Here is a 112,715-nt window from a genome sequence, read left to right as displayed (position 1 = left end):
TTAGTACTTCGTATCAATAAGTGTTTTGCTGATTTGACTGCTGCTTCCCACAGTCCACCGAAGTGTGGTGCACGAGGAGGTATAAATTTAAATGTTATTCCTCTTTCATTACATTCGTTAATTATCTTCTCTTGTGCCTTGCTTGTTTGAATAGAGTCTGCAAGTTCAAGTAATTGATTGCTTGCTCCCACGAAATTTGTGGCATTGTCACAAAACAAATTTTTGCAGTGTCCTCTTCGAGCAATAAAACGTTTCAGCGATCCGATGAATGCATCTGTGGTTAAATCGCTAACTACTTCGAGGTGAACTGCCTTAGTTGTAAAACAACAGTACACAGCAATGTATGCCTTGTGTGGTTTCTTGCCTCGGGTTCCGTAATGTATCCAAAAAGGTCCGCAAAAGTCCACTCCAGTGGTGATGAATGGTCGCCCAGGATGTACTCTTGTCGCTGGCAAATTACCCATCAGTTGTTCATAAAATTGTGGTCTTACTTTAGTACAACGTACACAATGTTGTACCACTGACCTTGCCATCAATTTGCCCTTAATTGGCCAGTATCGTTGACGCATGTTAGCTAGGAGAGACTGCGGACCACAGTGCATGTATTTTTAATGGACTTGTTCCATTATTAATTTGACAATGGGGTCGTTATAAGGCAACAACATAGGATGTTTGGCGTCATACGATAATGAGGCTGCATCCAAAAGTCCACCAACTCTTATGATGCCCGTATTATCAATAAAAGGTGCCAGTGATGCCAATGCACTGGACTTATTTATTCTTCCATCAGATTTCATAATTTTGATTTCATTTTTGAATTTTGCATATTGAATACTTTTGATGATGACCTGATGTGCTGCATCTAGATCATATGGAGTCAAAAAATTGCTTGAATGATCATTTTGTTTTCTTCTGGTTCTTTTTACGAATCTTAATATATATACGATAATATCCGTTGAAGTCTTCCAAATGAGTTGTTGTGTCGTATTGAGTATATGAACTCTCCAGGATTTGCTGTGCCTTCAACAACAGACAATGTAGATACTGGAGTTTCCTTCTTCCATTCAGGATCAATGAGGGTTTCGGACTTTAACGCTGATGATGGTTTTGAAGGCCACAGTTCTTCCCGACCATGCAGGAACATAGGTCCATAAAACCACATACTTGATGACTGTAGTTTATGGGGTGCAAGGCCACTTGATTAAATGTCAGCAGGATTGTGTTCCGAACTGACGTGGCGCCACTGACTTGTGGCTGTTAATTGATGAATGTTGCTTACTCTGTTTGCAACGAAAGTGTGAAACTTTGATGATGGAGAGTTGATCCATGATATCACTATCTGTGAATCACACCAAAAGAACGTCTGGTAATTTCTTATTTGTAGATCGTTCTTTATTCTTGTTGCTAGTTCTGCGCCAACCACAGCTGCACAAAGTTCGAGACGAGGTAATGTCAACCTTTTCAAAGGTGCAACCCGAGATTTGGCGCACAATAGTCGTACAATAATTTGATCATTCTGAAGTGTTGATCGCAAATACGCTGCAGCACCATATGCCTTTTCTGATGCATCTGTAAAGATGTGTAATTGAATGTTCGCAGGAACTTCGCCCTTGAAAATATGACGAGATATCTGTAGACAATTTACTTTCGTCAAATTGTTCCGGAACTCTAACCACTGTTTATGTAATTCAGTCGGCAGTTTTTCATCCCAATCCATCTTTAAATTCCATAATTCTTGAATAAAGATCTTTGCCATCACCACAACTGGTGACAAAAGTCCTAGTGGATCAAATAGCCTTGCTAAATCTGAAGTTGCACTGCGCTTCGTCGTGCTGCAAACAGGTTCCAATTTAACCTTGACGCATAAACTATCAGATTTTGGACACCAGGATAATCCAAGAGTTTTTGTTGTATCGTTATTGTTTTCTAAGTCTAAATTGACTTCTAGGTCATCGTGTGGAATTCCTTGTAGTAAACTTGGATGATTTGCGCACCATTTTCGCAATTCAAAACCGCTTGCTGTCAGTATTTTGTTTAGCTGACTCTGGGTTTCCAACAATGTTCTCAAACTATCTGCCCCGTGTAAACAATCATCTACATAGAAGTTTTCTTTGAGAGCTGATGCACCTAATGGATAATTTTGTATATTGTCATCAGCTAAAGCTTGAAAACATTTGGTTGCTAGATATGGTGCAGATCTAGTACCATATGTTACTGTGTTGAGTTCAAAGTACTTTATAGGTTGACTTGGTTCATTTTTCCAAACAATAAGTTGACATTGTCTGTCTTCTGGATGTACAAGTATTTCTCGGTACATCTTTTCAATGTCTGTTGTAAACACATAACGAGGAAGACGGAATCGTAATAAAATAGACAGTAATTCACTTTGAACAGTTGGTCCGATGTGTAGTAAATCATTGAGAGATTGTCCTGATGTTGTTTTGGATGATGCATCAAATACCACACGTAACTTGGTGGTGGTACTGTCAGGTTTAAGAACACAATGGTGTGGGATAAAATAATGTGGTGACATAATCCTTTCAATATCTATTTCGGTCATATGTCCCAATTTTTCATATTCATCTAAAAACTCTACTTATTGTCGTTTGAGGTGACTATCCTCTGAAAGTATACGCTCTATTGCTAGAAATCTATTTGTAGCAATGTCTTTCGGATCTCCCAAAGCGAATCTGTCATTTATAAAAGGAAGACGTACGATGAATCGTCCCGTAACATTCTGATATGTAGTTTGAGTGAATTGAGCTTCACATTGTTGCTCTGCTATTGACAAGACCTTTGAGTGAGTATCAACTTCTTCAACCTTCCAAAGTTGTTCTATTGCATTTTTTGAACTATCTTCGTTTGTGAAAAGCATAATATACCCCATACATAAGAAAGGTGATGTAGGATTACCGTGCAACTATCGCGGAGTATCGTTTATGAATTGTATTGCAAAAATTATGATTGGTGTAGTAACAGACAGACTAACAAATTGGACCGAAAGTAATAGAATAATAAACGAATTTCAGGCCGGGTTCCGGAAGAATTATTCTACAGTGGATAATATTTACAACTTGTCATCAATAGTACAGATAAATTTTAAAAACAATAAGAAAACGTATGCCTTTTTTGTAAATTTTAAAACAGCCTTCGATAAGGTCTCTCGAAAGGCGTTAATTTAAAAGCTTCACTCAGCTGGAGTCTCAACTATAATGGTCCGTTTTATTGAAAATGTGAACTCGAACACTAAATGTGCAGTATGGACTGGAAAAGACCTATCTAATGAATTCTCAGATGTAAGCGGAGTGAAACAAGGTTGTATGTTATCACCGCACTTGTTTGTTCTTTATCTCAATGACTTACATGATTTTTTGGGAGGAGGCATACAGATAGAAGAACTAAACATGCGAACTTTAATGTATGCCGACGACATTGTCATACTGGCTGACGATATAACGACACTGAAAAAATTATTTATAAGTTGGAATAATACTGTCATAGTTGACATTTAGCAGTCAATCTAACTAAATCCGCAATTATGGTCTTTTGAAAAGGAGGTAGATTGGCAAATCAGAAGAGAAGAAATAAGAATAGTGAATGAATACTGCTATCTAGGCGTGACATTGACTCTAACAATAAACTTTAGGAAGCATGTAGAGAGGAGAACTATTGCAGCTAAAAATAGTATAAATCTTACGTGGAACAACTTTCTTAGTAGGGATGGCATGCCTATAAAAGCAAAATGGAATCTATTTCTAGCAATAAGTAGAGCAATACAATCATATGGTGCTCAAGTATTGTCAAGTATATATCAATTTACGCCAACATATATTTTAATGTTTGAGATTGGGGCGGAAGATGGACATTTATATACCTTAAAATTGCATCTCAATTACATTTTCAGAACCATGTATATATATGGTACCGAAAGATTATCCAATCAATTGACCAAAAAATTGTTATATCTTAACCTTTCTTGGGTGCAGATTCTAAATGAGCTGGGAAATGTTTGCGGCATAAATTGGAATGAACAAACAGCATCGCGAATAATGAACTGTTGTTGACATTTCTGAAAACTGATTTGAGGGACAAATATATAAGCAGGGACCGTAACAGTTATCATAAAAAAAATAAAAATCATCTTATAACTGTTATCATTTGCATTTTAAAATAAAACTCAAAAAATAATAATTAAATTTGATTTTTATTATATTCATCAAAACTAATTATTGTTATATGTCTTTTATTTTTTCGCGCAGAAATAACTCTTAAAATTTGCTTCCTATTTTAAAACTCACAAATAACTGGTACACTTGCGTTATATAATATAAAAATCAAGAGTATCGCGCAAATTCTGCGCGAAATTTTTAAAATGAAAATATAAAATGCAATTTTCATACAAGGTAGTTGTTTTTGTAATTCCATAGAAAATTTTTTAAAAGGTTGGTGCAGGTAAAGATTTAGTTCAGTTTTTTGTTTTTGTATTTCATTTATTTCTTAAGTAATTTAAGAGATTACTGATCTCTTAAATATAAGTATAAAAACATATTATTGTTATATAATAATTAGCATATTTTGCATGTAGTGCCGGGTTTACTTTATAGAGTGAACTGAACCTTATTTATCGTTAAACGTTGTACAATTTATTTCATATCAATTTCATGACAACACAATTACAAGCGATTTGTTTACTTTATTGAGTAAACTACACTTGATTGTTACAATGTTATATTTTCCACTTAAGCCTATTTATTGTTAAACATTAGTGGTGTACAACTTATTTTAAATCAACTTTATAACAACACAATTACAAGCGATTTTTTACTACTTCTTAACAGTACGCACCCACACACGTCACCATCAACAATCAAACTTCAACTAACTCCGCTCATCACACTACTTCTGACATCTCTCTTAATATCTTCTCTAGGGCAGAGTTGCCAACCATACATATATTTATATTATTGAAAACTCTTTTCCGATGTCTATTTCTGATATTTAATTACTAATTCTTGCTTTTAACACTATTAACTACTTCAAAATTTTCTACTACACAACTCCTGAGCCCAGAGCTCAACTGTTTCATAGAGCTGAACTGACTTTTTGATTATTACTTATTGTCTTTGTAAACAAAACTTTTGTAAGTCTTACCTATGTTGAATGCCGTTAATTCAAGATACTCCAACTACCTCAATTTAATTATTTTCAATATTTTAATAATTTAAATAGTTTAAATTGCAATCGATGTTATTGCAACTTTTAATTATTTAATTTTCAATGTCGCTTTCAGCTTGACACAATTAACAAATATTAGCAGGAAACCCAAAATTAGCATTTCCTATAGTTCCTGACCTTTGTTTTTGGTATTGTGCAAGCCGCAAATGACGCTGCCTACTTTTAGACATGGCTAATGATTGAATAAACAATCCAATAACGTACTTCATAGTTTGGACGAAAAAATTTGAAAGCATATAAATCATTTACCTCAGCCTTTCAACTCACAACACTGCTGGTTGAAATCAAACAGGTTAGAAAACAACAACGAGTCGTAGCGATCCTCGATCACGTTCGCCCAAAAATTTAAACGAATAGTCAAAAGTTTCGTCGTAATAATTTGTGTTACTGCCACATCAAATTTGGGGACAACGTTAGCAACTGCAAGCCAAACTGCTCACGATGGATACCTTTAAACTAAAAAAGCTCTTGTCAAGCATACTGGTTGACGACAGTAGCAAACAACTTGACGATATAACCAGTAATGCATCTGTTGCAGAGATATAAGAATTCATAAACAGTAAACGTCTCTTTGTCGTCGATCGCAGTTGTTTCAGTTGGCTTCGTTGCTTCAGAAGTGCCATGACATGTGGTGAAATGCAAAACAGCACAAGGAGAGCTCCAACTATACGTTGAGAACCAAGCTCTCACTACGAGTTTTGACAACTACATTATAGAATTAGACGTAGGTTTACCAAGATAATTTAAGTAATCATCGTTGATGTTGAAGTTACTATTATTGGTTTCTTAAACCATTTTCATTTGCTAGTTGATCTGATAAAGAAACAACATATAGACATGACGACGAAGCTTAACACTAGGTAACTTTGCTGCTACTCCGCCGTCAACCGTATCTGCAGTAGATATGGTTCAGCAATCTGTTGTTGTTGTCCCCAGTCCCATTAACCAAATTTTAACACGCATATTGTTTGTTTCTTATAGATTTTTTTTATTGGAAAAATGCTGCTGCATCCGCTGTCACTGATGGTTGAAATAGGCCCTGCTGCTGCTGGCTAACGCTGGTGTCGCTGCTAATGGCTGACCTTGCTTGCACGAAAAACAGTTTCAATTGACGGGGAAATGCAAATTTAATTAGTTTTGTTAGGATTGTTAGGATTATGTGCAGCAGACAAACGGTTTTCATTAATGAAATTACATTTTTTTACATAAAGTCTTTTCACTTGAAATTTTTTCGTATGTAATTTATTATTTTAATTTGCGCTGATGTTACTTCATTAATTTATATTTTGTATATAATTTATTATTATAATTTTTACTGATGTTAATGGATTAATTTCAATTTCGATTTTTTCTTTTAAACGTGTTTAACTTATATCCGTCTCTGCTAAAAATCGTTTTCCTGCCTGCCATAATTTTTTATAAACACATCCGGTCATCGATACGCAGGGAAGATAGACCACCGTTTCGACAGAAATACTCGAAGCTGCTTTTATTACTAAAGAGGTAGATGTGAAAGAAGTTAAGAAAAACTTGAGCACACATGCAACGCAAAGCCGTGAAAATTTCGCAATAGACAATACTGGAAGGGGGTATTGTGGTAACAGTACTAACAACAGCTTCAAACAGCTTATTGTTACTTTCACAAAACTGATATCTTCTGCAATCCTAAATAAAAGTAACAGTATGATTCGAGCGGTGTTGAAATAGGTCAAGTTAGGTTATACCGGCGGTCCCTGGTAGATCCAATTACACCTATTGGCCCATCTAGAATCACCTAGAACCTTTGACGAAGCCTTAAATGGTATTTAGTGTCAAGATTTATAAGGGGGCTCCTAAGGGATTTGAGTCGCCGCCGTGCTTGACCTGGGAAAAAACTTAGTAGATGAGAGGTACTCTCATCAGGCGTGTCCATATTCACTGGCTCTTCATTGTAAGGTATCTTTAAGTCTTAGAGCAGATGAAGCTGCCATTTGTTCAATAATAACATCCAGTTTGTAGTAAGTGAAGCATCAAATCTAATGCAATGAATGGTGTAGTGCATAGCGCTCTGCTAATACAGAGTTCAGTTCTTCGCTGCACCGTGTTAAGTACTGAACAGTACGAAGATTTGTAAAGACCTGTCCACCATACCATGATACCATACAGCAATATGTGCCCAATGACAGCTATATAGAGCCATTGATTGATATGAGGTACTAGAGCCCACTTCTTATCAGTAGCCTTTTGACATAGAAGGAGCGCAATATTGGCTTTTCTAGTGCGCTCTAAAGTGTTTTGCTTCCATGTGAGTTTCCTGTCAAAAACAATACCTAGAAATTTGACTTTCTCCTTCAAATGTAATATAGAATCACGTAGCGAGGGTGGATAAAGATAAGGGACCGTATGGATTCTAGTGAAAACTACGATTTCGGTTTTGTTGGGATTTACCCCAAGACCACATTTTTGTGTCCATTTGTTCAAGATATTAGAACCATTTTGCAGAAATCCTTAAGAGTGGTAGCATAAACAATAGTTTAGTGCCTTCCGTCCTCAGTTTTATTTGCAGTTCATTTACCACTATGTCCCAGAGGAGAAGGAAAAGCACTCCTCCTTGGCGGCTGCCTCTGTTCACACTTCTACTTGTTGTTGAAGAGCTTGTCGTCGCTTCAATGACTCAGTCAGTTAGCAACTGATTTATAAAGCTAATGAGCGTATCAACAACACCCAACACTCAGATGCGATATCGCATTTACTATTGCACTTGAGAGCATATTGTTAAAAGTCCGTTCAGTATCTACGAATGCAACCAGACAGAATTCTTTAAGTTGAACGGATTTTTCATTCTTATATGTGAGGGCATGAAGACCTGTCTCCGTAGATTTTCCCTTAGTGTAGGCGTGCTATGAGGGAGACTATTGATCAGGCTTTACGACACGTTTTACTTCTAAATGTTAAATAGTTTGTTTTTGTTATAAAGACGCATCTCACATCATTAACGGAGCAAAAACAGTATTAAAATTCAATATGCTTGCTGTTCCAAAAATTATGTTCGTTACTGTTTAATCCTAATAAAATTTTTAGTTCTTTCAGAGTTTCCATTAAAAGTAGTGCTTATTTTATGTTGTTCTTTTGCGATATGCTTACGAAAGAAAAAGCGTATTATTATTCGAAAAATATATAAATATATACTAACCATCTTACATATACAAAACAGCAGGAAATGATTCGAAGAAAAATTTTTTAATGAAACAGAATTTACAATGAAGACCTCTAAATCTTAAAAACTATTACCAAGTGCCGTAAACAAGTAGAAGCACTTATATTAGATATGCCACGCAGTCAATTATTATCAGCTGAAAGACACCATCAATAGTTATATTAAACAAACTTAGATCATATCTGACATTTCAAATGCAGTCCACAGGTAAAACCATGAACTTTAGAGAAAAAGATCACTAGAAATATTCAGGAATAACATCTGGGGCAAAGAAGTCATGCACAACACCAACGCAATTTGGAAGCAAGAACTACACCAAGAATGAAATAACATCGCTTCAATGACTGAAAATACAATTACCACCGAATTATTTCAGAAAGCCATAAAAAAGCTACATAACTGGAAGACCCCGGATCTAATAAAGTACATAATTTCTACTTTAAATACCTAACTACACTACATGCACCACTAATACAAATTTTCAACAATTTTCTAAATAGGGCAAATAAAATATCAGATACGTTCCCTATGGGAATAACATATCTGATATCTAAAACTGAGAAACCAGACAATTCATCCCAGTTCAGGCTAATTACGTGCCTAAATACAGGATATAAAATGTTCACATCCTGCATCTCAATAACCATTAACAACCACTGAGAGGATGCAAGGACCAGTTGGTAATCGATAGTATTATAACCAAACAGGCTGTAAAAAACAAGAGAAATCGTTACGCTGCTTTTATTGACTACCAAAAAGCAATCGATTTAGTCCCGCGTTCCTGGCTTTTAGAAATACTGGGCCTATACAAAATACACCCCAAATACAAAAACTGTATTGAAAGAGTTATGAAGTTATGAAAAACTACGCTCATTTTAAAACAGATATCAACTGTAGCAGTAATTCAAATCCAATAGTAATTAAACGAGGAACCTATCAAGGAGACTCGTTGAGTCCGCTTTTATTTTGTTTGTCACTTACCCCGCTATCATTACTCCTTAAGAATAGTCGATACAAGTTTAAATTGAAACCAATAAGCCCGGAAAAAGTCACACATTGTTTCTATATGGATGATTTGAATGTATATGCCAATACGAAATCTATATAAGCTACTCAAAATCTTAGAAACCTTTTCCGAGGATATAAAAATGAAATTTAGGATTGAGAAATGTAAGATCCAAAATATTGTTAAGAGGAAATATTCAAAGGTGGGATCATATACAACAATGAACAATGAATAGAAAATAGCACTTAATGAAACTGAACATTACAAATATTTAAGATTTAACTAACACATAACAATTGATCATGCAGTTCAAAAAGATGGAATAACCAAAGAATTCACACAAAGAATCATTCAAATATGTAAAAAGAAGTTAAATAGCAAGAATATAACAAAAGCAATTAACACTTACGCAATATCTTATCTTTCGTACTTCATTGGTATCATAAACTGGTCGGACACTGATATACAAAAATTGGACACGATCGTAAGGCCATCACTAACTAAATTTAATCACCACCACCCGAAATCCTCAAAAAAGCGAATAAATATCCCGAAAACTTGTAAGCAGAGAAATAAAACACATTCAAATGCTCACCCAACAGCAAACAACAAATCTAAGAAATTACTTTTACAAAGTAGCCCAAACATCAAACCTGTATAGATCTTTAATAGAAGCAGATGACAATCTTACACCCTTTAATCTGAAAAATAACATTCAACCAAATCTGATTAATATAAACACCTTAGTTACAACCTGGATGCACAAATAAATGGCTTACAATAGGAATAATGTTCCCAGAAACTGAAGGCTATATCCTGACTATTCAAGACGGAATAATAAAAACAAGAAATTACGCGAAATACATATTAAAAACACTAAATCTAATAGACGATAGCTGTAGGCGGTATGCTCAAGCACCAGAGACGATTTCGCACATAATAAATAGTTCCTCAATGCTAACAAGTATAAAATACAAACAACGCCATGACAATATGGGAAAAATAGTGCACATTTATATCCTGCAAACTCTAAAAACAGCTAATGTAGAGACACCATATTACAAATATAACCCGGAACCTGTGATAAATGCTGGTCAAATCACAATATACTGGTACCGGTCCATTCTTACAAACACAATACAAAGCACACAAATACCTAACAGACCTGATATGATCATAATAAATAAACAGAATAAAACAGCAGACATAATAGATTTTGTAGTTCCCCTTAATATAAACATACCAGATATATACAACAATATAATAAGTAAATACCAACAATTAGCACAATAACTAAAAATTCACTAGACATAGATGAAGTAAAAATACTACCAATAATAATAAGCTCCACAGGGCTAGTCCCAAAAACAACAATAATTTAACTTACACATTTAAATTTAAAACCATTAATCATAGCCCAAATGCAAAAAACGGTCTTGTTGAGCGCGGCGAACATAATGAGGAAAATAATCGGATAAGAGTGTAAAACTTGGCCTACACTCCAACAGAGCGTATATCCTTTGGTCAATGACCCGGAATACGTTAATACCAGTCAGAGTATTAACGTACTCACAGTACCAGACTGTGAGTAATTTAAGTAATAATAATAATAATAATAATAATAAACGCCTATACCGCATAGATACTTATCGGTACCTACAGCTGATGGTCTTAAGTTATCATACAAATAAGATGTATTTTTCAAGGAGACTCGCTGAGTTCTCTTTGGTTTTGTATGGCACTAAACTTTTTCTCTTATAGTTATTACAAAATGCTAAAGGACATGGCTTTGCCATCACATATGAAGTGCTGAACAGCAAGTGTGAGTTAAGTCATTTAATGTATCTTGATGACATTAAATTGTACGTTGGAAATGATGAACATCTTAAAAGTTTATTGCGGCTTACGGATATGTTTAGTAAGGATATTCAGATGGAATTTAGGTTGGACAAATGCCGAATCCGAGTCATCTAAACAGGTGTTCATGAGTCACATGAAGGACAAAGCTTTGAGAATTTGCATATTCAAGCCATGACTGAAACAGATTTTTATAAGTACTTAGGTATATTGCAAGGTGCACACGTAACAGAGAGCGATTTAAAAAATAATTTAATGGATGAGTTTATCTATAGAGTAAAATTGGTATAAAAACCTTTACTGTCCGGAAAAAATAAAGTGCAATTAATATATACCTATATCATACCATTCGTGTATTTTTTTAGTATATTAAAGTGGTCGGACTCTGAATTGGAAGCAACTCAACGCAAAATCTGAACTTTAATGTGCGACTTTCGCATGCGTCATCCAAAATCTACTGTGGAAAGGATATGTCTACCTTGAAATAGTGGTAGTAGAGGAGTGCTCGATATAACAAGATGAGCAAGTTGACTCACTATGCACTTATTTTATTGGCAAAGAGCTCAGTTCTCTTTTGCATAAGGCTATCTGTGGTGCAGATAATAGATGGAGTCCACTTGATCTAAAGAACAGAGTATTCTGTCCTTTAGATTTGGTAGTGCCTGACCAGCAAAAAAGTGATGATAGGAATCTAAGGCTCTTCACGGAAAACATGTGAATTAGCTTTGGCAGCCATTTATTGATTTGCTTTTGTCCAACAAATTGCTCTGTGTAGATGATCAATTTAGTGAAACTGAAGATTTTGTGTGCGCGTTAGAGGATGTAGTCCCTACTCATAATTATCGCAAACATATTCTTGAAGAGCGAGTTGAGGATGACTTGGGTCGGAAATGTGGTTCAGTTCCAGAAACATTGGATCACATTATCTCCAGCTATTCTGTAATGGCACCGAAGGAGTACCTAAACAGGCACAATGCAGTATGTAAGGTAATCCACCAAAATCTTGAATTCAAGCATGGATTGATCTCTAAAACTTATCCAATTTACCAATATAAACCCACTGTGGTATTAGAAAACGCCAGTTTTCGTATGTACTGGGACCGACAAGTTTACACAGATCGACAAATAACACAAAATAGAACTGATATCCTATTGGTTGATAGAAGGAATGGTTTAGCATACCTGATTGATGTTGCTATTTCGCATAATGGCAACATTGAGCAGAAATATGCAGAAAAGAAGAGCAACTAAATACCACTGGATAGGGAAATCAAAGAAATTTGGAAAATTCAGCGAGTGGTTGTTGTACCAATAATACTATCAGCCACTGGTATAGTACCTAAAACCCTCACACACCCTATAGACATACTTGAACTCTTTAAACTTCTTATAAATACTATGCAGAAAAACGTCTTGTTGCATACATGTGCAATGGTGAGGGAAAAGATCAACAATCTTTAGAGGGAGCAATACAATTTAATAGGTGTAGCACATGAACTACACTTTAACAGAGCTTAAATTCCTTAATGCTTGTTATTAGTTATAATCATTAACAAAAAAAATGAAAAAAATCAAAATATTTTTTTTTTTTTACATAAATAATTCAATAAGATTTTTATTTATAATATTATTATTTATTACTAAAAAAAAGAATAAAAAAAATTACAATACTTTTTGTTGAGTTTTTTAAAGTTTTATTATTATATGAAACACAGTTATTATTATTATAAAAATGATATGTTTATTATACTAGAATCAAATCAAGACTGCAAATGTTACACTGATAAAAATTTATTTACAGTATCAATAATTAAAGCATAAGGCAAAACTTCAAATATGTACTCCAAACCCAAAAAGATAATAAAAGATAATAAAAGTAGATAGCGTAAATTTTAACACTCCCTCTCGCTATCTTCACCCAAAAAAAAAAACAAGAAAATTCAATTTTTATACAATCCAAATTTTGAGATCAAGTTATTATGCTTCTCAACTGACAAAGATTTAGTTAATTGATCTGCTAACTGATTATCGGAAGATATATACTTAACAATAATTTCCTTTTGTGATTACATATCGCATGTATAAAAATATTGTATTTCAATGTGTCGTGTATACTTAGATGATTGTGGATTCGAGACCAAGGTAATCGCCTGTTGATTGTCACAATAAATAGGTGTCGGTAAATGTTGAACCATACTTAAGTCTGACATTAGTTGTCTCAAACACACTGTTGCTTTGGTTGCTGAACATAAAGCCACAAACTCAGCTTCAGGTGGTGATGTTGCAGTAATAGTTTGTTTTCTTGAACTCCATGCAACGGCACCATTGTTAAATACTATAATCCAGCCATTTGTGCTTTTTCTGGTATCAGGATCTCCTGCCCAATCAGAATCGCAGTAGCTTATAATCTTATTTTTAGTGTTTCCCATTGATGAAAATGTAACGCCTATATTAGTTGTACCTTTAAGATATCTAAAAATACGTTTAACACCTTTCCAGTGAGTTTCACTAGGATTCTCCATGTAACGACTAAGAACTCCAACTGCATATGCTATATCCGAACGTGAACAGACCATAAGATACATTAATGACCCAATAGCTTCTCTGTAAGGAAAATGTTTATTATTAGTGTGATCAGTTTTGAAGAAAATCATTCCAGGAACTGTTGGAGAAGAAACAGAAGAACAATCAGTATGATTAAAACGGTCGAGTATACGAAGAATGTAATAGAAATAGAAATAAACAGGGTACTAGCTCCCACTGGAGCAGAGCACTGCGACCAGATTGATCTTTTGTGCCGTAACTGACCCTAATTGAACAGAAGACATTCCGCTTTCCGAATGAAGGCCAGAATGTCGTCCGTTGAGGACCTCCTAATGTCAGAAGGAGAGAGCAGCTCTCCTCCCAGTGATTTCCTCCTTGCCCAGATCAAGGCTGGGCAGTCACAGAGAATGTGGCTCGTAGTCTCGTCTGCCTCTAAGCATAGTCGACACTCTATCTCTTCGGACAGACCTATTTTGTTAAGGTGATAACGCAGTCCATGGGAACCCGTTAAATATCCCACCAGCAACCTCAAATCTTACGAAGAATGTAAGCCGATTGACAAATTTTTAATTTTCTTTTATCTCTCTCCCTCTTAAGTTGCATGCCGACGAAAAATTCTGCTTCTTTATAAGTAATACTAAATTCAGTATGCAATTTATTCAGCAAGCTCATAATTAAATGTATATCATTACCACACAGCAAACCGTCATCAACATAAAGCGCCAAATATAAATCCGAATTTTGGGATGCATATGGAAACACATCTATCAGAAAAAGACTGCTTAAAGTTTTGACGTAATAAAAAGTCAACGATCTTTTTGTTCCATTTCCTAGATGCTGGCTTAAGACCGTATATACCTTTTTTAAGCATACAAACATCATCATCGCTGGCAAAACCACACGGCTGCTCCATATAAATTAAGTCATCTAAATCGCCGTGCAAAAATGCTGTTTTAACGTCAAACTGGTAAATTTCAAAATCTTCTATTGCAGCAATTGATAATAAAATTCGAACTGATTCATATCGTACTACAGGAGAATATATTTCATCATAGTCAACTCCGTATTTCTGTGAACAACCACGCGCTACAAGTCTGGCTTTAAATTTTTCAATTTCACCTTTTCCATTGAGTTTTCGTTTAAAGATCCAACGGTTCGTAATTATGTGTTTATCCGGTGTACGTGGAACTAAAATCCATGTGTTATTATTTTGTAGAGACTCTAACTCTTCTTCAATGTCTTTTAACCATTTTTTAGTATCTGTGCTATTCATTGCTTCATCTAAAGTTTTAGATTCTAGCTGTGCCATAAAAATTTTAGCAATATTTAAAAAATTCTCAATTTCACTTAATTTCTTTCTTTGACGTGTGTTATATGGACTTCTTTGAAATGGCAATTCATTATCTCTATCTATTTCGATGTCTATGCTGTAAGCTCCATCTGCTTCTTGGTTTTCATTCTGTTACAAAATTTTGTTTTGTGTTGTCATCTCTTTCACTTCATGTGGTTCTTTTCGTTTTTCATTAAAAATGGTGTCTCTTATTACATAAATTTTCTTTGAAGTAGGTTCGTAAACTCTATACGCTTTACTTTCATCATTATATCCAATCATAATACACTTTATGGAATTTTTTTCCCATTTAGTTCTTTGTTCTTTAGGAACATGCACGAAAACTTCACTACCAAAAACTTTTAAATGTTTAACACATGGTTTGCCTTCAAACCATAGTTTATGGGGGGTGACATTACCAATTACTTCTGATGCTACACGATTTCGGAGATAAACAGCTGTATTTGTAGCTTCTCCCCATAGATAAAGAGGAAAATTCTTAGCATGAAACATTGCTTTAGCTGTTTCCACTATTGTTCTGTTCTGCCTTTCAATAAAGCCATTTTGCTCTGGAGCTCTAGGTGTAGAAAATTCTTGTTTAATAGCTTTTGATAACAGGAACTGCTTGACTGCATGATTGCGGAATTCCAAACCACCATCCGATCTTAGCTTTTTGATGATATGGCCATCTGCTTCCACATCAGCATAAAATTGCATTAGTTTTTCTAATACATCAGACTTTTCCTTGAGAAAATATACAAAACTATATCTGGAAAATCATCTTTTAATAACATTAAATAATTCGCTCCGCCAGTTGATGGCGAGTTCATTTTTCCACATAAATCAACATGAAATGTCTCACCAGGAATTTTTGATGTATTTGCTTCATATTTGTTAAAACTCATACGGTGTTGCTTACCTAGCGTACATCCTTCACAAAACGGATTTTCTTTTTCAATATTTTCGAAGTCAATACCTTTCACAATTTTATGGTCGTACATTTTTCGAAGAGTCTCAAGGTTAACGTGTCCTAAACGTTCATGCCATACCATTATCGATGCCACAGTATTCAATTCAGATAAACATACTGCTTTCAAATTCATTTTACACAACTTTCTTTCACGATAGCCATCAGCTATAAGCTGATTATCTCTTTTAAAAACAACACGTTGACCATCTTTTAGAAAAACAACATCAATGCCTTTTTCAGTTGCTTGCGAAATTGACATAAAATTTTTGTCTAAATCAGGAACATACAGAACATTTTTAAGTGTACACATAGAGCCAGTATTTTCAGCACCCATTACACGCACGTCGATATCACCGTGATCAATAGCACTTAATTTTCTGCCATCACCAACACGGATTTTGCAAAAATTATCTGGAAATTCTAAATAATTTTTGAAAAACCCTTTCTGAAAACTCATATGGTCCGAAGCACCTGAATCTGCATACCAATTAGTTTCAATGTTACCATTTGTCGATTTGTCGAAGTTTGTGATCAGCATTGGCGCGCAAAAAAATCACTCCGTAACTTTCAGTGTTTTCTAAGCGAAAAACTTAAAAAGTGATATTAAACTCATCACAAATAATCGAGACAGTGACTCTTAAACAATATTAATAAAAAAATAATAGTGCCCGATAAAATAAAATATTATTATATTTATTTCTTTTTGCGAAAAAAGTGAATTTTGATTTTGTTTTCGAATTTGTTTATTTTTTTCCAAATTCACACACACTTGAAAACAGCTGATAGAGACAGCAAACAAAGCTTAAAAGCTCAAAAATAAATTTACAAAAAAGTGTTACAAACGGGTAGAATAGCTAAACAAATTACAAATCGCAAATTTGAAAAATTGTGTGATTGTGTAATTAAATAACAAACTTATGCTAAATAAATAAAATAAATAAATACGCGAATGGACGCCTCCAAAAAAACAAAAAAAAAAAAAATTTATTGTTTGATAAATTCTTAAGAAAAATTGAAATTTATATTTTATTATATTATAAATTTATATTATACTTATATTAATAATATATATTCATATTTTTTTTTTTTTTTAAATACATACTATTTTTCTCGTGCCATTTAAAACAGAACTTTAAAGGTTTATAATCAAATAATTAAAAAGTAGAAGCTTCTTTTTCACAACAAATTACTCAGAGACAGTTGGCTGCTCAGCTAACTTCCACGATACCAACCACGATATGCCAATTAATAGATCACCGCCTTCGCATAGCGGAGGCACAAACCACTCACCCATATGCTACCCAACAGCAGATGGTAGTTCTGAGAATCCAACCACGAACCAAACAACAATGCTAAACAACCAAACCCAAAGGCAACGCTCATACTCGGTAAGTGAAAATTCTTGCAAACAATCAAGCTACCAACCGCAAAGTCCAGCAACATCTTCGAAAAATAACACAGCATCAGCGCAACAAAATAACGCAGCGCAACATGTTAACATATTGCCAAATATATTGCAAAAGAATAGTAACATAGCAAAAAATCCTGATGCACCCAAAGTCCGTGGCATGGATAAATATATTCAAATCATAAAAAGAAAACGTAGCCCGAAACAAGAAAATGCTAACAATGCAATCTCGACAAAAACTCGAAAAATAGAAAATATTTCGACAGTGAATCGTTTTGCCGTTCTAGCCGAAGACGATTAAAATACCAGACCCGCCCCTACCCAGAAACCGCCACCCATATTTCTGCGTGAAAAAAATTCAAACGCTCTTATATACTCCCTAACACAAAGTATTGGCAAAGATTCATTCCATGTTGTGCCTCTTTGTAAAGGAAATGTCGATGAAACAAAAATCTCGATCAACGAAGAAAAACATTACAAAGCAGTTGTAAACAACTTCGAAAAAAATGGAAAAAATTTTTACACCTATCAATTAAAAAGTGTCAAAGGATTAACAGTGGTTATAAGAGGAATAGAACCAGATTTGAATACAGCAGAAATTAAAGAAGCACTTGAAGAAAAAGGATTTAAATTAAAATCTGTATACAACATTAAAAACCGCGATAAAGTTTCGACACCACTTTATAAAACAGAGCTTGAACCTGAAGGAAAGAAACTCAAATCTAACGAGGCTCATCCAATTTATTCCCTACAATTCCTACTACACAGAAAAATATCAGTAGAAGACCCGCACAAGCGTAAAAACCCGGTGCAGTGTACTAATTGTCAGGAATATGAACATTCGAAGTCTTATTGCACACTCCGTAGTGTTTGTGTTGCATGTGGCGACTTTCACCGCACTAAGGATTGCACATCAAATAAGAAGGACCCAACAACAAAAAAATGTGGAAATTGTGGAGGCAACCACACCGCTAATTATAAAGGATGTGTAGTATACACTACCGAAAAACAAAGAATGTTTCCAGCATTGCGTCCCCGCTCTCAGTCTGACTCCAACAATACGTGTACACAAATATCATATGCAAACGCTGTTAGAGGATTCACTGGCCCAAGCAACGTCCAAAATGAAAACTCTACTAAACCATCTTCAAATATTGAAAACATGATCCAACTGTTTATGGAAAATATGACACAATTTATGAACACCATGCAAAATATGATGCAGGGAATGATTCAAAATCAAAATATCCTACTTTCAATCCTATCCAAACCATGAATGCAATCAAAATATGCTTCTGGAATGCTAACGGCTTAAGCCAACATAAAAACGAACTTGTATTGTTTTTTACAATCACATCAAATTGACGTCATGCTGATCTCAGAAACCCATTTTAACGAGAAAAGCTACTTTAAGATACCTGGTTACGTACTCTACGATTCGAAACACCCCAGTGGACGAGCAAGAGGCGGATCTGCTGTCCTCATAAGAAGAATACATAGAAGAATACATAAAAGGTCTGACTATAACCTCAATCTATTGTCCACCAAGGTATAAAATAACGGAACTTCAATTCGAAGAATATTTTACAAAGCTTGGACCCAAGTTCATAGCGGCCGGCGACTTCAATGCCAAACACACATTCTGGGGCTCAAGACTTATATCACCAAAAAGAAAATCCCTGATGAACGTGATATCAAAACTCGACCTTAACATACATTAAGACCGAAAAGTTTTCGGAAATTCTCATTTAAAATTCGCGCGCTGTATATTTTTCGATATTTTAAGTTTATGTAGTTTGGCAGCAATTGTCCTTAATTACTATGCCAAAAATGAGCGCGATCTGTCAGACAGTTCGTTTACGGCAGCTGTTGAAACCAGTTCACCTCAGTAGGGCGTTGCGAAAAAAACAATGGAAAAAAATATTGAACAAAGAGTTTGCATCAAATTTTGTGTTTCGAACGAAATTTCGTGTGCAGAATCGTTGCGAATGCTACAAAAGGCTTATGGGGAATCAGTTTTATCGAAAACTCAAGTTTATGAGTGGTACAAAGCCTTCCAGGACGGTCGTACGACCGTCGAAGACATTTCGCAACGCACTACTGAGGTGAACTGGTTTCAACAGCTGCCGTAAACGAACTGTCTGACAGATCGCGCTCATTTTTGGCATAGTAAATAAGGACAGTGCTGCCAAACTACATAAACTTAAAATATCGAAAAATATACAGCGCGCGAATTTTAAATGAGAATTTCCGAAAACTTTTCAGTCTTAATGTATCCTCCACTGGCACACCAACATACTGGCCTTCAGATCGGAAAAAAACTCCAGACGTCATTGATTTTGCGGTAACAAAGAATTTAAAAAGAGATCAAATTGCTACCGAGGCATCCTTAGAACTCTCCTCTGATATCACGCCGACTTTTATTCTGATTAGAAACACAACAATAGTCAATCCAAAATCTGAAGAAAAGCTCACAAACCAGCACACAAATTGGCTAAAATTTAAAAAATATGTTAGCTCACATATTAACACCGACACTTCCCTAAAATCAAATATTGAAATTGACAAGGCAGTCCAGGACTTCACAGCTTTACTTCAACAAGCCGCTCGAATATCAACCCCACTCCCAACACCCCACAAACCTATAAACTACCATACATTGAACGAAATTGCAACCCTTATACAGGAAAAACGACAAGTACGACGCCAATGGCAACAACAACGATCCCCCCGTATTAAAAAACAACTCAAGAATCTGACGAAAGCACTTCAGAGATTACTCAAAGAAAAAAATCGCATAGAATACGAAAATTTTATTTCACAGTTGTCTCCAACACAAACAACAAACTACTCCCTTTGGAAAGCCACTAAACTGAAGAAAAAGCCTGTTATACACAGAGCACCCCTCCGACTTACAGATGGAAACTGGGCTAAAAGCGATGAGGAAAAGGGTGTTGCTTTTGCAAATCACCTTAAATATGTATTTACCCCAATCTCTACTTCAACAAAACTTGACTCTCTGCCTTACTCCACACGAAACGACAATATGACAATTTGCTTCAGTAAAAAACCACTAAAAAGCGAAATCAAAAATCTAAATACCAAAAAAGCTTCTGGCTACGACCTAATTACAGCGAAAATGCTGAAAGAGATCCCACAAATCGCCAAAGACCAACTACTTTTTATTTATAACGCTATTTTAAGGACTGCATATTTTCCAAACGACTGGAAGCTATCCAAAATCATGATGATACCCAAGCCCGGAAAGGACCCCGCTCAAGTCACCTCATATCGACCCATAAGTCTACTTCCAATTCTCTTTAAATTATTTGAAAAACTTTTTATGAAACAACTGATGCCATATATAAATAAGAAAAGAATAATACCTGACCACCAATTTGGATTTAGAGAAAAACACAACACAATAGAAGTACACCGCATAGTACGAGTAATTAAGGAAACGTTTGAGAAGAAGCAGTATTGTTCAGGCGTCTTTCTAGACATAACCCAAGCCTTTGACAAAGTTTGGCACGAAGGATTGTTCTGGAAACTTGGGAAACATTTACCATACAATATATCCTCAGTTATCAAAAACTACCTCTCAAATAGAAGATTTGTTATAAAACAAAATTCTTTTGTCTCCAATGCCTTCCCCATTATGGCCGGTGTACCCCAAGGTAGTGTTCTGGACCCCTTGCTGTACCTGATTTTCACAGCAGACATGCAAACCAGTGACTGTACAACAACATCAACATTTGCGGATGACACTGCCATTCTCAGCCATAGTGACGACCCAGTCACAGCCACAAAATCAGTTCAAGACCACCTCAACAAACTGCAAAAATGGCTCGATCTCTGGAGAATAAAAGTTAACGAATCGAAAAGTGTACACATAACCTTCACTCTACGACGAGATACCTGCCCTGCCCTTCGTATTAATGGAAAAGTAATACCACAATGCAATGACACCAAATACTTAGGAATGCACCTCGACCGAAGGCTTACGTGGAAAAAGCATATAGAAACCAAAGTAACCAAATTAAACTCAAACAACAAGAACTAAACTGGCTGATAAATAAAAATTCTAAACTTAATCTCACCTATAAAGTGCAACTTTACAACACAATGATGAAACCCATATGGACCTACGGAATTGAACTCTGGAGCTCTGCTTCTCCATCAAACATTGAAAAACTTCAAAGAACTCAATCAAAAATCCTCCGGCAAATAGTCGGTGCCCCCTGGTATATAAAAAACGCAAATATTCATAGAGATCTTCGAATTGACACAGTCCTGTGTAAGTAGCAGCAACACACAAAAGTACAAAATCAAACTCAGGAACCATCAAAATCCACTTGCAAGCAACCTTACCCAAAGCGCTGGTACACAGCGACTCAAAAAAAACTATATAAACCCGGCTATTCAAGAATAACGCCCGACATGGTAACAAAATGTCGGGCGTCCTTAGCCAATTAATTGACTAAGGACAATTAATTATCTATTTTTCTTTTTTCAAATTTTTTAATACAGCAATTAGCAGCGAAAATTTATTGTTAGTTCTAAGTTGATTTTTAGAAGATTCAATAAAAATCAAAATAAAATTCAAAAAAAAAAAAAAATTTGTCGATGCTATTAAAGCTGACTGTAGCGTAAATAATTGCACACTTTCATTACCACGTTCTTTTTTTAATTCTTGTTCTATCATTAAATTTTGACGATCAATATTTCTGTTATTTGTGTTGTTGTTGCGTTCGCCGTTAGATCGATGAAAATAATCACGCTGTTTTTGAAAACACTCAGGTGCCCAATGACCAGGCTTTTGACAATAATTGCATTTACCTGTCCTTTTTGTTGTTTTATTGTTGTTATTTTTACTTGCATTGATTTTATTTCCATTTCTGTTAACTGCATACGCTGCACCAGTATTTCCCGTTACACCTTGCGCTGAATTGCTATCTACTTGTCTGAAATTTATAATTACTTTTTCGTTTATTAGGTGATCCGTTAATTTTTCTATGGTCTGTTCACTGCGTGTCACTGCATACCATGCGGCTCTCACGTTGGCAAATTTTGCTGGCAAACTGCTAAGAATTTTCGCAATAACCATAAGTTTTTTTTGTTCTAAGTCAAGGTCTCTGAGACGTTGCGTCAACGAACTTATACTTGCTATAAAATCAGAAACAGTTTCATCTTCAACCATTTTTGAGCTCATGAATTTTTCGAAAAGTATTTGTGCTGATTGTTCACTCTTTTCTGCATGAACCGTTATCAATCTTGCCCACATTTTTGCAGCAGTCGAACAGTCAGTTAAATACTTTAGCTGATCTACTTCTAGTCCTCGCATAAGAAATGCTTGAGCCTCTGCATCCTTCTCATCCCATGTAATTTCATTATCAGGACTACGTACAATGGTGTCCATTATATATGGCTTAAGTTTATTTTCAGCCATACATTGTGACCGAAAAGTTTCCGGAAATTTTAAATAAAACGCAAAATTCTTAATCTTCATCAATATTTATTTTATCTCCTTCAAAATATGCTCCATTAGAAGCGATACACAAATGCCAACGTTTCTTCCAATCATCAAAACATTTTTTATAGGCGCTTTCCGGTATGGCTTTGAGTTCCCTCTGCGAATTCTGTTTTACGTCTTCTATGGATTCAAAACGCGTTCCTCTGAGTGGTAATTTGAGTTTGGGAAACAGGAAAAAGTCACACGGTGCAAGATCAGGTGAATACGGTGGCTGTTCGATGGTATTTATTGAATGTTTGGCCTTAAAATCGTTGATAATGTTGGCTCGGTGCGAGGGAGCATTATCGTCATGAAAAATCCATGAATTATCCTTCCACAATTGAGGCCGTGGTCTCACGACCGATGCCTAGCTCTCGTGCTATCTCTCTAACACTCACATGAGGATTTTGGAACACGATTTCCTTTGCCTTTTCAATGTTTTCGTCGGTGGTAGAGGCCGAAGGTCGTCCAGAACGCGGCATGTCTTCGACGGTCGTACGACCGTCCTGAAAGGCTTTGTACAACTCATAAACTTGAGTTTTCGATAAAACTGATTACCCATAAGCCTTTTGTAGCATTCGCAACGATTCTGCACACGAAATTTCGTTCGAAACACAAAATTTGATGCAAACTCTTTGTTCAATATTTTTTTCCATTGTTTTTTCGCAACGCACTACTGAGTGAAACAGTTCAACAGCTGCCGTAAACACTGTAGCTGATCTACCTCAGTCCTCGCATAGAAATGATTGAGACTCTGCTCCAACTATCATAAACTTTAAATATCGAAAAATATACAGCGCGCGAATTTTAAATGAGAACTTCCGAAAACTTTTCAGTCCAATGTATATATCTCCATTTGCCGCTTCCATAATTGATAGTTTCTACCATCAAAACGATGTATTTGGTATGATTTTGATTCAGCCATGTTTTTATCAATTCTTACAGAGTCTTGCTTTATTTGAAATACTCGGATATTGTCAAATACTAAATCTTCTGGCTTACACAAAATTTCAGATTTTTCACTATTTAAAGTTTCTTGTTGTTTTAGTCCAATATTATTTTTATTTTCCATGAAAAAATAAAAATTAACTTATTTCACAAAAAAACAAAAACACGCGAACTCTTGGCCCATAACCTGTTAAGTTTTTTAAAGTTTTATTATTATATGAAACACAGTTATTATTATTATAAAAATGATATGTTTATTATACTAGAATCAAATCAAGACTGCAAATGTTACAATGATAAAAATTTATTTACAGTATCAATAATTAAAGCATAAGGCAAAACATCAAATATATACTCCAAACCCAAAAAGATAATAAAAGATAATAAAAGAAGATAGCGTAAATTTTAACACTTCTTTTTATATAAATAATTCAATTAGATTTTTATTCTATACTACATAAAAAAAATTGATAAAAAAAATTACAATATTTTCTTTATATTATATTTCGTTACGTTTAACAAAAGTCGTGCTTTTACAAATTTCAAGACTATAATAATAAACAAATAATGTATATATATATATAAGGAACTCTCGAGATTAACATTAAAAAAAAATTATAAAAAAACATAAAAGAAATCCAAATAATTTGAACCCAAAAATGAAGTTGGCGAAAAGAAAGCAAAATTTTAAGGCAAGATGCCTGTTAAATCAGCGAAATAAAAATAAAAGAGAACAATACCGATAGAAATAAAATAAAAATGAGGAAACATATAAATTTAATTAGAGATACCAAATTTTCTCTTGCAAGTTAATTAACTTTAGTCGCTTAATTACAGTCGCAGAAATTACGTCACTTATGTTGCTATTGACCTAGCTGAAACTTTTAAACAATAACAGAATGAAAAAAATATAGATATATGTATATGTGTATGGTCAAACAAATTTATAAGTTTTCTATTCTCTCTTTTTTCTCTGTAACGATGTGTTATGTGCAAATTTTAACAATTTTTAAAAATTTTTCATATTATTCAACAACAAAAAAAAAACAAAATTCCTTGCTACTTAATTGAAAAAAATGTCTATTTGCATGTCAACCTTCTTCTTTTTTATTTCTTTTATTATTACACATATTCAGATCATATTATACAAATTTACACAAATCAATTCAAATCAAAAAAATAATTTTTTTTTTGCATTAAATTCAGTTTATAAATTGTTTTTTTTCTGCTTTCAAAAACAAAACTCTTTGCAATTATGTTAACTCCCTCAGCGACTCAATTTTTTTTGTAACTAATGTATATAACAAAAAAAATATAAATAAAAAAATATGTTGACTCAGTAATTGGATTTGTTTTGTTTCTTTGTATATGTTTAAATCATTGGCCTGCCTTATATCATGTCTTCTAGTTCTCAGTTGGATTTCCATGTAGAAATACCTGGACACCGCCGTGTTATCCTAACGGTGTATAATGTTGCCGTTGCTTTCATCAATTTTACTGCTTCCTGTATCGGTTTTTCTTGTTGATTTCATCAATTTTACTCGTTCCTTTACTCGTTCCACTTAGTGAAGCTTTTCTCCACATTCATTATCATCACAAAGATTAAACTGGCGTATATTGTTTGCAATTAAATATATATTTATTTTCCGTTCTTACAAATTCTTGCACTTATTATGTCTATAACAACCCAAAGTTTCAAAATTTTTTTTTTATTGATCACTTTTTTTTCTTCTTTTGTGTTTGGTGCTAAAAATTTTTATTACACAAGATTTAGTGAATTTTTCTCTGATTTTTCTCTGATATGAGCCACTTTGTTTGTGATATTCAGATTATATTGATATTTCATTTACTTCTTTTTTTTCTTTTTAGAGGTTTGGCTTTTTTTTTAAAAAACAATTAATTTAAAAAAAATTAAAATGATTTTTCCTTTTTTTTTTCTTTTTAAAGCAAATTAGTTTCTTTAATTTTATTTCTCATGCTCATTCAGTCACATTAAATTAAGTTCACAACCTTTTTTTCAGTAGCACCCGATACGTACAACATTTTGTCACAAGAACAAGAGACCGAACAATCTCCCTGCTATATCATTTTTATGCCAGTTCGCCTAACTGAAAATCCTTCTAGAACGATCGTGGTCCTATTAACTTTGTATTTTGCGCCAACTTTTCACTACTTTCCTGTTACTTTTGTGTTTGCTTTGTCTGGTTTTGTTTTGGTTTAGTTTACCTGTCTAGAGGTGAATGAACTATAGAAAAGCTGATTCTATCTTCTGTTCCATAAAACTAAGATTTGCCTTTTGTATTCATGTTGATTATTCATATTTGGCAACACCATCTTCTCTCATTAAGTCAAACTTTAATGAAGCTTTTTAGTGGAATTCGCTTCAATTTTTACCGATCAAAATAAACAAAACCACAAAAAGACCAGCAGATGCAAAAGCTTTATTTTACATTCTTTATTTGTTTTTTTTATTTTTTTTTTTCATTGACAGCGTGCGCGTAAGGCACATTGCAAATTATTTAATTTTTTTAGTGATAAGCAAAAATAAAAAATCGAGAAAAACTCATCAAAAATTTACTAAAAATAATAAACAAAAGTGCATAACATATATAAAAGAATATATATATAAACAAGGCCATATCAAAGAGATGTGGTTAGGTGCAAACTCAATTAGTGTGATCAATTGCTATCGCATATATTGTAAATAAAATTTATGCTTTAACTCAAAGTTATTATAAAAATAAATGATATGAGAATGTCTGAAGAAATATTAACTTTCTTTGGTTTAAAAAAACGTAATATAAAAAAAATAAAATAAAGTATAAAAGTAGTTAAAATGAACAAACGGGAGCAGAAAGTCGCCATAAACGTACAAATTCAAATTTTTAAAGTACAACAAGTGATGGAGACAAGCGCTATGCAGAGTACTCCTGGACGTCACGGGATGGCCGAGGTAATGTCTGTAAAATTTACATTATTCCTATTATATTAACGTGTCCTTTCCCACACAAGCGTACATAAAAATTCTATGAAATAAATAATTTAGAATGTGTGATATATTAATAGGTATAACGGGATCATCGAGAAATTTATAATTTTCGAAGATTTGAATGAGTTTGAGAACGACTCTCAAATAAACTGTGTAGATATAAATACAATATATAATAAAAATGCAAATAAGAGTATTAATGCAAAAAATAAGGGGTATTAATAAAAGACCCCTTAAAAATTTGTACAATTTTCCATAATGTAGTTTTGATTGGCACTTTAAATTTTACAAAATAATTTTAGATTATTAGGTTCTATACATAAGAAAGAACAAATCATGCAACAAATAATGCCTCTATGAACAGAATAGTATTGAAATTTAACAATTGAAAATAAAATTATAATTAATTAATTAATTTAATTATACTACAGCTGATTTATGATTTCGTTCTAATAAAAACACAGCAAGTAAAATTGTTAATAAAAACTTTCATAGTAATAGTAACAAAACTCCAGAAAAATATGCGAACAAAAAAGTCAAGTACGGCTTTGGATCAGTAGGTTAAGGTGCGCTAATTCTGAGCTTCACATTTGGCAGGACCCGAGTTCGATTCCTGGTACTTGCAGTCTCAAAAAAAATAATTATTAACGAATAATTAAATACAAGAATTATTTCTAAGACCACTGATGATCGATATTTGGCAATACTCGAAACAGCTGTATGGTCAGCCAAAAATTCAATTAATTAAAATAATATAAAAAAGTAAAATTTTTGTTGTATTTCACTACTGTTCGAAAAAAACCTCTTTACAAAATAATTTTGAATAAATAATTTTTCTGATTTGTTAATAAAAACCACTATTTCGGGAAAACCTAGAAAATGGCGAATAATTTCTGAAATTTTATTTTAATTTTTATTTCAAGTCACTACACGTTTGTATTAAATAGTCTACCATCAGTCAGGCGCATCACTTTAAAAATCGAAAAAATTAAAAAAAAGCGTAATTAAAACATTTTCCATCCCTTTTTTTGTTAGCTATAACTATGAAACTTAAAACATTCGTATAAGTTTCGCCTTTAATTTGATATACAATACAGTATGAGGTAACTTCACCAAAAAAAAATTATGGGGCATACGCAGGGTGATGTTTTGAGAAAATTCAAATGACGGTTTTTCGGAAATAACATTACACAGGAAAATAAATCGTTGTAATTTTCGAGTTTTACGGAAGTTTTTCCTATAGGAAATATAGGTAACGCCTTTTGAAAACAAAATTTTTAATTATTTGTAAACTAGTGTAAGTTGTTGCTGCATTGTTCACAGTCATCCGATTAATAAGCAACAAAACTTATAAGAATTCAGTAAGAATTATCATATAAGTATTTAATTTTAATACCCTTCCGTAATATGAATGATTTAAAGCCTTAGAAAAAAATAGAACCACGGGCATACACATTTGCTGCGTGTCAACAATAAATGCAATAACCAATTAAAACATGATCACATTTTTGGAAACATTCAATTTAGGCGGCATTTTTAATCTATTTGTTGACTAAAAAATCCTAGCTCGGTTCGCGCAAACTCTAAAGCTCTTTAATGCTTTCTAAATAATTTCATTGTCATTATAATAATACAGTCTGGTTAGACTTCATGTATTGAAATATATTTACTGAAACAATAATTCCACTCATAAAGCTATTTGGGCTTACGTGTTGAGTTTTCACTTTATTCACAGCTTTTAAAAGCTTTTTCTCAAAATTAACATGAAGCATTAATATGTTACTTCTTCGTGCTTACACAAACATTAATGAATAATAGAGCCTTTTATAAGCACACTAAACTTTCTTTAGTGAGAAGGAACAAACTGTGTGAAAAATAATTTTTTTTAAATTGCTTAAAGAAAATAGTAATGCCGGTGTATAATGAAAGCATTTTAGTTCTAAGTGGGTGTTAAAAATTGTATATCACTTTAAAGGAAATTAAATAAAATTAATTTCTTTATTATATGTAAAAATTGTAATCAACCAAATATTTTTATTTTTATAATAAAGTGAAATATGATTTTGTATTATATTATTATATACCTAACAGTGTTAATTGACGATTAAAATTATTCGAAGATAACTTACCATATGTTTCTCTTTTAAGCTTAAAATTCAATTTGATACTTCTTTAATAAAAGTGTCGATATGTAGCCGGAAATTTTTTATAAAATTTATTACGTATACGCAGTTAAACACAAAGATTTAAACAACAAGTAACTTTAACATATGTGAAGCTTTTGAATGAACAATTGCACATTAAAGCTATGAATGATCAACTATTCTTAAGTTAATACATGTTTACTAAATAAATTTAAGGTAATTGTTAATTGGTAAATTTAAATAATATATGGTAAAAAATGCAATGATATCTGTAAATCAGTAATCAAAATGACTATCAATTTGTTTTCCAGCTAATACAACGAAACACCAACGTAATCAGAAAGAAGTAAACGCAATTATAAGAATTATAAGTTTATAAGCATCATAAGTTTCTCTCAACAATATTGCCATTTTTTTTTATTACAATATTTCCAAATAGACTGATTTACTTATCCGTTTTGCTATAGCATGTGTACATTAAAATTGATAGTACAATTAAAATTGAGAAAACAGAAGTAGATATATTTACATATATCTACTCACATATTGGACATATTTGATGCAAGTCTGTTGCATTCTACTCTGAAATTCTAACATATTTCAAATTAAATAATTTGAAAATTAATATTTTATCGGTACATAAGTATTTTTCTTTGTTTAGTGAACAAAATTTTACGAAGCAGATTCAGCACTTGCGCTTTGTAGATATAACCTTTCCTATACTTTTTTAAAGTAGACAAAACTTTAGCTTTTTAAACATGAGCACATATTTAGTTAATTTTCTGAAATTATTTATGATATTTATTTCTTTGATTAAAATTAATTTATAATGCAAGATACAAAATTTTTAACTTGTCTGTGATATGTATAAACCAATTATACTAAAATAATGCATAAAATTTTATGCATTTTGTAATTTTAATTAATAAAGGCATATCACAGATTTTTGAAGTTGAAAAACTTGTATAGTTTTATATGTCCATGAATTGAAATTAATCATTGTTTGTTACAGATTTATATTCAGTTTCATAATCTTATATAATCTTATCATCTTATTAATGAATATTTGAATAAAATACTCGATTATATAAAATTCAATAATTTTATGCTACTATGATAAGATGTTACCATTAATTTTTTGAGTAGTACACATTTTCACTTAATTCAATTTGGGTTAAAATAAGGTTTTGTTGCGTTTTATATGAAAATTGCATGTATTTCTCAAAACCATGCACAGTAGCATGTTTGTACTGTACAATACTGTACTACGGTAAACTGTCCAAGTTAAAATTAACTTGATTTCTAAAAACTTACGATTCTGTTTTACAAATCTTCTTGATATCAATTTGTTTTGCAATCGACTCTCGTGAGAATGCAGTATAAAGTTTCTAATGACCATTATTATTCATAATCTTTTTAGGGTAGCTTCATATTGGCAAAAATCTTGAGCAAGTGATTTTTAGCGACTACTGTCAGTCAATTTTGTACCTTTAAGAAAGCTTTGCAGCTACCGAAATATCTCGTGTTTAGATAATACAAGGCATGCTTTTGTTCATATTTTTATAGCAATTTGAACTTTTTTATAATAAAGAATCAGGTATTTCTTCAATAATTTTATTAATTTTCAAATCAGTATAACTTTTTTCACAAGCAATATATGTTTGTACATACATCTGTGTTCAAAAAAATGTAGGATGAAATTGCACCTTTTAAACATGTATTCATTTGACACTGAATTATTGTTAACATATACCAGGTGTACCGGTATGAAGTGATCGTAAAGATACAAATGTTCCGACAGGGAACATTTGTTGTGAACGAGCCATTTTTTGTTTTGTTTGTTTGCTATGACATGTGTGAAATATATTTAGTATACATCAAGTCATTGAACAGACAACATCATATTTTTTCATCGTGTTAAAAATGTCGAATTTTGTATCAGAAAGTGATGATTTGCGGAAAGCATTAATTTTTTGTTTTCATTTGAAGAAAAGTGGTGTAGAGTCGCATCGAATGCTTGTCGAGGCATATCGTGACCATGCTCTATCAGAAGCAACATGCAAAAGATGGTTTCAACGGTTCAGAAATAATGATTTTGATGTGAGAAATGAAGAACGTGAAAAAAGTTTGAAGACGCCGAACTGTTAACGATATTGGATGGAGATGACACTTTGGGTCAAAAGCAAATGGCAGAAATGTTAAATGTTGCACAACAAACAATTTCTGACCGTTTAAAAGCTATGGGAAAGATCCAAAAGTGTGGAAAATGGGTGCCACATGAATTGAATGAAAGACAGATGGAAAACCGTAAAAACACTTGTGAAATTTTGCTTCAAAGACACGAAAGAAAATCGGTTTTGCATCGGATTGTTACTGGCGATGAAAAATGGATTTATTTTAAGAATTCTAAACGGAAAAAATTATGGGTTAATCCGGGACAACCATCAACATCGACTGCAAAACCAGATCGATTCGGCAAGAAGACAATGCTGTGTGTTTGGTGGGAGCAGAAAGGTGTGGTGTACCACGAGCTCCTAAAACCTGGTGAAACCGTCAATGCTGGTCGCTATGCATTGATCGAGAAACGACCAGAATGGGCCAGAAGACACGGCAAGGTAATTCTGCTCCATGACAATGCACCTGCACACAAAGCAAAAGGGGTTCAGGATGCAATCAAAACACTTGGCTGGGAGCTGCTACCCCACCCACCGTATTCACCAGAATTGGCTGAGCAGCACTTTGATTCCTACGAGGAGATCAAAAAATTGGGTGTCTGGTTGGTTTGCTTTAAAAGGCGAACAATTTTTTTGGCGTGGTATCCACGAATTGCCAGAAAGATGGTCAAAATGTGTAGAAAGCAATGGCCAATACTTTGAATAAAATGTTTTTTACTTTCCTTTTAATAATTAGTGTTTTATTTTCACCAAACATATGTGGGACCACTGGCGACGCGTGCGATTCTTATACCATATAATGTTGTTTTTACATATACCACTTAAATTAAAATGTATGAGATGTTTTATTAATAATAACTATATTATATTAGGCAACAATATATTCGCAATATTATATTAACAATTCATTAACAAAATAACATATTAAACAAATTAAATTAATAATTTATATATAAGTTTAATATTATATTAATATGGAAGAAATAAAACTTTTTACATAATTCTCATAACATCAAACCAACTTTTTTCAAATAAAAGAGTTTTAACTCAGAACCATACATGTTTATGCAGTGATCAAACAAAATCGAACACACTTGCAACGTTTGTACGTGCGGCCAACTTCTCCGCACACAAAGCGGCTATTATTCGTTGGAGCTACAGCTAAAAGGGAAGAAATTTGAAAGAAATGTACTGAAATGTGCGCTGCAAATCAACATGTTGGATTCGTATGCATGCAGTTGGTATTCAAATAGAACAGAAAATTACTCTTATACAATTCTCACCTTACTACATAAATATCTATTTCTTATATTACAAACGTGACCGCACGCACATTATTTTGTTCATTTTTCTGTTGTGTGACCAACTTTTCCGCACACAAAGGGGAAAGACGAAATATAATAGAAATGTTCTGCGATTTGAGCTGCAACTTTATGAACACAACTAACAACTATAGTAACTAAGAGAAGCAAATTGATTAAGTTTTTTTAAGACAAATTTATTTAATCTTTTTTAATAAAACTTTAATCTCTAAAAATATATATATGGAAATATAATAAATAATATTAATTCTCGATGTAAAGATATTTAATAAATTTATATATATTATATAACATTTTGCAAATTATTTTAGGGTGTGCGCCGCACACCTCCGCACCTTAGAGTAGTCGTCACTGTATGGGACCTAATACCACTTAAATTCTATGTAATGCTCCTTTATACAATTTTTTATTAAGGGCAATAATGTTATAATATTTAGTTCATTACTCTCTTACCTTAAAGATAAAGATTCGAACACAGATAAAAGATTATATGCACTAATACGCGTTTTCTTCAATTCAATAATCGAAGTCATGTATTCCGACGAATTATTTTTTCTTCTAATACAAATTTGAATTTGAAGCCTTGAATTTAAGTAACGATTGCTTATTCCAGAACACTGCTTTATTCAGTAAAAACTCTTTCACACTTTCACATATTTATAAAAATCTAGAAACAATTTGTTATATTAAATGTTGAAGTGAATACTTCATGCATTCGTCTGTATATAAGTTTTTTTCCAATACTGATTTATTTTTTTAAAACACTATGGTTTAGATACACTTTTAGTCTTAAAATTACCCTGATAAGTAAGAGATAAGAATAATCTTACTGAGCATATGATCTATATATCACTTACAATATTGCATTTGTATTTGTAGTAGAATGTATTCACTAGTTTTACAATTTACATTTGGAGATAAAAAAGATTGAGCTCAAATTATGGTTTTCTGTCCGCAGATGTAATTAATGTTTTTCAATCCTAAACATGTAATGATCAGGGCCCTGTTGCACAAACACTTTTCACTTTGCACTTTGAAAACTTATGGGTGACTTTTTTTTGCAAAGTAAAAGTGAAAAACGTTGCACCATAGACTTAAGATGATTTACTTTGCACTTTGCAAATAAAGATTTCATTGCAGAGTCTTTGCATAAAATGCAAAGCAAAGCGTTGCACCAAAATATTAGATCACTTTCATTTTGTATTGGTTTTTGAAAGCATTTCGTTTCTTTTTGTATATTTTTTTTTGATCCTTGATATTTTGATGCTATGAGTAAATTTAAAAATTAAATATAAAAAAATTAAATATATTAAATGAAAAAAAAACCACTTTATTTAATAAAAGTGAATATATAAAAAATTTATGGATTTAATTTTTATATTTTATTTTACGTAATTTTAAATTTTCTAATTTTTTAAATTTTAGTATTGGTACAATATAAATATATATTGTATAAATAAAAGTATTAGTATAAATATAAGTATATAGCTTAATATGTATAGTAAGTATAAAATCAAATTTATTTTAATTTTAAGTTTTTAAAGCTTATAGTTTAATAATTTATTATAGTACAGTCAATTTAAAATTATTAGTTGTATTTAAATTCAACAAATAAATATTTAATTAATGTAAATAAATTAATAAAATAAATTTTTAAACTTGTAAAAATACAATTTTGTATTTAAATTCAACAAATAAATATTTAATTAATGTAAATAAATTAATAAAATAAATTTTTAAACTTGTAAAAATACAATTTTAATACAATACATATAAATACATATATATACATAAACACATACAAGCTACTCCAGACAAATATACAGAAAACTAACTTACAATCTGAGGACATCGAATTATTGTGATGATAAATACACAGTGGAAAATATGCGTACAGTTTTCAAATCTCGTACCGAACTCATCAAACTCAATTACTTACCCTATGTAAATTGCACACTATCAGTTTCTACCCTATGCAATAAACAGGAAACGGAAAACGTTAAACACTTTGTCGCAAACTGCCCAATTTAAAAGGAAATAAGATACAAGTACTTTTGGAAAATAACCTTAAGGTAAACGAAATTGCACAGTGTCCTTAATGGAATAGACTGACTGAATTTATGCGCGTATCTTAACCAAGCCTTAATATATTGGAATCAAATTATAGATAAGGTCTTTTAACAGCACTTATGTATGCATAACAACAATAATTATTAATTATAATATCAAACTTGCAACAAGATTAGAGGGATAAAAAGAGTAGGCAATCGCTAGGTTAAGCTGACGACATAAACAAATACCTAAAAAAATACTGGAAATATGGTGGCTGGAGCGCATATCCGATACTGATCTAAGGTAACGCATGGAACAAACACAAGGCGTTACTTCAGGAAAACATCATCATATATAACAAAACAAGCCGTACGCTGGAACCCACAAAGCAGCCGTTGGCCTGTAGCCCCAGCTCAGATATGGTGAAGAAGGAGCTTAAAGGCGCACATTACTCCTGGAACCAAATCACTTAGGAGAGAAAGACAGCAGTAAGTAAGTAAGTAACGCGCAAATGCCAACAGGCTAATAACCTATACCGCACATTCAAGACTTCGCAGAAACATTTAATGACAAATCGATCTACTCTATTATGAACATTGAAAAAGTTTATTTCAATATACCGATAGCTGCAGAGGATAGGAACAAAACCGCCTTCACGAACTCAACGTGATGACATTCGGACTATGCAATGCGGCGCAGACGTTCCAACGTTATGTGGATCAAGTTCTTTCAAGTTCTAAAAATTGATGTGAGCAAATGTGTTTTTGCTAATAATGAAGTGACGCTCCTAGATTAGCTATGATTTATAATATCAGTTACAAGCTCTTATTAAAGGCAACAAGAAGAATAACAAGACTCTTGTTGTCTGGATACAACAAACTGAAACCGCATTTGAATAATGCAGGCAAGCAATAGCCGGCACAGTAACTCTGGTACATCCGACACCAGAAGCACATTAAGTTTTACACTTGTATGTCAGTAACTTCGCTGTTGGCACAACAATTCACCACATTCGCAACGAATAGCTGGAACCATTAGGATTCTATTCCAAGCAAATGACAGATGCGCAGATCCGCTATAGTACTTATGACCGTGAACTTGTTGCCATATATCAGTCAATGAAGCATTTCAGACATATTATAACAGAAAGACAATGTACTGTTTTAACCGATCATAAGCCAATTACATTCCCATTTTTGCAGAAAACAAAAGGTATCTCCACGCCAACTTCGACACCTCGATTTCATTGACCAATTTACAAAAAAAAAGCAGCCTTAAAGTATAATAATCAACCTTTTGTGACATTGAGTTACCTAAGCTCAATCACTAGCCCGGGAACGATGTAGCGAAGTTTACAAGCAAATTCGCTTAAAAATCTCGTTTGCAAAACATACATAAGCACATGTGCTACGACACAGTCAGTTCAATTTGGTCTGAGCTCTTAAAGAGATAATTAGAGACACGTTTATAGTGACATGCTTAGCTGCTAAACAATATTGTGATCAGTTCTTTAATGAAGTTATTTTTAAAAAAAAAATTGTTCTTAATAAAATTAGTCGACAACCCGACAATTCCTTTAAAAAAAGTGATCATAATTTTATTACAGATATGTTAATAGGTCTGTTCCACGTGCTACTCGTAGTAAACCTCAAGTAAAACACAAATAAAATTTACACAAAAATAAAAATATGCTAGTGGAACGCACTTGAGTATATGTACACAGTGTTACTTAAAGTTACTATGAGTAGCTAGTGGAACAGACCTAATATAATGTATTTGCACACAAACTGTGCATACGCTACAATCCAGAGTGATGCACAGTCGTTTGCTAGGGGTTGTTCCAATGTAATTTATACGTATTTTATATTACCCTTTCGACTTACACAAAAAATTTAAAAACGGTTGTCAAATTTATTTAAATTTCTTTATTGTAGATCATTTATACTTATAAATAATATACTTAAAAAGATTATTAGGGACCTTTAATAAGCGTGCTGTTATATTTTGTTGTTCTGCTTAACTGAATTTTCTATTGTAATAATTTCTTTAAATTGGTTTAATTCTAACAAAACTATATAGCTTCAATAAGCTGGTTACTACTATATTATTTCAGCAAGCTGAGAAGCAGTATAGCTTCAACAACTTGGTATTAATTTTAAGAAAAATTAAGCTTCAATAAGCTAGTTACCACTAATAATATTTGTGAAAGATTAATATCTTGTAGTATTTTTCATAAAAAATTTACTTTGTACAATTTGTTCGCCTAATTATTTATATTTTAAAAAGCAGGTACTGTTTATTTTAACTACTTTTGTACGATATAATAGTCAAAACTTTATAAAAATTGGTCTCAAACGAAAACATTTATGAATTTTCATTTTAGTGTTTTGTGAATAATCCAAAAAAATACAATTAATTGAATTCTAAATTTATGTAAAAAATTCACAAACCCAAAGCAAAATAATTTTTGCCCGTCACTCTGTGTAAGAGTATAAAATGTGCGTATAAAATAGACATATTTTTATTAAATGTGTTATATGTAATTTACACGTGCAACTTGATTTAAATTAAATTTAATCTAATGTAGTTTAAATCAAAATTAATTATGTCCTAATTTTTTTATTTCTTATATTACAGTTTACATAACAAATTCGTGTTAGAAATTGGCGATTTAGATGGCAATATTATGAAAACATTAACAATGACATTAACAACGAGGTCAATTTCAATAGCAACAATTACTGTAACTGCGCCAACACCACAAATGTTAAGAACCACGTCCCTTGTTCCTTCTGCAAATGTGTACATCAAAATTATAAACTCAACAATTACTTCCAACCCCAAACACAGTGATTACAATGATCCTGATCTTATTACAAAAGACTCTGTGCAACTATTTTTTTGTTTGTTATATGCAACTGTTTTTGTGTTAGGTGTTTTCGGAAATATGCTGGTGTGCTACGTTGTCCTGCGTAATAAAGCTATGCAAACAGTTACAAATATATTTATTACTAATTTGGCACTCTCTGATATTTTACTATGTGCTCTTGCTGTACCTTTTACACCACTTTATACTTTTATGGGACGTTGGGCATTTGGTCGAACCTTATGTCATCTGGTACCATTTGCACAAGGATGCAGCATTTATATATCGACCTTAACGCTAACTGCTATTGCAATTGATCGCTATTTTGTTATTATATATCCTTTTCATCCGCGAATGAAGCTAAGCACTTGTATTTCAACAATAGTAGGGATTTGGATGATATCATTACTTGCAACTCTTCCATATGGAATGTACGTTAAAGTGGTAATTGACAGCAGTGGTGGTAACTTAACAAAAATAGACCAATTAGTCCAAAACAATGAAACGTTTTATATTAATGAGTCTTTGGTAACAATAGTTGACACCATAAACTACGAATCAACAATACCAACAGATTCTGTTACACAAAAAGTGACAACAATGCCATCAGAAGTCTTAAATATTTCATACTGTGAAGAAAATTGGCCATCAGAGCAATATCGAAAAATTTTTGGCTCAATAACTTCAATATTGCAGTTTGCATTGCCGTTTACTATAATATCAATTTGTTATATCTGGGTCTCCATCAAACTTAATTCGCGTGCTCGAGCAAAGCCAGGAACGAAATCATCAAAACGAGAAGAGGCTGATCGTGATCGTAAAAGAAGAACAAACCGTATGCTAATCTCAATGGTTGCAGTATTTGGATTGTCTTGGTTACCCATTAATATTGTAAATGTGTTAAACGATTTTTATGAAAAATCAAATGAGTGGCGATTCTACACAATATGCTTTTTTGTATCACACTCTATAGCAATGTCTTCAACATGCTACAACCCATTTTTATATGCTTGGCTCAATGAGAACTTTCGGAAGGAGTTTAAGCACGTCTTACCTTTCTTTCATCTATCAAGTAACAATATAATTAATATTGGATGTGTGTTCAAAAAGTCTCACCGAAGTACCTGTGACCCAAATCAATTAGAAACGCGACACAACGATGACCTTCAACCCAGCATTGCTACCCAAGATAAATGCGAAAATAAAAGGGAAAAGGATATAAAAGTTTTAAAGCAACAGTTAACAAGCCAATGTGATCCAGCATTCGATTGCAAAATCAGTAGTATACACTTTCAGTCAGATGACAGCAAGACTAAAGTTCCTTTATTACAAAGAACCAAAAATTCTAACTCATTATTTGAAGATCCCACTAGCAATCATAACCGAAATTGGGTTTCAACTAAAATGGATAATAATATCGACTCAACTGACGAAAAAACTGTGGAATTACGTTTTTATGAAACAACATTTACGAGCTCTGATAATAATGACTGTAAGGAAGAGATATGCAATAATTGTGAAGATTGCTAGAACTTAGATAAAAATAAAAACTTTTGTTAAAAATGAGAATCGGTAAGCACTATACACTTATGTTGTTATATTTAAACAATATTATTATAAAAATGCACTCTAAATTTTGTCGTTAATATCTAGAAAAAAGTGTTTTCTACATAAGGGTAATATCGTAGGATGGTCAGTAATGCTGCATTAAGTGTTCCTGTTGAATGTTGTTTATGATCAGAAATCCGTGTAATAGAATTTGAAGTAAGAATTTCCATGTCATACAAGGGGTTTCCTAATAAAGTGGCATAAATAGGGGAAGTGATTTCTTTAAATAATAAATGGAAAAAATCGTATGGTTGGAATTGGGTGCATTTCAATCCTTTTTAGTATTAAAAATAGAGCGTTTTTGAGGCCTATATACAGAATTCTCAATATCTCAAAACCAAATGATTTAAAACCATATAGTTTAAAAAGTATACCGATGTTTAATATATAATTACAAATTAATTTAATTTAAAGTTTATTTTTTGAATATTACCATTTACTTTTTAATAGCGGATATTTTTTTTGCTACATGAGAACTATCGATATGGATAATTATGGTTTGAAAGCTGAGAATGTCAAACTGTGTTGAAATTTCAGTCCAGTATGGTTTGGCATTTTATAATGAGTTGTTTAACGCTAAAACAATACATCCAAACTGTGGAAATTTACTTTGAAAAAATAAATCTATTAGCAAAATTTATAGAGCACTTCGTCTATTTTATAGTAAACATAATCGGCATAGTAGCAAATAATTCGTACAGTTATTCATTTTTTTGGCACTAATTTTAATCTTCTCAATTCAAGACTATCAACGATTGTCTGTTATGGTTTACATGCTACGAGAATCATCGGTCCTTATTTTTTTCGAAATTAGGAAGAACCGTATTTTTGTTTCCAAAAATGAATCAGTTCAAAACGATCTTCCAATAAGACGGCGCAACTTGCTATTAAACACGTTTAACAATCGATTTATTCCGAAACCAATTTGGTAACAACTTTATTTCCAGAAGTGGTCCTGTTATATGACCCTCTCGTTCTCGCGATTTAACGCTCCTTGCTTACTTTCTATAAGGCTATATTGAGTCATTGGTTCATGCCGACAACCGACAAACCAACAATTCTCGAAGTATTGGAAATCAATGTTTATGCCACCATTGTTATAATGCGGCTGCATTTAATGCAGAAAATAGTCAAAAATTTGACTAAGCGAATGGACCATGTAACTCTTAGCCGCAGTGAATATATACCGGAAATCATCTTCAAAACCTAAATGCCATGTAATTATCTACCAGATTATAATAAAAAAAATTCCATTTTGTGAATATTTCTGTCTTGTACTATCATTATAAGTTTTCATACAGTTGAAAAAAGCACCCGATGTCCGATATTTTCTGACCATATGTCTTAAAAGTTACCTTCATCTTTATTTTTAAAAAAGTGAAAAAGTAAATTATTTTTCGTGAATTGTATGGGCTTTCTGTACTTACAGCAGCGGAGAATACATAAAAGTGCATTACCATTATGGATCAAGCAATGGTAATGCAGTCGAGGTAAGAAGTTATAATGAAGTTTAGCCTTGATGATGAATAATAGTAAAGCTTTCATAAATTTTTATCAGCAAATGCAGACTGAGTCTATTATATTCCAACTAGCTAAACGTGAATAAGTACCACGAAGAAACCTATTGATCCAAAGAGCTCAAACGGAATACACACACCTGGATAAACGTGTCAAAACGGCAATTGGGGATAAGAAAGAATTCTCCAACAATATTGCAAATGAAGCCGAAAATGCAGCGGTATCAAATTATATGAAGAATTTCTTTGATACAACAAAGAAATTAAGAGGCGAGAGCGTCAAAGGAACCCTCCCTGTCACAAAAGTAAATGACCAGCTAAACCGCCGGCATCAATATTTTATTACGGATACCTTACACCCACTCTTAAAAACCATTCGGGAAACAGAAACTTATCCAACCGACTGGCTTCATGGTTTTGTAATCAAGCTATCCAAGAAAAAAGACCTAAGTGAATGTAACAACTGACGCGCCATTGCAATTTTAAGTTCTGTGATGAAAATATTTATGAAAGTTATACTGGAGAGAATGGTAAAACTTGTGAATCAGAACAATAGTGTTTCAGAAGTGAAAGATCCTGTGTTGACCATATTAACAGTCTTAGAATAATCATAGAACAATCGAATGGGATGCAATTCCCCCCTTTAACTGCTTTTCATCGATTTTGAAGAAGCGTTTGACTCGTTAAATCGAAATTGCATATGGATAGAGTTGAAAAGTATTCGTGATGCGGTTAAAATAGTCTTCGTAATTGTAAGAAGCTACGATCAATTTAAGTGCTCAGTTTTACATGACAACAAACTGTCTCAGCCATTTTGTACAATTTCTGGCGTATGTCAAGGATGCGTTCTTTTCCCACTGCTGTTTTTTGTTGTGCTTGACGCAGTTACCAAGAGAGCAAATAAAGGAAAGGTACGAGGTATTGTATGGAACCCAGTGTCACCGAACACAAGGCACAGAAAACAAGGTGTCGTAATATTTGTCAATAAAGATGTCAACTTTGACATTCGCAACAGAAAATTTTGATGGATCGGGCATACACTTCGAAAGGCTCCTACCGAAATTTGTCAACAGTCGTTGGCATACCACCCGCAAGGTAGCAGAGGAAGAGGTCGTCCAAAAACAACATGGAGAATGTCAACGTTAAATGAAATAAATACCGTTTTGCAGTTCCTAGAAAGAAGAATATGCAATATTTCTGATATAAAGGACATAGCGTTGTAGCGCAAAAGCTGGAAGCAACTTATAGACAGCCTATGCCCAGTAAAAGAGGCTGCTCGAAATCGTTGACGTTGAGCAAGACTTATTATTATTTAAATTTTACATTTCAGCAGGTGTTATTGCTGGGATTCACATAATTCTGGATGACAAGCATCAAGGAATTTATGCTCTGTTGAATTGAAGTCCATGTTCTACACCTATTATATTGTGTTGCTCCTTCTAAACAATGTTGATCGTTTCCCTCACCATTACATATTTACGCAAGAAGACGTATTTCTGCATAGTATTTATTAAAAGTTAAGAGAGTTCACGTATGTCGATAGCATGTGTTATAGTTTTGGGTACTATACCAGTGGCTCATAATATTATCGGTACAACAACCACTCGCTGAAGTTTTCAAATTTCTTTGATTTTCCTAGCCAGTGGTATTTAGTTGCTCATCTTTTCTACATACTTCTGCTCAATGTTGCCATTATGCGGAATAGCAACATCAATCAGGTATGATGAACCATCCTTCTTCTTTCCTTCTATTATATCAGTTTTGTTATGTGTTATTAGTCGATCTGTGTAAACTTGTCGATCATAGTACATACGAAAACTGGCGTTTTCTAATACCGCAGTGGGTTTATATGGGTAAATTGGATAAGTTTTAGAGATCAATCCATGATTGAATGCAATATTTTGGTAGATTACCTTACATATTCCATTGTGCCTGTTTAGATATTTCCTTGGTGCCATTATAGAACAGCTGGAGATAATGTCTCCAGCTCGTTCTTTAAGAACTCAACTCGCTCTTTAAGAATATGTTTGCGATAATTACCTGTAATCCTGTATAGCGCACACAAAACCTTCAGTTTCACCAAATAGATCATCTACACAGAACCATTTGTTGGACAAATGCAAATAAATAAATGGCTGCCAAAGCTAATTCACATGTTTTCCGTTAAGAGCCTTAGATTTCTGTCATCACTTTTTGCTGGTCAGGCACTACCAAATCTAAAGGACAAAATACTCTGTTCTTTAGACCAAGTGAACTCAATCTATTATCTGTGTTTTTATTCAGTTAGTTTACTGACCTTTTTACGTTCACGTTTTCTTTTTTTTACTAACCTCCAAGCCACACGCCGCCTTTTTGCGCATGCTTAAAGGCTACGACACAATTAAAAATGATAAAATAAATAAAGGCCATAATACAATGTACCTTAATTCTAAACAAATAGTATAAACCTTAATTCTAAACATATCGCCGCCTTTGATGGCTCCAGCAGACATCAACATTCAGATGGAATGAGTGCCAATTTATGGATTGCTCGGCGAACCTCTTCATTCTTTGCTTTTACATCAGCAACTCAAACCCAACCTTTAGCATCTCTTGTCACTTTCAGCACTCTCCCAATTAGCCATTGCTTAGAAGGCAAATTTTCTTCTGCAATTAACACCATATCACCTTCATTGAGGTTATTCTGCTTCTTAGTCCATTTGACTTTCTGTTGAAGTTCATGAGGATACTCCGCCGACTACCTTCTCCAAAAATGTTGTTGTATGGCCGAAATTCGTAGCCATCTATCTTTATGAGACCATTCTTCGCTATACACAGTAGGTTCCACAGTTCCAACCAACGGACCACCTGTTAAGAAATGTGCCGGTGTAAGAACGCTTTCATCATTTGGGTCGTTAGACAAGGTTACCAAAGGTCTTGAATTTAAAACTGCCTCTACTTCCGCAACCACTGTTGCCAGCTCTGTAAATTGTAAGATGCGATTGACCCAATATTCTAGCCAAATGATATTTTGCTGATTTTACAGCCGCTTCCCATAGTCCACCAAAGTGGGGGGATCTGGGTGGTATATGATGAAATTCAATACTATTGGCAGTACAATATTCTTAAATCTTGCCCTGTACTTGTTGATCAAAAAACTTGCATTGTCGCAAAATAATTTTAAGCATAAGCCGCGTCGAGCTACAAATCTTTTTAATAAAGCCAGGAAAGCCTTTGCAGTCAAATCAGAGACCACCTCCATATGCACAGCTTTTGTGGCAAAACAAATAAAAACAGCAATATAGCTTTTTGTTGTTCTGTACCCACGAAGTAGATACGTTGTTGTAATAGGGCCGCAAAAGTCCACTCCAGTCACAGTGAATGGCCTCGCTACGGCGACTCTAGAAGAGGGTAAATCGCCCATAATCTGACTACTCAATTTTGGATGGCATCTAAAGCATTGTAGACAACTACCAGTAATTTTGCGTATTACTCCTCTAGCATGAAATATCCAAAATCGCTGCCTAACTATAGCCATAAGCGCTTGCGTACCAGCATGCAAATATTTAAGATGAAGAAATCGTACAAAACTGCAAACGATTTCTAAGTTATTCGGTAACAAAATTTGATGTTTCGCATCATATGGTAATGCAGCCTTCGCTAATCTCCCACCAACACGTAGTAGCGGAACACAATAAGTATCTTTTACAAAAATGCTCAGATTTTTATATTTACTGTTTGCTGGGAATTCTCTATTCTTCAATAGCAGCTCAATTTCTTCTTTGAAATAATGTTGTTGCACACAGTAGAATATACGCACTAGTGCTTCATCTAATCTTTCAGTCATAGACTTAACGCTTCTTCGAAAGCCAAGAAGATTGGCAAAAATTCTTTGTAATTTTTCAAAATCGCTGAAGGTTTTAACCCACGTCACAAAAGAAGATTTCGAGTTATCCTCAGAGCATGCCTCATATGGTAATTTTTTTTTCAAATAATTAACAGTCATTATCGTACTATTACGACTTCTTTCTTGGTCAGCATTGGCCAACAATCTCTCTTCAAGAAAGAAGGACCTGCAAACCAAATAGAATTAGATAGTTCATCTACATACGCACCTCTTGATATAATATCCGCTGGGTTAGACTTTGAAGGAACATGCCGCCAAATACACGTTTTTGTCTGCTCTTGAATCAATGATACCCGGTTGGCAACAAATGTGTTTCAATTTGATGGGTGCTCGCTCAGCCAATCTAGCACAATTTCGGAATCCACCCATAAATAGGTCGCGTCAATAAAAATTGGAAAATTGGATTTGGTTTTTGTCACTAGTTTCGACAGCAATTCCGCAGCCAAAAGTTCCAATTTTGGTAAAGATTAAGTTTTTAATGGCGCTACTCTGGATTTAGCACTCCACAACTGGTTGTGACATCGTTGTTCACACATATTGAGCGAATATAAATACAACACCCGAAAGCTCTTTTTGATGCATCAGCAAAATCCATGCATTTCAACTCTAGCAACTCTTTTTTCTGCCAAAACAAATCGAGGCACACTTATTTTCTTGACATCTTTTAGATTTTCGCGGAATTCTATCCATTGACTATGTAAATTCATTGGTAGGGATTCATCCCAATTAGCCTTCAATATTCACAAATCTTGCATGAAAATCTTCGCCTTTACGATTAATGGGTTAATAAGCCCAAGGGGATCAAACAACTTAGATAGTTCCGACAACACTATTATTTTTGTCACCGCTTTCGAGCTATCAAAATCTGGCCAAACGTATCGAAACGTATCTCCCACTGGAGCTCAGATGATACCAAGAGTTTTTATTATTTCCTCATCATTCATCCGAAGAGTCTTTTCTTTATCAGCTTCAGGTACGAAATTAAGAAATTTTTCACTATTTGAAAACCACTTCCTTAACTTAAATTTTGCTGAGTTCATTACTGCTGATACTTGATTATATATTTCAAAAATTTCGTCTTCATCGTTTGATCCACTGATCAAATCATCCATATAAAAATCAGATAACAGCTTTTTCGATCCAATCGGATATTTATCGATATGATCTTCACTTAACTGTTTTAAGCATCTTGTAGCTAAATAGGGGGCAGATGTTGTACCATAAGTAATGGTTCGCAAGGCCTTTATGTTTTCGTCTGAGGAAGACCTCCACAAAATCGTTTGATAATTCGCATCATCATCAGCGATATATTTTTGTTACATCTGCCGTAATTGCATATTTGTTACATCTAAATCGCAGTATTATAGATAACAGGTCATCTTGAACCAGTGGTCCTTTCATCATTATCTCATTTAATGACAAGCCACTGTCAGCTTTACAGCTACAATCGAACACAACTCGAAGTTTCGTACTCGTGGAGTCTGGTCGTAGCACATACTGATGCGGTGCAAAATATTTTATCTTATCCATATCAGCTTCTTCAACGATCGTCACGTGACCTAAGAGAGGTACTCATCCATAAATGCGTTGTAAGCGTCTCGTGTAGAGCGATCTCTACTCAACCTACGCTCTAGTGACAGCAACCGTCATTTGGCAGCATTATAGGAACCACCCAAATCACTCACTGTTGTTTTAAATGGAATTTTCGTAATAAATCGGCCAGATGTATCTCTACGAATTGATTCACGGAAAATTTTCTCGAATTCCTCTTCTTCTTCAGTTAAAAAATTTAATTTAGTTGAAATCTGTTCTATTTTCTAGAATTTTTCAACCAATTGACTCAAATTTTCATTCTCATTATGGTTGTGATTGACCAGCTTATTATTTATTTTATGAGCAGGCGCTAAACATTCTTCTGCTTTGCCTGCAACTATCCACCCTACAATGGATTTCTGTAGGGTTGGCAACGTTTCATTAAGATAAATTCGTCCAATCGACAACAAATCGAAGAAAATTTCCGCACCAATTAAAATATCTATACGCGCTGGCTTATTGAACATTGTATCAGCCATTTGAATATTTTTTGGTAAATTCCAGTCCGCAACATCGATATAACGATTAGGTTTGGAGCTTTGTTATTTCTGGTAAAACATAAAATTGCAGACTGACTTCGAACTCATTTATTCTTGATTTGATGGTAGCCACAGTCTTTGTTTTAAAGCTAGTTACAACGTCTCCAACACAGCTAGCATCTAATTTACAAAACGTTTTTTTTAGTAACAGTTTTTGAGCAAGATCCTCACACATCAAATTTACTTGAGAGCCAGAATCTAATATGGCTCGCATTTGGTGATATTTGCCAAACTTGTCCGCTACCATTTCTACTGCTGTTGCCAAAAAAATCTCGTTTTCAGTCATTACGTTCATAACTGATGACTGAGCTGTCTCCTGTGTTGACGTAGATGGCCAATTTCTTTGTTCATTTGGCTCCAAGATATAATCTTTATGTAAAAGTTGATGATGAGATAAATTACATTTCGAGATTTAACAGCAGAGCATTCTTTTTAAAGGTGTCCCCTTTTCAAACATGTAAAACGTACCTTTATTCTCCGTGCTACGTTAAAGTGTTCTTTTAAACAAAGCTTTATAAACTTGCTACAATCTGGAATATCGTGGCCACTGCCATTACAGACTTCACATAAAGTATATCGGAAGAAAGTGAAATTGAATTTTTATGTGTATGTATTTATTTAGGTAGTCATAAAATTCTTGTTTCTTGTGCTTATAACCCCAGCAAAAGGTACTGAAGTGGTCCTCTTTTTGAAGCCCTCCTTCCTATTGCTGTCAATTTTGATTTTATTGCCATATTTGGCGATTTTAATATTGATATTCTTTTGAGCAATGCTAAAGTGTCTGCACTGAATGACCTTATAGCTATGGTTGGTCTAAGCATTGTGAATAATACCGTGCCTACTAGATATAGTAATAATGTACGCCCAAGTCTCCTCGACTTAGTGATCGTATCTGATCTGACTAAAGTGTTGTTATTTGATCAGATTTCGTTTGTTTCCGATCATGATTTATTATTTACTACCTTAGATTATTGTGTAACGAGAAATGTCAATCCCTCTCAATTTTCTTTCTGGGATTTTAAATCAGCTAATACTCAGTTATTATGTAGTGATCTTAGCACTGTTAACTGGAGTAATTGCTGGTTTGGTGCTTCAGTTGATGAAAAATTGACAGTCTTAAACAATATAATTATTAATTATTTGCATCAGTATATTCCGTATCGTACTACACATGTTAAGAATTCTTCATGTCCATGGTTCAGTACTGACATCAAACGTATGATAAACAAGAGAAATAGGAAGTATGCAGTGTGGAAAAGATATCCGAATGTTTTTAACTGGATGCGGTTTAAAGCAGCTAGAAATTTGACTCGAATGGCTATTTATCTTGCTAAATCTAGGTTCATTAAATCTAAACTAGATACCTCATAACCTACAAAATCACTTTGGAGCAACATCAAAGCTCTAGGGGTGGTTAATAGTTCAAAAAATTTATGTAGCATTGATCCTAACATTTTAAATGATTTCTTTGTTCCTATAGGAGATAGATTGAACGTTGCTCCGGTCTTCCCTGAACTTGAGAGTGTTCCCTCCGAACGCAGTTTTGACTTTATATGTGTTAGTGAAGAAACTGTCTTTAATAATGTCATGAAAATTAAGTCAAACGCTATTGGAATAGATGAAATTCCGCATAAATTTATTAAACTTATACTGCCGTTTATTATTACTCCTTTGACGCACATTATTAACCACTGTTTCACTACATCATGTTTTCCTACTGTTTGGAAAAAAGCCAAGATTATTCCAATTGAAAAAAAGGCTAATGCATCTTCATGTTCCGATTATCGCCCAATCAATATTCTCCCTTCACTCTCTAAAGTGTGTGAGAACATTATGGCTGATCAAATACGTACTCATCTTAACTGCTTTAAACTTCTCTCTCCTCTCCAGTCTGGGTTTAAAAAAGGTCATAATTGCACGACGGCAATGCTTAAGGTCCTCGAAGATATTCGATGTAGCTATGATTAAAACTTAGTAACATTTTTATGTCTCCTTGACTTCACCAAAGCTTTTGACTGTGTTGACCATTCTCTATTATGTAAAAAGCTTTTTCATTCCTTTTATTTTTCTAGGTCGGCCTCAGAATTTATTTATAGCTACTTAACTGGAAGGGAACAGGCTGTACTCGTAGAGAATGCTTTTTCTAACTTCAAACCTTTATTTACTGGGGTACCTCAAGGCTCTGTACTAGGACCTCTTTTATTTTCAATTTATATTGATGATATTTTTTCAATATGTAAGTATGCTATATTGCATGCGTATGCAGATGACATTCTAATGTATCTATCTTGTCGGATTTCTGATATTAATGACCTCGTGCAAATGACTACTGCAGATTTATCATATATAGTGGTATGGGCTAAGCAAAATAATATGTTCCTTAATATAAACAAGTCTTCAATTCTACCAATTGCCAGGCTAAATATTAATGTTGATTTCTTACACTTGGCAACTCAATTATTAAATATACTACTTCGGCAAAATGTTTGGGGTTCCATTTGAACACTAATCTGCATGCTGGCGAACATGTTAACCAAGTTATTAGAAAATCTTTTGCATGTTTAAGAGGTCTGAACCTTTCTGTGAAGTATACACCGGTTGACATGCGTGTTTTGTTGGTAAAACAACTAATTATTCCTATTGTTATGTACTCCTCTTTAGTGTACTCAAAACTTGATGTTGAATCCCTCAATAAGTTACGAAGCTTAGTAAACTGCTGCACGCGATATGCTTTTGGTCTTAGACGCTTTGATCACTTAGGTATTTATAGAAATGTGATTCTAGGGTGTGATATTGAACAATATATGCAGTTTCGAGTATGCTTATTTTTGTTCAAACTTTTATCCACTACTATGCCGAAGTATCTTTTTGATTGCTTGCAGCTAACTAGATCTAACAGATCTTGTCTTTTCATCATTCCCAGATTTAGTTTTGCCTCCACTACTAAGTTTTTCTTTATTCAGTCTGTTAGAATATGGAATGCTCTTTCAAGCACAACCAGAAATGCAGTTAACCCGAGTGTTTTTAAGAAACTGTTAAAAAACGAACTGTGTTAACGTCACGTTTATTTGTCTTTATTTATTTTTTTTTGTTTTTTATTCATTGTTTTGGTTGTTTTGCTGCTATATAATTAAGTTCACAGTAATTTGTTTGTTATTAACTTAAATTCTATTATTTAAATATTTCATGCTGTTTTCTTTTTTGTTTCGCTGTTGATCAGTAACTATAATTTTAATACTTTTTACATATGTTATTACTATATTCTCTGAAAACTTTAATTACTTCTTTTATTTTATTTTATTGTATTTTTTATTTTTATATTTATTCTTTAAATTAGCTTTAAGATACTGCAATAAAAAGGGTTGTCCCTTAATGCATTTAAATAAATAAATAAATAAAATAAAGGTTTTGTAACTGCAAGAGAGGTTGAGTAGTTGCGGTTATTTCTATACTCTCTTTGATAGTTTACAGCCTTTGAATTCACTTGATTAACTTTATGTTCCCTTGCATCAAGGTTCTCACATTGCCTCGTCAAAACCGCTGAACATTCATTCCAAGTTGACAGCTTCCTGTAATCCACTGATTCTTCCCATTTGACCTGCGAATCTTCGTCCACTCTTTCCATCACCAAATGAATTAACATGGCATTCGCTATATCTTTGTAATCACCTAATAATAGCATTGCACTCAAATGTGTATTCGCTGCATTTGATACATTTCTTAGAGGGCTGTAATATGTTCCTCGAACATCAACGCCTTTTTATCGAAGCATTCCTTCAATCGATCGAGTGCTTTGGGGTAATTGTCCCCTGTGACATCAAAATCGTCAATAGCTGCCAGCGGCTTAGAGCCCAAGTGCTCTTTAAGTATCAAAAATCGTTCGTAGTCATCAATCATTTCATCCTGGTTGATTAATTTATTAAACAAGGCTATAAATTTCGGAAATTCGCTATACTTCCCTTCAAATTTCGGTAATTTTACTTCCCGATGACTTCTTGGGCCCGGCAATAACGATGTTGTATTCGTTGCATTGACATCTACCAGTGATAGCTTTCTTTTTTTTAGTAAACTCATTATTTTTGTTTTCGTGGCCACAAATGCATCTTCAACTTCTGCTGTAATTGCTTCGCTTAAAGAAATATCTGCACCTTGGTTTAGTTTGTCGATATCTGCTTGCACACTCAGAAACTGTTTGAAGTAATTTTCTGTCAAACTAAGTCTGCAGTTAAGTTCTTCTGTTGACAAACTTGACCCTTTTTTCAAAATCATTGATTTTATGCGAGTGATGTTGCCTTTGGTGCTGCCTCTCAACGCCTTTAATTCCGCCAGTTTCTTAGACCCTTTCTTCACACCTTCTTGCTTTCCGTCGCTGAGTTCGTGAATTTCTGAGACTAACATTTTGCAATTTTATTTTATTTTTCTGGATCACTATCCCTTTTCTGGATCACTATCCCTGTTATGGATCACTATCCCGGGTTTCGGCACCAATGTTTTTATTCAGTTAGTTTACTGACCTTTTTACGTTCACGTTTTTTTTTTTTACTAACCTCCAAGCCACACGCCGCCTTTTTGCGCGTGCTTAAAGGCTACGATACAATTAAAAACAAATAGTATAAATCTTAATTCTAAACAATCTGCACTACAGATAGCCTTATACAAAAGAGAACTGAGCGCTTTGCCAATAAAATAAGTGCGTAGTGAGTCGACTTATTCGTAGTATAGTCTTTTTATGTCAAGCATTTCCCTATCACCAATATTTCTACGTAGACATATCCTTCTTACTGCAGATTTTGGATGACGCATGCGGAAGTCGCATGTCACTGTAATATACCCAAAGAGTACAGCAAGAATGGTATGGCATATGTATTAATTGCACTTACTTTATTTTTTCCGGACAGTAAAGATTTTAACACCAATTTCACTCTATGGGTAAACTCATTCTTTAAATTATTTTTTTGAATAAAGCTTTAAAAGAAACAATAATTAAATTGGAACAAGAGAAACAAATCGACTACAAAGAACTGATGCGGCTGATTGACGCCAATAAGGAAAAATCCACATTTTTAAAGGCCTAAAAGATCAGCTGCCACCCAAAGAAGCTGTCAGAACAATCTATTGGCCTGGTTTTCCAAAACATACATAAACTTGCAAACTCTACGATTAGGATTGAAAAAGACCTGAACAAGGACGGACAACGGCGTAGAAAAGGAAAAAAATTCTTTGAATAGATCGTTCGCATAAGCTGCTCGATCGAGATGATAGAATACGCATTGGAAACAAGGGGTGCAAATAGATCAAAAACGGAATCCTTAAGTGCAACAATAAAGATGTGACTAGTTCTCTCTAATCTATGCATGGCAACAAACTTGTCAACCTTAATCTTAATTTATTGTGCATCATGAATGAGCCAGATCATAACAACCTAATGGCAAAAAACTGAACAACAAATACAGTACATTAACAACAACTACAGATGACACTCCAGTAATATCACGAAATACAGCATCTACATACAATCTTCTTAAACTACAAATAATATTTTGGAATGAACACGGAATTACAAACCTTTTTAATGAACCAAAAATTGCTGACTCGCAGATGATCTCTATCTATGAAACCTGGTCAACAACATCTTTCAATACAAGCCTTAGTCCTTGGTGCAACTATGATGCGCTCACAGCCCCAGCAACAAGGGAAAAGTCCACTGGTAGAGCTAGTGGTGTTATAGTATCTCTAGTTAAAAAAATTTAGCAAAAAGTTGCGAATTAAGCAAAACAAATTTGTAGATTTTTAACTTTTATTGTATTAATAATTTTAATTTTCGTTTAGGCTCATTGTACATTAAACCACATTATGATATAAATATTACCTTAGAATTGCTTTAATCATTAATTGATGAATTAATTAAAAAGTATGCAGGGATCCCCTTAATAATAGGTGGTTGAAGAGGGTGCTCAAAAATTTTTATCAGAAATTAGTTCGATTTTCATGTCTAAAAGAAGCTCTCGATTTCGTCTTGAATACGCGTGGTAAAAATATATTAGAATTCATAGAAAATAATGGCTTTATCTTTCTTAACGGTTGCATAGACGGTGACACCCCAGCAAGTTTTACATTTTCAAACAAAAATGGCAACAGTGTTATTGATTTAATCTTGGTCAACGTTGCTGCAATTCCATTTAATAAAAGCCTAGAAGTACAAGCACTTGCTTCTGGCTCAGACCATTTTCCGGTAATCTTAAAACTTGAACTCCCTACCGGCACTAGCAATATAAATTGTACAAATGTAACTTCTTGTAAGCAAACCAGATTAAAATGGAATATAAATAAGTCTGATATTTTTACAATGCACATGAACCGCTGTCTTGAATTATTGAACATAAATCATCACTTCTCTTCTTTATCTAATGACCAACAAAATGATCTGATTATAACCTCAATACAAAAATCCGCTCAAGCATCAGAAATGGTTATTGCTAAGTCCTTTATGCCTCCTTTCTATACTTCTTAGCCATGATTTGACTCAGAGCTACGGGCCTCAAAGAAAAATCTAAATCATGCCCTGAAAAAGTGCAAGCGACAAAGCTTTTCATCTGAAACTAAAACGGTATACATGGATTTAAAAGCTGATTACAAAAAAATGCTGTCTGAAAAAAGAACGGAATATGAAATTAAGGTCAAAAACAAGTTCTTTAGCGTAAAAAGTTCGAAAGACTTTTGGAATCTTATTAAATCGTACAATCGAAAACCTTTTGTCAACAATCCCATACCCAATTCTGTTTGGCAAAGCTTCTACGAGCAAATTTATCCATCTCTTCTTACCATTGAACATATACTGTCTGAAAACTATGTCGAAGCGCTGGATTCGGAAATAAGAATAATTGAAATAAAAACAGCAATAAATAAAATCAAAAGCAATAAGGCTCCAGGCGAAGATGCGATTACGGCAGAGTTCTTTAAGAATTTATCTAGTCAATGGATTTATATCCTACAGTCTGTATTCAATAATATTCTTTTAACTGGAAGCACACACCTTTTTGGTCACATAGAGGCATTGCTCTATGCAACATTATCTTAAAAATTTTCACCCATATTCTGCATGATCGCCTCTTGCCATGAGAGAAACAACACAATAAAATGCCTGAGTCGCAAAATGGGTTTAGAAATAAAAGACCACGTACTGATAATATTTTTACTCTTCAATCAGCAATTCAATTACATCTACGTCTAAAAAGCAACTCTGCTTACGACCTTTTTATTGATTTCAAAAGGGCATTTGATTCTATTGACCAGATACTGCTCTGGCAAAAATTTCATTCGCAAGGTATAAGTTCGCGCTTAATTAAAATTCTCCAGTCTATTAACGACAAGGCGTCCTTCGTGATGAAACTTCAACAAAAAGACTCCGATCCTATCTTTGTTACCGAACGCGTTCTCCAAGGGGAAATTCCCAGCCCTCTCCTTTTCATACTGTTTATAGCTGATCTTGAGAAAGAAAGAGCTCCTGCCTGTTACCTCTTTGATTGTAAGCAATTTTTTATGGCAAAGGTTATCGCCCAATTGTGGTTGTCAACAATTTACTGCACTCGTTTTTGTATTAACGGGCAAATTCACAAACTCGATATTAACAATCTTTGTACACTTTGTAATTTACAAACTGAAGAAACGTTGAATCACTTTATGTTTGAGTGCCCCATTTACTCCTCAGTACGAAATCACCATTTTAGTTTCTTACTTAGCTTCTCATATCTATTAAATAGTCTTAAAATCATAACATTTATTATAAACGAATAAGATTTGCTTTTCCCTAAAAAATTTTTTGTAAATAGGTACACATCACACACACAAACCTACTTCTGTTCCAACTCTAAGTTTAGAAGCAGACGTAAATAAATGTTGAATTGATTAAAAAATTGAAATTATTTTTTAAATCGGTTTCTTGTATGTGTACTTATAAGTACTTATAAAAATCTGTTTCAGCCATGGCTTGAATATGCAAATTTTCAAAGCTATGTCGTTTATGTAACTTATGAACACTTTTTCGGATGACTCGGATTCGACATTTGTTTAACCCAAATTCCATCCGAATGTCTTTACTAAATATATTCGTGAGCTGCAGTAAACTTTTAAGATGTTTATCAGTTCTAGCGTACAATTTAATGTCATCAACATACATTAAATGACTCAACTCACATTTGCTGTTGAGTACTTCATATTTGATGGCAAAGTCGTGTCCTTTAACATTTTTTAATAACCATGAGAGAGGATTTAGTGCCATTCAAAACCAAAGAGGATTCAGCGAGTCTCCTTGAAAAACACCTCTTATTATTTGTATGACGTCTGATAAGAACGCTATCAGCCGTTAATATGGTATTCCACCCTTTTCGCCCTACCGTCAAAAGTTTGATTAATTCAGGATCTATGCGATATAGGTATAAGACATTGATCAGCCAAGATTGTGGGACTCTATCAAATGCCTTAGCATAATCAATCAAGCAACTAAATAGGTTTCTTTTTATTTTTACTGCTTGTCCTACTGCTATCGTATCGATTATCAGTTGTTCTTTGCATCTCTTTAAAACAGTACGACAGCGCATATATCCTTTTACTAATCCCCCACGTAATGAATTTGTAATAAGTTGACAAGCAAGTGATAGGCCTTCTTTGCGCTTGGCAGTCAACGCTTTCCTTTTTTGGAATACGATAGGTTACACCAGCGGTGAGAAAATATGGGAAATTTTCCGGCCTTTTTATTTGATTTGTTATAAGCCTTGCAAGTTGCAAGCCTTCCAATTACTGGATCTTATAACGACTTCCCGTATTTCGTCCTCAGTTATTTCCATAATTAGCAATGCGGCAATATTGGCATAACGATTATGTTCGGAATCTATCCTTTCTGCATGCATGGATTTTGGATGATTCCCACAGCGCACTATAATAGTTCTTTGCTTCCGTAACTGAGAAAGATGCCGAGAGAAGAATCGATTTTTTTTATATACATAGAGTTCTGAACACGTCTGGCGTGTGACTGTCCACATCTTCGTAAGCGATTACAAATCACGGAGAGTTTTTGATTTAAAACATTCATAAACACTACAACTAGAGTGTCTCTATGAATAGAACTGGCGGCATGTTTTCACTAACAATTTCTTTAATCTACTATTTGATCGACTAACGTTATATGCTTTTAGTTGACTAATATGTTTACGCAGGAAATCGCGACGACGTTCAAGACGAGGCATCCACGGTGGAAAACGTTTTTGCTCTGCATCAATAGTAGATGTTTGGAACTTTTGATCATGCAACCTAATTGCTGTTACAACACAACAGTACACAAGAGATTGTAAGTGTAGAAGTGTAGTATCAATGCGTAGTCGAGAAAAGATTTCGGCATATATCTGGGACAGAATATTTTGCCTTGCATTGGTGGTAAGAAGTTTAGGAATTTTAGGCCGATAGAACGGATCATTTTCAAAGTATTCCAAGTGTGCTGTCTGAAATTTGTCTCGGATATTAATCGAGATATCAGCCAGATGGTGAAGTATTGTGCTGCGGTGAGAATGGTACGGAATATTCACAGGACTAGAATGGCGTATAGGCACTGAACCCGTACTATCAACCATTGACTCTTTGTTACGAGCTGTTTGGGTAACTTTGAATCCCTAGTAGAAGCTGTAATCTTGTTGTTTCGCACAATGAAACGGTATTGATCTGAGACTCTCTGAAGAGTGACATACGAATATTGGGGAAAACGTTCAACAATTTGCTGATGTAGCAAGGGACGGTATGATGTTAAGCCCGTCAAAGTAATTTCACATTAGTTGGAGCGACGTTATTGCTCCTACCACATTGTGTAGTGGAACGCAGAACACGACTATGTTGTGATCTGCACAGATTTTTTAGTCGAGGTCGTCAACGTGGTCAGGCTGTATATTCCCTCACCGTACCCGACTGTAATCGTGCTCGTCGGAGCTTCCAGTGTTATTATCAGTAACCAATGTACACACCAGGGTGTGGCTAGTCCATATGGCGGTTAACTACGGACCGCGGGTTCGTAATGCCGGTCAATCCTCCCCTCGAGAATAAAGGACGACTGCCCTTGCGGGCTAAATATTATTATTATTATTTATTTATTTCTCCTTAACTTATTTCGGACTACCGTGTGGTACATCATACGGCTAGCTTTGAATATTTTTTAATATTCAAAGAATATTCTATATTTTTTTGGTACATACGAGCAATACTACAAAATAAAAAAAGAGTGACACTTGTTAGATTATTTTTAACCGTTTTTTTGTCATTGCGCCTATTTTTGACCATACCTAGGTATTTGTAGACATCTCTTCCATTTGTTCAATGTTTTCAGTCAGTTGGTCTTTACTTCTTGATATTTTTCCTTTATGAATACGTATTCTTTTGCATTTTTCTAGACCAAATTTCATGGCGATGTCTTTGCTAAACATTAATACGAATTGTATTAGGTGTTCTAAGCTTTGTCTCGTTGTGGCGTGGATTTTCATATCATCCATATATAAAAGGTGATTTAGCATTTCCTTGTTAGAACCGGCTTTTATTTTGTAACCATATTTATTGTTGTTCAGGAGATTGCTAAGTCGATTGAGTGCAATGCAGAACCAAAGAGTATATAGGCAGTCACATTGAAAAATTCAACATTTTATGTTGATGTCCGAAGTTTTTATTATTCCTGTGTCCGTATAAATTTGAATACTTGTTCGCCATTGTTTCATATTGTAGGTTAAGAATTCAATTATATTTGAATTAATCTTATAGATCTTCAGTACTTCTATAAGCCAATTGTGTGGCACATTGTCACAAATTTTGGTAATCTATATAGCATGCATTCAAATATCTGGACTGGCTGTATGTCTGTTTCAGTTTGGTTTGATTAATGGTCAGTTGTTCCTTACACCCTTTAGCATATTTACTGCAAGGTTTTTGTTCCTCACGGATAACATTAATTTGCGTTAAATGCTTGTTTATTAGGTTGTTGAGATAAGCTGTCATAGTTTCATAAATAGTAGGCAGACAGGTGATTGGTGGCCCATTTGAAGGGTTTCTTTTAAATCCCTTATGCTTCGGGATAAGGTATCTTTTAAAACCAGAAAATCTTTTAAACCAGAAGTTTTGTAATTTATCCGGGTTTGGTGATTTCCACTTACGTGTTTTCAAAATAACTCTTTTAGCTTCTTCACATGTAAGGTGGTTTGTTGACATTTCCTCAAGTTGCTGGTATCTTCTTCTCTCTTCATTAATCTACTAGTCTGCTTCAATGTTATAGCTTACTTGATGAGACCAAATAGATGACCAATAGCTTTTGGTATCTTCTTTACTAGGATAAGTATCTTTTTCGGTGTTCGATGGTGTTACCTTTCTGAGACCTCTATAGAAGGTTTTCTCGTTTGTATTAAATTTTTAATTATTTTCGTGTCTTTTATTGGATAGTATATATCTTATATATATCTTTTATATATCTTTTATTGAATAGTATATTTTTGCTATTTGCACTTTCAGATTTTTTTAATAGTATCTCTTGTTAATATTTCGTTTGAGTTATTACCTTCATATTTTGAGTGTCTATTGTGTTTTTGGTATATTTTTTATATTTTATTTTTAAGTCTTCTAGTCTCATTGCCCGCTATGTAGTTATTAATTGCTTCTAGGTCACTTTGTAGGTTTTTAATATTATTTTCAGTTCTTTGAATCGTTTTATTTTTTGTGGGTTCTTCGCTTATTTTTTTATTTCACATATATTTAATATTATGTCCCATTTTCATGGCAACTGTCACAGCTGCTGAATAGATAAGCGTGTGTAAATCTAAGCTATTAATTTGTGGGTCTCTTTTGCCAATAATTTCATTATACGTACTTTGTCACAAACCTAAGTTTTTGGCTAGAATTTATTTTTGCTATTGTAGGTCTCATGAGATGGTTTATAGCTGAATATGTCTCAAATTGTTGTTAAAAGTCGCTTTCTATATCTGTGAATTGATTATCCACTATTTCTGTTTGTTATATCATATATTCGGTTCCCAGTAGCGAGGCGTCAGCTTTTTGGCAAGGTGTTCACAATTTGATCAAAACTGAATTCCAACTATATTGAGTTTTGTCCTTTCCACAAGCAAATAGCGTATAAGGCCAACAAAACAATTTATTTAAATATTCGCAGCCTGTGATCCACTGGTTTTTATGGTAAATAGCTGTAGGAAGACTTACCACAGATTTCGACATTTTTACATCAGGTACCAAATTCTTCATATCTGGAGTTGGTCTATACATTTTATGAATTAAAACCACTTTTTCAAAAGATCGTTTAAAAAAAGATATTTGAATCAAATCTTTAATCACACATTTATCCGTTTCTAAATATTATTTTTCACTTCAAATTTCTTTAATTTTTTTCTTTACTTTCACCATTTGCTAGTATAAAATTGCAATAATGACTTTGTTTTTGTTTTATGTCCAACGTCTATATAAGGGTAAGAAACTCTCATGCATTCATTTGCTCTTTTGCTTTATATTTACTATGGGCGGTTCAATTTTTTTATTGAACCATTTGTCCATATAAAACGGTAACCGTGACTTTGATTGTATTTGCACGCTTTGTTTGAACTTGGGGTTCAAATTGGCCGAGTGAACCTCTCGTCAAGTGTAAAGCGATTTTCGTTCAGTCATTTCTTTCCTCTTTTGTATTTACTTTGCATAACATTGGAAGTTCACTTTTTTTATTGAACCGCTTGCACGCATTAATTTAAGAGTTATGATTATTTCTCTTTTATTGTTGTTTTCTCTTTTATTTTTATATTTGTTTGTATGTTTTGTATTTATTCAATATAGAACATAATCCTAATGTGAATGTTATTTTATTTGCATGCTTTGTAAGCAGCGCGGTGCAGTTTTCATTCTGAACCTTAGTATATTTTAAGAGAAATGTGTTTTCTGTTTTATTAATTATAAGTAATGTTGGATGTAACTAACATATGAATGTGTGATTTTGTTTGTATTATACATTTTGTGTTTATGTTAATATTGTTTGGAAAAGCTATTATAAAAAATGTTAAATAGCAAAACAGCGAGATTATTTACCTAATAAAAAAAAAGATCTAATAAGGAAGCTTTGTTAAGGTGTTCAGTGAACACTCTGAACCATTCGACGCCTCGAGTCTGTCGGTTCCTTGTATTTGGTAATTTGCTTCCAAATTGATGCCATCACTTGGTGTTGCATCAAATTTTTGAGTTTGGTGATGGTTTGCTATTAAGGATTCTTTATTAAAGTTACTTTTTATCTCTGGGATAAGATTATTTTTGTGCGACGTTGTGTTCGATATCCTTTTGAGATTTGTTTCCTGGTTGGTTACAATGAAGTGTGCGCGAAGAAGATTTTCATTTATTTCGTTTGTCTACTTTCTGCGCTGACGTGGTCTGCCAGCTGTAGTGAGAGCTACATTGGTATGTGCATGCTATTTACTTATAGATCGATAGTTGCAATTGCATGTGCTCTGTGACTGACTTATCACATTTGACACAGGTATCAAGCCAAATACGCGGGAGTTGTGATGCGACTACGAAGCGGTGGAGTTATCCGAAGTTCCCGGGTTATTTGTTTGGTTTGTGCTTTCCATTTTGGTTTTCCGATTTTAACCTTCTGGCAGGTTTGTTGTCTTGGCTGCATCTAACATGAAGAACAGACACCCACTTCCATACTTTCTGGTTACCAGTTTAAGATAAAGGATTTTGATGCTGTTGTTTGGTCCGCGGGTGGTATATTATTTTCCACCTACCATATATATTTACCGAGCTTTCCCCTATCCGCTACCTTGGGGACGTGCCCTCTAGAGACACAAAACCATTCTGAAGCTTATAATTATTATCATTATTATTATTATTAAACATACATTTATCTTTTCACGAACTCTTTTGTTGGAAGAAAGTGTTTTACATTCAGTTAGAGTAAACTCATAAACTAGTATGAAACAATTACCGCTATAATATTATATAAGTAGTTAAACATTATTTAACACTTAAAGGGCTGCTACCAGGAAAACAACAAACAACTCATTCCTTTTGCCGAATGGATAATAAACCGATTTGTTGATTTTTCAGGCATTGAAAACAATATACAACAAATAGACGGATCACAATTTAAAAAGGATGGAATAACAAATTAAGTCATTGTTCGCCAAGAAAATATTAAAAGAAAAATATTTATAAATAAAGTATTCGTGTTGCTGTAAAGCTAGACTTTCTTTGTATGGTGACAAAGAAGCTTTATTAAAATTTAGAGGGGTTTTTGAATAACAAAGAAAGAAATAAAGGACAAATACAAAAATTTATTTTAATTTTATTGAAGTTTGGCTGACCATACAACGCTGTTTCGAGTATTGCCAAGTACTCTTCATCAGTGGTCTTTGGAAATAAACGAATTTTATTTAATTAGTTTATAGTCCTTATATAATTTGTTTGGACTGTAAGTGCCAGGCTTACAACTCGTGCCTGTCAAATTAGAAGCGATGACTAATCGTGTTTATCCACAAGAAGTCAAGGCTGCACAAACTTTCAATGGTCAAGTTCCAGGTTTTTATTGTCACTTATTTTTTTTTTATTTAATTAGTGACACCAACCAAAGCACTTGCCGTGCTTTAAACTAGAACGAGCTTATAAACTTCAGCTTTATTTTGGAAACACAAGTTCAACGAATTGAAAGTCAACTTTTGGGTTCGCCTATTCTTTATTTTTTCAATGCTAATCTTTTTGTAGAGACATTTTGTAATGCATATTGTTTTACTTACTGTGTATGTAAAGCGACCATTCTGGTGCTTTTTACAAAGAAGCTATGCTATGTTATTCTACAAATCAGCTTTCGCGGTTATGCGATTATTCCAAAGACCACTGATGAAGAGTACTTGGCAATACTCGAAACGGCGTTGTATGGTCAGCCAAACTTCAATAAAATTAAAATAAATTTTTGTGTTTGTCCTTTATTTCTTTCTTTGTTATTCAAAACCCCTCTAAAAATATTTATACATATGTTTATAAAATACGTAACTGGTTAATGTGCTAGATTACGTATATGAAACTAAGCTGGTTAAAGTGCCGGCTTAGTTAAATCCATATCAGACTAGATACGGATAATAACATATGTATCAAACTAGGTACAGACCATACCATTTTGGTGACCCCGACGTGATCTTTCACGTATCATCATTGTCATTTGGGGACATATTCGTGATCTATCACGAATCATTATTGTCATTTGATGACATATACATATCACCTTTTTCAACAATCAAATTCTGATGACCAGCCTTATCAGCCTTATCAATCAACAGGCTGAAACAGGTACTGAAATCCAAGACATCATAAAAAACTTCAAGATGGATGGTAAGGCAAGGAAAACCAAGGCCTACAATGAAGAACGACTGAGGCATTAAAACTCAGCATGGGCATCCTTCGATGAAGTCGATAATAAAATTCAGAGTCTTGATTCTATTCCAGTCGAACACGACTATATAAAAAAGGAATATTATCAAGGGATCCTGAATATCTACAAACAGTACAGTCGATAATTTAAAACGGCCATTAAACAATTCGGTCGAGAAGAAATAGTCGAGCTTGTGACTGTTCCATCAATATCAAAATTTAATGTTGGGCACACAGGTATTCCAGCGTTCGGCCCTGATCCACAGATCCAAGGGCTCATCAACAAACAACGTGCAATATTATGTTCATTATTACGGCTCATCAATGGCATCAAGCGCATGAACAAGCAACAGCCTCTGTTATATTACCAGGTAAATATTGACAGAATCAACAAATTATGGCAAGAAATTGAAGCCATCAATTTTAAAATCTGGGAAATACATTCTAATCCAATAGAAGTTGAATATGGTATCCAGAAATATATTGAACTAGAAGAAGAAGTTGAAAATATGCTAGTGTCAATAACGTCGAAGGTGACATCAAATCAGCAACAACCGTCTCTTATTGCAAAAAAGGTGGAAGTTAGGTTACCTAACATAATAATGCCGAAGTTTGACGGAACATATACCAAGTGGATGGAGTTCGACAACTTGTTCACAGAAATGATCCACAACACACAGTTGTCAGATACACAGAAGATGTGGTATCGCTCTAACAAATCAAAACTATGCAACATCAAGGTCCAGCAGCGAGACATTCGGGTCATACATGACTGTACACTGGAAGGTTTATTGGCATTGAACAATTTGGGCATTGACACCAGTTCCTGGAATCCAATATTGTTATATGTACTGACTCAAAAATGAGACAAACAAACTTGACTACTATATAAACAGTCTCTAGTGCATCCGCGTGAATTACAATTAATAGATGATTTTCTGCTATTTTTGGAAAAGTAGTTTCAATCATTGGAAATTGTTAATCCAAATCCATCAGCAGTCAAAGTAGTGACAGCAACAGTGTAAGGACGGAATTTTGTACAAATTCCGCCCTACATAAAACTTATTATTTTTTACTAAAAATCGTCTGGATAAAACTCGAATTATATATTTAAACAAATAAACAAAGCCAACCGCGAACATACGCACAAACGACACGCAAAACAAAGCTGACAGCGAATTATACTTGTGCGGTTGTGCGTGAAATTAAGCAAAGCAAAGTGTCGTATATAAATAGTGGAGATTTTATATGAAAGATCACTTAGCACCGGCACACCGAAGTGAGTAGATCACTACTCCAGCGCTAAGTCCCTTTTTTTTAGAAGCCCATGGTGTTTCGACGCTAAGGCTTAATAAATCAGTAGAAGGTATTAAGTAGATTTTATAAACGCCCTTGATGTTTTGACGTCTTTGGCTAGAAACTAATTACATAGATTTGGAAAAACCCTTTGATGTTCTGACGTCTTTGGGTAAAAATTATTGAATAGACTTTATAAACGCCTTTGATGTTTTGACGTCTTTGGCTAGAAACTAATTACGTAGATTTGGAAAAAAAACCCTTTGATGTTCTGACGTCTTTGGATAAAACTTACTGAGTAGAATCAAGACTAGAATAAGTTATTTAAGAAAACTTTAAATAAAAATTTTAAAATAAAAAAAAACAAACGGTCTTTTAATTCTCATTGGTTTACCAACTTCGAACTAGTCAATAAAACAAATTTATTGCAACGACCCGGACTGCGACTGAGTAATACCTCAGCAGAATTAAAACGACGAATCCGTGTCGTTACAACAGTAACTACAAACAATATGCTATCTTGCAGAATGTGTCACCTAAATGGTCATCCATTGTAACAAGTTCTTGGCATTATCAGTTCCTGACCGTATCTCCGCAGCACAACGGTTGAAATTGTGTTTCAATTGTCTACGTAGCGAACATAGAACCAATGATTGCAAAAGCAGGCATTGCGTGAAATGTAATAAATCGCACAATACGTTACTTCACCGGAAGTCTAATACTACAAAGTCAACAATTGGTTCAAGTGAAATCATCAACATCAACGCTACTATATCCAAGAAGGACACTTCCTCCAACAAAGAAGAAGCTACTGCTGTATTAACTACAGCACTGTCAACAAAAGCATGCAGTGTCATTCTGGATTCAGGTTTTCAAGTGAACTTAATAACAGAAAAGCTGGCTAAAAAATTACAGCTGAAACTGACTCCAAATCCAATACAGATCAAAGCAATTGGCACCGCTAAGAGAAGGGCAAACTATCAGGTCACTGCCAACATTTCATCACGTACTACTAATTTCAATATAAAGATGAAAGCATTTAGGGTGCCAAAAATTATTTCGCTTCAACCAAACAGATCATTCGACATATCTCAGTGGCCAATTCCCAAAAACATGTAACTCGCCGATTCTGATTTTAACGTGAACGGTGATGTTGACTTATTGATAGGTGCCGAGTATTTTCATTCGCTATTATCAGTAGGTCAAATTCGTATGAGAAACAACCTATCAGTGTTGCAGGAAACCGTCTTTGGTTGGGTATGCAGCGGTGCATTAGATGGATGTAATCAGCGCAAGAATTAAACAATATTTTCACAAAACGCTAGTAATTAAATGAACGTACAAACCATAATCGGCAACTTCAAAAGTGTGAATCAGTATTAATGAAAATATTCGACAAAATAAAGAAGATAACACGCCTACTAGAGAATTACGAATTGCGAATACCTATCCAAGAAATAACGGTGGTAGATGTTAAAACCAAGAACGGTAGTTTGATGAGGCCAATACATCGATTAGCACCGGTATCAACAGATTTACATTCTTCTACCAATACACATGCAAATCAATCTGTAAAAGCGCCACTGAAACGTACAAAACTCTGGGTCTATCAGTTTATCATCAAATCATTTAATAAAAAACCTAGCATACATTTTGAACGCATGGGTTCAATCATAAGATCTTCATTTCCAGATGGAACAATCGGCGTACAGTTACTGGCTTCCAAATCCAGAGTTGTACCATTAAAAACACAATCCATTCCACGGTTGGAATTATGAGCAGCATTACTGAGTGCAAATTTTGCTACACGTATTAAAACTAATCTTCATCTCGAGCAGAGCAAAATTTTTATATGGAGTGACTCCGAAATCACGCTTTATTGGATAAAATCCGAGCCTTCGAAATCTCAAATGTTTGTGGCGAATCGCATAGCTAAAATACAAGAACTCACATTGCCTGAACAATGTCGATACGTCAGTTCAAAACTTACTCCAGCAGATTCACGAATTTTCTTTTATATGCAACAGAAGCCAAATGGCCATCGCATATACAAAAGAATCTACAAAATAGATGATGACCTTGATAAAAAGCCCAAGGTAGCATTATTGACAACAGCAGTCCCTGATGATTTAATTAGCATGATTTCTAAAATTAACCATCGAAGTTCTTACAAAACATTTATAAGAATGTTTGAAGGTATGTTTGAAGGCATTTGTCCTTCGGTTTATAAAATGCATTCGACATAAAAATCGACCGAATAACATCAACCTGGAGCCTAACGATTTATATGAAGCGATAGCCGTCATCATCAAAACAGTTCAATCAAGCGAGTTCTCAGAAAAAATCAAACATCTAAGTAAGGCCAAATCATTAATAACAATTAAACAACAAGAAGAACTGCCTGTGAGTAAAAGAGTACATCATCAACATCATTTTGCCATCGACTATGTTACTTAGCACTTGGACTAAGCACATTAATACTATGTATTACCATAGTTCGGTAGGTATGCAAACGAAAAAAGCAGAGCAATAATCCAATACCTCAACCCCGATCACATCAGCAACAATCAATGTGCAAATTCGAAGTTGACATAGAAGCACAGATTTGACCGAAGTCAACAGGAGAGAGAATGTTAAGTTTTATATTAGACGTATTACAATTACATCTCAATATTAATTGTATTAATTATTAATGTGTAAATAATTATCTTACATTAATTTCTTATTTTGATTTTCTTTGGGTTTATTTGTGCTGTCACATATTCGTAGCAATATTGCTGGCTCGCTCAAGAAAATATTCGCACACTATCAGCGTGCAAGACGTAACATGATCACCTTCACACGCCACTGTGCAAGGTTGATAAGCATTAAGTTAGTTTTCTTTTGTCGATTGTTTGTTGTGAGTTGCAGCAATAGGCATGTCACTGCGACAATTCTGTTGTACTAACAGGTGCAATATGAGTTGGCGTATGGCATAAGTGATAACACATTTAATTCACCAAATTTGTGAAGCAAGTTGGTATATGACAAAATACACATACCAGCTTGCATTAAGCAGACTTACCATAGTATAAGCTTAGGTAATGCACATAATTCCCACGAGTGCCCTTGGCCTTGAATGTTCTAAGTCCATCGGATAACAAATCGTGGGAATTAGGTGCATTTCCTTCTTTATCATAAGCATAGTGTTAAGAATTTTGTATAAAAGCTAATAATTTTTTAATAAACATTTAATTCAAAATCTGAATTCAGTCAAGTGTTTTCTTTGGTTTAAGTGCCTAAGGAACCTTGTTCACAGCTGGTTTATGTGCCGAATTTGAAATTATTGAAAACAAATAAATAAATAAATACATACATATATATATATATATTAATATATATATATATATATATATTATATATATATATATATAGCTAAATTATCATTAAGGGGCTAAATTTAGCAGTTTCAAATGATCATTTATGGTCTTTAAATGACCGAATTTAACCTAATTTATTCGTCATTTAGGTTTTTAGAAATGGTAATGTTGCATATGAGAGTGAAACGTAATAAAAATTTGAACAAATTTCAAGCTATTTGCTTGTCAAAATGTAAACAAAACATATTTCGAAACCTTGGTAAATATATTTTATATTTTTTTTTATGTATTTTATATTTTTTTTATACATTTTATATTTTTTTTACATATTTTATATTTTTTTTATATATTTTATATTTCTTTTGATTTTAGATGACTTAAATTAATAAACTTAAGCCCCACGAATGGACAGAAGAGCATGAGATTTTCCTTACAGCAACTTCTTGATGATCATTTATACCGTCTGTCAGGGTATTTTTTAAATGATCATTTAAGGCTGCTTAATGATAATTTAGTGCGCTCGTCTGTCAATGCTATTAGACCTTTTAAATAATTTTTTTACGTAATATATAACTACTTTGTATTTTATGCTGGTGTAGGCCTTATACACTTGTATCTCTGTAAAAACTGAAAATGCATCCAACCTTACTTACATGGTTTTTCCGTTTCTTGTGTCAACAAATCACTTCCTGCATTTATGCTATTTTGTTTTTTTCACAAGTTTTATCACACTGCTGACTACGATCAGTTTTTTTTTTGTGGCTACGTCTTCCGCATCATTTAATTGGAAGTGTCAGTGTTTTTTTTATTTCAAATATTATTCAGGCACTGGAAAATTTTTTAGGTTCATATAATTGCTGCAATTATTTCCAAAAAGTAGTCCTCTATTTAACTTGTGTGGAAAAGTTATTGCATAATGTTCATGACTTTGAAAAAATTTCTTTAAAATTCACAGAACTTTTGTTCTCCTGCAGCTTTATTATTATTATTATGGATAGACTGTGTATTCATTGCGACCTGAGAGATCTTTTGTGAAGCCTTTCGCCCAACTAGTCCAATTTCAAACTTTTGAAGAATTTTGTCACAATTGTGGGCCGTAGCTACATGTTCAGGGCTTAAAACACCACTACCTAGATAGTTAAGTCTGCGTTTTTCCACGGCTGGGTAGACACATAGCACATCTTCTGCTGTTTCCTTTTACTCTTGACAGAGTCGGCAGGAATCGTTTTCTGATAGTCCAGTCTTTTTTAGATGGTATCGTAGTCTACAAGGACCTGTTAGCAGTTCCGTGTAGAGTTTGATATCTGTTATGCTTAAGTTCATACAGCTTTAGTTTTTATATGCTCAGGGATAATAAGCGGTTTTGAATACCCATAAGTTAAGTTTCTGTTCCAGGATAGGGTTTTATCTAATATGACCCAAAATACTTCATCTCCTTAGAATGCGGCAGTGCCGTGTTCCTGAATTTAAGTATTCACAGATTAATAGTTCTTCTTCTCGGTATTAACACTGTCGTGCTCAAATTTATTGAAAGTGCTTTCTTTTGGCACCATCTCTGTGTGGTATCAAACGGTAGTTGCACAAGATCGATAATGGCAAAACGCTTCCTTGTGGACAGCCTTCAATTGATCTGACCGTTAATCCGTCCTCATATAATAGATCACTATTCTGTTTTTCAGCATGTTGATACTCTCATTTCTGATTAGTTTAAAGATGCTTTTCCTAAAATTCCTTTCTCAATTGACTGGAATAAAACATTATGGAAAGCCTTTCGTATGTCTATAAAAGCACAAAGAGTCATTTTCGCACCATCTAAGACCTTTTCAATTTGAACCATTACACTATGCATAGCGGTTTCGGTTGATTTGTCTGGTTGATTTTATTGAAAATGTGATGTTTATTTTAATTACACTGGCAACTCTTTTTTTAAATCCAACTATTGTAATTATTTTTTGTCTGTAATTATATATTTAGTCAATAAACATCTTTTATCTCAACAGGTTATGGGCTCAGAGCTTGCAGTCGTGCTGTGTTGTCCTTTTTTTTAATAAGTTTTTTACTGGTAATTATTTTTTTTTTAAAATCAGTATATACTCCCGTTTAGTTTTTTTTTCTTTTTTTACATGCTCTCTTAGTAAAATGTTGCGTTTTGTTTTTTGGTTAAAATTTTTGAGTTTTTTTACGAAATAATTTTTAAAGTACTGAAACAATGGCGTCGGAAGGTGAAATTAAAATTGAACAACTAATGGACAGTTCGCAATGGCTTACATGGAAATTCCAAATTTTGGAGACTGGTGATATGTATGCCGTGGTGACTGGGGCTGAACTCACGCAGCAGGAAAAATTAGTATGGCAGAAAATTGATGCAATGGCTCGTCGTACTATATGCACGTCACTGGGTAAACAACCTTTGTTGCAAATACTTCATTGTGTAACTGCAAAAGAAATGTGGGATACACTAAAAAGTGTCTACGAACAAACGACAAGTTTCGACATGTTATTTTTGCAGCAGAAATATTGTAGTTATAGTAAAGACTCGGAGGATGATATTACTACTTTTTTATCCAAACTAATGGATATAGTAAAGCATTTTCGCGACCAAGGCGAAAGTATTTCTGATTCGATGATAATTACAAATGTTTTAATGTCTTTATCAGGAGAATACAATCATTTTTATAAAGCCACGAATCAAGGGTGTTTTAAATGTGGTGATAAAGGCCATTTTAATCGTAAAAAAATGTTGGACCAAATTCGAATCCTATTGTCGTTTTGGTTAGTGAAAGTCACAAATGGGTGCAGAAAGTACTAAAAGATGTACTTTTAATTCCAGGCATCCAATATAATTTATTTTCATTAACGACGGCTCTAGATCGAGGTTACAAATTTCATTCTGATAGCAATACTTGTAACTTTGTCAGAGAAGACGGAAGTACAGTTGCAATGGGAGTTCGAAGAAGAAAGTTATTTAATAGGCTGTTTAAGGTTCCAGAAGGCACCATGTTAAATGTAGCAATTGCCGAGAGCTCACCTTTGCAAATACGGCATGAAAGAATGGGTTACCAAAATGCATCACATATGAAGAAAATTCTGAAAAAGAACAATATTGACTTTGTGGATAAGGAATTTACATACGAGGGATGCATTTTAGATAAGCAGCACAGAAGCAGTTTTAAATCACGTCAAGTGAGGGCGTCAAGCTGCGGGGAACTGTGTTTCGCAGATGTGTGTGGTCCACTGCAAGAAAAATTTATCGATGGTGCCAGGTATTCTTATTAATTAAAGATGACTATTCCCATTTACGTTTTGTTTATTTCTTAAAAGCGAAATCTGATATTCCAAATGCCATTAAAAGTTTCTTAATGCAAGCGGATAAAGTTGAGCAACCAAATGTAAAGCACATGCGTACGGATAATGATTTGGAATTTATTAATGATGAATTGTTCAAAATATTTGCACAATTTGGTGTAAAGCATGAAAGGACGGTGCCATATAAAGAATGACTGTGTTGAACGATAATGGAGCTAGGGCATACATGATATATGCTAATGACATCGATTTGAAATTTTGGGCTGAGGCAGTGAATACCGCAGTTTATGTATTAAATCGTACAGGTAGTAGTACGGGCAACAAGCGAATATAAATCATCTCCGCAGTTTTCATGAAGAGGTTTATGTGCACATACCTAAAAAAACGACGTAAACTGGATGCAAAAACCTGGAAAGGTATTTTTGTTGGTTATGGAGACGACAGCAAATCTTTAAGGGTGTAGAATACTAACTCGCAAAAAATAGAAATTTCGTCCGATATTCAATTTTTACCTGTAACAACAACTCTCAAAGTGTAGTCATCCCTAGAATATAGTTCGCAAAATCATAGCTCTTAACGTGAATCAAAATCTGATAAAAAAACATCAGGGAAATGAAGATGTGGAAGAAGATAATGGTAATGAGATATCAGAGGACAATGTATTTTATGATGGTCTCAACAATGATGACAAGCATAACCACAATAATAGCTGCATTGCCAGTCGTCTTCGAAGTAAAACTGGTTCGGAACATATTGCAGCCCTTATGATAAGCGAGGGGCCTAAATCTTTTGAAGAAGCGATACAGGTAAATGATCGTGCAAAATGAGAAGCAGCAGTGAATGACGAGTACGTTATTAATTGAGAATGAAACATGATATCTTGTTAAAAAACCGTCAAAAAATAATGAAAAATCGGTGGATTTACAAACTAAAGCAAAATGCTCAAGGAAATATTGATCGCTATAAAGCGCAGCTGGTTGTGATGGGGTTCACTCAAGAATATGGAGTTGATTACGAACAAACATTTAGCCTAGTTGCAAGATTTACTTCTATACGTTGTATTTTGGCTACGGCAGCAATAAGAAAGATGGCTTTTATACAATTCGATGTTAAGACAGTATTCTTAAATGGCAGTTTAGAAGAAAACATTCACATGCAGCAACGAATTTATTACGATGACAGCAGTGGACGTGTATGCAAGCTGGTGAACAGTTTATATGGACTGAAGCAAGCATCAAGATGCTGGAATAAAAAACTTACTACAATTCTTCAAAGTTTTGGGTTGCAAATATCGGCGCATAATCCCTGAGTTTTTTTCAGCAATAGTGAAGATGGTTCTATATTTATGACTATCTTTATTGATGATGGTCTAGTAGCAGCAAAAAACAGTAAACTTATAACTAATTTGATCGGTCAGTTGGAAGTAGTGTTCAAAATAAAAACTTTTGAGGCAAAGTATTTTTTGGAGATTGAAATCATTCAAAAGGCTGAAGGATCAATTTGAATTGGTCAGGAAGCGTATACTAAAATGGTAATTGCTAAATATAAAATGCAAAATTCTCCAATTGTAGCCACACCTGCAGACAGCACAAGCAATGTGAGCAATTTTGTGCCTGATGCAGAAGTCAATTTTCCATATAGGGAAGCGGTTGGTAGTCTTATGTATCTGGCAGTAGCAACAAGGCCTGATATTGCTTTTGCTGTATCTACCGTAAGTCGATATCTTGAGAAGCCAGCAACAGCGCATATTAATACAGTCAAAATAAAAATCAAATATTTAAATGGTACGACGGGCATAGAAATATACTACCAGAGTAACAGCAATCTAAATCTGTGCGGTTACAGTGATGCTGACTATGCAGGTGATGTGCAAACTCGAAGATCTACCTCAGGTTTTATTTTTATGGTAGATAAAGGTATAAATAGCTAGTGTTTTGAGCGTCAGAAGGACGTTTTGTTATAGACAGCTGAAGCAGAATATATTGCAACAGATAGCGCAGCAAAGGAATTAATCTGGCTGAAGCGGTTTTGGTCTGATCTTGGAAATCCAGAGCGGGTGGAGTTCTGCATTGATAACCAAAATGCAATTCGATTAGTTAAGAATCCTGAATTTCACAAAAAGACAAAACACATTGATGTACGTTATCATTTTATAAGGAACGTATACAAGGAATGTATGAAAAGGTTTTTGAATTGATATATGTGGCATCTGGTGATCAGCTTGCAGACGGACTTACTAAACTTGTTCAAAAGAAAAATTTGTATTTTTCAGAGATCAGATTGGTCTAAAACTTAACTGTAGTTTCCTGATGTAATAATATATTATTTTTTGTTGTTGTTGAAAAATTATATAATGTAACTAAAAAGTGGGAGTATTGAAAATATAATGTTTATTTTAATTACATTGGTAACTCCTCTTTTAAATCTAACTACTGTAACTATTTTTTTTTCTGTAATTTAATTTTTAGTCAATAAATATCTTTTAACTCAACAGATTTGCATGGTTGGTACGCATTGTTCATTGTTCAGAATGGAGAGACGACTTTCCAAGATAGGCTTCTCTGATATACTGATCCAAGATTTTTTCCATGTCTTTACGCAGGAAGAACATTTGGCTAATTGCTTTGAAGGCCTTGAGCGTATTGTCTGCTTTTTTGCAGGCTTTTACGCATTGCTTTAAATTTGCTTTATTATTTGTAAAAATAAGCACATTTACATTCCTGAGTATTTTACTGACTGATAAAAGCATAGAGACAATTTTTGATGTATATATGTAAGACATTCTGTAATGTATTTATTGATTTGGACAATCATGGCATTATAATCAATTTGTTAAATATTCTAACAAACAAAAAAAAATTCATATTTTCACACAGAACGTAATTTTTTTTTAAACTTCAATGTTATATGACGTGTTAATTGTTCTTTGTGCGGTTATGGTATATCAAGTGATACACCAAGGTCACGATGAAGATCACAACTTTGAATATAGAATTAAGCATTTACTACATTTACTACATTATTTCGCAATAATTGAATTGCGGACATATAAGATACCTCCATATAGGTTCAAAGATATGTGAACAGAGTGATCACTTACTGAAAGTTAACAGTTTGGATTTGCGGCAAATAAACTACAGTGGATTGTAATTTAGCTGATGGCTTTTCAGTTGTTTCGTTGACTGCTAATAGAAAAAAACCATCAACAAAATGAAGCGGTGCTTCAAAGCTAGTAAGTCAGATCTACACAGCAGGTTCAGAAGTGGTTCAATGATGTTATTTTTTGACGCATCACCGTTGATAGTTTTATGGGTAATATAAATGTTCTTATGTTAAATCTAAAATTGTCGATCTTCAAGATACATTAAAAAAATTTCATAATACTGCTTTGGTAGCTTTAATTTTAATTTCAATAATCTGTGAGCCAAGACTTCAAAAGGCTATGCTGCAGAACATCCGTTTTATGCTTTCATGGTGTCCTCAATTGTATGTGTAACTCTAGAGTGGCTCAGAAAAACTAAAATGCGATTTTTAATGAGCACACCCCTTAGAAATATGCCATTGAGCAAAAAAATGATATTCCTAAAGTTTTGGAACAATAGGATTAAAAATGACGTTACAAAATTTTTCATTTTCTATCATTGTTACTTGTTTTAACAGTTATTAATATATACTCATTTGATAGATAATTAAAATATCTTTTTAATAAGATGTTGATGAGCAAAATCGGTTAAAAATTATGTGTAAAACACAATAATTAGTTGAGCGACTGTGGTCTGTTTTCTATTTCATAACTTTTAGCTGGCATGCACAATTACGTAATAGGTATATGCTACGATTTAGTTAATTATTTATAAAAAATTATAATTTCAAGAAAACCCTTTTTTCAGTAATTAATATATATATATATATATATATATATATCTATACAATAATTTATCATATGAAGTCTGGCACAGAATTCAAGTGCATCTCTATAATCTTTAGAGTGATATAACTCTATGAACTTTGAATAATTGTTTGAATAATAACTATGAATAATTGAGTGGCTTTTTCGAAACACAAGCTGATGCATTGAAATTAGGTTCTTTTTTTCAATAATATTTTGGAACCACTTTTGAAGTGACTCTTCGAAAAGTTTTGATAGAATGGAGAGCAAGGGTATTGGCATGTATGAATTTGATAATTCCCGCAACATCTTTGTCGTTAATAACTCGTTTAATATTTGATTTACCACTTTTTTAGTGGTGACGGGAAAAACGATTATAATATTGCTCTTTCTAGCTCATCTGAGTCGTTTCATTGTCCTTTTGCTTTGGAGTAAATGGTAGTTTTAGTGTATTGATTATCCTTGATCTATGGTTTAATTAACGATTTAGCAGCTTTCCAGAATAGTGATCGGTGTTTTTGTTAGGGGTTAGTCCAATTAATTTAGTTCTTATTTATCCACAGGAGTCCTGGTCTCAAACCAACGATGTTTATTTTTTTGGATACCAAGATTTTGCAATGAACTGCAATCCAGCAACACAAATTATGTGCAATCTTTTTTTGTACAGCGTAGGTGCTCTCAATTACAAGGATTATTTTACTGAATGTAATGAAATAGTTACAAGTGCTGCTTTTTTTTAGTATGAAGGATATGAGGAACATGGGTCTGAAGGACTTTGAATCTTACCCTTGATAGTGATCCCTGTAAGGGAATTATTCCTATATCTATTCCGTTACTTTGTTGTATAATGAAAGAGAATGCTGTTGTGATTAAAATTTAACTCTAATTTGTATAAGTATTTCGATACTCGAAGCAATCACTACTTCCATTGTATTTGGTCAGCATGCCAAATTTAAAGCATTGTTTGTGTCTAACTTGATAACACATAGTACTTTTCTCATCTAATTGTATATTTTACTTCGTGGCGGACGTTTACTACATTATTTATAGTGCTGTAAAAAACTATTTCCATATTTAATTTTCAGTTTGTTCTGCTGTTATATGCTAGTTATTGTTTTAATTTTTTATAGATTTTTATTTGTAGTCCAATGTTGCTTGCACATGTGCAATGCAGGACAATAATTTTCAAAAATTATTTTGAAGTTATGGTTACTGTTTTATCAAATCTTTAAAGTTAAAGGCATTTTTTTTGATTTTTATGTATATTTTATTCATTATTGTTAAATAACACAACACAATTTATTATCGTTACATGCCATTTATCTATCTTGCTAATATTATCATAAATGCTTTTGTAGTTACTTCAGGGATCACTAAGGCTTGCTAACCGTTTTTTTAACCCTAGCATAAATTTTATTATAATTATAACGTAGGCTTATAATAATTAAGCTAATGACTAAACTTTGAGTAACGTTTTAGGTATATGATTGGTTTGTTATATATGTATCAGTGACGATTGCTCTAAGGTGCGGAGATGTGCGGTGAACACCCTAACATAATTTGCAAAATGTCAAATAACATAGGTATATAAATTTATTAAGTATCTTCACATCAAGAATTATTATTATTTATTACATTTCCATATATATATATATTTTTAAAGTTTTAGCAAAAACAATTAAATATAATTGTCTCTGAAAACTCAATCAATTTGCTTCTGTTAGCTGCTATACTTGTTAGTTGTGCTCATATATTTGCAACTCAAATCACAGAACATTTCTATTATATTTCGTCTCTCCCCTTTGTGTGCAAAGAAGTTGGCCGCACATTCATACGTTGCATATGAACAAAATAATGTGCGTGTGCTCCCGTTCGTAATATCAGAGATGGAGATTTATATAGTGGGAATTGTATGAGAGTAATTTTCTGTTCTATTCGAATATCAACTGTATGCATACGAATCCAACATGATGATTTGCCAAAGTGGTTGCATGAGCGGCTGAAGTTTGCAGCTCATCTCATATATACATTTCTATCACATTTCGTCTCTCCCCTTTTAACAATAGCACCCACGAATTTCTGTCGCTGACTGTGCGGAGTACTTGTCCGCACATTTATACGTTGCAAGTGGGTTTAATTTTGTTTGATCACTGGATAAACATGTATGGTTCTGAGTTAATACTCTTTTGTTTGAAAAAAGTTGGTTTGATGTTACGAGAAGAATTATGTGAAAAGTTTTGTTTCTTCCATATTGATATAATATTAAACTTATATATAAATTATTAATTTAATTTGTTTAATATGTTATTTTGTTATTGAATTGTTAATATAATATTGCGAATATATTGTTGCGTAATATAATATGATTATTATCATAAAACATCTCATATATTTTAATTTAAGTGGTACATGTAAAAACAACATTAAAGAAGGGCACGCGTCGTCACTGATATGTATACATAAGCAAATTAATTAAATATACGCATGTTTCACATAAATTTTAATCTAACATGAAGTTAATTCCTATAAAAGTGAAAAAGTTAAGAATGAAAACATATTTTTTTTCCGAAAAGTACATATTAATGTTTTACTAATTTTAATCGTATGACAATGGATTAATTTTGTTTAAATTTTACAGTATGTAGAATATCTATTTTTTATTTTATATTACATGTGTGAAAATTCAATGTGTTGTTTGTTTAAAACAGGGAACTCACTTGTTCAATAAAATGCTTATGGTGATGTGAAGGACAATTTATATAGTAGTAAAATTAATTAAGCGATTCTATCTAATTCATTGGTATTTCTACGGACAATTGACTGTGAATATTTAAATGTTTAAAAATATCGCTTTCTTAAAATTTTCAACACATATTTTAAGAAAGGATTCGGAAAATTCCGATACTCTTTCTAGATTTTATTTTATTGAAGTTAGCAACAGTCAGAATCAACAAGCCATTTCATATGTAGCAGGTAGACGTCATATTTATCGACTTGTGGGGTTACTTTCAAATACTTTCAATTACACCATAATTGTAAGTTACATAAATATTCGTGATGCCTAAATTATGATTTCTTCAGTACTTTGTTTCAAAAGATCAAAAAGCAAAATTTCTAATGATACTTTTACTAGCTCAGGAATATGCTTACCTAGTGTTAGGAATAGGAATAGGAAATAACAGGGTACTAGCTCCCATTTGAGTAGAGCACTGCGACCATGATTGATCTTTTGTGCTACAACAGACCCTAACTGAACAAAAGACATTCCGCCTTTCGAATGAAGATCAAAATGTCGGTTGTTGAGGACTTCCTAATGTCGGCCCAGATCAAAGCTGGGCAGTCACATAGAATGTGGCTGGTTGTCTCCTCTGCCTCTAAGCAGAGTCTACAATCTATCTCTTCAGATAAGCCCATTTTGTTGAGATGGTAACGTAGCCCAACTCTGTTCTGCTGAAGGAGGATATCTTATTGTAACTATAAGGGAGAACCAGCTTTTTAGCCTGACGGTTACCTCGACTGTCGCGCCAGTAGCGACTTCTCTCGGTTGAGATCCAATTATTGATTAGAGATCTAGTTGTAGACCAACTTAATCCACAGAAAGGTTCTGGGCCACAGATTAGAGTGGCGGATCCTGCCCGTGCAAGACTATCGGCAGACTCATTTCCATGAATTCCTGTGTGACCAGGCACCCCGCACAGTGTCACTTTATTATTGCTTGCCAGCTGCTGCAGTGTGTCATAGCAGTCTGCTAGAAGCTTTGAGAAAAACTTCCAGGAGCATAACGCTTTGATTGCTGCTTGACTATCTGAATAAATACAGATTCGGGCCCTTTCAACCCTTTGTTAATGTTGATACGAGCGCAGACCTCGATGGCGTGAACCTCAGCTTGGAAGACAGTGGGCCATATACCCAGCGCGAGCGAGATTCTGGTGTTAGGACCAAATATTCCAGCACCAACTCCTTCTTTGGTTTTTGAGCCATCAGTATACCATGAAATCACTTTTGGTTCAAATCCAGGAGTGCCATTTACCCAGTCCAATCGATCGGGTATGAGGACTTCGAACTTCCTACCGAAGCGAAGTTCCATGTTCATGCGATCTGTCATATCGCAGATCTCTATGCCAGGAACTAGTCTGCAGATGAAGTTTTGACTGACGAGACTTCCGTGCATGTCGATGACAGGATGTAGCCTAGCTGCACTCATAGCTGCTGTCTTTTTAATAAAGAGATGCAGAGGGGTGAGACCCACTATGGACTCCAGTGCTGATGTGGGACATGTTCTAATAGATCCCGTCATAGCGATACATACGAGTCGTTGCAGTTTATTGCATTTGACTATTGCAGCATTTTGTTGCGCCTTATTCCACCAAACAAGAGCTGCGTGGGATACAATGGGTCTGACCATTGTGCGGTATAGCCATGATATAATTCTAGGACTTATGCCCCAGGTTCTACCATATGAGGTCCTACATGTCCACATGACCCGGGTGGCTTTGCCAATTATATTATTCAGGTGAGTGTTCCAGTTAAGACGCTTATCTAGGGTGACCCCTAAATATTTGACTTCATTGGAGCATTCAGTAGCCGTATCCTTAATAGATAGGGACCCAATATTTACTTTGTACCTTCTAGAAAATGGTACAATTACCGATTTTTTTGGGTTAATACTTAGGCCTTCTTTGATACACCAGTTCGAGACTTTGTGTAATGCCGCCTGCATTACATCTGTAACTGTGGTGTCAAATTTACCTGTATCAATGATTGCCAGGTCATCTGCATAACCTATGGCATGATACCCAGATTGCTCCAGTTTAACTAGTAAGTCATCGACTACCAGCGTCCATAACAATGGTGAGAGAACCCCACCCTGGGGGCAGCCCCGTACAGCATTAATGCTTACATTAGTGCTACCTAACTTGGAGGATATGTTCCTATCACGCAACATTCTATCTATCCACGTTATTGTACATGAGTCCATATCTTTACGAGCCAGTGCTCCAGATATGGATTCGTAAGATGTGTTATCGAAAGCTCCCTCTACATCCAGAAATGCACATAAGGCGATCTCTTTAGATTGAAAGGTGCTTTCAATTTTGCTGACTAAATGATACAGCGCGACCTTTGTGGATTTGCCTTTTGAGTAGGCATATTGGGTGGAGTGGAGTGGGACAGTTTGTTCCAATTTATTCCGTATGTACAGATCAATCAGCCTTTCGACGGTTTTCAATAAGAAAGACGTAAGACTAATGGGTCTGTAGGACTTGGGTTGGTCCATAGGTTTGTTCCCAAGTTTGGGAATAAAGATCACGTTCACTCCTCTCCAGGAATGAGGGATATAACCCATAGTAAAACAAGCCCTAAAGAGTTTTATTAATGGGTCTATGATGATGTCTATGCAATTCTGCAATAGAGCAGGGTAGATACCATCGCCTCCAGGCGCCTTAAATGGTTGAAATGAGTTGATCGCCCATTGCACCTTGTCCCTGTCAAAGATAACACCAGATAGTGCGTATTCCTGACATGTAGGAGCAGTAACTTCCCTATATGAATGTGATGTTGGTGGTCCGGTTACGGAGCCAGGGAAGTGTGTTTGCAAGAGAAACTCGAGGGTATCTTCACGACCAGTAGTGAAGGATCCGTCCGGTTTTTTTAAAAGGCCTACTTCATTTGTTTTGACCTTATTTAAAGCCTTGTGTAGTCTAGCAGCCTCAGGCAACCTATCAATACTATCACAATGGCTACGCCAGCTGGCCCGTTTGGACTGTCTGATTGAATTGTTGTAGTCGGTGAGTGCTGTTCTATAATGTTCCCAACTACCAGAGCGTTTTGCTCTATTGAATAAGCTTCTTACTAGTTTACGCTTATTAGCTAGTTGCGAGTTCCACCAAGGAACCTTACCTCTAATTGAAGCATTACCTGCAACCGTGCTGTTGTGAAACAAGGTCAGTAAAACCTTACCTAAATGGTTTGCAGCCAACTCTATCTCTTCACAAGTTCTTAGTGGCCTAGTGTAAAGTTCTTCTTTTACAAATCAAAATAATAGACGTGTTCTTTTTGAGTGTTGTCACAAGACTGCTTTTATTAAATTTTATTTCTTATCTCTAACATAATTTCTTACAACTAATTTCCAATAGAATCTTATGTATCGATTCTATTGGTTGATACTTACATTTACTTACGTCTAATTGGTTAACCCAAATTAGACGTACATAATATTATACAAATATAACTTATTCACTTAATGGTCATTTATTCATATCTATTTCACAGTGGCACACATCTGGTAACTAACTGTATTGAGGACAAATCATATTGCATGCACTATCGCTTTCAATATGATCTGTGAAATACTTAACACAAATTCATGTGTTTAGCATGCCACTATCCAAATTGTCAAATGCATATTGAAATAATTAAATATGCATACAAATATTTTGTCATAAAGAAATGACAAAATAGACGAGTCAAATTTCTGACTCATAAATTATTTTATATTTGACAATTAGGTTTTTCGGTCATGCTTGATATTTGAGAGTTTTGGGTTGGCGTGACACATTAAATACCGCACACAACGTATTGTGTGTGGTCATGGTTAATATGCCACTACACTAGCTAGAGAAAAATTTTCGGAACCCACCAAGTCCCTGTACCTAAGCCAATTGGTTTTCTTTGGTCGGTACACTTTATCTTGCTGCTCGGATATACCGGGAATTTCAAACCTAATATGATGATGGTCTGAGAGGGACACTTCGTCCGACACTCGCCAGTTCCATATAGATTCCTCAATACCTCTGGTGCAAAGAGTGAGATCTAATACCTCTTCTCTAATTGAATTAATAAAAGTGGGTTTACTACCTTTGTTAGCTATACTTAATCCTATCGACATAATATAATCTAATAGGTACTCACCCCTTTTGTTATCGTTGCTGCTCCCCACACTGTGTGGTGAGCATTAGCGTCACAGCCCAAGATTAGCTGCCGCCCAGTGGACTTGCAGAAGTTGAGCAGCTGCTGGACTTCCGATGGTGGAATGGTTTCTTCATCACCTGGGAAGTAGGCAGAGGCCATGACTATATCTGTGGCCCCTCCTAGTGTTGGGACTTCGACTAGAACCGCTGCTAGGTCTCTAGAAATAAAGTTGGTTAACGGAAGATATTTCACATCTCCACCGATTAGGATAGCTGCACGTGGCACTGCTATCGAACGGTCATAAACCAGCTTACCTGATTTTATGTTGAGACCCCGAATGTGGCCTCCAAACACCCACGGCTCTTGGATAAGTCCTAGAGCGATGTTGTCGGTTTGGGCAATTCTGCACAAGGTTGCCGATGCTCCCTTAGCATGGTGCAGATTTGCCTGGAGCACTTCAAGAGCGCTCATTATGTCTCGTTAAGAGACTTACGGACGAGACTTACACGTTTGTCTCGTCGAGAACCTTTGTTCCTATCACCCTTTGATTGCTTCGGTAAAATTTTACCGATTAAGGGTGTTTTATTGGTAGCGGTCCGTGGTTTACCTGCTACAGTTGCCGTGCCCGTGGAGGGCATTGTGGACTTAGTTACCGAGGTGGGAATCTGGACTACACGCCCACTAGCAGAGCTCACAGCCTTGCTTGTGGAGGGACGTGTGTCTACTTCCTCTTCCTCAGGAACAGTCACTGTTGGGCAATCATCCGTAAGGGATGCTGCCAAAGCCGAGGATGATTGGATAGTACTGTCATCCTGAACCACCTTTGGAGTATTATCTATGGGGTAAGAATGAGCGGGGGTGGTTCCCTTTAGCATCAATCTCAGGTGTCCGAACCGGTATGCAATCCTACCTTTAAGTTCGGATAACTTCCTCATAGATTCGTCATCAATGACGAAGACTACGTGAAGCATCTGATCCTGCGTCAGCCTACGTATCACCTTCCACCGCTTGGTGGAGAATTTGTTCTGGGTACCAATGGTAACCAGAACTTTTTCATTTGACAGTGTCAAACTCTGAGGTAAATAGCCACGAACGACGTGAGTTCGTGGGAAATCCTTTTCCTCTACCACGTTTATAGCGAGTCCGCATTTGGCCCCTATGTGGCCTGAAAATTGCTTGACCCACTTCGCAGTTTTTACATCACTGCAGACGATAAGCAGCCACCCCGTTCTAGGTAAACACCCTTCGAACTCCGGCTGTATTTCGTCGTTGAGTTGCTCAATAGCAACATCAATAATGGCTTCTTGGAGAAGCGTAATTTGCTCTGTAGAGAGCGAAGTGCCAGCCGGATCGGCCGACGTGAAGCCTAAGCGTACGCCTTTAACAGCTAGGCTGTACGATGGCTTGGTGAGCCCCACGTGAGCCACCTTGTGTTTTTTGGCGGGAAACAAACCGGGGGATTGCTCCTCCGATCTGACCCGCTTGTTCGCAGGCGGATGTTGCATAGCAATTTTAAGTGCCTCTGCCCTGCTATGGCCTGAAGACATGGCCGCCTTAAACCTTCTTCGCTCGCTTCTTTTAAGGTGAGTAAATTTTGGGGATTCCAAAGTGAGGTTCTCAACTTTGGAGCCAACGACAGTCAGACCGGATTTTTGTGATACCACACTGCCGGTGTCGGAATCACCAGATTCAACGGCTTCGGAATTTGAAGACAAGACCTCAAAAATTTCCTGCCGCCTTACCTGAGATCGCGACGAAGTTACTGCTGGTGCGTACACCGTTTCCGCAAGCGGAGAAGTAGACGGTGGCCCGTCCGGGTCCATTTTGACGCACACAGTAGCGCTGTCGAAATGGGTGGAGGCTTCCAGCCCAGTGGCCGGCACACACTCAGCTACAGATAATTCCGTAAAGGAATCATTTGAAGATGATGCCGTTAGAGTGACATCAAACTCATTTGCATTATTTAGTTTATCCATACAAAAATGATTTATATTCGGGATTGGAAGGTCACACACGACATAGCCCGTTTATCGTGAGAAGTCTAAATTAAAACTGGAGGTCGACAGGTATCCAGAGTTCGCATATTAAAGACCAACTATCCATGGCCATTCATCCCTCGGCATATGCTGTTCCACCTTGGATTTCAGCTTTGATTTAAGACGCTTTTACATGTGTCCGCCCGATTACAATTAGCCAGCACCCATAGTAGAGACATGACCATACTATGAACCTGTTTCTAGCCGCCCCCGCGTAGAGGATGTAATCACACTACCGACAGTATACAACAGTTACGGCACATACACAAAGTACGTGTTTATCCGCCTGTGTATCTGACGGCTGACGACCTACCTAGTGTTAAAACTGATATCTTATTCTTGTCTGATATAGTCTTGCATAGCCGAAAGCTTCTCACTGGTTTTATCTTTAAGAGCTCTATAGAAAGTATTTCAAATAGATGTCTTGCGTTTGACAATGTTTTGGAGATACGCTATTCTGAAACGTTTAAAGTAGCCTGCCAAAGATTTATTTTTGTTATTACTTACCATGTCATCTACGTAAAATTTTATTCGAATGACTGCTATCGTAGATAATGTGCCATATGTATCAATATTTAGTATATACAGTGAAAAAAACACGTTTCACATAGTTGTTCTATTATGAATTTAGAGGGTTGCATGAAATCTTTCCTATCATTCAATATTTTGAATATTGTACAATTTGTATGATACTAGAGCGCAGGCATGATGGATGTTTCACATTCATCACTAACACTTCACCTAAATTCAGTTTCTTGAAACGTTTGTAGATTGATACAGAGCTGGACACGACCGGATGACAGTAACGCAAACAATTCTTTTGTTCGAAATACTGTATCGATTCTTTCCTAAAAGTTAAATTCAGGATTGGCAAACTTGACATTTTTCGACACCCGTATATTATTTAAGGGTATAACTTCACCAATTTATTGTACGTTATTTTGTTTGTTAAGGGCAATACGTATAAATACGAAATTAGCAATACTGATTTGACAGTCTATATAACATGCGTCATAAGCCTATTTTGCCGTGCCCGAGACACGGACCTGACATAAATGTGGTTTAAATTTTAGATTTTAATAAACACTATTTAAGTCATGATAATTTACAATTAAGGTAGTTTTCTTTGTGGAGAACTACCTTTATCTTTTTAAATTAAGATTTTTATTATAATATCTAAAGCGACGTTTTCCTTTTCAGTCTCGTAAAAATTTCTGAGGGGGACCTTAAATTCGAAGGAAGGATGTTGGAATGAATTTGTATTCGTTCATGGTATTTTCTAGCCACCTTTTTTACTTCGTCTCTTACCGGGATTATGCTAAGGTCCCGATGGATTTGAATGTTAGTTACATACCATGGAAGGTTTACCATTTCTCGTAAAGTTTTAGACTAAAATCTTTGAAGAATTTCTATGTTAGATGTTGAGGCTGTTCCCCATAGTTAAATGCCATAGGTCCATACTGGTTTAAGCACAGTTTTGTATAAAATAAGTTTATTTTTTAGAGATACTGAAGATTTTGTATTCAGTACCCAAAATATTTTACGGTATTGAATCCCAAGGGATTTTCTTTTGTTAAAAATGTGTGTTTTCTATGTCAGACGTCTATCCAAGTGCATGCCCAGATATTTAGCGCTGTTTGATTGTAGATTTATTATATTATTAAGTTTAATTTCCAGGCAGGTGTCTTTTCTACTCTACATGAGTAGACTTTGTTTCATTTGCTTTCATGCGCCAATGCTACAACCATTGTGATATAAAATCAAGACCAGCTTGTAGTTTGAAAGAGGCTATAGAGAGATCGTTTGCACTCGCCAGGATAGCTGTATCATCTGCAAATGTACCGGTTACAATTCCTACCGTCTTCGGTAAATCGTATGTGAAAAGCAGATAAAGGGTTGGACCGAGTACACTGCCTTGTGGTACTCCAGCTCTAATATTATGAAGAGAAGACATTTCATTCTCATTGTTGACATAAAAGAATCTTTTTGCAATAGATACGATTTTATGAACGCATAATAGTTAAGTGGCAGAAGCTTTTTATATTTGAAAATAAGTCCTTGGTGCCATACTCGATCAAACGGCTAAGATATGTCCAAAAACGCTGCCGAGCAGTATTCTTTTCACTCGAAAGTGTGTTGTGTTTTTCTGTGGAAGTGGTGTTGCGTCTCCACTTCAGACTACCCAAAAATAATATACCCTTTTAGTTTAGACTCAACGACTTTATTTATTTATTCTTTAAAAAAAAACAATATTGTGTTGTTGCTATACCGCTGCAGGTGCAGTTGCTTTCGCTGTTGCGGAAATACCTGCTGATATTGCTGCTGCTGCTGTTGTTGTTTCTGTTGATAATGTTACTGTGTGGATGTTGTTGCTGTTGTTGATGTTGTTGATGCTGTTGATAATGTTGCTGTTGTTAATATTGTTGTTGCTGTTGGTAATGTTACAGTTGTCGATGTTGTTATTGCTGCTGATAGTGTTGTTGTTGATATTGTTGTTGCTGTTGATAGTGTTGTTGTTGATGGACTCAATTTCACTTTTTATTGTTCTACTTTCTTTGCTGTGATTTCTTCTTACTTTTCTATGACTTTTTACTTTGTTGTTATTTTTGTAATTGTTTCTTTAAATTAAATTAACTTAACTCAACGGGAGAGAGTGCGCACGAGTTATATTTTGCTATTTAGTTAACACAAAATTTAATTTTTAGTAAATTGCACAACATAAGCTGTGAACCTTTATTCTTCACTTGAATCTTAAGACTAATTTAAATCTAGTTTTATTCGTTCTTTTGTAACAACGATTTGACACAGCAAATCGGGATAATAGACTCACATAAATTATAATTATTTACTTAGGATTATCTAAGTTTACTTATCGTTATATTTATATTTATTATTTAAGATAACTAAACTGAATACCTTCACAACATAAGTATAATTATTTACTTAGGAACAATCTGCGTTTAGTTATCATTGTGTTTATATTTATTTCTGCGGTTCTGCAGAAAATAGAAGGTAAAATATTGACCTAGTTACCTGTTAGTAACTGCCAATATTTAGAAACACACAATTCTGTATAAAGAATATTATTGAGTTCACTGATTGTACTCAATAATATTTGGAAATTAAAACATTTTCGTGTTGTATGCAGAAATTGTTAAATATGAAAATTGATCATATTAACAATTTGCATTACGTACCAAGAAAAAGGTTCGTAACAAATTGTTAATTAAAACTCTAGGGTATCTAGTTAAACTAGATACACAACAAGTGGCCTGTATTTTTTCAACAATTCTATAAATTTGCTCAATGGTTGAGTGTTTTCTTATGAATCCATACTGGTGATTCGGTATTTTTCGTTTCGACTCAATTATCGACATAAGACGTTTTAAAAATAGTATCTCAAGAACTTTTGAAAGAATGGGAAGGAGGCTTACTGGACGATAGGATTTTACATCTTTAGCAGGTTTTCCTAGTTTTAGTATCATCTTTATTTCAGCAACTTAAATAACATCTGAAAGTTTTTTAAGGATTTCAGCAGTTATGAGGTCATAACCAGGTGCCTTTTGATTTTAAAGAGATTTAATTATTTCTCGTTGTTTAAATTCAGAAAATTTTCTGATTGGTAACTCCATTTAGTAAGTTTCCTTCAAAAATTTGAAAATATTGAGATTTTTTTACTGGATCGGCAGTCATATCAAGTGGAGTAAAAAAGTTTTTTAGATGGCTTGCTAAAAGTTGATGTTTTTCAGATAGTTTTTTCGGTCAAGTATTATTGGTTTTTTTAAGTGGGGGTCGATAACCTATTGTATTATTTACTTTTTTATTTGCTTTCCATAGAGAATAGTGAGATAAGTGAGACGTGTCGAACCTATGTAAGAACTGCTGCGTATTTTGTTCCGTCTGTCGTTTCAGCAGAGTTTTGTCTTCAGGAAATCTGTTACGATGCCATATTTTTTATCATTCCGTTTATCCTTTAATTTTTTTTTGATCTCCCCAGTACACATTACTAGATTCTTTATATAGACTTTTGGAGTAGGAGTAGTTTCCCATGCTTCTTCCTGAATAGATCTTGTTAGGTATTCAGTCGCTTCAATTATTTCTTCTTCGCTTTAGATAGTTTAGAGATGATAACAATATTGTTTTAAATATAGTCCAATTTGTTTGCATATTGTATAATTGACATTTTTGGATCTTGTTTCTAAGGTTTCATCTATTACGACAATTACTGGTGAATGGTCCGATGATAACTCTGAGCTGCTTCTTACGCTACACATGTTCATAGAGGAAGCCTTTGGTTACGCAGAAAACTATAGGATCGGCAATTTTTACTGTTTCTATAGCCAGTATAAGGGCTCTCCCGCCGAAAAAACTTTAAGTTTCAAGGGTCTCACTGCTTTGTATAATTCACGTCCCTTTGTTGTGGTTAGTCGGGATCCCCAGAATATATTTTTCGCATTGAAGTCACCACCAGTTATAAATCGATTCCCTTGTGTTGAAAAAAATTTTGTGAAGATTTCTTTCTTTACATTATGTTTTGGTGGGCTATATATGGCAGATATAAGAATTGGTCCGACTGAGTCCTCAATCATAATATTTGTGGCTTGGATTTCATCAGTGCTGTAGTGAGTACTACACATTTCATAATGTACTTAAACATTTCATAATGTTTAAGTGTTCTCTGAATTAATACTGCGGAGCCTCCATGAGCTTTTCCGTCCGGATACGGAGACTGATAAAAACAATAGGATGGAATTTTAAAAAAATTTTTTTTTGTGAAATGAGTTTCTGAAACTAATAGTACATCTACGTTGTTTTTTGATAGAAATAATCTCAGTTCAGAAGAATGTTTTGACAACCCATTGGCATTCCATAGGACGAGCTTTATGGGCATAAGGTTTGTTTAGAAACAAGTCTTACTAAAAGATTTGTCATGATAGTTATTTGATTCATTACTTCCCGCATTAGTTTCATCATTTCTTTCATTTCACTCATCAATATATTACTGTGTATATTATTTTTATTGGAAGAAACTTGATTTATTTGGCTGGCAGCAACTTGAGCGTAAGTTTGCTGAGAGGTATTTGGAATAGTTTGACCTGGTTGAGCGCGTGCAGCTTAAGCGAAAGTTTGCTGTATTTCGAGTTGCTCTTGATGCTGATTGATGCTGATGAGGGTGCAATTTCAGCATTAGGTTTAAGAAATTTTTTTCTAAGTGTTGGAAAAGTAGACGCTTGCAGTTTTTTACACACTAAACACCCCTTGTACCTGAATTTTTTTAGCAAACCTGGTTATCTTGGTTAGCCAGACTGGTTGTCCAAGGTATCAGTCTGTACTGTCCCTATATTGTGCACTAATTATTCACGAACTGGAAAACTTTAGTTTTGATTATGAAATGTATTTTGTCGATACGATTTTCTTGTAGAATGTTTGATGCCAAGAGTTGCTGATTTGTTTCAATTTATTTTATGTAATCTTATAACTGTTTGCTTCTATACTATGGCTCCGAAATTTCACCGCCAAACTGGTTGTCGAAGATAATACAATCTTAATCCTAATACAATTTCATACAATCTTGTCAATATCGATGCCGTAAGTTCAAGTTGTTAATGTAGTTTTTTTTTTCGCAATCCGACTAAAATGTAGGGCTGTAAGATTGGTCATGTTGTTAAGGGAAAACAACTTATTTCTTTTGCACCATTTCAATAAATTATTTATATATTAAGTCACAACGAGAATAGTGTAACGTACGGGCAGAGGACTAGAAATAGTTCTAAAAGAAGTTCTACGAGTAGTTCAATGCGGGACAAAAACAGATAATAATTTTACGACATTTTATTATCTAAAATGTTTAATTTCTAAGCGACCACTATATTATAATTGGAAAAATATGTAGACTGTTAAAGACATTAATATCTATTTATTTCGAATTACTATTTTACTTAACACAGTTTAACAAATTTCATTGAATTGGTTAATTAGACAATGTTTTTTTTTTGCTTTTTCAGATGCTGTGCAAGATAACCTATCATCATGTATTTGCTATTCCTAAACATAAATATAAACAATTACTTTCTTAAAAGCATTCATATGAGAAAATTTATGATCAGAAGATATCAAAACTTAGAAATAATTGTAAACTTTTTCAATTAAGGTGAAATAAAAACTCATAATAGAAAAATAATTTACTTATCTTAATCTACTTTTGTTAAGGGTTTTAATAAAAAATTATTTCAAACATTTTAAGCCACGCCCACCGATTGAGAAAGTTGATTGAGTATGTTGTGACACTAAAATTGAATACTCAACACACTTGATGCAAAATTAGTTAAGGATACCATTGGGATTTTCCTTCGTATAAATAAATTAAAATATTTGTTTCATTAATTTTTAACTATTTAAAAAATTAGTAATCTCAGTAATTTTAATAACACATATGCAATGTTTTAGTTCCTTTCGTCATGAAACCGTACAGAGTCAATAAAGTAATCTATCACTACGTTTACGCGAGCCTTAAAAGTTGTTTTAAGGCTCTTAAAATCGATTTTAAGATCGCGTAAACATCCTAAATTGAATTTTGCTTAAAAGCACTTTTAGCTTACTAAAAGTAGTTTAACATCACTTTTAGTAAGAAATGTTACTTTTACGCTTTGCGTAAATACCTTAAAAGCAGTTTAAGGTTTGAATTGTCAGCTGTTATCAGTGAATAGGTGCAAATAATTTGAATTTTATTACAAATAACACTAACTAAAAATATGGAGAAAACGGAAATAAAAAGAAAAAATTGAATGAAAGAGGAGGAAGAATGCTTAATTAAAATATTTGCAGAAAAACAAATAATTAAATTGTAAGACGGCAAAAAATATAGAAAGGACACAATTTATGAAATTGTTCGCCAAGAAATGGAAATCAGTGGCTGGTACAGAAGTGTACAGCAAATAAAACAAAAGTGACAGGTATTAAAGAGACAATACTCTGAAATAAAAAAACATAACAATTGTAGTGGTAACAGTTGCATGGAATACCATCCATTGATGTACGAAATCCTTGACTCAAGACCATCATCAATTCTTGAAATTAGCGGGTGCGATACTCTTTATATTGAACACCTAAATGGTAATTTATCATACAAGTAAATATCTTCTTACCGAACCTTAATTTTTTTAATTGCAGGCGAATGGAATGAAGAATATTTAAATAACAACGTAGATGAGCACAATTCAGACATTGATTTGCCTTCAACATCCGCATTTTTGAACCCGCAGAATAACGCAGATGAAACGAATTGCGAGTTAGGAATAGATGACTTGCATTCAACGTGAACTTCATCGAATACCACCATAACGCAAATTCGACTAGATCGATCGAAGGGCAGAGGAAGTTACGCAAAGGCACTGTCCAGCTTTCAAGAAAGTTGGTCTCGCGAATGCAAAATTATGATTAGCCGCCAGGAAAAATTCTTTAGCGAGGAAGCGGAAAAACAGCGTGAATGGGAAACGAAAATGCAGGAAGAGCAGCGTAAGCACAATAAAAATTTGGTGCGTAGTAGCAATGAGACAATTGAAAGTGCTATCAGAGGTCTAATTGCATCGCAGAATTTAAATTAATTAAAATTATTTATTTTTTATTCTCTATTTGAAAATCTTTTTATTTTTTATTCTCTATTTGAAAAAATATTTCAATTTAATATTAAATTTATTATTTTCAATTATTTAAATTTATTATTAAGCTTACAAAATTGTAAAGAATTCCGCACGCTATTATCACATGCGGCATATTGTACACATCCAGGTCGCTCTTCTTATAAAGTATTCTCGATCTTCCTTTCAAGCGACCAAATGCTTGCTCCACAACAATTCGTGCTTGATTCAAATATAAGTTGAAGGATGTCTCTTCAACAGTTAACTCGTCCCTATAATTTTTCATAATCCAGTTACAAAGCGGATAAGCTGCATCACCAATAATATAATAAGGAAGTTTAAAAAGCATAGCTTCATTTGAGGCGTTGTAAATTCCGTCGATTTCCCTATGGCTTTCAGGAATTAATGTATTATGGTTTTTGTATAGAGAACTGCCCCTAAGCACTGATGCATCGTGTGCACAGCCAGGATTTTGTGCTGTGATATTTTTAAATAAATATTGATCACCCACAATAGCTTGCACTGCAATGGAACTATAACGCTTTCTGTTACGAAAGTCTGCAGCACCGTCTTGTGGGGGTTTAATTGGCACATGAGTGCCGTCTATAACACCAATAATATTTGGCAGTTTAAATTTTTGTTCAAATCTCGAGGCTATGCGTTCACATTCTGATGCATTTGGCCAGGATAATATTTTGCCGACTTGATTTTCAATTAAAACTTTACAGAAACTGTGAACACATAAGCAAACAGTACTTTTTGATACTTCAAATCCCTTTGCAATTACACGGTATTCAGCACAAGAGGCAAGTTTGTAAACTGCAATAGCTATTTTCTTTTCAACAGACAACCCTTCAACGAAAGTATTTTCTGCTGGTGCCATTTTGTCCTTAAGCAAATCTACAAGCCTGAAAAATATTTGTCGATTCATTCGAAAATCAGCAATCCATTATTCATCGTCATAGAACTGCAGAACTTCAACATCCCACCACTCCGAACTTCTCTTTCTTTTGCTAAAAGTTCTTATTCGTGGTGGAAGCTAAAAACAAAAATGCATTCTAAATATTTTATGAAAAACTTTATAAAAACATTTGCATTCATTAAAGCCTCATTAACAGAACGTATTGCCATTTTATTAAAGAGCTGCAATCGCATTTCTCGTAATTTTGTAAATTTTTTACGGAATGATTTTAAAATTAGCATTTTTGCTTTATTATTATTTTCTACAATTTTGGTTATAATATCTTTTTTTTGCAATAAAAGTAAAACACTTTGTAGTTTTACCATATTCATTTTTAAAATGTTTAAAATCAACATTTATGTTTGCTGTTAAACAGCTGATTGATTGACAGTTACCTTAAAAGTGCTTTTAATTCTTGTGCGTAAACGCTCTAAGAACAAATTTTAAAATCAGTTTTAAAAGCGATTTTAAGACTCGCGTAAACGTAGTGTATGTCTTTTTTTTGAACGTGCTGTTTGCGTGGAGCAATTAGGAAGGAACGCAAAAGGGATCAATGATACTGTTTGTTTCATGGCCAACGAAGCAAACTAACAACAGTTGACGATTAAACACGGTTTTAAACACGGTACATCGACTCTGGACACCGAATACTTGGTGAAATAATATAGTGAACCTATTTAAAATGACGAAATTAAAAAAACTACGAAATATCTCATGTATTATTTTATTTTTGGAAAATTTTCAATTTGTATTAAATGAAAAACAAATAGTTATTATTCAACAATTTTTTTCTGTAAAAATTAATTTAATTTTTTTTAAATCCATTTACTTTATTACAATGTTTTAGGTATGAATGACAATAAGTAATACATATTATTGTCAATCGTAATAATAGTAATTACGATCTGAAAAAGAAAGGCACGTACGGACTATACCTACTGACATATCCATATATACTTAAAATAGAAGGGTGTGATCTACATATACACAGCTAAAACCTATTTCGATATTTTTCTTCTCCTTCTTTTAAAAGTGTTGGAGGGAGTGATCAGGTGTGTAACCAGCGGGTTTGGTTGCATATATATGCGATGAGTGTAATTCTTTATAATATTTCATCCTCAATTGATGAGGAATAGATGCATTTGTGATCATTCGTAGTGTTTTAGTTGAAAACGCTGGATAATTGCCAGGTTTGAGGTTTTAGTACAGTTTTGTATATAAGCAGCTTATTGTCGAGTGACAATTTTAAATTTCGGCTGGGGAACCAAATTAAGTTTCGCAATTTGAGACCCAAGGCATTACGCTTTTTAAATAGATGTATGTTTAAGTATTTCGTTTCTACAGCTTGTAGCTATTGAGTATTGTTTATTAAAACAGGCGGGAATTTTTTAGTAAATGTTACCTAAACAGATTTTGATTCATTAGGTTTGATACGCCAATTTTTCATCCAGAGAGCAACATTGTTAAGGCAGGTTTGTGGTTTGCTGAAGGCACTGATTGGGTTACTGTCAACTGATAAAATAGCTGTGTCGTCTGCAAATGTACCGATAGTACTCTCATCGGTAAGGGGATACGAGTAAGTGATTATATCGTATTGAACAACAAACTTTCAAAGAAGGTAAATGAAGTCGAAAACTTTGCTATAAAGCTTAAAGAAGAGTAAAGCTTTGAAGTTAACTCTTCACGTGATCAAAGAGATCAAAAGCTTCCCACAAAATGGGAATGTTCAAAACATAGAAAAATACGCGACATTTAAACAAGAATAATGACCCAGACGCTCCGTCAAATCTTTTAAACAAGGAAAAACGTCCACCTCCTATTATATTAACAGAAGATTTAGAACACTAAAGTATACTTACCGCGCCAGAAAATGTTACAAAAATATAATTCTTCACTAAATTGTATTACTTCTTCACTAAATAATGGTATTAAAAAAAAATAAACTTAATTGACATAAATGACTATCGTAGCGTCACAAAAACCCTATCATCGCAAAATTTAAATTGGCACAGTTTCGAAAATAAGTAGCTAAGACCATGAAAAACGTGCAATGTTCCTGTTAACATTTGATCCCAAGGATGACATAAATAAAATACCGAACATTAAAGCTATACTAAAATATATTGTAAATAACGGCCATCTCTAATCCCTCAGCGCAGCTGTGTTGTAGCAAGAGAACTACAAAAATCACGTAACATGTAAATTAAAAATCAGCTGATAGCTCAAAATCACATGAACAGCACTGAATTTTTAATTAGTAAGCCTACTAATCTTTAAGAGAACAGAAAAAATAATTCAAAACGGTTGGCGTCAATTTCGAACAAACACTCATACTCTCAAATTGCTAAAGCAAATGTACCGCAGTCAATTGAGCAGAATCTTTTAGCCCAAATCCTGACAAAAATAAATTTTCAGGAAAAGATTTACTTATGTCTTGACAGATAGCTAAAGAAATTGAAAGAAAAGATACTTGATCAAAATAATGCCTCTTAAAATCCATACGGGGTGTTGTATATCCAAAATAGTTGTTTATTACAATAATTTTACATTTTTTAATGTCATATTTCAACTATTGATGCTATGTCCAGTATCCAAATCCCCAAAACTCTGTTCCATAATAATAGTAAAACTCCACATTCATTTTCTTTATACTATTAGTTCATATAATTTATTATTTGTTTATAACTTATAAAGTTTTAGTCTTAACTTATGGTTTCGTTTATACACCATAATTTATTATTACAATATCACTATTTTCTCATATAAATTACAATTTATATTTTATTTACTAAATTGTTCATCCAAATTATAATATTATCCTTAATATTGTCCACTTTATTTCCTTTTATCATGTTTGTCTTATGTCCACTTTTAAATATTATTTACTTTGACATATCTTTGAGGATGTCTTACTGACTTTTTGACTTCTTGTTAATATTATTGCAACTGTAAAATAACTTTGCCTACTTTTAGGTGTTATTAGAAAATGTCCCCATAAAGACTGCTATGCATTTATTAATTATTATTAAACAAAACTTTCAACTTTACTATATTAATAATCAAAAATACGGTCTTAATTCTTACTTTGAAGAAAGAATCTACTGTTAACTTTACATCACAACAGGGGGTTAAAGGCTCTCTTAGTCTGAAAAAGTGCGGACGTATGCCTAATTGCAGAAACACATTTTACTAACCTATTGTTTGTAAAATTACACAATTTTCAAGGTTATCATACAGATCATCCCAATAATTGTGCACCTGGAGGTACAGCTATAATAATAAAAAAAACAATAAAGCATAACGAGAAAGGAAAACTTGCTACTGCTGTGTTTCAAGCTACATCTGTAACTTTAGAAACACAAAGAAGCAAGCTTGACAGCTCCCTACAGCCCACCAAGTCACCAAATATATCGCGATCAATACGTAGCACTTATTTAAAAACACAGTCATCGATTTATCATGGGTGGTGATTTTAACGCGAAAAATACCGAATTTAGAAATAAAAGGAAAAGCAGATTTAAATTCAGGCTACTCACCAGTTTATCTCACATTGCTTGAATCTGTGGCCTCCACACAGCACTCTCTATATCTGATAAATAAACTGACAGATTGGAATTATTTTCGAAAGCGCTATACCTGTTCACCAGTCTGAATTTAAGAACACCACTTGATAATACATCAAATCGATCGAATTACATACTTGATCCGTTATAACATAGACACATGACTGTTAAAGGCACGTGTATTGTATTATAGGTCACAGGTAACACGCCCTTCGCTGTTCACTGTTAAAGCCTGCAGGGGTCGAATACGTTAGTTACTGTTTGAAGCCATCTATAGTTTTCGCCACTGTAATATAGACACAAGTTACTATTGAAGCTACGTGTGTTATACTCAGAGGCGAGGCGTCGAATGGTTCAGAGTGTTTACTGAACACCTTAACAAAGCTTCCTTTTTTGATCTTTTTTTTATTAGGTAAATAATCTCGCTGTTTTGCTACTTAACATTTTTTATAATAGCTTTTCCAACCACACATACATATGTTAGTTACATCCAACATTACTTATAATTAATAAAAGAGAAAATACATTCCTCTTAAAATATACTAAGGTTCAGAATAAAAACTGCACCGCGCTGCTTAAAAAGCATGCAAATGAAATAACATTCATATTGGGATTATGTTCAATATTGAATAAACACAAAACATACAAACAAATATAAAAATAAAAGAGAAAACAAGCCCAGCAAAATATGTCCGTAAAATAATTATAACTCTTTAATAAATGCGTGCAAGTGGTTCAAAAAAATAAGTGAACTTCCAATGTTATGCAAAGTAAATACAAAAGAAAAAAGAAATTATTGAGCGAAAATCGCTTTACATTTGACGAGAGGTTCAATCGACTAAATTGAACCGCAAGTTCATACAAAACGTGCAAATACAATCAAAGTCACGGTTGCCGTTTTATATGGGCAAATGGTTCAATAAAAAAACTGAACCGTGTAAAGTAAATACAAAGTAAAAGAGTAAATAAATGCATGAGAGTTTCTTACTCTTATGTAGAGGTTGAAAATAAACCAAAAACAAAGTCATTATTGCAATTTTATACTAGCAAATGGTGAAAGTAAAGAAAAAAATTAAAGAAATTTAAAGTGAAAAATAATATTTAGAAATGGATAAATGTGTGATTAAAGATTTGAATCAAATATCTTTTTTTAAACGATCTTCTGAAAAAATGGTTTTAATTCATAAAATGAATTGATCAACTCCAGATATGGAGAATTTGGTACCTGATGTAAAAATGTCGAAATCTGTGGTAAGTCGGCGTTTTTCTACAGCCATTTTCCATAAAAACCAATGGATCACAGGCTGCGAACATTTAAATAAATTGTTTTGTTGGTCTTGTACGCTGTGTGCTTGTGGGAAGGACAAAACTCAGGAGTAGGGAGAATACGTTATAGTTGGAATTCAGTTTTGATGAAATTGTGAACACCTTACCAAAAAGCTGACGCCTCGCTACTGGTTATACTCCGTGTTTTCTAAATTCACTCATTGTTAAAGCCTTGAATCTCGTTTACCTTATCACCCTTCACTTCAATAGTTCAGGACTTTCTGCCACCGCTACCTAATTTAATGCTAAGATTTAACTTATGGGCTCACCGCTTGTAAATATTCGCCTGTACCCGTGAAAATTAATAATCAAACGCTTTTGTATATGGAATTTTTCCCAAAACAGATAATATTTAATAAATTTAAATTTCAAATAATTTGTTAGTGATATTTATATTATTTTCGATATTAAAACTTAGAATTTTGTAGTTCACTTTAACCCATTAAGTACCAAGCAAGTTCAAACTTAGAATTTTATGGAAAAATGTTCAGAAAGATCTTATTTTAAGTTAAAAATATTCCCTGCAAATTTAAATTTTTTTTTTGAAAAGTAGTTTTCACACTAGGACCCATAGTACATTTTTCTCTCTTCGATAGTACGAACATTTTTATGTGTGTTTTGTTCGCAAATGTGGTATTTATTTACTTTTATGGTGAAGTAAGTATCATTGTAAGTTGTATAAAGTACACGTAAGTATAAAATTCAATGTTTTATGCTTTTAAAATATTTATTAATCAAAAAATATATTTGAATTATTACATATATAATGTATTATGTAAAAAAAAATTAACTTAGTTGCTTCATTGTCTATAATCAATATTGTAGAAAATGTACAATATTGTTCATTTAAATTTTAATGTTAAAGCAATTTTCTACATGACCATTTAAATGACACTTTTCACATGTAAAAACTGTGGCTTTTGGTGTTCAAATAATACAGCGGTGGCAATTTTGAGATTTTATGAAATGCACGCTTTCATAAAAACTCAAAATTGCCACCGCTGTATTATTTGAACACCAAAAGTCACCGATTATACGTAGAAAATTTTCCAGAAGATAAACATCTGCTGCACTGTGATTTTCCTTTTTCGAATCATGGTAAGCAGTAGCTTCTGTAATGAACATTGAGTTCTCTGATGCAAGAAAAAGGTTTCTGGTTGAAGTCTAACTGCGGCATCGGTTTTGTGTTAAAGCAATGTAGTTTCCAAGCGTTGACTACAGCACTATCTCAACACTGAACCCATAATGGCCACCACCATTTTTTGCTTTAATTCCCGATACGATAGTTAGCATTTCCATTATCATGTAAATCGAAGCCTCCCATAAGCCGGTAGTAGCTGTTGATAACTTGGGGCTGTGGGACACCAATCTCTTTTTTTCTCTCTGCTATAGCGTTGCACATTTACTAAGGGTTCAACAGAATCATACAGTATGTTGCAATGGATGTTCACAATGACTCAATAATTTCTTTACAACAAATGCACCGATATCGAATTGTTTGTTGTATTTATCAATTGCACCGGAGTATGGCTGAAACTGGAAGATATACCTACTATTCGAAAAAAGGGTTCATAGCTTATAACCGAAATGTGTTGGTTTCACAAGTTCTAATGTAAATAGTAGCGATTCAGGCATTTCTACAAGACCACCATAATCTTGTGCATTTGATTCGTATACAACTTCAGTAGTACCAAAATACTCTCTCACAATTAGACCAACGGAATTCAAAAAATTAGAATAAAATTCTAACCGGCTTACGTCGCAAGTAATGTTTGTTGATATTTTATCATCGACAATTATTTGATTATCTGATTCACCAGCAACATTATCAGGTGGCAAACATTATTATTCAATAGGTAGCGGAGTGTCACTTGGCACTAATAAGTCATCTTCACTCCAATTGTCAATAATATGCAATAGTTCCCGATTTCTTAGATATTTTAGGCACGACATTATAATTTATAATTATATTTATAATTCTATTTACATTATATATATTACTCGTATAATTTACAGTAAAATTATGACGACAGAACTTTTAGAATGAATAAATGTAAGCCCTATATAAAACAATCAAATTCCGACTAACTCAATCAGCAATTAAATATTAAAATAGACTTATTACTATAATGCATAGTAAAAAACATAAGTTTAAGTTAATTAGAAAAGTATGATATATATAAGAGAGATTACTCTCATTTTATTTCATCACTTAACGACAAACATGTATATTGCAGTGTTTCATCATTATACTGTTATGGCACCCAGCGTGGTATCGGTTTCGTGTTATTAAAAGTAGCGACGAAGCAACAAAATATTTTCTAAGCGTTTACTACAGAGCTATCTAAACAATGTTTAGATAGTACAATGTTTAGATAGCGCTGTAGTAAACGCTTAGAAAATATTTTGTTGCTTCGCTGATTTTAATAAAACGAAACCGATGCCTCAGTTAGACTTCAAGAATTTCATTACCGAAAACCTTTTTCGGCTACCGCTTCCGTTGATTCGAAAAAGAAAAATCGCAGTGCAGCAGAAGATGTTTATCTTCTGAGAAATTTACCACGTATAATCGGTATGCACATTTCCAAAAAACTCAAAATCTCCGGCGTTGTATTATTTGTACACCAAAAGCCACAAAGGTTTTCAACATTCTGAAGTTCAAAATGCGTAATACTATGTTTACATTACGAACTTTAGTGAACGAATTTTGCTAAAGTTGATTCAGCGTTTATATTATCGTTTCGGATTTTTATTTTGACAGTTGTTGTTTTTGTTGTCTTTTGCTTACATTTTTTTATATTTTGATGCTTGTGAATATTGTGTTCATTTATTATATATTTTGATGAAAATTATGGATCAAAATATAATTAAATTGCTCTGCAGTGAATTTGAACAACAAAATAAAATTCTCAATAATTGATTAAATTTATACGAATAAAATGCCGTAAAATAATTATTAAAAAATTGCAATTAATAGCGGCAAATAAATATAGAAGGCCAAGAAGTGTTTGGATATACGTAAGATTTTATGAAATATTTTTTTTGAATATGTTGATATGACTATTAAATATTTTTACAGGAAAGACATGGCAAGTTATAATAACTATAACTATATAACATGCATTGTAACTATATTACATGAATTTCTAACCAAAACAATAATCAGCAGTTATAATTACGTTACATGCATTTTATCATTGGTCAGCAAAAGACAATAAATTATTTATGGTTATGCGTAATACTTAACAATATATATTTTTTTTTTCTTTCAGATATAAATTTATGTACAAAAACGTCGGAGCTCCTGGCCGTTGCAACGACTCAAGAATTTTCCAATGACAACAACCCACAAGCAGAGGAAATAAAAAGAGCAATAGCTGATTATTTTGGTAATTTTTATTTATTTATTTTACCTTTTTTTTAAACTTATAACTACAACTATTTATAAAATATTTACATATTATTTACATATTTTTTTTTGTACTTCTAAGAGCTGCCTCATTATATCAACTTTTTCTCTTTCTCCTTGTTCAAGCATTTGCTTTTCGATTTTATTGCATTGATGCATTTGCTCCATTAAGTGATTTAACGCACAATATTTTTTCTTCACACGAATGTTTAAATGGTTCTTCAGACGATGATGAAACGCGGATGGAAATAGATTTACTATCGATTGGAGATGAAGAACAAAGCTTTTGATCCGAATTAACCATTGATTAATGAACTGCAACTGACAAAATAGTTTAATTTATAAAACATTTTGTAAACACGTACTTGTAAATAATGTAACATATACTTTTAAACTAAATTATTATTATAATATAATGTATATAACATTTTGTTAATACATACTTGTAAATATATGTAACATATATATTGGTAATACCATTAAAAATGATTGAAACATATACTTTACTTTAATTTGCTTGAGATATTGCAAACTATATGGTTTACACAAATATATTTTCATATCATACATATGATACATATTCAAAAGGAATATGAGAGCAAAAACTACAGATTACAACCACAGCACAAATACTTTTGAAATAACAATAATCCCCAAGCGGAAGAATTTAGGAGAGCTATAGCTAATTGTTTTGTTACTTTTTATTTTCTTATTAATATTTATATTATTTATATGAACTACAGTCCAGTATGAACCTTGGCTTCCCTCTCGATCTATCTCCATTTATCCCTATCTTCTGCTACTCTCTTCCAGTTCAGTACTCCATTCGTTCTTATATCACCATACACGTTCTCATCCCATCTTGTTCTTGGCCTACCTGTGTGGCTGGTTGTCATCTTTGCGTTGCGTTGAATATGCTGTTCGGCTTTCTGTCCGACCCAATTCTTATTACATGAGCAGCCCATTGTAACCTTTGCGACTTAATGTATCTCACTATATTTTCGTTTCTAAGCAGTTCTTTAATTTAATTATTTGTTCGTCTTTGAAAACTTTCTGCATCAATTTGGGTTGGCCAGTAGATTTGGCGAACTATTTTTCTTTCAAAAAATTTTAAAGCTTCTTCGTCCGTCTTCGCCATTGTCCATATTTCTGAGCCATATGTAGCTACCGGTCTTATTATTGTCTTGTACATTCGTAGCTTACTTTCCTTGGATAGTAATCTTAATTTCATTAAGTCTAAATAATTGTAAAAATATCTATTTGCTGCTTGTATTCTATTTCTTATTGCGATTCTGCAATCATTATTGTTGCTTACCAGCGCACCGAGGTAGGTAAAGTTGCTAACAACCTCAAAATTGTATTCACCAATTGATATGTGCTGCATACACGTAATCTCGTTCCTTCTTGCTAGCTTGAGGTATTTGGTTATATTTTCAATTATTCTAAGACCATAACATTTTTCCATCGATTGAGGTAGCACAAATATTTGATTAATTGTTGACCTACCAGGTCTAAAACTGCATTGATACTTGCCTACAGTATCACCAATTGCTTCATAAAGCTTATTTTTTAGAATATTAGAGAAAATTTTATAGCCACCATCGAGCAGCGAGATTGGTCTGTAGTTGCTGCATTCAAGTTTGTTGCCTTTTTAATAGACTGGGAAGACTAAACTGCTTTTTCATGCTTCTGATATTTGTTCGCTGTGCCATATATCAAGAAGTGCATTTCGGTATCTATCTGGTCACCTCCGTATTTATATTAACTTTAACCTTTTCACCGAATTTTTTACGTGGCCTACGCTCGGAAGATCGTAATTTTTCATCAGTTGCGGTATTGTTGTTATTACCGATATCGCTTCATTTATGCTGTTGAAGTTTAATGAGTCGGTGAAATGCTCCTTCCATCTCTCTATGGCTTGGTTTGTTTCAGTGCGTATTACCCCATTCTTGTCCTTCAAGGCAAAAGGTCTTGGTTCATATTTGTTACTAATACAATTTATTTGATTACAGAAAGCCTTTGTATTGTTTCTCTTTCTTTCTTCATTTATTTGTTTGATTTTTGTCTTGTAAAACTCCCTTTTTTCTTTCTACAAGGCTTATACGCAGTTTTTCTTTTTCACGGTAGTACAGAGTAGCTGCTCTTGTGCCTCTATTTATCATATTCATTCCCGCTGTATTTTTTATTGCAATTGCTTCCCTGCATTCATTATCGAACCATTCCATATCGTATAGTTTTCATCTCACCATTTTTTTCTTCTGCCGAATTGAGTATTCCGCTTTCTATTGTGCGGCATTTCTCTTCGCAATATCTTTCCTGGAACTTATTTTGTATCACGCTGCGATATCTTTCCAGATTACTCGCTGTTTTCTGTTTATCCACATCCCATTTGCAAATTTTTCTTATACCATATTTTGTTGTTCTATCTTAGTTACACTCTGTCTTATTACAGATGTTACCAAATAGTGATCTGAATTGCAGTTAGTTCCTCTGCAAACCTTAACATCGAGGATTGACGAAAAATGCCTGCCATCGACGAGAATATGATCAATTTGATTTGAGCGTCTATTTCCCGGCACTCGCCACGTACCCTTCTGTATTCGTTTGTGTTCAAAAAAGGTGCCCATTATTTCGAGATTTAGTTTTTTGCAAGCTGAGCAAGTTGTAACCCATTAGGGCTGGTTACTTCGTGTAGTGAAATTTTCCCGGATATTTCATTAAGGAATGGTTTTTTACCTAGTTTGGCGTTAAAGTCGCCTAGTATTATTGAGGTATTATTATTATATAGGGTCAAAACTCATAATGCTATCCTCGATTTTTTTGTCAATAAGGAAACCGGTTCCTTTTCTTCCCGTTTTGCCTTTAATTCCACTATAGTAAAATGAAAATGTTTTCTTGTCGATTTTTCCATAATCCGCCCATCTTACTTCTTTAACTGTGAGTATTTTGGGGCTATACCTGCGCATTTCAACAGCTATTTGCATCATTATTCCTGGTGTTAAAATTGTTAATACGTTCTATCTTCCAAATCTTAAGTCCAAATTTCGTCGCCATAGTCTGTGAACGTGTATCCTTCTATTATTTCGAGGCATGTCTAAGAGTTGCGTAGCGGTAAAATTTTTCCGAAGCAGGGTTGCTGGCCTTGAGATCAACCCCAAACTTGGAGGGTCAGATCTCCTTATTTGCTAACCCGAAGATAGGATTGATGTTAAGTAGTTAGAGAATTTCCGCTCAACTATATATTTTTAGGTCATACCGCCTGTACTAGGTCGTCAGAGCCTCGTATGCAGAAAACAGAATGCGCCACGGGTAGGTGACGATCCATGGCGAGATCAGTAGTTCAACATTGTATTCGGTGTCAGAAGGCCAGGCCGACATTGTATAAACAAATTCTGGAAAACTTGCCGAGTTCAAGAATAGAACCTGCACGACCTTTTCTTCAATCCGGTATCGATTTTTGTAGTCCGCTATTGGTACATTACAAGATACGCGGAAAGAAGCCTACTACAGTATATCTTGCGGTATTTTGTTGTTTCACAATAAAGGCTGTTCATTTTGAGCTAGTTGGTAATCTCAGTACTGATGCATTTATCGGAGCCCTCAAACGATTCTTGGGAAAAAAAGGTCATTGTAAATCACTCCACTGTGATAATGCAACTAATTTTTTAGGAGTTTACAATAAGCTAAATGAGCTATTATCTTCATTACATGCAGCTGAGCCACAAGAAAAAATCATAACGACATATGCAAATGTTGGGATATAGTTTAATTTCATACCTCCAAGGGCACCTCATTTCAGAGGACTTTGGGAAGCTTTGGGAAGTAAAATCAATGAAGCACTTATTAATGATCGTTAATATATCTTCCCAAACACCGTATGTAATGCAGTCTTCAATAAAAGTTATGCTCTGGAACGCAAATGGGCTGCTATGTTACATCAACAAAACGAACTACAGACAATTCTTTACAAAAAGACCATCGATATATGCCTAATAGCAGAAACGCACTTTACGATGGAATCACCTATAAAATTTAGAGGTTATGAAACTTACCACACTACTCACCCGAATAACAATGCACGAGGGGGAAGTGCTATTATAATAAAGGAAACCATCAGTCACTATGAAGAGGAAAATATCAGCTGTACCGAGTTTCAAGCCACAACTGTTACAATAAAAGTACAAAATCAAAAATTATCAATTATTTCGGTCTACCGTCCTCCAAGACATTCTATTAGTATAGATCAATATATAAACTTCCTTTCTAAATTTAAAAATAAATTCATTATTGGCGGCGATTTCAACGCTAAATATGTCCATTGGGGTTCGTGATTAACTACAACTAAGGGCCGAGAACTATTAAAAGCCATACAAGCCACAGGATGTGATGTCTTATCAACTGGAAGCCCAACATATTGGCCAACTGACCCAGCGAAAATACCAGATCTGATGGACTTTTTTATAACTCAAAAAATACCGAAAGAACTCTTACAAATAGAAAATGGATACGTTCTCTCTTCTGATCATTCACCTGTGCACCTATCTATTAATAAAAGTGTAGTCATAAATGAACCGTAGCCTTACCTAATAAATAGATCTAATGACTGGGATTACTTTAGGCTGTACCTTGAAAACACTCTTAATCTTAACTCTGATCTAAACTCCGCGACTGAAGTGGATAACGAAGTTCTTTTATTTACACAGCAGATTCAAAAATCAGCATGGATGAGTACTCCTCAGTTCTCTAAACACCAGATTAGACCAACTCTTCCAAAAGAAATTGATGAACTATATGGAAAAAAACGAAATTGCGTAAAAAATGGCAACAAACACGATCACAAACTGATAAAATGAAATTAAATAGGAAAACTGCACAACTACGAAAACTTATCAATAATGTTAAAAACGATAAGATACAACAGAATCTTAGAAGCCTTTCCTATGAGAAACGCACAGATTACTCGCTGTGGAAAGCCGTGAAAGCACTAAAACGACCTATAAAACATAATCCTCCTATTAAAGCAGATGGTACAACATGGGCCAAAAGTGACGAAGAAAAAGCAGATTTATTCGCAAAATTTCTTAAGGCAACATTTACACTAAATGATGATGGAAATAATCTTCCTACATCTAACTTAAATGCCTTAAACGAAACAATACAACCAACTTCGCTAAGGGAAATAAAAAATGAAATAAGAAAAATGAAACTAAAAAAGGCTCCTGGTTGGGATCAGATAACCGCTGAGATCTTAAACTAATTCCCTAACAAATGAATAATCAAACTAAGCAAAATAATTAATGCAGCTCTGCGCTTAAGACACTTCCTAATTTGTTGGAAAGTGGCGGAAGTACTTATGATACACAAACAAGGATAACCTGCTAATGAAGTTCCAATTTCTTTATTACCCGTTTTATCAAAAATCTTTGAACGAATTCTCCTTAATAGAATACAGACTGTTCTAACAAAAAATCAAATAGTTCCGAGTCATCAGTCTGGATTCCGAAAAAAGCATTCTACTGTAGAACAAATACACAGAATATGTGACAAAATCGAAAGAGCACTTGAAAAACAAAAAATTTGCACTGCAGTTTTCCTAGACGTATCGAAAGCCTTTGATAAAGTTTGGCACAAAGGACTTGTACATAAGATTGAACAGTGGTTTTCAAGACAAATATCCGAAATTATGTGGTCCTACTTATCTTGCCGATTCTTCAGAGTGAAATATAAAGGTGCGTACTCAACACTTGAACCAATTGAAGCCGGAGTACCACAGGGAAGTATACTTGGCCCAATTCTGTACCTAATTTACACAGCCGACTTACAAGTCCCACCAGAAAGTGTAATTGCCACGTTTGCAGATGATACAGCTATCCTTACCACTGGAAACACTATAAACGAATCAGCAGAAGCAACGCAACATTCCATTGATCAAATTATTAGTTGGCCTAAAAAATGGAAAATTCAGCTCAACTAAGCGAAATCCTTCCATGTAAATTTCACAAACAAAAAAATTTACTATTTGTCGGTAACTATGTGCAGTGCTCGAATACCATACTCAAACACAACTAAATACCTTGGCATGAACTTAGATGCTAAGTTGAAATGGAAAGAACATATAAAGAAAAAACGAGTTGAACTAGAGTCCAAATACAAAAATTTATATTGGCTTCTTGGGAAAAAATCACACGTCTCTCTAAACAATAAATTAATGATATACAAGCAAGTCTTAGCTCCGGTGTGGACGTATGGAATCCAGTTATGGAGATGTGCACCAAAATCCTCTATTCAAATCATTCAAAACTTTCAAAACAAAGTTTTAAGAAATTTAGTCAACGCTCCGTGGTTTATTAGGAATACTGACCTCCATCGGGACTTGAAAATCGAATCTGTGGCTGCAGTAATTCAAAAGTTCGCGGTAAAGCACTAAAAACGATTACAACAGCATCCAAACGAGACAGTCAACCATCTGTCTAATACATCTGGCCTGCTGAGGAGACTTAAACGAACAAAGCCTTCAGATCTATTCCCGAATCAGTAGTCCAATAATAATTTAGATTACTACTCTATTAGCACTAAGTCTTTGACAACTTGACCATTCAAATATGTATTCTGAAATGTAACAAAACTGCTTGATAGTTCTTTGTATGAACTAGTCGTAGTCAAATGAAACATGTCTTTATATTATTGTATATATTGTGAATATATGAGTAGTAAACAATTGTAATTGAAATAGAAGCAATTCTCAACTCTCGTCCTGACAACTCTGTCAAGTAACGTGAATGACTATACCGCACTGACACCAGGACATTTCCTGATTAGTGAACCACTGATATCGACAGTAGATGTGACATCAAATCAACTTCAAGCAGGATTGTTTACAAGATGGAAGTTGGTGTCTCACCTAAAACATCAATTTTGGAACCGATGGAGTCAAGAATACTTGACTGAGTTATAATAAAGAAATAAATGGAGAACCCGTTGTGAAAATGTCCAACCAGGGACAATGGTGATCATAAAGGAGGACAATGTGCCTGTGTTACATTAGCCGCTGGGAAGAATTATAAAAACATTCAAGGAAAATAATGGAGCCGTTCGAGTTGCAGATGTGAAAATATCCAGAGGAGTTTGTAAAAGGTCAATTCACAAATTAGCACCTCTATTGACGGTGGATGAACCAATCTGTCATGATAAACAAACAAGCCATCAGCCAAGAATAGATTCACAAAAACTGGAAACACCTAACAAGATTAGAAGAATAACACAAGGAGTCAACTTGGTCACAACCATAATGTTGACATTATTGTTTTTACCCTTAACACTGACCACACCTGTTCAAATGAAATCAAACGAAAACCTTGAAACAATACATTTCGAACAAATAGGACATGTCAAAACGATAACATCATATTGTTATTTAGTTGTGTATTATGACTTAAACCGAATACACCAGGAGCTAGCAGCATTAAATAATGGGACAATAGCAATACAACACTTGTGCGGACAATTAAATTATAATTCAAGCTGCACAGCGTTACCAAAATATTTTAAACATGTAAGGGATAAATTAACGTTGAATAATGGAATGATCTCGACTACTCGTCAAAAAAGATCTGCATTGGATATAATCGGGAATGTAGCACATTCACTATTTGGAGTACTAGAATCAGAATATGCTAACCATATATCAGACATAATCATCAAGATTCACAATGATGAAAATCATTTACTTGAACTTCTAAAAACTCAATCTTTGATTCTTGATGCAACAATAAACATTGTTAAAAGAAATCAGAAAAAAACAACCGTTAAAATTGAACAGTTTGAATATCACATTAATGATGTAACAAAACAACTAAAAAATTCTGAGAACGTCGTTAACCAGATTGAAAGTCCACAGACGCTTCTATCTATTGCAATCCAAATGACTGATTTCAGCAAATCTGCAACAAATCCACTCATCAATACTTGATGTACTTACAGATTCCAGACATGGTAAAATCAACCCATTGCTCGTTTCACCAATTCAATTAGCACAAGAAATCAATCAAGCAAGAAATCATTTACCTGTCAACACTCAGCTACCAATACCACAGGATGATTTTGAACAGTTATATAAGGTGATGTCCGCCAGAGGAAGCATCACAAAGAATCACGTAGTATTTCATATTAAAATACCATTAACCAGTGTAGAGCATTTCTAGCTGTTTAATGTGGTACCAATACCAATAATAGTTAACAATATTATTGTGTCCATAAAAACGGAGTGCTCAATATTAGCAACAAACTCGCACAGAGATAAATACTTTTGCAGGATGTTCTGCGAATATGTGTAAAAGTAATAAATGACACTGTTTGGTGTCCGCATGTTAAAACAATTTACAACAAAGGCGCTGATAAATGTGATTGCAAAGTGAATGCATTAAATAATGAAACCCAATAGAATTGCGACTTAAAGCGGTCAACCTCAAGTTCTGTGTGGATCCAATTAAAACATGAAAATCAATGGATATTTGGACTGGTTGCACCAACACAGTTTTCAAGTGTATGTGTCAATGATATTAGCCAAATCATATTTACAGGATCCGGCTGGTTACAACTACCAGCAGAATACAGTATGAAACATGATTCGATGACACTTCAAGGTCATCGACATGTAACATCTACAATATACAATGATTATACGAATAGTGGACTCATGCAGGATATAGTCACGCCACAATGGTTCGAAACAACGTTACAATTTCTAAACACCACCAAGGATGATGTGAATTCAGTAAACATTTTAGATAGCATTCAGAAAAAGCTTGCAAACCAAAAACTTGAATTTGCTGAATCTGTACGAGACCACACTTATCACTTTTCTATTGAATACGGCGCTCTCATATGAACATTTGTAATCATCATCTACATCGGTTGGTCACGTTGGACAACACGAAGGTTAACTAAAGTGATACTAGCAGGTCCTCAAGTAATGCCACGTCATAAAGGATTTAAAGTAAAAGTTGAATAGTTAAACCTAGAGGTTCAACGAAGGGGACTGTATGGCTTACGTCTTAATATTCTACAAAATTTGGATTTTTATGTTATCATATTATTTATTATTTAGTTTAGTATATTATGTTTTTAATTTGTATTTTTATTTATATTTTGCAGTATAAGCATATGTTGTAATTATTATTGCTTGCACAATTCACGTGCTACTTGTTTGTTTATAGGCCAACGCTTTGTCAGTCATTGATTACCAAAAGTGCAATGTTGCAATATTAGCTTTTTAGTGGGTAATGCACTGACGAAAGTCTTTGGTCTTATTAAAGTGAAACAATTAATAAATATTTTTTAAAGTAATACAGTTTTTATGTCAATTATTTAGTTTGTGTTTTGTATATTGCAAATTAATGCATATTTTTAATTATGTCAATACTGACTTGTATATTTAATATTTTGATGATTTAGCGATTTCATGTATAATAATATTGTATATAAATAGAAATATTAATAATAAACGATCAGATGCAAAACAAGAAACTCATTTTTATTTATTTACGGCAATAGCTCAAGGGCTAGTCTGCGAAATCACAATTTATAACAAAACTACTAGTTTATGTGCTAGATAGTATAAACGGTTAAAGGATAACCTTTAGCCGTTTTTCACCCTCTAATATAAAACTTGAACTTAATGTATTAATAATTCCAATAATATTAACAACATTAATAATACAAATAATATAAATAACACAAAAAATACTAATATTACAAATAATACTAATTATACTAATATTACTAATAATACTAATAATAATAATAATCAACAGTTCTTACCCATTTAAAATTGCACGGTACAACTTCAATGGCCTAAAAGCTAAACTATCTAAAACTGAAACATTCAATGACTTCTGGTTTTAAGTGAAAAAATGGCAACCATTGAAGGAGACAAAAATCAAGAAGGAATTAAGCCTGTGTTGACCGAAGATGTGACAAAGCCATTACGGAATCAAAGGGCGTTGATTCGCGTAATTGAAAAAGAGATGAAGGAAATAGAAGCAACATTCGAAGAACCACAACAAGAAGAGGTTTACATGACAAGTCAAACACGATTGGAAAATTACCTCAGCAAGTTAAGTCAAAACAACGATATAATATGGAACTCCACCACTGCAGACACGGTAAGGAACTACAGTTGGAAGGTGTTTTTTGAAATAGAAAGGAAATTACACAATAGATTGGTGTTAATAAAATCGAAGCTAAAATTGTTAAATTCTAGTGATAAAATTCTAGTTGATAGAGACAGCTAGTATTTTATTACAAACGTGTTCCACAAAAGATGTAATTGGAAGCCCGCAATTCATCACAACACAACACAACACACCATATCAAAACACAACAAAACATCAAAACCAACATACTTGCTAACATTGGATTTTGGAATTTAAAGTTATTTATTTTATTAATTATTATTATTTTTTTATTATTATTATTATTATTATTATTATTATTATTATTATTATTATTATTATTATTATTATTATTATATTATTATTATTATTATATTATTACTATTATATTATTAATATTATATTATTATTATTATTACTATTATTATTATATTATCATTATATTATTATTATTATCATTATTATTATTATTATTATTTTATTATTATTATTATTATATTATTACTTTTATTATTATTATTATATTATTATCATTATATTATTATTATTACTATTATTATTATCATTATTATTATATTATTATATTACTATATTATTATTATTATTATTATTATTACTATTATTATTATCATTATTATTATATTATTATTATTATATTATTATTATTATATTATTAATATTATTATTATATTATTAATATTATTATTATATTATTATTATATTATTATTATTATTATATTATTATTATTATTATATTATTATTATTATTATTATTATTATTATTCTTAGTATTATTATTATTCTTTTTTTTTCTCTTTTTGTTTATTCTTATATGTTTACTTATTAGAATATAAAGTATAATATTTTACACATTTTCATTTTTTTTTACATCTTCATTTTTATTTTTATTATTTTCTTTTTTATATTAATTTAATTTAATTTTACTTATATTTATATAGTTAATTTAACTTAATATCAATTAATATTAATAGTAGTTAAATTAAGTAAATCTTATAGCACACCTGCTATTTGCATATATAACCACGTATGCAAATGAGCAATCAAAATCTAGAAAGAAGACATACTATAAACATTCCAAGTAAACGTAATGCTTATTTGGTAATAGACGCATCGAATACGTTGCCTCTGAAAACTACACAAACTAACAAGACTTTGTCAAACATTGCACCTTCAGCAGCTTCGCTTGCATTTTCCGACTTAGCGAGTCCAAAAAATAAAATAAAGGTCCAAACAGGCATGGAACGCTATGTAAATATGAAACGCAAACTTAGTCCTCAAAAAAGCAATTCAAAAGGTGCTAAAATAACTAAAACTATCAAAGATAGTGCAACTACAAGCATTCTTTCTGGCAATAGATTTCCTGAATTAGCTGAAACTACAGAAGAAGCTAATCAGCCTATTAACAAAAATTTTAAACCGCCTCCAATCTACCTGCGTGAACGCAGCTCAAATTACCTAGTTACAATCCTTGCAAGTCTGATTGGAAATAATACTTTTCATATTGTTCCTATAACTAGGGGCAATATACACGAAACCAAAATCCAAATCGACACTGAAAACAATTTTAGAGTCATAACCAAATATTTCGAAGGCAGCAAAAAAAATTACTACACATACCAACTAAAGAGTAGTAAGGGCCTTGTTGTCGTAATTAAAGGTATCGAATCAGATGTAAAACCCATTGAGATAACAAATGCCCTAAGCGAAAAAGGCTTTAGCGCTAGAGCAGTTATAAACATTGTTAACAAAGATAAAATCCCACAACCTATGTTTAAAGTTGAACTTCACCCGGAAGCTTCTAAGCTTAAAAAAAATGAGAGCCATCCCATCTACAACCTACAGTATTTACTTCACCGCAGAATTAGCGTTGAAGAGCCACAATGCACAAACTGCCAAGAATATGGCCATACTAAGTCATATTGCACTCTTCGTACAGTATGCGTAGCTTCTGGCGAGCTTCACCATAGTTCCGAATGCGATAAAAAAGCATTAAAGGATACCAACTCCAAAAAATGTAGCAACTGCAGTGGAAACCACACTGCAAACTACAGAGGCTGTCCTATTTATAAAGAACTGAAGCACAGGTTAGTTCTGCAGAAAGAAGCGTTGCGTAATCCTACAAGAAGCAACACCATTAAATTAGTTGAAGTACCTCAACCTTTAACTTCTAAGTCTGTTACACCAGGCGTTTCATATGCTAATGTCGTTAAATCTGACAAGCAACAAGCCCCTCCAGTTCAAAGTAATAGTTTGGAAATAATGATCTCCACTCTCACTCAGAGCTTAACTCAGTTCATGTCAATCATGCAAACTACTCTTAACGAGATAGTTAAAATGCAAATGTTTTTGTCTAAATAATGAGTACTTTAAAAATTTGTACATGGAATGCAAACGGCTTAAGCCAACATAAACTTGAACTCACAAATTTCATGTCTCGAGAAAGTGTGGATGGAATGCTCTGCTCAGAAACACATCTAACAAACAAAAATTTCTTTTCTATTCCTGGTTATTTATTCTATAAAACCAATCACCCAGATGGCAAAGCACATGGTGGTACAGGAATTTTGATACGATGGCGTCTAAAACACAATTTTCTAGGTACATATGCTCATAATTATATGCAAGCCACATCAATATGCCTTAAGCACACAGGAAAAAATTTAACTTTATCGGCAGTTTACTGCCCTCCTCGTTTCA

At 33.7% G+C, this 112,715-nt stretch overlaps 3 protein-coding genes across 4 annotated transcripts; 1 reads left to right on the top strand and 2 right to left on the bottom strand.

Moving 5' to 3' along the window:
- Window positions 1–1,201: 1,201 nt before the first annotated feature.
- LOC119689714 lies at window positions 1,202–2,560 on the bottom strand. Its single transcript, XM_038104607.1, has one exon. It carries the CDS (start codon window positions 2,558–2,560, stop codon window positions 1,202–1,204), a length of 1,359 nt encoding a protein of 452 aa, XP_037960535.1.
- Window positions 2,561–26,800: 24,240 nt separating this feature from the next.
- Window positions 26,801–89,074, top strand: LOC119673523 (prolactin-releasing peptide receptor). 2 transcript variants are annotated; one of them, XM_038084815.1, is made up of 3 exons: window positions 26,801–26,959; window positions 37,325–39,125; window positions 88,935–89,074. In XM_038084815.1, the coding sequence occupies exon 2, from the start codon at window positions 37,374–37,376 to the stop codon at window positions 39,081–39,083; it is 1,710 nt and encodes a 569-aa protein (XP_037940743.1). In that variant the 5' UTR covers window positions 26,801–26,959; window positions 37,325–37,373; the 3' UTR covers window positions 39,084–39,125; window positions 88,935–89,074. The 2 variants fall into 2 exon arrangements, with proteins under 2 accessions (XP_037940743.1, XP_037940742.1); XM_038084814.1 differs by lacking the exon at window positions 26,801–26,959 and adding an exon at window positions 29,144–29,355.
- A 1,556-nt stretch (window positions 89,075–90,630) lies between these two features.
- On the bottom strand, window positions 90,631–91,449 carry LOC119689689 (protein ANTAGONIST OF LIKE HETEROCHROMATIN PROTEIN 1-like). The gene has a single exon (XM_038104575.1). It carries the CDS (start codon window positions 91,447–91,449, stop codon window positions 90,631–90,633), a length of 819 nt encoding a protein of 272 aa, XP_037960503.1.
- Between the last annotated feature and the right edge of the window lie 21,266 nt (window positions 91,450–112,715).

Source organism: Teleopsis dalmanni, chromosome 1 (assembly GCF_002237135.1).
Source record: "Teleopsis dalmanni isolate 2A chromosome 1, ASM223713v2, whole genome shotgun sequence".
Taxonomy (NCBI): domain Eukaryota; kingdom Metazoa; phylum Arthropoda; class Insecta; order Diptera; family Diopsidae; genus Teleopsis; species Teleopsis dalmanni.
Note: the sequence above shows the minus strand (reverse complement) of the source record. Positions and strands in the feature narration are given on the sequence as shown.

What these genes read in the sequence shown, in the direction of transcription:
- LOC119673523 (XM_038084815.1), top strand. Translation starts at nt 37,374, where the DNA reads ATGAAAACATTAACAATGACATTAACAACGAGGTCAATTTCAATAGCA.
- LOC119689714 (XM_038104607.1), bottom strand. Translation starts at nt 2,560, where the DNA reads ATGACCGAAATAGATATTGAAAGGATTATGTCACCACATTATTTTATC.
- LOC119689689 (XM_038104575.1), bottom strand. Translation starts at nt 91,449, where the DNA reads ATGGCACCAGCAGAAAATACTTTCGTTGAAGGGTTGTCTGTTGAAAAG.